A 117,586-nucleotide genomic window follows, 5' to 3' on the forward strand; every position below is an offset into this window, starting at 1 on the left:
GTGCTGAACGAGCATCAATGTCACCATTCTCAACAGACATTCTGCTTTTCCATATGCTATGCAAGGCAAATAACATGATAAGATCGAAAGGTGTGCCATCATCACTCTCTACAGGGAGGAACCGGATGCCGTGTGGGTTCAGGGGGAGTTCTTTTTTGAGTGTCCGCTGGAGAACATCCCAAAGAAAAATGGCGTCCCAGCACTCCAGAAACACATGCTCGATGGTTTCGTCCTTCCGGCATATGATGCAGTGCACCCCCCAAGGCACAAAAAGTCCTTTCTGGTCCATCAACTTTTTGACAGTTACAGTACTGGTGTGGAGCTTAAAAAAGAACGTCTTAGCCCCAGCCGGCACAGGCATCCTCTTCACTCTTTTCAAAACATTTTTCCCTTTTTGGAAAGAAAACATCGTCCTATACAATGGCTCAGGAAGCACAACATCACACAAATCTTTGTACAGCTTTTTCCGACTGACACCACACAAATATTCTAACGAAAAACGGACAGTCAAAAATCTGCACGCCAAAACCACTTGCTTTAGGAAGCCATAAATGCCACAACGAGATTCGGTAGAGCTCGTCCCAAGCGCAACTGACAGACGGTACGCAGAAACGGGCCTTTTTTCTCTGAGAAACACAAAACGATGGACGATTTGGCGCAGAAAAATGTGAGCAAGTCCAAGGCCTCCTGAACTGACTCGCCGAAAAAGGTTTGTCCTACTTGTCCTCTCCCAACAGGACCCCCACACATAAACCGCGAATGCACGGTGCAACTTCTGAGCATTGACTCTCGAGCAGTGTAGTACTTGCAGTACGTACCAAATTTTGCTGATTAAGAATAAGTTGCAAGTAGTTGCTCTAGAAAATATGGACCAGTTCCACCCTTTCCATTTCCCAACTTTACCTGAAGTTCAGTCGATTGACTTCTCCAGTATGAGTCACTGTCTCGATAGAATCCAAGCGGAGCTCCGAGGTAACTGACGGGGGTCGTCACAAAGCTAATACTGGCGAAAGTACCGGGGGTCACAGACCAGTCGCCATGCCAGAAACCCAAGCACTTTGCCCAGTTAACTGAGCTCCCGCTTGCAGCACAAAAATCTCTTGCAGTTTTTACAACTTGTGTGATGCTGTTGTAATCAGTACAAAAAACCGCGACATCATCTGCATAAGCAAGCACTTTCACTACTGCTTGCTGTAGTTTGAAACCTCGTATTTGCTCGTGATTTATGATGCTCAGATAAAACGATTCTAAAAACAAACAAAAGAGGAGGGGAGAGAGGGGACAGCCCTGGCGCACTGAGCGCTGTACTTCAATTCTCTCCCCACGGACTTGTTTACTATCAGACTGGTTGTGCAGGCCTCGTAAGCCATGGCCACTCCCTCTTTATTAACATTCCCGACATTAGCATGGTCTAGTATACAGAGAAGAACATCATGGGGCACTTTATTGAATGCCTTCTCAAAATCAATCTGGAGCATATCTACTCCATCTCCTGCAGCATCGCAACATTCTAGAATACTACGGGCGACGTGAATGTTGGTGAAAATAGATCAGCTTTTAATTCCACATGTTTGGTGGTCTCCCACAATATCCTTTATCACGGTTTGTAGTCTTTTAGCTAGTACTTTAATCAAAATCTTATAATCAACATTGGTGAGACTTATTGGTCGGTACGATTTGACACTACGCAGCTTATTTATGTCGTCCGTCATTGGAATTAAAACTGTGTGGGATGAAGCAAAGGATGGAGGCAGCGCTTTCAGATCATACGCTTCGTTAAAGACCAGTTGGAAAACTGGCGCCAGCAGTCCTTTACACGCTTTGTAAAAGGCTGCGCTAATCCCGTCTGGCCTCGGCGACTTCCCGGGATTTAGGTTTTCGATTGCATTGTTCACTTCTTGGAGCGTAATAGGCTGATCCAACAATTCTTTGGTCCTCTCATCGAGACGCGGCAGTAAGGGCATATACTCTGCTTTGAAGCGCTCAGCGTCAACTGTACTTCGAGAGAACAGCTCTGCATAATATTAAAAAAAAAGCCTGTTCTATTTCCTTCGAGTCACTCGTGACACGTCCTTTCCATTCCACTTCTGCAATGTGATTTCTACGAGCGTGCCACTTTTCTGTGCTTAACGCTCTTTTGGTAGGCGCTTCTCCCCTTATCAGGTGTTCAGATCTCGCTCTGACAAGTGCACCACGATATCGCTCCACATCTAACATCTGAAGATTGTGTTTGAGCGCTCGAATATCTGCGATGAACAAACCCGGTCTCTTGCACTCCTCTTGCATTAGGCGTTGTAGGTTTGCGCGCAATGCATTTTCTTCAGCTCGTTTTTCTCTTACCACTGCGCTTCCTCGTTCCACTGCCATTAGTTTAAATTCTTGTTTAAAACCCTCCCAATTTGCTGCAAGTTTTGTTACCCTCTCCTGATTCATATTCGCAACAAATCTTTCTACATCAGTCATGAAGCTGTCATTCTCCAATAATTTCGAGTTTAGTTTCCACATTTGCCAGTTGAATTTCTTTCCATTGTTTTCCTTATTACCGATCGTGAACGTGACCAAACAGTGATCACTAAATGACACTGGGCGTACCTGATACTCCAGACACAAAGGTAAGAGGTCAAGGGGTACATATGCCCTATCTAAGCGAGCATGACTAGATGCCTGGAAATGTGTGAACTGAACAGTTCGTCCAGCCCCCAAGCATTCCGCCACGTCTTCCAGACCACACTCATTTATCAGATCAGCAAGAACAGTTGTGCTAGCATCACTGAACGATCGACTACTTGTTTTGTCTTCCGCTGAAAGCACACAGTTGAAATCTCCAATCATAACAACAAGCTTCTGGCAGTTGCAACATTGCCGAAGGCTTTCAAAAAACTCGCGTCTATCATTCATGTTATTTGGCGCGTACACACAGATTACAGGCCATTCACAAGATCCAAACGATACATCGCAAACCACAAGACGACCCGACCCACATGTCATGACGGACTGAATCACGGCATCAAGACACTGGCGCACAAAGAGAACACATCCTGCTGACGCTCCGACAGCGTGGCTAACAACAGCATTTTACCTCGTTGTAAACTGACTAACCATTCTCTCGGTTTCCTCCTCACCATCAACTTTTGTTTCCTGTACAGCAACTATGTCTAACTCCAGCTCGCTAAACAAACGAAACAACTGATTTTGCTTACTTTTCGCAGCCAGCCCTCGAACATTAATAGTTGCGAATCGAACTGCTCTTTCGAGCCGTATCATCCCTTAGGGGAGAAAACCCGGGAGCATGGTCATGCCTTTAGCCGAGGCAGTGGCTTGGCACCACGCAGTCACAGCCGCCTCTGGACTGAGAAGGGGGTGGGGCCCCTGCCACCCGGTTCTCTGAGAGCACGTTCGGCCGAGGCCGAAAGGGCGCCCGCCGCGTCTGAAAAGCCGCTTTTGTGGGTGGTTCTCCGTCGGCCACTGTCTCGGGAGCCTCAGTTCCGTCCGCACTGTCCTCATGAGCACGCTTTGATGCAGCACCGCTGCTCGCTGCCTCGACGTCCTCCATGGCTGCTACCTCAGAGGCTGCCAACGTGTTGAGGGTGTCACCTGCGCCTGCAGCCGCGTCGCTGATTTTGGACCCGCCTGACGTAGCCACACCAGCCAAAGGAACTTGTGGCTCCTTGCCAATTTCTCCGATGGCTTTAGTCTCAGATGAAGGGGTCACAGGCGTAAGAGACCCTTTTACGGCAGCCTTGTCGCTTTTCTGGCCAGCTGCTTCTTCGGCATCCGCCTCATCCATGAGGAGCTCCGAAATGTCACTCGTCGCAGGCCCGGTTACATTCGCGTACGTCTTGACGCACTACGTCTCGTCGTGGCCGTACCTGCGGCAAAGAGCGCAACGCGGCACCTGGCAATCCTTACGGATGTGCCCAGTGGTCTTGTAGCGGAGGCAGAGTGGCGCCCTGCCAGGCACGACGAGAAGAGCAAGCTCACCTGCTACCTTTAGCTGATGAGGGATATCGTCAAGCTTCACACCGGCCTTAAGATTCAGGGACACGGTGCGTGTGGTCGAGCCCTTTTCACTTAGCCCGGTGCACGCCACCTTTCTCTGGTGATGTTCGCTACTTTCCCGAACGGCAACAGCGCTGCACGTATATCTTCATCTTCCGCGCCATAAAGCAGCCAGTGCAACTTCAAACGGACAGCCTGGTTATTCTGGTCGACGATTAGGCACCGGCAATCCTTTACCTTCGTCTCGTTGAAGGCCAGTAGCTTCCGTGTCGCCTCGGTGTCCTTCAACGTCAACCCCAAAACGTGATTCATTTGGTACGCCCCCAGCGCAACCACATCTTGGAGCACACCAAGCTGAACCTACGACCGGCTGAACCAAAGCGTCCCTGAAATCTTCGACCCGTACGGCCGAGCCCTCAAATCACCATCCATGAAAACAGTATTCAGCGCGATACGCCCGGTTGGCAAACTTGGTAGAAAAACCTGATACTCGTCGGCCGAGGCATCAAAAAACCTGTTCCCGCGGCCCGGCTGGGTCGCTGATACCGCTCGTGACGAGCCAGACATCCCGCGACCCTATCGCTCGAAAGCCGGAAGTGGAATGAGCTAGCAGGCCAGAACTGTTGCAGGAATCAAGGTAACCAATGCCATTCGTGTTTCTGCTATGCACACACTACGGCTGCGTGGACCACTCAGGTAAAAGTGGCAGCGCCTGCACCATCGACGTTAAACTACGTTGAGAGCAATAGAAAAAAAAAACACAACGTGGCCTGCGCAGGGATTGAACCTACGACCTTCGCGTTATTAGCACGACGCTCAAACCAACTGAGCTAGCAGGCTAGAACTATTCTAGGAATCAAGGTAACCCATGCCATTCGTGTTCTTGCTATGCACACACTACGGCTGCGTGGACCACTCAGGTAAAAGTGGCAGCGCCTGCACCATCGACGTTAAACTACGTTGAGAGCAATAGAAAAAAAACAGAACGTGGCCTGCGCAGGGATTGAACCTACGACCTTCGCGTTATTAGCACGACGCTCTAACCAACTGAGCTAGCAGGCCATTTTTTTTTCTTTATTACCGACTTGGCCCGGCAAGCAAAACAAAAATACAAAGACATGACAATAAAAGCACAGGTCAATTTCTAGCTAGTGCATGATGATAAAATGGGTTAAATGATTTTAGTTGGTCGAGGACAGGCAGCCACTCAGGCTGAGGAGCTTGCTGTCCGAAAACTTCCTGAGTATACATGATGCTCTCAATGAAATACTGATCAGCCGGATTCACAACAACATGTTCATGCCTGACATCCATTCGCGTACGCCATAGGCTGTGCATGCAGAGCAACATTAGCAGGTCGCAAGGCACTTCACCTGGCTCTGCACATGGTAGGAAGCGTATTCCAAAAGGAGTCAGGGGTAAATCTTTTTTCAGTGTGCGCTTCAACACATCCCAAAGAAAAACAGCGTCATGACAGTCGATAAAGATATGTTCTATAGTTTCCACTTTCTTGCAAATAAGACACTCTACTGACCAAGGTACAAAAAGGCCTTTGCTTTGCAACCATGGCTTCACTGGGAGGGTTCCAGTATGCAATTGAAAAAAGAAAGAACGCACTGAAGGCTTCACCGGCATTCTTTTGACTCTTTTTAGCACATCCCTTTCGGGACCAAGAAGATAAGCACTGCGATAAACAGGCACTGGCAGAAACACATCAAGCAGGTCCTTGTACATCTTTTTCCTTGTTACAATGGTTAGATACTCATCGGAAAATTTTGACCGAAGAATACAGACTGCTGCAAACAGTTCTTGCAAAAAAGCACTTAACCCACTCCGCCCTGCAGACATAGATGACACAACATAATCAGGCAGTGATTCTGACAATCGCACTTGTATAACAGTTCGCAGAAAATCATTATCTTGACGCAAGAAAAAGAATCTAGTGACTATCTGTCTCAGAAATAAATTTGACAACCCTAGCCCCCCGTTCCGCACCTTGTGGAACAGATTGCATCGGCTGGTACGTTCCCATGTTGACGCCCAAATAAATGTTGCAAACACTCTGTGCAACCTTTGCACTGAAGTCCTTGGCAAAGTTAACGCTTGCAGAACGAAAAAATCCTCGCTACTAAAAACATGTTGCACACCGTAGCTCTTGCGAACATGGAAAAGTTGTGACCGCCCCATTTTCTTGTCTGAGCTTTGACTCGTTCGGTTTCATGGGCCCAATATTCTTTGCTTTCTCTGTAGTTGGTTAGCGGCACGCCGAGGTACTTTCCTGGCGTGTCTACCCACTTCATTCGACAGAATACTTCTGGCATGGCCTGCCACTTTCCATGCCAAAAACCAAAACATTTCTGCCAGCTTATCGCACAGCCACTTGCATCACAAAAATTTACGGCTTCTCTCACCACTTCTTGCACGCTTTCCTGGTCTCTGCAGAACACTGCTATATCATCTGCATATGCCAATACCTTCACTTCATTATGACAAAAGGCGTAACCTCGAATGTTTTGCGTAGTTAACAGCTTTAAACAAAAGGGCTCCAGGTAAAGGGCAAAAAGCAGTGGAGAAAGAGGGCAACCCTGCCTCACTGACGACAAGACAGGAATACTATTACTCAGGCGGTTATTAATTATGAACCTTGATGTACAGCCATCATAAACCATTTTCACGCCATCAATGATGATACACCCTACATTCACATGTTCCAAAAGCACGAACAAAATTTCATGCACAACTTTATCAAACGCCTTATGCAGGTCCAGTTGCATCATGGCGACACGACCCTCCGTTGCATCACAGCATTCAAGGACACTTCTAGCTACGTGTATGTTAGTAAAAATGGATCTTTCTTTTATGCGGCAGGTCTGGTGTGGGCCAACAAGGGTTTTAATTACTGTTTGGCGTCGTCCGGCTAGCACTTTCATATAAATTTTGTAGTCTACGTTAGTTAAGCTTATTGGGCGGCAACACTCAACTGACTGCAACCTACTCGGGTCGTCCGATTTTGGGATCAACACCACGTGGGAAGTTCGAAAAGACGGCGGAGTTAACTTTCTTTCGTAACACTCGCTTATTACGCGCTGTAATGCTATTGCCATTTCTGTTTTCAAAGCCTTGTAAAGTGCGGCACCGAGGCCGTCCGGCCCAGGCGACTTGTTCAAGCTCAGCTGCTGTATTGCATCTTCGATTTCTGCTGCCGTTATGGGCTCCTCAAGTACCTGCGCCAGGTCCTCCTCGACTCTTGGCATTAGCGACAGGAATGCAGCTTTGTAATGTTCAACATCAGGCGTTTTAAGGCTGAACAAGTTTTGGTAATATTCCAGAAACGCCCTTTCAATCACCTCAGATTCGGAAGTTACGTCATTGCGATAACAAATTTCATTTATCTCTTTCGAAACTGCATACTGTTTTTCGTCGCTGAGCGCCCTTTTTGTGGGCGTCTCCCCAAGCCAAAATCTGTCGCTGCGTGCCCTTATCACAGCACCTCGATATTTCGTTTCATCTATTATTTCAAGCTTCGTTTTGGTCTCTTTTATTTCTTGTCTGTACAACCCCGGCTTGACGCCTTCCATGCTGAGGATGAAATCAAGCTCGGTAGGAAGTTCCTTTTCTTGCTGTTTTTCTTTACGCTTTAAAACACATGCTCTTTCTATAGCGGCCACTTTCACGTCGCATTTAAATTGTTCCCATGTTTGTATAAAGTCTGTCTCTTTTTATAACAAGCTTTTGACTGAGTCTTTTAGTTTCTTGCTAAACTCCTCATCCTTCAACAATGAGTCATTAAATTTCCATAATTCCCAACTAAACTTGACAGTCCTTTTCCTCTCCCCAAGTGTGATCACGACTAAAGAATGATCACTGAAGCTGACGTGCACAGTCTGGTACTGGGAACACAAGGGCACAACCTCAGACAAAACAAATTCTGTCCAGCCTTGCGTGACTAACGCCTTGAAAATGCGTGTACTGTGCTTGTTCTGAACCTTGCATTATAATGCCAATGTCTTCCAATTCTGCTTCATTAATCATCTCAGACAGTAGCTCGGCACTCGTGTCCTGCAGGGTTTTGTTGCTTGTTCTATCTTCAGGTCTACACACGCAGTTGAAATCTCCAAGCAATAGTACACGCTTTTCTGTCAGCAGGAAAGGTTGAACACGGCGAAAAAAGGCATCTCGTTCGGGAATTCTATTAGGTGCATATACACACACAGCTCTCCACTCTACACCAGAAAAGTAAAAATCGCATGCTACAATCCGGCCACTTTCACAGGAAAATACAGTTTCCACAGCGACTTTGCCGTTTCGAGTTAAAATGAGACACCTTCCCGACTTTCCTTTTGCATGGCATACGCAAACACTGAACTGTGCACGGTAAGTTTCTGCCATCGCATCTGTCAACTCTTCGCTTTCAATTTTTGTCTCTTGAACAGCCAACAGATCGATTTCGTTTTCGAACAAGAGACGTTTAAGCTGATTTTGCCTTCTTCGCGCAGAAAAACCTCTCACGTTCAGTGTGGCAATACGCAAGCTAGATGTTAGTTGAGGCGCCATCTAAATGGTTGGGATTCGCCGCTCTCAAAGTGACATCGGTTTGCAGCTCACCTCATCAAAAATCCTTCCAGCTTGCAAAGTACGGCGGTGTCAGCACTGAACCCGATCGAAGACCGGGTTACCAACACGAAGACCCTGCAAGGCACCTCCGCTAAGGCGGAGGGACACCCGACGAAGTCCTACGATCAGGAGGGATGTTCGGCTTGGGCTTGTAGGCCGCACGTCGAACAGGAGGCGCTTTGGGAAGAGGTTCCTCATGGTCCGTCCCGTCGTAGCTCGTCGCCTTGTCATCAGCTTCGTCGTGCGTCCTCTTCGCTGGCAAAGTTGACGCCGCGGGCATCTCCGTGTCAACGTCCTTCTCGTCGGTCGATTCCAAAACCGTCTCGGCTGCACCTACCGCAGCATCATCTGCTTTTCCCGCGTCCGCCTCAGTTCTGGTGTCAGGCACAGGCGGTTCTTCTGAGTTGGTAGCCTCATGTTCCGTGGGAAGCGTTGCTTTTTCTGAGGCTATGCTTTTCGGTACTGCGTCTTCCCGACACTCACGGGTCGCCTCTACTGCGTCGACTTCGTCCATAATGTGCTCCTCAGTAGTATCCCTACGACCAGGACCAGCTACGGTAGCATATGTTCGCACGCACTGGGCGTCGTCGTGACCGAAGCGACGACAGAGCCCGCAACGTGGCACACGGCACTCCCGACGTATGTGTCCGGTGCCGCGGCACCGGAGGCAGAGCCGAGCTCTGCCAGGAACGTGGACGAGTGCGACGTCCTCTCCAACACGCAGCTGGTGCGGTAAGTCCTCGATGGTAACGCCCACCTTCAGCTTCAATGTCACTGAGCGCGTAGTAGACGACTTGTCGACGCAGCCTTTGACTCTCCACTTGTCCCGAGTTATGTCGGTCACTTTTCCAAAAGCCGCCAGAGCTGCCTTCACGTCGTCATCTTTCACGCCGTGTAGCAGCCAGAACAGCTTCAGCCTGACGCCCTGGTTGCATGGGTCAATGACCACACAGCGGTGGTCCTTGACGTTGAACGCCTCCGCCTGTAGCATTTTGTTTTTTCCTTCTTCATTGCAGAATGTCACGGCCCAAACATGATTCATCTGATATGCCCCGAGGGCAACCACTTCCGGCAGCAATGACAGACGCTCAAGAGCGTCACGAAAGTTTTCAACACGGTATGGCCTGGCTTGGACGTCGCCATGCAAAAAAACAGTATGCAAAACGCTGGAACCTGTTGGCAAATGCGGCAAAATCAGCTGGTAGTCCTCGTTCGGTTTGATCGTACTCCTGATACCGCGGCCCGGCTGGGCCGCTAATTCCGCTCCTTGGGAGCCCATGATACACACGTCCGTCACGCTCGGTGGCCGGAAGTAGAATCCCCAGCTAGCAGGCCAGAACTATTCCAGGAATCAAGGTAACCCATGCCATTCGTGTTCCTGCTATGCACACACTACGGCTGCGTGGACCACTCAGGTAAAAGTGGCTGTGCCTGCACCATCGACGTTAAACTACGTAACGAGCAATAGAAAAAAAAATAGAATGTGGCCTGCGCAGGGATTGAACCTACGACCTTCGCGTTATTAGCACGACGTTCTAACCAACTGAGCTTGCTTTTTTTCTTTATTGCCTTCAAAGGCGTGGGAATACAGTGCATTACAACATATGTGACTCTTTACATGGCTACAGCACTCCTCGCTTCCAGCGACCATTCCAACTTCTTCAGTTGGGATAGATTCTGGAAAAGGGACATAATTTCTTCGTCAAAACCTCGGTCTTTTAACACATGGTAAATTTTCAGGACACTCTCAACAAAATATTGATACACAGATCTGGCTCCAGGATCGCAATGGCGATATGCCATGACCTTGGCAGCGGTGGCAGCGCATCGTCCACAGCCTGACGCCTTATCTGTCACATTTTGCAGCTGCTCGCATCGTCGCAAGGCTTAAAGAAGAGTGACCATAATCCACCGTGCCGCTGCGCCCTGGGTGTAAAGACCGGCTTCTGCGCATCCTATGCGGCGCCACCGGCAACTGGATACAGCTTAAAAGGAACGGCTGGACACAAGACGGTTTCTTGGCAGCGGTGGCAGCGCATCGTCCACAGCCTGACGCCTTATCTGTCACATTTTGCAGCTGCTCGCATCGTCGCAAGGCTTAAAGAAGAGTGACCGGAATCCACCGTGCCGCTGCGCCCTGGGTGTAAAGACCGGCTTCTGCGCATCCTATGCGGCGCCACCGACAACTGGATACAGCTTAAAAGAAACGGCTGGACACACGACGGTTTCTTGGCAGCGGTGGCAGCGCATCGTCCACAGCCTGACGCCTTATCTGTCACATTTTGCAGCTGCTCGCATCGTCGCAAGGCTTAAAGAAGAGTGACCGGAATCCACCGTGCCGCTGCGCCCTGGGTGTAAAGACCGGCTTCTGCGCATCCTATGCGGCGCCACCGACAACTGGATACAGCTTAAAAGGAACGGCTGGACACACGACGGTTTCTTGGCAGCGGTGGCAGCGCATCGTCCACAGCCTGACGCCTTATCTGTCACATTTTGCAGCTGCTCGCATCGTCGCAAGGCTTAAAGAAGAGTAACCGGAATCCACCGTGCCGCTGCGCCCTGGGTGTAAAGACCGGCTTCTGCGCATCCTATGCGGCGCCACCGACAACTGGATACAGCTTAAAAGGAACGGCTGGACACACGACGGTTTCTTGGCAGCGGTGGCAGCGCATCGTCCACAGCCTGACGCCTTATCTGTCACATTTTGCAGCTGCTCGCATCGTCGCAAGGCTTAAAGAAGAGTGACCGGAATCAACCGTGCCGCTGCGCCCTGGGTGTAAAGACCGCCTTCTGCGCATCCTATGCGGCGCCACCGACAACTGGATACAGCTTAAAAGGAACGGCTGGACACACGACGTTTTCTTGGCAACGGTGGCAGCGCATCGTCCACAGCCTGACGCCTTATCTGTCACATTTTGCAGCTGCTCGCATCGTCGCAAGGCTTAAAGAAGAGTAACTTTAATCCACCGTGCCGCTGCGCCCTGGGTGTAAAGACCGGCTTCTGCGCATCCTATGCGGCGCCACCGACAACTGGATACAGCTTAAAAGGAACGGCTGGACACACGACGTTTTCTTGGCAGCGGTGGCAGCGCATCGTCCACAGCCTGACGCCTTATCTGTCACATTTTGCAGCTGCTCGCATCGTCGCAAGGCTTAAAGAAGAGTGACCATAATCCACCGTGCCGCTGCGCCCTGGGTGTAAAGACCGGCTTCTGCGCATCCTATGCGGCGCCACCGGCAACTGGATACAGCTTAAAAGGAACGGCTGGACACAAGACGGTTTCTTGGCAGCGGTGGCAGCGCATCGTCCACAGCCTGACGCCTTATCTGTCACATTTTGCAGCTGCTCGCATCGTCGCAAGGCTTAAAGAAGAGTGACCGGAATCCACCGTGCCGCTGCGCCCTGGGTGTAAAGACCGGCTTCTGCGCATCCTATGCGGCGCCACCGACAACTGGATACAGCTTAAAAGAAACGGCTGGACACACGACGGTTTCTTGGCAGCGGTGGCAGCGCATCGTCCACAGCCTGACGCCTTATCTGTCACATTTTGCAGCTGCTCGCATCGTCGCAAGGCTTAAAGAAGAGTGACCGGAATCCACCGTGCCGCTGCGCCCTGGGTGTAAATACCGGCTTCTGCGCATCCTATGCGGCGCCACCGACAACTGGATACAGCTTAAAAGGAACGGCTGGACACACGACGGTTTCTTGGCAGCGGTGGCAGCGCATCGTCCACAGCCTGACGCCTTATCTGTCACATTTTGCAGCTGCTCGCATCGTCGCAAGGCTTAAAGAAGAGTAACCGGAATCCACCGTGCCGCTGCGCCCTGGGTGTAAAGACCGGCTTCTGCGCATCCTATGCGGCGCCACCGACAACTGGATACAGCTTAAAAGGAACGGCTGGACACACGACGGTTTCTTGGCAGCGGTGGCAGCGCATCGTCCACAGCCTGACGCCTTATCTGTCACATTTTGCAGCTGCTCGCATCGTCGCAAGGCTTAAAGAAGAGTGACCAGAATCCACCGTGCCGCTGCGCCCTGGGTGTAAAGACCGCCTTCTGCGCATCCTATGCGGCGCCACCGACAACTGGATACAGCTTAAAAGGAACGGCTGGACACACGACGTTTTCTTGGCAACGGTGGCAGCGCATCGTCCACAGCCTGACGCCTTATCTGTCACATTTTGCAGCTGCTCGCATCGTCGCAAGGCTTAAAGAAGAGTAACCGGAATCCACCGTGCCGCTGCGCCCTGGGTGTAAAGACCGGCTTCTGCGCATCCTATGCGGCGCCACCGACAACTGGATACAGCTTAAAAGGAACGGCTGGACACACGACGTTTTCTTGGCAGCGGTGGCAGCGCATCGTCCACAGCCTGACGCCTTATCTGTCACATTTTGCAGCTGCTCGCATCGTCGCAAGGCTTAAAGAAGAGTAACCGGAATCCACCGTGCCGCTGCGCCCTGGGTGTAAAGACCGGCTTCTGCGCATCCTATGCGGCGCCACCGACAACTGGATACTGCTTAAAAGGAACGGCTGGACACACGACGGTTTCTTGGCAGCGGTGGCAGCGCATCGTCCACAGCCTGACGCCTTATCTGTCACATTTTGCAGCTGCTCGCATCGTCGCAAGGCTTAAAAAAGAGTGACCGGAATCCACCGTGCCGCTGCGCCCTGGGTGTAAAGACCGCCTTCTGCGCATCCTATGCGGCGCCACCGACAACTGGATACAGCTTAAAAGGAACGGCTGGACACACGACGTTTTCTTGGCAACGGTGGCAGCGCATCGTCCACAGCCTGACGCCTTATCTGTCACATTTTGCAGCTGCTCGCATCGTCGCAAGGCTTAAAGGGATACTGAGGCGGTTTTCGAATCAGCTAACCTTCTAGGGTTTTGAAGTAGTGTCATTGCTGATCACGTCTGTGAAATTATTTTTTCGATTTTGGCTAGAACAGTGGCGCAATCACCAATTAAAAATGCGATGTTTAAATTTCCCGCGCCCCGCGCGAGCGCCGGAGAGGGGAACAGCGGAGAGGGAAACCTCGTCCATGTCGGCCAGCGTGACGTCATGTTGAGGAGCCGGGGATGCTTCGGCGCACCCGAGCGCGTTTTCAGCGCGCGTTGTTTCTCGTGCTGCATGCGTTGTTCCTCGTACTGCGTGCGTTGTGACGTACAAAGTGTGTCAGCCGACCTTGAGAATCATATTCAACAGGTACTACTCTGCGTTCGTGTCCACGAACAACTACGGCCGCGACTGTGTCGTCTTCCACTGTTCTCCGCAAGATCACAAGCTCGCAGCGCAACCGCTCGCTGCTGTGACGAAGAATTCAAGTCGACTAAAGCAATCTTACTCTGCTCGAAACACTTTCGTAAGAGCGGCTACAGGCAGAGCTTGTCCTAGTGTGATCTCTGGAGATTTCTGTCGAAAAGACGCGGCTGAACCATGACACAGTTCCATTGATTTCCTCGCGCTTAAGAGGCGTGTCACCATTCCGAAGAAGCGCCTCTTTTAAAAGTAGAAACATGCTCACTTAGCCCCTGAAGAAACCTTATAGAGGCGTAAGCATGTGTCGCTCTCCTCAGCTTAGGTGCGGCCAGACCGCCTGAGACGTGCTCAGCAAGGCTCGGTTAGTGATTTTATACTCGGTTCGACGTGTCCAAGCAAACAAGCAAGCAAGCAAACAAGCAAGCAAGCAAGCAGAGCAAAGCACAATAAAGCAAAGCAAGCAAGCATCGAAGCTCTTCATATGCGGCATCTCGTTTAATCCTAGCTAAGCAATTAAAATGAAAGCGTTCGACGTTGATTTCGGATGCAAATTTATGACAGAAATGAATGCCAACCGAGTTTTTGCAAAAAAACACCGCAACCTTACTCGGTTTTTTCATCAAGTTGTGGCAGCGGGAGAGTTGCAGCTATAGCTTGGCTTTTAAACACACTGAGCCTAAACTGCAAATCTAGGAAGGGCGAACGTTTCCGAGGCAGCGATTAATATTTTCTGGCATCTGCTGAACGCGCCTGGAGTGAAGCGTATTTGTGCGCGTATTTGGCTTGGTTTCCAGCGCACCATGATTGCGTCACTATCCTGTGGTCACATGCCTCGCAGTGCTTGGCCACTGCGCTTCGCTAATTTTGACACCAACTTTGTGCTCCTTCATCGTTTCCTTGAAATACTTTCTTGCCCCAACCTGCAACGCCGGGTACTGAGAACGGGATTTTTTGTACACAGTGCTTTGGGCCTTTTCTTTAGGATGACGCTCTTCCGGGCGAGACAGGAGGCGTCCAGTGGTGGTAATTGACTTGAGTATTCTTCGCACGCCTTCCTTTCCGAGAATACGAGCCGAGGTTGTGCTGGCACCTTTTACGCATGGTCTGCATCGCGTCTTTGACGCTGGCGTATGCTTGTGCTAGGCATAGAAGTTTTTGCTTGTGTCTTTTTTGGTTTCAGGCGATACGTGGAATGAGCAAACTGTAGTATCCTTTTCTTCGGTGGTCAGTAAAAAAAAATAGTCGCCGTATTCGCTTTTACAACAACACGGAAAGCTGCGACCTGCCGTCAACGCAGCGCCGGATCCGCATCGGCAGCTTCTCCAGTCCTCAAAGTGACGTCACGACCTCTCTTGACCAATCACGGGCGGCGGCGCGCCGCGCGGCGTGCCCCGCGGCACAGGCCGCATATTTCGGCTAAAAAAGGCAATTCGCGCTTGTTTTTGCCTTATTTGGATGCGATATTCCAGTATACAGCATGAAAAACTATAGGATGCCGCTGCCAGCCCAATTTTCAGAAAAAGTGCTTCAGTCTCCCTTTAAAGAAGAGTAACCGGAATCCACCGTGCCGCTGCGCCCTGGGTGTAAAGACCGGCTTCTGCGCATCCTATGCGGCGCCACCGACAACTGGATACAGCTTAAAAGGAACGGCTGGACACACGACGGTTTCTTGGCAGCGGTGGCAGCGCATCGTCCACAGCCTGACGCCTTATCTGTCACATTTTGCAGCTGCTCGCATCGTCGCAAGGATTAAAGAAGAGTAACCGGAATCCACCGTGCCGCTGCGCCCTGGGTGTAAAGACCGGCTTCTGCGCATCCTATGCGGCGCCACCGACAACTGGATACAGCTTAAAAGGAACGGCTGGACACACGACGGTTTCTTGGCAGCGGTGGCAGCGCATCGTCCACAGCCTGACGCCTTATCTGTCACATTTTGCAGGTTGGTTTACAAAATCTCTGTTTCTGTTAATACGGGATTCTTGCATGTTCTGTCTGCTGCCACTGCTGCCAATATTGTGTTACATTGCCTGTGCTTGTTGGTTGTGCTAAAGGGGCCCTGTCGCAGAAGATAAGTGACCTGCGTGATGAACTCCGCCTTGAAATTAAAGCTGCGCGAGAAGCTGTAGACCGAGACTTGCGTGCAGAAATTAGAGCACTTCGGAGCGAACTCTCCGAACATACTCGGAGCCTGGAATACATGAACGGCGTCTTTGAAGAAATGCGGGAAAACTATAATGCTGTCAAGGCAGAAAATTCTGCTCTAAAAGAAGAGAACAGTGCATTGCATGCTGCACTACAGGCCACCCAAACCCGCCTCTCTGATGCTGAGTCCCGCCTAGTGTTCTCAGAGCAGTACTCGCGCAGCAAAAACATTGAAATCAAAGGTATAGAGGAAAGCCCCGATGAAGACATCACTGACATTGTATGTAAACTTGGAGTGCTCACCGGTGTACCCATTAATGCCGAGGATGTAGAGGCGTGTCATCGTGTTCCCTCGAAATCGAAGCCAAATAACATTATTGTACAATTCACTAGGCGTCAGAAAAGGGACGCACTGGTTGAAAAGGCAAGGAAACTGAGACTCAACAGCAAAGACTTCGGAAACGCATCAACATCGCCGGTTTTCGTTAATGATCACCTCTGTCCCTTTCTTCGGCGGCTTCTGAGCTTGGCCGTAGCTAAGAAAAAGGCTGCCGGATGGAAATATGTCTGGAGCAGAGGAGGAAAGATATATGCCAGGCAGTCGGACGGCTCGGAATTGATTGTTATCAAGAATGACAACGACCTAAACAGGATTCAGTAGAGACACACAGATAGCCTGCGCGTGCGTAGAACAGATTAGTTGAAACAAGATATAAGTATGGGTCACGGCTTGTTTTCTAAACTTGAAAACAGCTACAGAATTACTAAGGGCGCTGCTCAGAGCGCATTCACAATGAGGCTACTGAAAAGCGGATACATTAAAAATGTGCCTTGGCCGATTATCAAAGCAAATGATAGCGAAGGCAGACGCCCTATTCCCATGTTTCGACCGAAACTGATAAACACAGGTGCGTGCTTTTGGGTGGCTCTAGATGACTGCATGGATGAACAAACGCCTTACGTCAAAGAACCTCCAGACACACGATGTAACACCCGATTGCATTCCCTTACTTTTCATTCTCTTCATCATGGCTTCGCCGGGTTATAGTTATCTGGACATGTCGGAACTTAGCAACTATGCCACCACCAACACACAGACACGGTTTAACTGCGTTCACTTCAACTTGCAGTCTGGTAGAAATAAATAGGCGAATTTAGAATGTTTCTTTCGCGGAGTGGGAGTGCTGTTTGATGTGGTAATGTTTTCTGAGACTTGGTTCAAAACTGAGAATGATGTGTTTCGTATGCCTGGATACCGATCTTATTTTATTAATCGCACTGACCAACTAGGTGGTGGTGTTTGTGCCCTGACCTCGAACAATATGAACTGTGAGCTGCAACCAGAATTCTGTGTTGTCACACCAGACTGCGAAACACTGACGCTGAAGTCAGGGTCAACCATTTTTTGTGTTTGCTATCGTCCGCCATCTGGAGATACCTGCCAGTTTTTTTCATTTCTGGATTCTATCTTGGAGTACGTAAACGAGAACAAATACCACGTAATTCTAGGTGGGGACTTCAACATAAACTGGCTTGGTGAAAACAGCGTAAAAGAAAACTTCGAAACCCTGTTAAACATTCACCTATGCAAGAATGTAATAATGTCACCCACAAGAATAACAGTAACCTCACATTCTGTGTTAGATCTCTTCATCACAAATATTGATATATCCCGTGTGAAAGGCGGAGTCATAAATTACACGCTCAGCGATCATCTTCCAATCTTCATGTCTATTGCGCATATTGTTAACACCTACAGACACTCAAGACAACCTTTCCTGTACCGTGTAATCAACCCAGAAAAGCTGTCATCCTTTCGCACCCGCTTAACCGGCTTTAATTGGGCCGATGTACTTGAGATGAGAAACCCTGAAGAAGCTTACGATAAATTAATGGAAAAAATTACTGATGCCTATTACGACTGCTTTCCACTTGTTACACTAAAACGACCCAAAAAGGCTCGCAAGCCATGGGTTACCACTGACATGCTAAAGCTTATTAGAAAACGAGATCGACTGTATGCTAAGTTTCTGCAAGCCAGGAACCTTGACACATTAAAAATTTATAAAGAGTACCGAAATTTTGTCAATAAAGAACTACGTGCAGCTAAAAGGAGTTATCACGAAAATCTTTTCAACTCCTCGACTGGCCGATCAGAGGACATATGGAGGATATTGTGTCTTTTGACCAGAGAGCCACCCGAAACAGTCTCGAAAGTAACGTTAGATAATGTAGAATTAACCGGAGTTGACTTAGCCAATGCTTTTAACGATTACTTCCTTTCTGTTGCACAGGCACGGAACACCACTGCTAATTACAGTTACATGGGGCAAAGCACCGGCCACAGTATGTTTTTGAAGCCCGTCACTACTGATGAAGTTATTGCAGCGTTTGTATCGCTTAAAAATAGTAAGTCGAAGATGCTCTTGGTCTTCAAATCACACCAGTTAAATGTGTTATAGATGTAATAGCACCCTATTTGATGCACATCTTTAACGCCTGCCTGTCGCTCGGTCTGTTCCCGCGTAGCATGCAAACCGCAAGGGTTACCGTGATCTATAAAAAAGGAAACCGAGATGAATTATCAAATTATCGTCCTATTTCTATTCTTCCTGTCATTTCCAAAGGATTCGAAAAATTAATTCTGCAACGCTTGATGGCTTTTTCTGACAAATATAACATTTTAACTCCGGCTCAGTACGGTTTCCGAAAAAATAAATCAACCGAGTTAGCTTTGCTTGCTCAAAAGGAGCTGATATTACAGAATTTTGAAAATAAAAATATCGTGTTGGGCCTCTTTTTAGATTTCACGAAAGCCTTTGATCTCATCAATCACCGCATCCTGCTTAAAAAGATGGAATACTACGGTTTTCGCGGCAAAGTTTTTTCTTTAATATCTTCTTACTTACACCATCGCACACAATTTGTCGATATTCATAGACAACGCTCAGCTATTAAACCAGTAGTTTCGGGTGTCCCTCAGGGGAGTATTTTAGGGCCCTTCCTGTTTCTAATTTATGTCAATGAAATTGTTAATATTGACAAATCTGCTAACTATATTGTAGCGTGCAACGCCAAAAAGAACACCCGCGCAGAGACGAAAAACCTGCGGCGGTCCCCTAGTGGTTCGAGCGCGCGCGAGAGAGCCAACTAACTTCTTCCTCTTCTAGCGCATGCGCTACTTCTGTCTCTTCTTCGAATGCATGTATCACTGCCCCCCTCTTCTGCAGCATCGACACGATGCGGCTGGGAGTGAAAAGTCAGCGAAAGGGTAGAACACAGCTGCAGTGGACCGCAGTTCAGTCAGGTAGCCGGTCGTGGTAAGGCTTCATGCGAACAACGTGTACGACTTCAGTTCGGTGCGACCGGCGCGATGAACAAGCTGTCGGGGCGGGAGCAACTGCATAAGTCACATCACTCATGCTGCGCACTACTTCGTAAGGGCCGAAGTATCGGCGCAGCAGCTTTTCAGAGAGCCCGCGGCGACGAACAGGTATCCAAATCCACACAAGGTCGCCGGGAGCATAACTGACGAAACGGCGTCCACAGTTGTACTTAGTGGCGTCAGCCTCCTGTTGATGGTGGATGCGCAGGCGGGCCAGTTGACGCGCTTCCTCAGCACGCTGAACGAAGGTATCTACGGCGATGTCAGCGTCAGAGTCGCAGGAAGGGTCGACGGGACACATAGCATCCAACGGAGTGGTCACCTGGCGACCGAAGACAAGCTGAAAGGGGGTCAGTCGGGTTGTTTCCTGCAGGGCGGTGTTGTACGCAAACGTTACGTACGGCAGAATGGCGTCCCAAGTTCGATGCTCGACGTCAGCGTACATTGATAGCATGTCGGCTAGTGTGCGGTTGAGTCGCTCTACCAACCCGTTTGTCTGCGGGTGATACGCCGTAGCACGTCGGTGGCTCGTGTGCGTCAGAGTCATCACGGACTGGGTTAAGCGGGCCGTGAAAGCAGTTCCCCGGTCAGTAATAACAACGGCGGGTGCTCCATGACGCAAGACAATGTTGTGGACGAAGAACTGCGCCACTTCAGCAGCAGTGCCCTTGGCAAGAGATGTGGTCTCAGCGTACCGTGTGAGGTAGTCAGTCGCAACGACCATCCAACGCTTTCCAGACGAAGACTTCGGAAATGGGCCAAGGAGGTCCATGCCCACTTGATGGAAAGGGGTCTTCGGTGGATCGACGGGGTGAAGAAATCCGGCCGGTTTCAATGGAGGAGTCTTCCGACGTTGGCATTCACGGCATGTTTTGACGTAGGCCCGCACCGATGGGAGTAACCTGGGCCAATAATACTTTTGTCTAATCCGCGCGAGTGTACGGCTGACTCCAAGGTGGCCGGCGGATGGTGCATCATGACAGGCACTCAAGATCTCAGACCGCAGCTGTGATGGTACGACGAGTAGGAACACTTCTTCGCTGTTGGCAAAGTTGCGTTTGTAGAGAACACCAGACCGTAAAGTGAAGGTGTGAAGCCCTCGAAGAAAAACACGCGGAATGGGAGCTTCACTGCCTTCGAGGTAATCGATGAGCGGCGCCAACTCCGTGTCCGCCCTCTGAAGCTGCGCCATTTGGGTGGTACTAACAGAGCCCAGGAAAGGAAAATCATCGGTGGTTTCTTCGGTATTGATTGGGATAGGCGCGCGCGACAGACAATCCGCATCCTGATGCTTGCGGCCAGACTTGTAAACTACTGTTAAGTCGTATTCTTGCAAGCGTAAGCTCCATCTAGCCAAGCGTCCTGAGGGGTCTTTGAGGCTCGCCAGCCAGCATAAGGAGTGGTGGTCGCTTACCACACGGAAGGGTCGTCCGTAGAGGTACGGTCGGAACTTGCAGATGGCCCATATCACTGCAAGACATTCTTTCTCCGTCGTTGAATAATTGGTCTCGGAGCGCGTAAGTGTCCGACTAGCATAACTGATGACCCGTTCTGCACCGTCTTGCCACTGGATCAGTACTGCACCAAGGCCAACATTGCTGGCGTCAGTGTGGATGTCCGTGGCAGCATGCTCGTCGAAATGGCCGAGTATCGGAGTGCTTTGCAGACGGCTGCGAAGCTCGACAAATGCAGCCTCTTCGTCGGTCCCCCAGAGGAAGGGCGTGTCGTCACGGGTCAGTGCGTTCAGCGGTTCCGCGATTTTCGAGAAATCTTGAATAAAGCGCCTATAATAGGAGCACAGGCCTAAAAACCGGCGAACGGCCTTCTTGTCAGTTGGGCGTGGAAAACCTGAGACGGCAGCAGTCTTGTCAGGGTCCGGGCGAACACCTTGTGCGCTGACAACGTGACCAAGAAAGCGAAGTTCCTCAAAGCCAAAATGGCATTTCTCGGCTTTGATGGTGAGTTGCGCGGATTTGAGCGCTTGTAGCACAATGCGCAACCGCTCCAAGTGTTGGTCAAAGGTGGGCGAAAATATAACGACATCGTCCAGGTACACCAGTCAGGACTGCCATTTCAAGCCGGAGAGGACAGTGTCCATCATGCGTTGGAAAGTAGCCTGTGCTGAGCACAGACCAAATGGGAGCACTTTAAACTCATAGAGGCCGTCAGGCGTCACGAAAGCCGTCTTCTCCCGGTCTCTCTCGTCCACTTCGATTTGCCAGTACCCGCTTTTAAGATCCAATGACGAGAAGTATCTGGCGTTCCGCAATCGGTCGAGCGCGTCATCTATCCTGGGCAGCGGGTAAACGTCCTTTTTGGTCATGCTGTTAAGTTTCCTGTAGTCCACGCAGAAACGCAGAGTATTGTCCTTCTTTTTGACAAGAACCACAGGCGATGCCCACGGACTGGTGGACGGCTGAATGACATCGTCTGCAAGCATCTCGGCAACCTGATTCTGAATGGCTTCTCTCTCCACCGGGGAAACACGATATGGGCGCTGGCAGACGGGTCGCGTAGTCTCGTCAGTGATGATACGATGCTTGGCGAGTGGAGTTCGGCCGACCTTCGAGCACGTAGCGAAACAGTCCGCAAATTCTGCCAAGAGGGCCGACAGAAGATCCCTCTGAACCGACGGCAAGGCAGGATTTATTCTGACTGACTGAAGAATGTGATGTGGGCCAGCATACTGCGGAGAGGGTCCTCCCACGGTGCACAAACCTGGAACCTCAGCAACGTCGTGGAGGAAGGCAATAGCCATGCCTTTGGCCAGGTGCTGATATTCGTTGGCAAAGTTAGTCAGGAGGACATGGGTGCGGCCGTCACGTAGTTGGACGAGACCTCTTGCAACGGCAAGTCCCCGCTTAAGCAGCAGTGGACTATGGCTGTCCGCTAGGCCCTCGTAGTCATGAAAGAGGTCGTTCCGCGCGAGCACCAGAACACTGCACCGCGGCGGCACCGTGACGTCGTTCTCGACAATGCGCAGAGCGTTGCTGCAGGGATCGCGGGAGTCAAAGCGCGCCACGGCCTGTTTGGTCGAGAACGTGACACGTGCCTCCTGAAAGTCAATCACAGCGCCGTTCGACTGCAGGAAGTCGATCCCCAGAATCAAGTCTCTGGAACACTCGGGGAGTACGACAAATTCACCAACGTACGTAAAACCACTAATCCCAACTCTAGCCGTGCACTTGCCCACAGGGGAAATTAGGTGGCCACCAGCGGTGCGAATGGGGGTCCCCGTCCACGGTGTCAGAACCTTCTTAAGTTCTCCAGCGAAGGCACGGCTCATAACAGAGTAATCAGCACCGGTATCGAGCAGCGCGGTAATGTCAGTGCCATCAATTGTCACACGCAAATCGGATGCAGCGTATCTGATACTGTCGCTGCCTCTCTCTGTCCGGGTATCGTCGGCTCGAGGGTTCCGCGATGGAGGATCTTGACACGTCCCGACGTCAGCGGCCTTGCCTCCAGAGGTCGCTGGTGTTAGTTTTCCCGACGCGGACTCGGCGAGCGACGGCCAGCAGAGCTACTCTGGCGGCCAGGGCTGGAAGAGCGATAACGGAGAGGCGAAGGGGAACGGGACTCGCGCCTTCCAGAGTAGGCAGAGTTCTGGCGTGCCCAGAGATGCTGTGCAATCTCATGCGGTCGTTCGCCGTTCTGAGGGCAGGGTGCGTCGGGATGGAAACCGCGAAGGCCCACTTGGCGGTACGGACAGGCGCGGTAGAGGTGACCAGGCTCCCCACAGTGGTAGCAGAGAGGCCTGCGGTCCGGTGTACGCCACAAATCCGACTTGCGAGAGCGTGGCCCAGCTGTAGCAGATGCGGTTGCAGAATACGTGGCGATGTTACTCACGGAGGTCGACGGGGTCACACCGTAGCCAGGCACGCTTGCGTGACATGTGCCGATGTTGCTCACGCCAGGCGTTGGGTTAATGGGACCGTAGCCTGTCGTGCGACGTACAACAGATGCGTACGTGGGTCGGTCATCGAACCGGGATGGCGCTTCGGAGACAGGAGGTGCCTGCGCAGCCTGTCGCACCTCGTCCCTGACAACTTCGGACAGCGCTGCCAGCGGCGCAGGTGCAACCTAAGGCAGATGGATCCGTTGCAGTTCCTCCCGGACAACGGAGCGAATTAGTTCACGCAAGGTGTCTGCACTGCCGCCGAGACACGACGAAAAGCCTTCGGGCACCATGCAGTTGATGTCGCGGTTGTACTGGCGGGCCCGTTGTTGCAGCGTCGTCTCCATCGTGGTCGCCTCGGTTAGAAATTCCGCCACCGTGCGGGGTGGGCTGCGCACGAGGCCCGCGAACAGCTCCTGCTTAACCCCACGCATGAGATGGCGCAGCTTCTTCTCCTCTGTCATGTTGGGGTCGGCGCGCTTGAAAAGACGGGTCATGTCTTCGGTGTACATGCGCACGCTTTCGTTCGTGCGCTGATTTCGGGAGTGCAGCGCAGCTTCGGCCTTCTCCCGGCGGTCAGCGTTGGGGAACGTAGCCAGGAGACTCCGGCAAAACGTCTCCCAGGTGGGAAGTGTAGCCTCGTGGTTTTCAAACCACGTCCGAGCAGACTCTTCCAGGGCAAAGTAGACGTTATTCAGCTTGCGCTCGTCGCACCAGCCGTTGTAGCGTGCGACCCGCTCGAACGTCTCCAGCCAGTCCTCAGCGTCTTCGAACACGTCACCGTGAAAAGATGGCGGTGTTCGCGGTTGGTGGCAAAGGATCGGCGCCAGGGGCCTGGTGTCAGCGGCCATGGCAGTTGGACTCGACGGTAGAGGCTGGATCGGCGGCTGGGTCCTGGTGTCAGTGGCCATGTCAGTTGGACTCGGCGGTCGAGGCTGCGTCGTCCTTGTTGGCGGGGGAAGGAGCCCAAATTCAGGCGACTCTCCGCGGAGACGGCGGCTGGGTCGCTGGTGAACCGGTGTGAGGTCCGTAGTGACGCTGTACGGAGTTTGCAGGTCGGGAAGCGTACCCAGCACCTCCACCAAACTGTAGCGTGCAACGCCAAAAAGAACACCCGCGCAGAGACGAAAAACCTGCGGCGGTGCCCTAGTGGTTCGAGCGCGCGCGAGAGAGCCAACTAACTTCTTCCTCTTCTAGCGCATGCGCTACTTCTGTCTCTTCTTCGAATGCATGTATCAATATTATATACGCCGACGACACAAGTGTGTTTTTTTCTGGACAATCGAGCATCAGTTTAGCCGATCGTGCAAACAGGACACTGGGACATATAAATACTTGGGCGACGGAGAATGATTTAAAGATCAACGTTGCAAAGACAAAAGCAGTGATCTTTCATCCACGTCAAAAAGGTATTTCTATTCCATCCCTTGCAATAAACAACACTACAATTGAAGTGGTTCCCCATTTTAAAACACTAGGGGTCATTTTTTCAGAAAATATGTCGTGGGACGACCACATTACCTACCTTTCCGGGAAGCTCTCACGTACGACTGGCTACTTCCGTCGCTACTGTTCATCTTTTCCTACATCAGTTAACGTATTGTTATACAATTCCCTTTTTTCCTCGGTTATGAATTATGGCGCGCTTGTCTGGGGAACCACAACGCTTGATAATATTAATAAACTTTTGCGTTTACAAAAACGTGCTATCCCCATTATTGCAAAAGTCCCTCGTTATTCACACACAGCCGAATTGTTTAAGAAATTTAACATAGTCAGTATAGAGTCTTTATATTCCTATAGACTAATCCGTCACTACAAATCAGAAATAATTAAACACGACAATTCTTTAGCAGTGCTAGCCACACTTGCTGCGAACTATCCTGTGTATTGTACACGAAATCCGGAAAAATGGAAAGTTGATGTATGCCGCACAAATTATGGGAAACAAATGTTGAAACATCGTCTGCCAGCTATCCTGAACGAACTCTCCGGTGATGATAACCGAGACGTCCTCAACAAATCGTTCAGGGATCTACGCAGCATGTTGCTGTAATCAAAAGAATTGTACGTGGCGATAAAGTGAACTTCTTTGTTTTTGTTTGTGAAAAAAGCACTGTTACAGAGATGTGTGTTATTTTGTTCTCGTTTTTTCTTGTCGCATCTTTTGTTTGTGAAATAAGCACGGTTACAGAGATGTGCGTTATTTTGTTCTCGTTTTTTCTTCCCTTCACTTTCGTGCCGTGCATTTTTTATACTTAGCCAGCTTTGTGCACTACATTTTTTTTCCGTGATCGGGACACCTAAAGTTTTGTTTGCCTTTCGTTTCTGCCTAGTGGGCAGCTGCGTTTTCTGCGTTTTCTGCAAATTCACTGCCTGTATTTTAAACATTCTGCGTATTCCACTGTATGCCTTGTAAGGGGCACGGACCTCGTCAAGCCACCTTTGGCTTTTTGTCCGTGCCCCTAAGCATCTCAGGATGTTTGAATAAATTTGATTTGATTTGATTTGACTACGCCACACTGAATACAAGCCAAGGAGAAAAATGGTGTCATATGGAGCTGCACCGTCTTCGACAGGCAGAAACCTAATGCCGTGCGGAGTGAGCGGCAAATCTTTCTTTATCGTTCGCTGCAACACGTCCCTAAAGAAGATTGCATTATTACAGTCGACAAAAACATGGTCAATTGTTTCCTTCTTCCTGCACAGAAGGCAATGGGTGCCCCACAGGACGTATATGTCCCTTTCATGTAACCAGATTTTAACAGGTAAGGTACCTGTGTGCAGCTGAAAGAAGAAAGTTTTTGCTGAAGGCGTTACCCACATTCTTCTTACACTATTCAACACATTTTGTCCCGGTGAGGCCCCAAAGGCCGACCGATACAAGGGAGCGGGAAAAAGGACGTGTAATAAGTTTTCTTAAGTTGTCTTTTCTTCACAGTTGCCAAATATTCTCTGGGAAAACGGGTGAAAAGGAATCGATAAAATGCGACAACCTCACGGAGGTAACGGGATACACTGTAGCGACCACCTCCGGCAGAGGAGATTACAAAGTCTGGGAGTGCATTTGGCAACATAAACTGAACAAAACACTGGAGGAAAGGGTTTCTTCTTTCGCGGAGAAACATGAAGCGCAGGACCACTTGGCTTAAAAACAAGTGAAAGAGGGACAGACCCCCCTCGGTGACTCGCCGAAAAAGATTCGTTCGGGAGGTTCTCTCCCAACTGGACTGCCATATAAATGTCGCAAAGATGCGATGGAACTTCTGTATATTCACCCGTGTACAGTACAACACCTGCAAGATGTACATTATCTTTGCTGCTAGAACAACATTGCATACCGTGGCACGCGCAAACACTGAAAGGCCGCGCCCACGCCATTTAGATGTCATCTCTCTCATTTCACCGGCCTTCTTGCTCCAGACCAAATCGCTTTCACGATAGCAATCAAGAGGATCCCCAAGATATGTGCTCGATGTAGTGGACCAGTGAACATTTTCAAATACTTCTGGCGTCATGTCCCATGCGCCGTGCCACAAACCAATGCACTTATCTATGTTTAACATGCTCCCATTCTGGGCACAAAATCCTGCGTTGTTTTCAGTATAGCCGTAATGCTTTCCCTGCCCGATGCCAAAAAGGCAACGTCATCCGCGTAAGCAAGCACACGAACTTCACACGTGTGGAAGACAAAACCGCGTATTTCTTCATTCCGCAAAATTTTCTGCCAGAGTGGTTCAAGGAACAGTGAGAACAACAGTGGCGACAATGGACAACCTTGGCGTACAGATGAGCGTACATCTATACGGCGCGACAGTTCACCATTTATGACAAGATTTGTGGTGCAGTTTCTGTACGTCACTTTTACACCATCGCGTATAACTTTACCAACACCAACATAGTCCAACAAATCAAAGAGGTTGTCATGTGGCACCCTGTCAAATGCCTTAGCGAGACCGATCTGCAGCATGGCTACCTGCAGGGATTCGCTATCACAAAGTTCTAAAACACTCCTGGCCACATGGATATTCGTGTGTATCGTTCTGTTTTTAATACCACATGTTTGATGGGGGTCGATTAAATCCTGGATTGCAGCCTGGAGTCGTCTCGCCAACACCTTCATCAGCACCTTGTAGTCTACGTTTGTTAGTGTGATTGGTCTGTATCCGGTTACCGTGCGAAGTTTGACTTCCTCTTTGCTTTTCGGAATCAAAACTGTGTGAGCGCGCGTAAAAGAGGGCGGCAATAATCCGCACTCGAATGACTCCACGAATACTCCATGCAAGGCCACAGCGACACCAGGTTTAAACTCTTTGTAAAAAGCGGCACTCAGTCCATCTGGACCTGGCGATTTTCCAAGGTTTAGTTCGTCGATGGCTCTTTCGACTTCACCAACGGTGATATCTCTTTCGAGTGTTGTTGTAGTATCAAGGTCCAGTCTAGGCATTACTGTGAAAAATCCTTCTTCAATCCCCGGTTTATCCGGTAATCTGTGGCCGAACAGTTCCGTGTAGTAATCCTCAAAGCCGTTCTTAATACCAGCTTGGTCGTGCGTCGTTTTCCCCTTGTAATCTATCCATAATATCTCTTTAGCTCTAGCGTATGCTTTTTCGTCTGATAAGGCACGCTTAGTTGGAGCCTCACCCGCCAGTAGCTTTTCTCCCCGTGCACGTATTATTGCTCCTCTATACTTATTTCCGTCTAGTTTCTCAAGCTTTCTTTTTATTGCTAGTATTTCCTGTCCGAACCCGCCCGGGTGTTGGGCTTCTATTTGAAGCAGCGCTTCTAGCTCCTGTCTGAGGCTTTTCTCTTCCTTCTGCGCATTACGCTTCAACTCGCCCCCTCTTTCTATTGCTTTCATTTTAACCCTTTGTTTAAAGGTTTCCCATCGTTCAGTTATGGACCTTCCGTCTGATGTTAAAAGCGCGTGTAATTCTTCCTTCGTTACCAAAACAAACGCGTCATCTTTCAACAAATCCGTATTGAGTTTCCACAAGCCCCATTCAACCTTCTTCCTTTTCTTTCTACCTAGTGATACCATAACCAAACTGTGGTCACTAAAGGAAACTGGCACCACCACATAGTCCTCACAGTTAGGAGCAAGTGGTGACGATATGTAAAAACGATCCAATCTAGCATGGCTAGATCCTTGATAATGAGTGAAATGTTGACGCTTGCCACCTCTTGCCAAATAGGCCCCATCCAGCAAGTCTACCTCATTTATAAGGTCTGTCAGATATACCGCACTTGCATCTCTGCAGGTGTTGGCTGGCGTTCTGTCCTCCATTTCGCATACACAGTTGAAGTCGCCCATAATAATGAGATGCCTACTGCATTTAAACAAGTCAGCAACGTTTTAAAAAAAACCATAGTCTCTCTTTAGCTTTTGTCGGCGCATAGATGCACAAAGCACGAACCTCTAAATCTCCGTGTTTAAAGTCACACATGACATAACGTCCCTCCAAACAACTAGTGACACTTTCTACCACAAACCCAGCCGATTTCCTCAAAAACAAACAGCAACCGGCCGATGTCCCAACAGCGTGGCTGACGCACACATCATAAAGTCCACGGAACGGGCTCACCATGCAGTCAGTGCGGCCCTCGCTCTCCACTTTTGTCTCCTGTACCGCGACTACATTCAGCTCCCTTTCCACCATTAGCCTTTTCAGTTGGTACTGCTTCCTCTTACTTCCGAGGCCACGCACGTTCAGTGTGGCTAGCCGAAGAGGCGCAAGCACAGGAGCCATTGTGAAAGCGAGAGCTGACCCAAAGCAAGGCGATTACTAGCCTGCCCAACTCCTGCTCGGTTCCAGGGAAGGGTCGCCGTCGACGCGCGATAGCGATGACGCACGGGAACGGCGCACATATTTCCCTTTCTTCCCTCTTGCAACCTTCCATTCCTTCTCGAGCTGGTTGAGCCGCTGCTCCCCCACTGCACCCTCCGCCTTCTCCAGGCGCCTCTTTGTCGACGCTGGCTGGGCGTCCATGGCGTCTGTGGTGTCGGTGTCGTTTTTCCCGGAATCCTGTGCTTTGGGTCCTTGAATTCCGCTGCTCGAAGCTTCGTTTCGTGGGGCAGCTACGGCGCTCTCCGGCTGTTGACCTTGGCTCGCTGCTGGCTCTTTCACCGCAGCCGTGCTTGCCTGAATTTTCCGTTCCTCGTTAGGCAAGACTTCGGCTGGCGCTTTATCCTCGCCGCTCGCTGTTTGCACTGTACTGCCTTTTGCCCTGTCTTCCGAGGAAGCTGCCTTCTCAGCCTCCTCTTCGTCCATCAGGTGGCTGGTCTCCTCAGCCACCCTGGTTGCCCCAGCTACAACGGCGTACGTACGTACGCAATCCATGCGTTCATGTTCAAACGCGCGACATTTGCTGCATCTTGGCGTCTGGCACTCCCGGCGAATGTGGCCCTTGTGTTTGCACCGCAGACAAGTCGGCGCCCGCCCGGGCACGACGACGAGTGCGGCGCCGTCGGCTAGTTTGAAAAGGTCCGGGAGGGAATCAGGGGTGACGCCTTCCTTGAGGACAATGCGAGCAACACGGGTCGTCGATTCCGCAAGCTCGAACCCACTCGCACGCCATTCTTCCAAGCGGATGTCGACCACCTCCCCAAACTCGCTCAGAACCTTTCGAAGGGTCTGCCGCCGCGGTGGCTCAGTGGCTATGGTGCTCGGCTGCTGGCCCAAAAGACGCGAGTTCGATCCCGGCTGCGGGGACTGAATTTCTTTGGAGGAGAAATTCCAGAGGCCTGTGTACTGTGCGATGTCAGTGCACGTTAAAGAACCCCAGGTGGTCGAAATTTCCGGAGCCCTCCACTACGGCGTCTCTCATAGCCTTAGTCGCTTTGGGACGTTAAACCCCACAAACCAACCAAACCAACTTTCGAAGGGTCTCATCCGGCACGTAGAAAGGAACCCAATGGATCTTCATGGTAATCTCTCTATGCACCGGATCGATGACGGCACAGTACCGTCCCTTCACTTCCAAACCACCGGCTTGCACCAGCGCGTCCTTGTCCTCTTGAGTGCGGAGTTTGAGCAGCCACACGTGTCCCATCTGGTAAGTGCTGATCCCTGTCACAGCCTTCAAAACTCCAATTCCTTCGAGCGGCGTTCGAAAATCCTCAATCTTGTAAGGCCTCCCATCCACGTCGCAATGTAGAAACACGCAATCCTTCAGGCCGTCGAGCGACGGCAGCGACGGTAGCACGAACCTGTACCCCTCGGGGGGGGGGGGGGGGGGGGGGGTGATTCACGCGCGCACCCCGGCCGTCGCCGGTGGAAGGACCTCGCACGGAGAGAGCCATGCCGCGTCCGCTCCCCTCGAAAGCCGGAGGGGGACTCGACTCCGCCATGCCAGCTCGATGGTTTAGAATGACTCCGCCATTCCAGCGCGATGGTTAAGAATGACCACCAACTGAGCTAGCAGGCCAGAACTATTACAGGAATCAAGGTAACCCATGCCATTCGTGTTTCTGCTATGCACACACTACGGCTGCGTGGACCACTCAGGTAAAAGTGGCAGTGCCTGCAACATCGACATTAAAGTGCGTTGAGAGCAATAGAAAAAAACACAACGTGGCCTGCGCAGGGATTGAACCTACGACCTTCGCGTTATTAGCACGACGCTCTAACCAACTGAGCTAGCAGGCTTTTTTTTCTTTATTGCCTGTTCTGCGGCTAGCAACAATACATACACAAATGAAACAATTTAAAAGGCGCTTGCCGTTCTTTGGCATGCGCCGGTGTTTAAAAGCGCTTCAAATTGACAAGAGCGTCGAACAGCGACAGCCAGTCTGGTTGGTCACTGCTTGCTTTACACACTTCACGTATGAAAGTAACACTTTCAATGAAGTACTCTCTGGCCGGCCTTGGGTTCAGGTCGGCGTGATGCACAGCCATCCTAGTGCGCCATATGCTATGGAGGCACAGGGCCATAATCATGTCATAGGGCACCCCTCCCTCGTTAGCGGTAGGGAGAAAGCGGATGCCGTACGGCGTGACTGGCAAGTCCTTTTTTATGGTTCGTTGCAGAATGTCCCATAGAAAAACCGCGTCCGAACACTCAAGAAAAATGTGGTCGATGGTCTCCGGTATTCTACAGTGCAAACAGTTTACAGTCCACGGGACGAAGATGCCTTTTTGCTCGAGCCACAGCTTGACCGGGAGCGTCGCAGTGTGTACTTGAAAAAAGAAGCTTTTTACAGATGGCCTAACCGGCATCCGCTTTACCCTCTTCAAAACATCTTTACCACCTCCATGTGGATATACTGAACGATACAATGGCACTGGCATACACACATCAACAATATCTCTGTACAGTTTCTTCCGGGTGACGTTGCTCAGGTACTCTACTGAAAAACGTGCCTGAAGAAAGCGGAAAGACAAAACAACCTCCCGTAAAAATCCGCGCACACTTGGCCCGTTGGCCAGAGTAGATGACACAACAAAAAACGGCAAATGATCACGCAGTCTCGTTTGAATGACTGTCCGCAGAAATCCATCGCTTTGGTCTCGCACAAACAGAAACCTAGAAACCACTTGCTTCAAAAACAGGTGGGCTAAACCCAGCCCTCCACTCTTCACTGCGCGAAACAGATTGGTGCGACTCGTGCGCTCCCATGTTGAACGCCATATGTACACAGCAAGCACTCTGTGCAGTTTTTGTATGCTCGCTCTCGACGCGCACATGACCTGCAGAACATACCAAATCTTTGCTACAAGAAACAGATTGCACACGGTTGACCTCGCAAATATAGAGAGGTCACGCCCTCCGAACTTTGCTGTTTTTTCCTTAATGCGTTCCGCTTCATGCTTCCAGTATTCTTCGGTGTCTTTAGAGTGCTGCAGAGGCACTCCGAGATACTTTGTTGGTGAGTGCGACCATTGCATATTTTCAAACACGGCCGGCGTGACGCCCCCCCATTCCCCGTGCCAAATACCAACTGATTTGCTCCAGTTGACACTGCTTCCCATCATCCTGCAGAACTTGGTTGTCATTCTTACTGCGTTGCTGACACTGGGTGTGTCGGCGCAGAAAACCAAAATGTCGTCCGCGTATGACAAAAGCTTAACTTCGCTTGAACAAAAACTATAACCGGTAACATCCTTGTTCATTATAATGCTTAAACAAAAGGGCTCAAGAAACAATGAAAATAATAGAGGTGACAAGGGACACCCTTGCCTAACAGACGATTTCACTTGGATTGGAGTGGTTAATGTCTTATTTATTATAATTCTGGTAAAATTATTTGCGTAACATAGCTCTATCCTCTCTAGAAGTACCTTGCCGACGTTCACGTGTTTCAAGACACTGAAAAGGACTTTTTGGGCGATTTTACCGAAAGCTTTCTCTAAATCCAACTGAACCATTGCCACTTTCCCGCAATGCGCATCACAGCACTCTAGAACAGTTCTGGTCACGTGTATGTTTGTTTGGATAGAACGTCCTCTAATGCCGCATGTTTGGTGTGGTCCCACTAGCTGTTGTATTACCCGTTGAAGTCTTTTACCTATACTTTCGCGAAAATCTTATAATCTCTGTTGGCCAGCGTTATCGGTCGGTACGCGCGCACAGACAACAGCGCAGTAGGGTCATCAGATTTGGGAATAAGTACCACGCGGCTATGTCTAAACGACGGGGGCAATTCTTTTCTGTTGTATGCTTCTTCTATCACACAGTGTAGTGCCATTGCAACCTTGTCTTTAAAAGCTTTATAAAATTCCGAACCGAACCCGTCCGGCCCTGGTGCTTTTCCGGTGCTTAATTCATCAATAGCACTTTCTATTTCTGTAATGGTAATTGGTGCCTCTAAGCTTTCTTTCACTTCTTCTCCTAGCTTTGGCATGAGCTTTAAGAATTCTGTTTCAAATCGTTCTACGAGTTCTGGTTCCCTGCCAATAAGTTCACAGTAATAATCTACAAAAACGCACTTTATCGATTCACTGTCTCGCACAACTGTGTCACTGAACGTTATCGCTCTTATTTCGTTGCGTGCAGCGTAGCTCCTTTCGTCTGACATGGACCGTCGAGTCGGTGCTTCCCCCATGTACAATCTTTCAGAACGCGCGCGTATTACCGCGCCTCGGTATTTGTCCACGTCGATTATCTCAAGTTCGCTCTTCACTTCTTTTATTTCTTTAACGAACCGACCCGGCGACGAAGCTTCTTCACTGAGATAGCAGTCCAACTTTTTTTTCAGTTCATAATCTTTTTTACTCTTATTCTTGCGCAGCACGCTGGCTCTTTCAATGGCAGTTATTTTCGCTTCTTGTTTGAATAGTTCCCACGCCTCAGTGTAGCTTTGCGTCCTGCATGCAAGCACGTCGTTCATTTTGTCGTGCATTTTCTGTACAAAATAATCATCATCAAGAATCTGTACATTGAACTTCCACAGATCCCAGCTGAATTTCGGTGGCTTTTTTGGACCCAACGTCACAGTGACCAAACTGTAATCACTAAAAGAAACGTTTTTGACATCATAGTTGGTACACACAGGCAACAGTATTGCCGAAACATAAATTCGGTCTAATCTGGCGAGGCTGCCTCGTTGCTGATGGGTAAAGTACTGTATTGTTGGATTCGACATAAAGTAACCCACATCTGCCAGTGCTCGGTCCTCTACACACTCGCTCGGAAACACTGAACTCGCATCTCGAACCGGTGCCTGTCTCGCTCGATCTTCTGATCTGCACACACAGTTAAAATCTCCCAACATGATAATGATCCTTTCATCACTGTTTAGGTGCCGATCAACACTCTCAAAAACATTTTCCGTTCACTTGCACTATTTGGAGCACATAAACAAATAACTCGGAACTTATTGGCATGCAGCATAAAGTCACACACAATGAGGCGGCCACTGTCACAAGCATAAACACTTTCTATAATCACTTCAATGGAATTTTTAACAAATAACGCACACCCACCCGCTGTGCCAATAGCGTGAGAAATGCACACATTATATCTCGCTCTGAAAGGTTCCACCATGCGGTTCGTTCCCTCTTCGCTTTCAACTTTCGTCTCTTGAACAGCAATTATGTCTAAGTCGCACTCCATAAAAAGTCGGCTAAGTTGGTACTGTTTCCTACGATTAGACAAGCCGCGCACGTTGAGCGTGCTGACGTGTAAACTTGTTTCTAGGTTGACTGCCATCTTTCCTTAAAGAAGCATTCGAACCACACAGTATCCCCTTCACTATCGGCACTATTCGCATTTCCAACAACCTGCACAGAGACTTGCGCCCTTCGGCTCATTGAGGCGGCGCTTATTAAGTCGCCGCAAGAAAGCGTCCCTACACTAGCCATTGTCGCTCGCCGGCAGGCCCGACACACTCACTTGGCCGCGGGTCACGTCGGCGGCAGCGTCGACGGCATCCGCTCGGGCCGAGGCTCGGGCGGAATTTTGGGTGCCGGTTTCAATGTTGACCTTCGGGTGGGCGTCGTTTTCACAGGCGGCTCCCCGCCGACTTCTTTGCTGGTGTCGTGCGCCTCGTTGCCGCTGTCGTCGTGAAGTCGCTTCGCTGCCATGGCACCGACGCTCGACATCACAACGTCTTCAGTCCCCTGTTGCGTGACGGTTGCAGTAGGCGAGGCGCTAGTCATCTTTTCGGGGTAGTCGTTGGAGGACATTGCAGCGCTCCCCGGCTTAGCCTCCTTTGCTGGTGCACTCTGTGCCTCTTCTTTCGCGGGAGGAAGCGGTCTAGTGGCGTCTTGAGCAGGCGGTACAGTCGGACCACCAGCCGCCTCTTCTGCGTCGGCCTGGTCCATGAGGTGCTCAGCTTGGACTTCGTTGCTTGCGCCCAGTCCTGTTACGTTGGCGTACGTTCGAGTACACTTGCTCTCATCATGGCCGTAGCGCTTGCACAAGGTGCAGCGCGGCACTCGGCACTCTCGCCTGATATGGCCTCGACTGTTACGCCTTAGGCATAACGGCGGCCTACCTGGTACAACTAGTAGGGCATTGCTTCCAGCAATACGTACACCCGGCGGCAAAATAAGTCGGGGCACGCGAGAGGCGGCCAGAATCAGATAAAACTGCATCGCCGCGCCGTCTGACATTGCGCTTCTGGTGTCGAGACATCGCAGTGCGCGTGCGCGTCCTTTCATGCTTGCAGCCGTGTCTTTTTCCTCGCTTTCGCCGTACTAGCTGATTACCTGCGGCATCTGGCAGTAGGGGCCGCTTTCTCTTTTTGCTACGTCATGCGCGCAGTTCTGGGTGGGGTTAGGAGGGGGTGCACGGCGAGGGTGTAGCGTGCGCTGCTCGCTTTGCCCTGGCTGGACAGATAACACACAGTTGCAAGATTTGTTTTTTTGAACGAGCTATTACTCATCGCTGCTGGCACGCGTCCTTCTCACTTCCTGTAACCACGCTGGACGTGTTGCGATTCCTACGCTCGCTGTAAGCGAGCAGAATGCTCTGAAAGAGCGTGATTACACGTGATAGCTCCGAAAACTATTTGCCATGTTTGCATCATTACAGCTTCCACAGTCGTTCACTGCGACCATGTGAAACAACAGTTTGTCTGTGTTTAATGACAGCTCAGTACAGCGACAGTATTGACGCTGACGAGTTTTATATTTGCCGGCACATGTGCATGCCCTTCACTAAAGAGTTTGAACAACACGCCACCCTGCCCGATAGTTCTAAGCGCTGAAGCAGTTGCTTGCCATAATAGTAGTAGTACAATTGTAGAAATGGTTTCCGGGCAAGGGCGGGGTTGGTCGGGTCCTCAGTCCGGGACTCCGTTGGCTGAAGCCGCTGCCCGAGCTCTCGCAACCAAGGCCCTTTGTGCCTCGAGGTCGAAGATGGACGGTTTGCTCGTGTCTGCACTACGGTACTACGCTCCTGTCACAGAGACAAACCCTTAGAGCCATTTTTTTTCTTTCGGTTTTCTTCTGCTGGAAACAGGCAATACAAAGGGACTAAGTAGAAAATAAATTGTAGGTAATAAAAGGTTCAAAATCTGTTTGTTGCGTTGATCATCATGTAAGTTCTGGTGTGCCATACAGGCTAACGAAAAAGAGTTTGCAGACACATGACTCAACCACTGTGCTGTACTGATCATAACCACTCACCCAGTTCCATTAATATAACACAACATTTCACTGGCAGAACTATTCCTGAAAACACGCATGGTACTTTGGTCACGTGCGCGCCCTGTGGGAAATGCTACACGAAAGGGCAATGTATAGTTTGGAGTTGTAAGCAAAATGGGTTCGCTTGAATTACAGTTTTAAAAACGTAATAGTAACATCATCACGTAAACACAATAAAACATTCATTAATGAAACAGTGCATTCGCCGATGCCTCTTAAAACAAGAGAAGGGCGCAGAGCACAGATTTCGGCAATATTTTTGTCTTTTGTTGGCCCTTAGCGTTGGTTTCACTTTTATTCTTTTACTTTTTTTTATGGGGTTTAACGTCCCAAAGCGACTAAGGCCATGAGAGACGCCGTAGTCGAGGGCTCCGGAAATTTCGACCACCTGGGGTTCTTTAACGTGCACTGACATCGCACAGTACACGGGCCTCTAGAATTTCTCCTCCAAAGAAATTCCAGCCGCCGCGGCCGGGATCGAACCCGCGTCCTTTGGGTCAGCAGCCGAGCACCATAGCCACTGAGCCACCACGGCGGCACTTTTATTCTTTTATGTTCAACATATATGGCCACGCCTAACCCTGCTCGCGTTATTGCGTTACTCGTCTAAGTGTATTTTATTTCATGTGCAAGGGACCTGCATATCTTCTCTCATCTGATGTTAATAAATGGAATCATTTTTCTACTGAACGCCTCTCCGTTGCGGTGTGCTCTTTCCTATTTCAACATCACACGGTCGTTAAACAAAAAAAATGAAAGGAATGGAAGTGATCATGTATGCGGCAACCCGCTATCGCCGAGAGATGCGATACGTTATCTGTCCAACCAGGGCAAAGCGAGCAGCGCACGCTACACCCTCGCCGTGCACCCCCTCTTACCCCCACCCAGAACTGCGCGCATGACGTAGCAAATAGAGAAAGCGGCCCCTACTGTCAAATGCCGCAGGTAATCAGCTAGTACGGCGCAAGCGAGGAAAAAGACACGGCTGCAAGCATGAAAGGACGCGCACGCGCACTGCGATGTCTCAACACCAGAAGCGCAACGTCAGACGGCGCGGCGATGCAGTTTTATCTGATTCTGGCTGCCTCTCGCGTGCCCCGACTTATTTTGCCGCCGGGTGTACTTGATGAGGCAAGTCCTCGAGAATCAGTCCGGGCTTCAGTTTAAGGCCGACCGTGCGGGTAGAAGAGCCCTTGTCTGCAATGCCCTGAACGCGCCAGCACTCCCGAGACAGGTCGGTTACTTTCCCGTATGGGGCCAGCGCATCACGAATATCTTCGTCCGGGGCGTTATGCAGCACCCAATGCAGCTTCAGCCGCACATCCTGGTTGGTGGGGTCAGTGACAAGGCATCGTTTTTCCTTCATTTTCACTTCGCGAGCTTCCAGAATTTTCTTCGTCGCTTCTGGGCTACTGAAGGTGACCGCCCACACGTGGTTCATCTGAATTCCCCCAGAGCTAGAACTTCGGGGAGCATTCCGAGGCGAACCAACGTGTCGCGAAAGTCAACACGAAAAGGCCTGGCTTTCAAATCACCGTGAAGAAAGACGGTATTCAAAACGGACGCAACTGTTGGCAATTGCGGCAGTACAACTTGATAATCCTGGGAATCGTGGGCAAAAAACCTGTTTCCGCGGCCCCGCTGGGCCGCTGACACCGCTCCAACGGAGCTCATGATAGCACGTCCGTCACGCTCGGTGGCCGGAAATGGAATCCAACTGAGCCAGCAGGCCAAAACCATTCCAGGAATCAAGGTAACCCATGCCATTCGTGTTTCTGCTATGCACACACTACGGCTGCGTGGACCACTCAGGTAAAAGTGGCAGTGCCTCCACTATCGACGTTAAACTGCGTTGAGAGCAATAGAAAAAAAACAGAACGTGGCCTGCGCAGGGATTGAACCTACGACCTTCGCGTTATTAGCACGACGCTCTAACCAACTGAGCTAGCAGGCCTTTTTTTTTCTTTATTACCGACTTGGCCGGGCAAACAAAACAAAAATACAATGACATGACAATAAAAGCACAGGTCCGTTTCTAGCTAGTGCACGATGATAAAATGGGTTAAATGATTTTAGTTGGTCGAGGACAGGCAGCCACTCAGGCTGAGGAGCTTGCCGTCCGAAAACTTCCTGAGTATACATGATGCTCTCAATGAAACACTGACGAGCCGGATTCACAACAACATGTTCATGCCTGACATCCATTCGCGTACGCCATAGGATGTGCATGCAGAGCAACATTAGCAGGTCGCAAGGCACTTCACCTGGCTCTGCACATGGTAGGAAGCGTATTCCAAAAGGAGTCAGGGGTAACTCTTTTTTCGGTGTGCGCTTCAACACATCCCAAAGAAAAACAGCGTCATGACAGTCGAGAAAGATATGTTCTATAGTTTCCACTTTCTTGCAAATAAGACACTCTACTGACCAAGGTACAAAAAGGCCTTTGCTTTGCAACCATGGCTTCACTGGGAGGGTTCTAGTATGCAATTGAAAAAAGAAAGAACGCACTGAAGGCTTCACCGGCTTCTTTTGACTATTTTTAGCACATGCCTTTCGGGACCCAGAAGATATGCACTGCGATAAACAGGCACTGGCAGAAACACATTAAGCAGGTCCTTGTACATCTTTTTCCTTGTTACAATGGTTAGATATTCATCGGAAAATTTTGACCGTAGAATACGCACTGCTACAACAACTTCTTGCAAAAAAGCACTTAACCCACTCCGCCCTGAAGACATGGATGACACAACCTAATCAGGCAGTGATTCTGACAATCGCACTTGTATAACAGTTCGCAGAAAATCATTATCTTGACGCAAGAAGAAGAATCTAGTGACTATCTGCCTCAGAAATAAATTTGATAACCCTAGCCCACCGTTCCTCACCTTGTGGAACAGATTGCATCGGCTGGTACGTTCCCATGTCGACGCCCAAATAAATGTTGCAAACACTCTGTGCAACCTTTGCACTGATGTCCTTGGCAAAGTTAACGCTTGCAGAACGTAAAAAATCCTCGCTATTAAAAACATGTTGCACACCGTAGCTCTTGCAAACATGGAAAAGTTGTGACCGCCCGATTTGCTTGTCTGAGCTTTGACTCGTTCGGTTTCATGGGCCCAATATTCTTTGCTTTCTCTGTAGTGTGTTACCGGCACGCCGAGGTACTTTCCTGGCGTGTCTACCCACTTCATTCGACAGAATACTTCTGGCGTGGCCTGCCACTTTCCATGCCAAAAACCAAAACATTTCTGCCAGCTTATCGCACAGCCACTTGCATCACAAAAATTTACGGCTTCTCTCACCACTTCTTGCACGCTTTCCTGGTCTCTGCAGAACACTGCTATATCATCTGCATATGCCAATACCTTCACTTCAGTATGACAAAAGGCGTAACCTCGAATGTTTTGCGTAGTTAACAGCTTTAAACAAAAGGGCTCCAGGTAAAGTGCAAAAAGCAGTGGAGAAAGAGGGCAACCCTGCCTCACTGACGACAAGACAGGAATACTATTACTCAGGCGGTTATTAATTATGAACCTTGATGTACAGCCATCAAACCATTTTCACGCCATCAGTGATGATACATCCCACATTCACATGTTCCAAAAGCACGAACAAAATTTCATGCACAACTTTATCAAACGCCTTATGCAGGTCCAGTTGCATCATTGCGACACGACCCTCCATTGCATCACAGCATTCAAGGACACTCCTAGCTACGTGTATGTTAGTAAAAATGGATCTGTCTTTTATGCCGCAGGTCTGGTGTGGGCCAACAAGGGTTTTAATTACTGTTTGGAGTCGTCCGGCTAGCACTTTCATATAAATTTTGTAGTCTACGTTAGTTAAGCTTATTGGGCGGTAACACTCAACTGATTGCAACCTACTAGGGTCGTCCGATTTTGGGATCAACACCACGTGGGAAGTTCGAAAAGACGGCGCAGTTAACTTTCTTTCGTAACACTCGCTTATTAGGCGCTGCAATGCTATTGCCATTTCTGTTTTCAAAGCCTTGTAAAGTGCGGCACCGAGGCCATCCGGCCCAGGCGACTTGTTTAAGCTCAGCTGCTGTATTGCAGCTTCGATTTCTGCTGCCGTTATGGGCTCCTCAAGTACCTGCGCCAGGTCCTCCTCGACTCTTGGCATTAGCGACAGGAATGCAGTTTTGTAATGTTCAACATCAGGCGTTTTTAGGCTGAACAAGTTTTGGTAATATTCCAGAAACGCCCTTTCAATCACCTCAGATTCGGAAGTTACGTCATTGCGATAACAAATTTCCTTTATCTCTTTCGAAACTGCATACTGTTTTTCGTCGCTGAGCGCCCTTTTTGTGGGCTTCTCCCCAAGCCAAAATCTTTCGCTACGCGCCCTTATCACAGCACCTCGATATTTCGTTTCATCTATTAGTTCAACCTTAGTTTTGGTCTCTTTTATTTCTTGTCTGTACAACCCCGGCTTGACGCCTTCCATGCTGAGCATGAAATCAAGCTCGGTACGAAGTTCCTTTTCTTGCTGTTTTTCTTTACGCTTTAAAACACATGCTCTTTCTATAGCGGCCACTTTCACGTCGCATTTAAATTGTTCCCATGTTTGTATAAAGTCTGTCTCTTTTTCTAACAAGCTTGCTAAACTCGTCATCCTCCAACAATGAGTCATTAAATTTCCATAATTCCCAACTAAACTTGACAGTCCTTTTCCTCTCCCCAAGTGTGATCACGACTGAAGAATGATCACTGAAGCTGACGTGAGCAGTCTGGTACTGGGAACACAAGGGCACAACCTCAGAAGAAACACAAATTCTGTCCAGCCTTGCGTGACTAACGCCTTGGAAATGCGTGTAGTGTGCTTGTTCTGAACCTTGCATTATAATGCCAATGTCTTCCAATTCTGCCTCATTAATTATCTCAGACAGCAGCTCGGCACTCGTGTCCTGCAGGGTTTTGTTCGTTGTTCTATCTTCAGGTCTACACACACAGTTAAAATCTCCAAGCAATAGTACACGCTTTTCTGTCAGCAGGAAAGGTTGAACACGGCGAAAAAAGGCATCTCGTTCGGGAATTCTATTAGGTGCATATGCACACACAGCTCTCCACTCTACACCAGAAAAGTAAAAATCGCATGCTACAATCCGACCACTTTCACAGGAAAATACAGTTTCCACGTCGGCTTTGCCGTTTCGAGTTAAAATCAGACACCCTCCCGACTTTCCTTCTGCATGGCACACGCAAACACTGAACTGTGCACGGTAAATTTCTGCCATCGCATCTGTCGACTCTTCGCTTTCAATTTTTGTCTCTTGAACAGCCAACAGATCGATTTCGTTTTCGAACAAGAGACGTTTAAGCCGATTTTGCCTTCTTCGCGCAGAAAGACCTCTCACGTTCAGTGTGGCAATACGCAAGCTAGATGTTAGTTGAGACGCCATCTAAATGGTTGGGATTCGCCGCTCTCGAAGTGACATCGGTTTGCAGCTCACCTCATCAAAAATCCTTCCAGCTTGCAAAGTACGGCGGTGTCAGCACCGAACCCGATCGAAGACCGGGTTACCAACACGGAGACCCTGCAAGGCACCTCCGCTAAGGCGGAGGGGCAGCCGACGAAGTCCTACGATCAGGAGGGACGTTCGGCTTGGGCTTGTAGGCCGCACGTCGAACAGGAGGCGCTTTGGGAAGAGGCTCCTCATGGTCCGTCCCGTCGTAGTTCGTCGCCTTGTCATCAGCTTCGTCGTGCGTCCTCTTCGCTGGCAAAGTTGACGCCGCGGGCATCTCCGTGTCAATGTCCTTCTCGTCGGTCGGTTTCAATACCGTCTCAGGTGCACCTACCGAAGCATCATCTGCTTTTCCCGCCTCCGCCTCAGTTCTGGTGTCAGGCACAGATGGTTCTGCTGAGTTGGCAGCCTCATGTTCCGTGGGAAGCACTGCTTTTTCTGAGGCTATGCTTTTCGGTACTGCTTCTTCCCGACTCTCACGGGTCGCCTCTACCGCGTCGACTTCGTCCATAATATGCTCCTCTGTAGTATCCCTACGACCAGGACCAGCTACGGTAGCATATGTTCGCACGCACTGGGCGTCGTCGTGGCCGAAGCGACGACAGAGCCCGCAACGTGGCACACGGCACTCCCGACGTATGTGTCCGGTGCCGCGGCACCGGAGGCAGAGCGGAGCTCTGCCAGGAACGTGGACGAGTGCGACATCCTCTCCAACACGCAACTGGTGCGGTAAGTCCTCGATGGTGACGCCCACCTTCAGCTTCAATGTCACTGAGCGTGTAGTAGACGACTTGTCGACGCAGCCTTTGACTCTCCACTTGTCCCGAGTTATGTCGGTCACTTTTCCAAAAGCCGCCAGAGCTGCCTTCACGTCGTCGTCTTGCACGCCGTGTAGCAGCCAGAACAGCTTCAGCCGGACGCCCTGGTTGCGTGGGTCAGTCACCACACAGCGGTGGTCCTTGACGTTGATAGCCTCCGCCTGTAGCATTTTGTTTTTTCCTTCTTCATTGCAGAATGTCACGGCCCAAACAAGATTCATCTGATATGCCCCGAGGGCAACCACTTCCGGCAGCAATGACAGACGCTCAAGAGCGTCACGAAAGTTTTCAACACGGTATGGCCTGGCTTGGACGTCGCCATGCAAAAAAACAGTATGCAAAACGCTCGAACTTGTTGGTAAATGCGGCAAAATCAGCTGGTAGTCCTCGTTCAGTTTGATCGTACTCCTGATACCGCGGCCCGGCTGGGCCGCTAAATCCGCTCCTTGGGAGCCCATGATACACACGTCCGTCACGCTCGGTGGCCGGAAGTCACTCGAGCTAGCAGGCCAGAACTATTCCAGGGATCAAGGTAACCCATGCCATTCGTGTTTCTGCTATGCACACACTACGGCTGCGTGGACGACTCAGGTAAAAGTGGCAGTGCCTCCACCATCGACGTTAAGCTGCGTTGAGAGCAATAGAAAAAAAACAGAACGTGGCCTGCGCAGGGATTGAACCTACGACCTTCGCGTTATTAGCACGACGCTCTAACTAACTGAGTTAGCGGGCCTTTTTTTTATTACCAGGATTATAGTCAAAATGAAAGGGTACAAGGCGTAAAACATATCAGCCACACTTGGGCTAACATGACACTAAAATTTTTTCAGAGACACCAATGCATCCAGACAAGCAATCCATTCTGGTGGATCAGGGAGCGCTCGATAAACTTCTCTGAGACATACGATACTTTCGATAAAGTGGTCTCTGACAGAACGCACGACAGGATCGGCATGTTCAAACTGCATTCTCGTTTTCCACAGCGCGTGGAGGTCCAGGACCATGATAAGATCGTACGGTATATCGTCCGAAGCGTCTACCGGCAGGAATCGTATTCCATATGGGTCAAGAGGCAACTGTTTCTTTAATGTGCGCTGGAGTACGTCCCAATGGAAAATCGGGTCCAAGCAGTCTAGGAATACGTGCTCTATGGTTTGGGGCTTTTTGCATAAAAAGCAGTTTGTTGACCACGGTATGAAGATGCCTTTTTCCTGAAGCCAGGTCTTAACTGGAAGTGTGTTGGTATGTAGCTTAAAGAAAAAGGTTTTAACTCAAGGTAATATTGGCATTTTCTTTACTCTTTTGAGTACGTTTTCTCCAGGGCGTCCACGGTGTGGTAAACGGTATAACGGTACAGGTAGCATGGTGTGAACAAGGTCTTTATACAGTTTCTTCCTACTAACACTGCACAAGTAGTCTTGTGAAAACCGCACGTTTAACAACCTGAACGCGAGCACTACTTCGCGCAGATAACCAGTCACAGCGCCACATGTGTTCTCACATGACGTCACAATGAATCCTGGGAGAAGTCTACGTAGCCTCACCTGCATCACGGTGCGGAGAAAGGGGTCATTTTGATCCCTTAAGAAAAGAAATCGTGACACGACTTGCCACAAAAACAAGTGAACCAGACCTAGCCCACCACACTTGACTGAGATAAACAAATTAGTTCGGCTAGATCTCTCCCAGGTCGAGGACCAAATGAAAATAGCGAGGACACGATGGATTTTCTGTATGCTCGTTCGCGATGCACACAACACGTTCATCACATACCATATTTTTGAAATTAGGAAGACATTGGAGACAGTCGCACGGGAAAACATTGACAGCTGTCTTCCCTGCCATGCATCAGCCTTTTCTTTTGCCTTCGTTGTTTGATCGGTCCAGTATTGTTCAGGATCACGATAACACTCGAGGGGCGCACCGAGGTTTGGTTTAGGAACTGTTGACCAATGAAGGCGACAAAATTGCTCCGGCGTGGCGTCCCAGTCTCCATGCCAAAATCCATAACTTTTGTCCCAATTTATCTGGGGCTCCGGTGTATTCGCGAAATTGTTCAACAACAGCTGTGGCTTCTTTAATGCTTTCTTTGTTTGCGCATAATACGGCGATATCATCCGCGTAGGCCAAGATTTTTATTTCTGCCTCACGTACTCTATATCCTGTTATGCGTTCATTGTTTGCAATTGCCAAACATAGCGGCTCAAGGTAAGCCGCGAACAGCAAGGGCGAAAGAGGGCATCCCTGCCTCACCGACGAGCGAACGCTCAGGCTGTCTGTCAGTTCCCCGTTTACGATGATTCGCGTTGAGCAGTCATTGTACGCCATTCTGACGCCTTTAGTGATAACGCAGCCTACGTTAGAACGCTCTAAAATGCAGAGCAGAGCCTCGTGCGAGACACGGTCGAAGGCTTTGGCCAGATCAAGCTGCATCATCGCAACGCGCTCGCCAAAAGCGTCACAACACTCGAGGACCGTTCGCGCGACATGCACGTTTGTTGCAATGCTTCGGCCTTTGATGCCGCAAGTCTGATGCGGCCCTACTAACTTTGCTATAACGCGCTGAAGTCGTGTCGTTAAAACCTTCATAAATATTTTGTAGTCCACATTGACAAGGGTTATCGGGCGATAAGACCCTGGCAAGAGACGTTTTGCTTCATCGTCACTCTTTGGTATCAGCACGACGTGTGACGTTGTGAATGATACAGGAACTCGCTTTTTGTCGTATGCCTCAGTGATGACATTGTGCAAAACCGGAGCAACAGAACAGTTGAAAGATTTATAAAAGGCAGCTCCTAGGCCGTCAGGGCCGGGTGCTTTACTAAGGGACAGGTCATCTATTGCGCGTTCTATTTCACTGACGGTTATCGGTTCTTCCAGTTGCGTCTGTACTTCTTCGTCCAGCTGTGGCATAAAGGAAAGAAATTCTTTCTGGAAGATGTCTTTCGTATCACGTGGGTGACCTATCAAGTTCCGAAAATGCTCGGCCATCACTGTCTTGATAACCTTTTGGTCAGTCCTGATCTCGTTTCCGTTGGCAAGCTGCCGGATTTCTTTCCGACATGCGTATCTTTTTTCGTGGGATAGTGCGCGCTTTTTTGGCGTTTCTCCCGCCCACAGCTTCTCGGATCTTGCTCGTACAATTACCGCTTTGTATCTTTCTGTGTCTATAGTTTCGAGCTGTGTTTTCACCCGCCTTATTTGTTCAGTACATTTACCGGGCTGAATGTTTTCCATGCTTATCAAGAATTCTAGTTCCTGGCGAAGTTTTGTTTCGTTTTGTTTCTGGTTGAACTTAATAATGCTGCTTCTTTCGATGGCTATTATTTTAACCCTCTGTTTAAACTATTCCCATTCAACTCCGAACTGGTTTGGCTCCAGTGTGAGCAACTTCTGTAATTCTTCCGTTATTGCGCTAACAAATCCATCATCTTCCAAAAGCTTCACGTTAAACTTCCAGAGGTTCCAGTTGAAGCGACTTTTGTTTTGCCTTCTTCCAAACGTTGCAGTTACCAAGCAGTGGTCACTGAACTGGACTGGTTCCACTTCATATGCTGCACATGAAGAAACCAGTTCGGGTGATGCGTATAATCTGTCTAATCTCGCGTGGCTGTCTCGCTGAAAATGGGTGTACTGGGGACGTGTACCATTCGTCAATACGCTATTAATGTCTTCTAAATCATAATCATGCACCAGGGCACTTAATACTTCTGCGCTCTTGTCCCGAACTCGTGTGCGTTTAGCGCGATCATCCATTGTACATACGCAATTAAAGTCGCCCAACAATATCAACACTTTGTGACAGTTAAGGTAGGCTTCAACACGTTCAAAGAAAGATCGACGCTCGGTCTCAACGTTGGGTGCATAGACACAAATGACACGGAAAGATAAATCATAAACAGCAAAATCAACAACTAAAAGGCGACCACTTTGGCATGACAACACTGACTGTACACAGATCCCCAAGTTATTACGGATGAAAAGGGCGCAACCACCTGATCCACCATTCGCATGACAAACGCATACGTCGAAATGCGTACGGAAATTGGACACCATTCGGTCGGTCAGTTCTTGGCTTTCGAATTTCGTCTCTTGTACGGCAACTAAGTGTAATTCTTTATCAAGAAGAAGGCGGCTTAGCTGACACTGTCGCCTTCTTGCACCTAGCCCCCGGACATTTAACGTTGCTACGCGTAGCATTTCCCCGAGATTAAGAGCCATGGTAACACAATGGAATGGTGCCCATCCCCGGAAAGAATTCTCGCTCTCCAGGTCTGTGTGCCCATATACACACCGCAAGTCTGCCAACAAAATATACACTGGGGCATGCAGGAAGAACCTTGGTGCCAACAGCACCTTGCCTCAACACGAAAAGAAAACGGCACATCGACACAGCCATAAGGCTTAGAAATCCCCCCGTTCCCATTATGACGAAGGCAACACAAAGCTACGGAGGCGGTTTACCCGCCTGCCGAGAGTCGACCGGAATGTTCGGTCGCGGCTTGAACGACGCCCGCCTACCTGGCGTTTTCTGCGGCGGCTCGTCCCCGCCGCTTTCGTCCCGCGGCTGCAGCATGCTGGTGGTGTCTTCATGCGTCCGCTTCCCGGCTGCGGGACTCGCTGATTCACGGGACGTGTCCGTGTTCTCTGCCGCGGTGTGGTCGTCGCTCACGTGCGGTTCAGGCTGCTTTTTTTCCTCGCCTTTCGGCGTAGCCACGACGTCCTGGGCAGGCGGTTGTTGCTGTTCTGCGGCGTTTGCCACAACGACAGGTTTCTGCGTAGTTTGCAGTTGAGGCTGAGTTGCCGTTGGCAAATGCGCTGCTTGTCTGCCTCCCGCCGACGATAACTCCTCGACGTCCGCCTCATCCATTAGCAAGTCGGACGTATCCTCCTTGCTCCCCAGTCCAGTGGCGCTGGCATATGTCCGCTCGCACTGGCTGACTTCGTCTCCGAAGCGCCGGCAGGCACCACACCGTGGGATGCGGCACTCGCGGCGAATATGACCCGTGCCGCGACAGCGAAGGCAGAGCGGAGCCCTGCCCGGCACAACCACGAGGGCCAGCTCACCTGCAACACTTAGCTGATGGGGCACATCGTCGATTTGCACTCCAGCATTCAGCTTCAGTGTCACGAGCCTGGTGGTAGAGCCCTTGTCGGTCACTCCTTGGACCCGCCAACGCTCGCGGGCGACTTCAGTGACTTTGCCGAACGGGGCGAAGGCGACGCGTACGTCCTCATCCGGTACACTGTGGAGAAGCCAGTGCACCTTCATGCGGACGTCCCTGTTGGCCGGATCGATGACGAGGCAGCGCTGCTTCTTCACTTGCAATTCACCAATGCTGGCTAGCTTCTTCGCCGTTCCAGCGTCCTTGAACGTGACAGCCCAAACATGGCTCATGCGGTACGCCCCCAAGGCGATAACCTCGGTGAGCACCGACTGTTGAGCGAGGGCGTCGCGGAAATCTTCTACCCGGTACGGGCGAGCACTTACGTCCGCGTGCAAAAAAACTGTATTTACAACGAACGGACCTGTAGGCAAACTGGGCAGAACAACCTGGTACTCACTATCAGTTGACATAAACCTGTTTCCGCGGCCAGACATGGCCGCTGTAGCCGCTCCAACGGAGCCCGTCATCACACGTCCGTTCGCTTCGGCGCCCGGAAGTGGAATCCTGAGCTAGCAGGCCAGAACTATTCCAGGGATCAAGGTAACCCATGCCATTCGTGTTTCTGCTATGCACACACTACGGCTGCGTGGACCACTCAGGTAAAAGTGGCAGCGCCTCCACCATCGACGTTAAACTGCGTTGAGAGCAGTAGAAAAGAAAACAGAACGTGGCCTGCGCAGGGATTGAACCTACGACCTTCGCGTTATTAGCACGACGCTCTAACCAACTGAGCTAGCAGGCCAGAACTATTCTAGGAATCGTGGTAACCCATGCCATTCGTGTTTCTGCTATGCACACACTAAGGCTGCGTGGACCACTCAGGTAAAAGTGGCAGTGCCTCCACCATCGACGTTAAACTGCGTTGAGAGCAGTAGAAAAAAAAAACAGAACGTGGCCTGCGCAGGGTTTGAACCTACGACCTTCGCGTTATTAGCACGACGCTCTAACCAACTGAGCTAGCAGGCCAGAACTATTCTAGGAATCATGGTAACCCATGCCATTCGTGTTTCTGCTATGCACACACTACGGCTGCGTGGACCACTCAGGTAAAAGTGGCAGTGCCTCCACCATCGACGTTAAACTGCGTTGAGAGCAATAGAAAAAAAAAAACAGAACGTGGCCTGCGCAGGAATTGAACCTACGACCTTCGCGTTATTAGCACCACGCTCTAACCAACTGAGCTAGCAGGCCATTTTTTTTTCTTTATTGCCGATTTTGACGTACAAATCAAGAGGTTACAAGAAATAAAACATGGCGGCCACACTTCGGCCGACACGACTTTAAATTTTTTTTAGCGACATTAATCCATCTAGTACAGTTATCCATTGTGGTGGATCAGGCAGTGCGTTGTACACATTTCTTAAGCGCACAACGCTCTCAATGAAATGTTCGCGAACCGGGCGAGCAACCAAGTCCGCGTGCTCAAACTGCATTCGTGTTTTCCACACCGCGTGGAGGCCCAGGACCATAATGAGGTCATAAGGTATTTCCTTTGAGGGATTCACAGGCAAGAAACGTATGCCGTACGGATCCAGGGGTAACTGTTTTTTTAAAGTTCTTTGGAGTACATCCCAATGAAAGATCGGGTCCCAGCAGTCTAGAAATACGTGTTCTATTGTTTCGGTTTTCTTGCATAAAAAGCAGTCAGTGTTCCAGGGAATGAAGAGTCCTTTATCCTGAAGCCAGGTCTTAACTGGGAGGGTGTTTGTATGTAACTTGAAAAAGAACGATTTGGCGGAGGGCAGTATAGGCATTTTCTTCACTCTTTTTAGGACGTCCTGTCCTGGGCCACCGCGATGTGGAGAACGGTACAAAGGTACAGGGAGCATGACGTCTACAAGGTCTCTGTAGAGTTTTTTCTTTGTAACGGTTGACAGGTACTGCTGGGAAAAACGTACATTCAACAGCCTATACGATAAAACAACTTCATGCAGGTATCCAGTCACCCTTCCGCACATATTTTGAACAGACGAGACTACGAATCCAGGCAGAAGTCTATACAGTCTTACTTGTATAACTGTGCGCAGGAAGATATCATTCTGATCCCGTAAAAAAACAAAGTGTGCCACAATTTGTCGCAGAAACAAGTGAGCCAGGCCAATGCCTCCTTTCTTTACAGGCAAAAACAAATTCGTTCGACTGGACCGCTCCCAAGTCGAGGCCCAAATAAAAATAGCAAAAACCCGGTGCATTTTTTGAATGCTCATCCTCGCCGCACACAACACATTCATGACATACCAGATTTTTGATATCAAAAAAAGGTTGCAGACAGTGGCTCTAGAAAACATCGACAGTTGCTTGCCTTGCCACCCGTTCGCCTTTTCTTTAGCCATCAAGGCTTGATCCCTCCAGTACGGTTCAGGGTCGCGATAATTTCCGAGAGGCACACCAAGGTACTGCGTTGGCACCATTGACCAGGTGAGCCGACAAACGGCTTGTGGTGTGTCCACCCAATCGCCATGCCAGAAGCCATGACTTTTATGCCAGTTTATCTGGGCTCCAGTCGCATGACAAAACTTTTCGAAGACATTAGTTGCCTCTCTAATGCTATCTTTGCTGGCGCAGAACACCGCGATGTCATCCGCGTACGCCAGAATTTTGACTTCGGCAGCCTGTAGTCTGTAACCTGTTATGCGCGCATTATGTTCCATCGCCAGACAGAGTGGCTCAAGATAAGCGGCAAACAGCAGTGGTGAAAGGGGGCATCCCTGCCTCACCAACGAGAGCACGCACAAGCTATCAGTGAGCTCACCGTTAACAATAATACGCGTTGTACATTTTTTGTACGCCATCGTGACACCTTCCGTAATCACACTGCCCACATTCGTGTGTTCAAGTATGCAGAGCAATGCCTTGTGCGAGACACGGTCGAAGGCTTTTGCCAGGTCAAGCTGCATCATCACGACGTGATCGCCCAGCGCATCGCAACACTCGAGCACGCTTCGAGCCACGTGCACATTCGTCGCGATAGTGCGGCCTTTAATGCCACAAGTCTGGTGTGGTCCAACCAACTTCTCAATAACGCCTTGCAGTCGCTTTGCTAGAACTTTGGTGAATATTTTATAGTCGACGTTAGCGAGAGTTATTGGGCGATATGAGCCTGGCAACAAACGTTTCTGAGCATCATCACTCTTCGGGATTAGCACGATATGCGAGGTTGTGAAGGACAAGGGTAGTCTTTTCTGGTCATACGCTTCGCTAACAACGTGATAAAGAACTTGGGCAACCTCAGACCGGAAGGTTTTATAGAAAATGGCCCCTAAGCCATCCGGCCCAGGTGCTTTCCCGACTGCCAGCTCATTTATTGCGCATTCTATCTCACTTGGTGTGATTGGTTGTTCTAGCTGTGTCCTTACTTCTTCGTCAAGCTTTGGCATCAACGGAAGGAATTCTTTTTGGAAACAATCTTTAAAGTCCCGTGGATGGCTTAGAATTTCTTTAAAGTGCTCGGCAATCGCATGCTTAATTTCATTTCTGTTAGACGTGACGTTTTCACCTATAGCTAGTTGGCGGATTTCTTTTTGGCATGCGTATCTTTTTTCATCTGAGAGAGCCCGCTTGGTTGGCATTTCTCCCGCCCACAGCTTCTCGGACCTTGATCTCACTACTGCCGCCTTGTACTTCTCCGAATCTATCCGTTCAAGTTCAGTTTTCACTTCCTTTATTCCTCTAACACACAGACCAGGTTCGACATTCTCCATACTAACAAAAAAATGCAGTTGCTGGCGAAGCTTTGTCTCTGCTTCTTTCTGATTGCGTCGAATGACACTACTTCTTTCAATAGCCATTGTTTTTACTTTCTGCTTAAAATCTTCCCAACGAATGGCGTAACTTTCTGGCTCGCTTGCAGTCAAATTTTTCAGTTCTTTCGTTACAGCGTCGACAAAAGCTTCGTCATCCAACAGCTGCGCATTCATTTTCCACAAGTCCCAGCTAAAGATTCGTTTCCTCTGCGTCTTTCCAAAGGCGGCCGTTACCAAGCAGTGATCGCTGCATGGGATGGGTTTCACTTCGTACTCGCTACACATGGGTATCAATTCGGCAGAGACATATAATCTGTCTAACCTTGCATGGCTGTCTTGCTGGAAGTGTGTAAACTGCGGACGAGTACCGCTGGCGAAAACGCTACCAATGTCTTCAAGGTCATATTCGTGCACAAGTGTATTAAGAAATCCTGCACTCTTGTCACGAACACGCGAATGTTTTGCGCGGTCATTAACATTGCAAACACAGTTAAAATCGCCTAGCAGTATTATCACTTTCTGACAGTTTAGGTACGCCTCAAGCCTTTCAAAGAATGCCCGCCGCTCCATGTCAATATTCCGCGCGTATACACAGATGACGCGACACTCCAATTCACCAAAGACGATATCAGCAATTAAGAGGCGTCCACTGTCACATGAAAATACTGACTGCACGAAGATTCCAAAGTTGTTGCGTATGAATATGGCGCAAACACCTGATCCACCAATCGCGTGGGAAATACACACATCGAAATGAGCACGAAAATTGGACACCATTCGGTCGGTGAGCTCCTGGCTCTCAATTTTTGTCTCTTGGATTCCCACTATATGTAAGTCATTATCTAAGAGAAGGCGACTAAGCTGACATTGTCGTCGTCTTGCTCCAAGACCCCGTACGTTTAACGTCGCTACCCGTAGCGCTCTTTCGATATTAACCGCCATGGCTACACGGTAGAATGGTGCCCATTACAATAGCCCAAGGGTCTGTGGTCATGATACTGTGGCGATAAGCGCGTCGAAGGCCAGGAAAAAAAAATAAAACTCTAACCAACAAAAAAGGACAGTCCAAGTAAACTTGGCACCTCTTTCCAAGCCCGAACACGAAAAACGAACCGCTCAGGATGAGGGACATGGCGTTTACGGAAACCCCTCCCAACCCACCTTAGCTAGACAAACAAAATTTACGGGGGCGGTTTACCCGCCTGCCGCGAATCGACCGGAATGTTTGGTCGCGGCTTCAAGGTAGACCTCCGCATACCTGGGGCTTTGGTGGGTGGCTCGTCTCCGCCCCCGCCGTCCTCCTTCGTCCCAACGCTAAGGGTCTTGTCGTGTGGTCGTTTCCCCGCCACCAGGATGGCTGAAGCGCTAAGGATGTCCATAACCTCGGGTGCTGAGGTGCTGGGAGCCGCTGACGTTTTCACTGACGTTTTCAGCTCGGCGCTCGGAGCTGTCGAAGAATCCTGCGAAGGCGGTTGTTGCTGCTCTGCAGTAACCGCTTCGGTTCCGGGTTGCTCCTGCTGCGGCAGTGGAATCACCGTATTTTCGGCTACCTCCGTTCTTGCACTTGCCACCGATGCTGCATCCTCCTTGTCCGCCTCGTCCATGAGCAGGTTTGAGGCGTCGTCGGTGGTTGTCAGTCCTGTTACGCTGGCATACGTCCGCTCGCACTGGCTGCTCTCATGACCGAAGCGTCGGCACGCACTGCACTTAGGGATGCGACAGTCGCGACGAATGTGGCCCGTGCCACGGCACCGAAGGCAGAGCGGAGCCCTGCCTGGCACGACCACGAGGGCCAACTCTCCGGCGACGCTCACCTGGTGCGGCAGGTCGTCCAGCTTTACGCCCGGCTTCAACTTCAAGGTGACCAGTCTGGTAGTTGACCCCTTATCTGCTAGGCCATGCACCCGCCACCGCTCTCGGCCGACGTCTGTGACCTTCCCGTACGGCTCGAAGGCAAACCGTACGTCGTCGTCGGGCACGCTGTGCAGCAACCAATGCACTTTCATGCGAACGTCCTGGTTGGCAGGATCAATTAAGATACCGCGGCACTTTTTCACCAGCAGCTCACCCATGCCGACAATCTTTTTCACCGCATCTTCGTCCTTGAAAGTCACCGCCCACACATGGCTCATGCGGTAGGCTCCGAGGGCAATCACTTCCGGCAGGAGCGATAACTCGGCGAGCGCATCGCGAAAATCTTCTGCCCGATACGGGCGGGCCCTAACATCACAGTGTAGAAGAACGGTGTTCGAAACAAAACGCCCTGTTGGCAAACTAGGCAAAGGAACTTGGTAATCATTGTCTGAAGCAATATTCCTGTTACCGCGGCCCTGCTGGGCCGCTGAAGCCGCTCTTACGGAGCCCATGACACACACGTCCGTCACGCTCGGTGGCCGGAAATGGAATCCACTGAGCTAGCAGGCCAGAATTATTCCACGAGTCAAGGTAACCCATGCCATTCGTGTTTCTGCTATGCACACACTACGGCTGCGTGGACCACTCAGGTAAAAGTGGCAGTGCCTCCACCATCGACGTTAAACTGCGTTGAGAGCAATAGAAAAAAAAACAGAACGTGGCCTGCGCAGGGATTGAACCTACGACCTTCGCGTTATTAGCACGACGCTCTAACCAAATGAGCTAGCAGGCCAGAACTATTCCACGAGTCAAGGTAACCCATGCCATTCGTGTTACTGCTATGCACACACTACGGCTGCGTGGACCACTCAGGTAAAAGTGGCAGTGCCTCCACCATCGACGTTAAACTGCGTTGAGAGCAGTAGAAAAAAAACAGAACGTGGCCTGCGCAGGGATTGAACCTACGACCTTCGCGTTATTAGCACGACGCTCTAACCAACTGAGCTAGCAGGCCAGAACTATTCCACGAGTCAAGGTAACCCATGCCATTCGTGTTTCTGCTATGCACACACTACGGCTGCGTGGACCACTCAGGTAAAAGTGGCAGTGCCTCCACCATCGACGTTAAACTGCGTTGAGAGCAGTAGAAAAAAAACAGAACGTGGCCTGCGCAGGGATTGAACCTACGACCTTCGCGTTATTAGCACGACGCTCTAACCAACTGAGCTAGCAGGCCATTTTTTTTTCTTTATTGCCTGACTTCGGCAAGAACCACAGTACACAAATACACTTACAGAGAACAATGAGCAATAATTAACAACACTATCCGTCTGGTGGGGCGTGGCTTCGTCACGTTAAAACTCTTTAAGTGTCACCAAAGGCTCGACTCTTTCGAGGCAATCGGGAGCTTCAGGAGCAAGTTTCTGAACTTCAATATACTTATGCATGCACTCCCGACAATAGATCCGTGCTGGCCGTGCATCAGGGTCGCGATGATATCCTGCCATTCTTGAGCGCCAAATACAATGAAGGCCCATTAGCATAATAAGGTCAAATGGTGTCCCATCCTCACTCTCTACAGGCAAGTACCGAATACCATGAGAGTCCAGCGATAATTCCTTTTTTAAAGTCCTTTGTAAGATGTCCCAGAAGTATACCCTCTCCCAACAGTGCAAAAAAACATGGTCTATTGTTTCAGGTTGTTTACAAATTAAACAATGTGATCCCCAAGGTAGAAATAAATGCTTCCTTTCCAAGAATTCCTTTATTGGTAGTGTTCCGGTATGTAATTTAAAGAAAAAAGTTTTTGCACTTGGCGGCACCTGCATCGCCTTCACACGCTTAAGTACGTCGCGTCCCAGGCCTCCATTGTATAAGGCCCTGTACATAGGTTGTGGAAGAACTACATCGCACAAATCCTTGTACAACTTCTTCCTGCTAACAGAAGATAAATATTCATACGAAAATCGAACAGACAGGAATCGAACACTCGCGACAACCTCTCTAAAGTAACCAAAAATACGTCCCGAGAAACTTTCGGTTGAGACAACAAAGTCCGGCAGTGCATTTCCGAGCCTTAATTGGCACACAGTACGCAAAAATGGATCGCTTACATCGCGCACAAAACAAAATCTGCTTACAATCTGCCGCAGAAATAAGTGTCCCAGACTCAGGCCACCGTCCTTCACCCGCCTAAACAAATTGGTCCGGCTGCAGCGTTCCCAGTCAGCAGCCCACACAAAAACGGCAAAGATCCGGTGCAGTCTCTGTACGTTCATCCTTGCACAATGCAACACTTGCATCACGTACCACAGCCTAGACATAAAAAACAGATTACACACTGTGGCCCTTGCGAAAATTGAAAGATGTCGCCCTTTCCACCTCTCCACCTTTTCACGCGTGGCTTGCGTCTGCGCTTTCCAGTACGAATCGCTATCGCGATAACCATCCAGTGGGACGCCTAAGTACTTTACTGGGGTCGTCACCCAGGACACGTTTGCAAAATTGCCGGGCTTCGTTGGCCATTCTCCGTGCCAAAGCCCCAGGGACTTTGACCAATTCACTTTACTACCGGTGACCTTGGTGAATTCTTTTACGCATGTCACGGCCTCGGTTACACCTTCCCGGTTTACTGTGAACACCGCGACATCATCCGCATAAGCCAGCAGCGTAACTTCTGCCGCCTGTAGCTGGAAGCCTCGAATTTTTTCACTTTCCATGATTTTCAAACATAACGCTTCAATGTATATACAGAATAGAAGAGGGCTGAGGGGACAACCCTGGCGCACCGAACGCTGCAGGCTAATGGGGGCCCCCAAACTCTTATTTACAATTAATCTTGTCGTGCAGCTCCGGTACGCCAAGGCCACTCCCTCGCAAATAATGGACCCTACATTCACATGGTCGAGTATGCAGAACAAGATATCGTGCGAAACACAATCAAATGCCTTCTCAGGATCTAGCTGAAGGATGGCTACACAGCTATTTGTGTTATCACAACATTCCAGCACACACCTCGCTCTATGAATATTGGAAACAATCGAGCGTCCCTTGATCCCACACGTCTGGTGGGGACCGACTATATCTTGAATTACTGACTGTAGTCTACGGGCTAAAATCTTCATGAAAACTTTATAATCTACGTTTGTGAGGGCGATAGGACGATATGCTGTGACCTGTTGTAACTTTTCTGCGTCATCGGATTTAGGGATTAGCACTGTATGGGATTTACCATAAGACGGGGGCAATTCATTTTCTTTGTAGGCTTCGTTGAAAACTGCAGTCAGTACTGGCACTATTTCGTGTTTATATGCTTTGTAAAAAGCGGCGCTTAACCCATCAAGTCCAGGAGATTTTCCCTGGTTCGGATTTCCTATCGCTTGCTCGACCTCCGACGCAGTTATCGACAGCTCTAGCCTTTCTTTCTGTTCGTCATCTAATCGCGGCAAAGCACCAAGAAACTCTTCCTTGAATGCGCTCACATCCACTTCTTGCTTTGCAAACAGCGCCTGATAATATTCAAGAAATGCCTGCTGGATATGCCCGCTGTCCCCAGATAACGCCCCGCCCCATTCAATCTTTTCAATGTGGTTTCGTTGAGCATGCGTTTTTTCCATTCCTAGCGCTCGCTTTGAAGGTGTCTCCCCAACAGCTATATCTTGCGCCCTAGCCCGCACAAGTGCGCCGTGATAGCGTTCTTCTTCAAAGAGTTCAATCTTATGCTTTATTTTTCTAATGTCGTCCATCCATTTGCCAGGCTCTTCGCTTTCTTTTTCGAGAAGTCTAGCTAGTAAAGATCTTAAATTGTCCTCCTCACGCTTCTCCTCTTGTCGTTTGCAGCTTGACCTTTCGATTGCGGCTATTTTTATTTGCTGTTTGCAAAGTTCCCACTGCTGCCATACTTTCAGTTCCCCGCTCGGCTTTAATTTACTGATTTCTTCGTTTACTTTCCTGCTAAAGATGTCGTCTGTAATGAGCTTATTATTTAATTTCCACTTCTCCCAAGAAAATTGATTTCCTCGTTTCTTTGTCTCTATCCCACACAGCACTAAACAATGATCCGAAAATGATACCGGTACTACATTGTAGCTACTGCATTTTGAAATAACGTTCGGTGACACATAAATGCGATCTAGCCGTGCATGGCTTGACCGTTGAAAATGTGTGAGTCTCACACAACGCTCGCCTTCTAAACATTCGTCCACATCATCGAGGTTGCACGTGTCTATAATTTCTGAGAGTACTTCAGTGCTTCTGTCCCTAAATGCCCTTGCACTGGTTTTGTCGCAGCCTCGCAGGACGCAATTGAAGTCACCCATGACGATCAGGGATCTCTCACAACTAAAGTACTTTTGTACGTTTTGAAAAAAGAATGTCCTCTCATCCACCGCATTTGGGGCGTACACACAGATGACGCGCCAATATGTCTTGTCGTACAGGAAGTCAACCAAAACAAATCGACCCGAAGGACACGCCGTATATGCCTGAACCTCAAGTCCCGGTACATTCTTCACAAAGATGACACAACCCGCAGACGTTCCTACAGCGTGGGCGACAACTGCAAAAAACCTAGACGTGAAACGTCGCACCATGCTCCCGGTCTCTTCTTCCCCGTCAATTTTCGTTTCCTGCACTGCCAGGACGTCAATGTCACGCTCAGTTAAAAGGCGGTACACCTGGCTCTGCTTCTTCTTACTTGCCAGTCCCCTGACATTAAGTGTACCGACTTTCATGGGGAACGCATGAGCCATTTTAAAGCAGAAGAAAGAGGCCGGGAACATGGTGCCTACCCTTCACGTCTAGCGCTTGGCTAGACGACATCATTGACACCGGAGCCATCCGGTGCTGCTAACTGGCCTGGCTGCGGGGGCGGCTTGTCAAGGGCTCTCCTCTCCGTCGACACATTTGGTCGTGGCCGGATGGACGACCGCCGTCCTTGGGTCGTTTTTGCCGGCGGCTCCTCGACGCTGGGGGCTTCCGCCTTGTCTCCTTCGGTTCCGGTCTGGGCGTGTGGCCGCTTCGCTGGGGCAGGGACGCCGGTCGTGCGGGCGCCGCTCTGGACAAGGTTCTCCTCGGTCAGAGTCGCTGGCTCGGTTTCTTGGAGCGCTGGCACGCTTACTTTATCACTCGACGCCTCCGTCTCCTTTCTAGAAGGTTCTGCCCCTTCAGGTTTGCGACCGTCATCGCTGCTGGAGGGTCCCGAAGAGCCCGTCGATCCTGCTTGTTTTTCGGGTTCCTCTATGCCTTTCGCAGATTCTTCGGCCTTGACAACATCCATCAGGAGTTCCGCAGAGTCGTCTTACGCCCAGCCCGTAGCCACCGCGTAAGTGCGGACACACTCGTTATCCGCGTGGCCGTACCGCCGGCATTTTGTACAGCGGGGAACCTTGCATTCACGCCGCACGTGGCCTGTACCATGGCAGCGCAAGCACTGCATTGGACGCCCAGGCGCCACGACAAGAGCCAACTCTCCGGCGACACGTACCTGGTGTGGCAGGTCATCCACTTTCAAGCCGGGCTTCAACTTCAGTAGGACCGTTCTTGTCGTTGAGCTCTTGTCATTGACGCCTTGTATCCGCCACCGCTCACGCGTAACGTCGGTCACTTTGCCAAACGCCGCGAATGCCGTCCGGATGTCGTCGTCGGCCACACCGTGAAGCATCCAGTGTAGCCGCAGCTTTACCTGCTGGTCTTCCGGGTCGATAATGAGGCAGCGGCGTTTCTTAACTTGCAGCTCGTTGAAGGCGAGCAACTTCTTTGCTGCCTCCGTGTTCCGCAGGGTAACCGCCCACACGTGGTTGATTTGGTACGCCCCCAACGCGACCACGTCGGGGAGCGTACCGGTCTCGGCCAGGGCGTCACGGAAATCCTCGACCCGGAACGGCCTCGCTCGCACGTCGCCGTGAAGAAAAACGGTGTTGAAAACAACACGTCCTGTTGGCAGTGTCGGCAAAATAATCTGGTAATCCTTATCACCGCAGTCATCGATCCTGTTTCCGCGGCCGTCAAAGGCCGCTATCGCCGCTCCGCTGGAGCCCATGACCCTGCGATCCGTTCAGCTCGGCTGCCGGAAGCAGAATTGAGCTAGCAGGCCAGAACTATTCCACGAGTCAAGGTAACGCCATGCCATTCATGTTTCTGCTACGCACACACTATGGCTGCGTGGACCACTCAGGTAAAAGTGGCAGTGCCTGCACCATCGACGTTAAACTGCGTTGAGAGCAATAGAAAAAAAACAGAACGTGGCCTGCGCAGGGATTGAACCTACGACCTTCGCGTTATTAGCACGACGCTCTAACCAACTGAGCTAGCAGGCCTTTTTTTTTGTTTATTACCGGACACTGACACATTACAAAATTGTACACAGAACAAATCAGCCAGCTCACAGCCAAATGTTCACGTAGAAATGATAGTAATAAGTAAGCTGTCATCCTTAGGTGGGATGACGTTGTCGTGTTAAAATTCTCTCAGATGGATCAAGGGTTCTAATCTTGGCAGCCATTCGGGAACTGTACGCTTCAATTTGTGCATTTCAACAAACGCATGCATACTTTCACGAAAGTAGAGCCTTGCAGGGCGAGCATCTGGGTCTAAATGAAACCCAGCCATCCGGGACCGCCAGAGGCTGTGCAGACCGATTAACATGACGGTATCCAAAGGCACGCCATCTTCGTTACCTGTTGACAGGGACCTGATGCTATGTGTATCTAACGGTAAGTCTTTTTTAAGGGTTCTTTGCAGCACGTCCCAAAAATAAACCCCCTCCCAACAGTGTAGAAAAACATGATCTATTGTCTCAGGCTGTTTGCATATTAAACAAAGTGACCCCCATGGCAGAAAAAAGCCCCTGTCCTCAAGAAATGTTTTTACCGATAGCGTTCCAGTATGCAGCTTAAAGAAAAACGTTTTTACTCCGGGGGAAACGGGCATCCTTTTTACCCGCTTCAATACATCTTGACCCGGATAGCCGCTGTACAAGGCTCTGTACACAGGAACTGAGAAAAAGTCATCGCATACATCCTTATACAATTTTTTCCTATTGACTGAGCACAAATATTCAACCGAAAAACGAGTTGTCAAAATTCTGAGACTGTTTACGACCTCTCTTAAAAAACTAAAGAGGCGCCCTGGCATACTTTCTGTGGCAACAACAAAATTTGGCAACGCCCGCACGAGCCTTACTTGGCAAACAGTGCGCAGAAATGGATCAGTGACGTCGCGGAAGAAAAGGAATCTGTTTACGAGCTGTCGTGCGAATAAGTGTGCTAGCCCAAGACCCCCGTCTTTGACACTCCGAAGTTATCCCGTCTACACCTTTCCCAATTCGACGCCCAAACAAAAGCGGCAAACACCCGATGCAGCCTCTGAATGTTTAACCTGGAACAGTGAAGCGTTTGCATTACGTACCACAACTTGGCCAAAAAAACAGATTACAGACCGTTGCGCGTGCAAAGATAGACAGCGGCACACCGCTCCATTTGTCAGCCTTCTCACGTATTTCTTGGGCTTGGTCGCGCCAAAATGGCTCACTGTCTTCATAACAGTCTAAAGGCACACCCAAATACTTAACCGGTGTTGTGACCCAAGCCACGTTGGCAAACGTGCAAGGCGTCGATGGCCACTCTCCGTGCCAAAACCCTACACACTTTCCCCAATTCACCGGACTTCCAGTTGTCGTGCTGAAATCTTTCACGGCATCGACTGCCACGCTAACGCTCTCTCTGTTCGCACAGAAGACGGCTACGTCATCGGCATACGCCAAAAGTTTGACCTCCGTCATGTGGACTTGGAAGCCCTGTACATCTTCATTCTGAAGGATTGACAAGCACAAAGTTTCAATATAAATGCAGAACAGAAGCGGGCTGAGGGGGCAACCCTGACGCACCGAACGTCGCACGTTTACGGGTGCACCGAGTTCCTTGTTGACAATTAATCTTGTAGTGCAGTTTCGGTACGTCAAGGCCACGCCCCCACTGATAACAGAACCCACATTAATGTAATTTAGAACTGCAAACAAGGCATCATGTGAAACACAATCAAACGCTTTTTCAAGGTCGAGCTGTAGAACCGCGACGCTACCGCATGCTGCGTCACAACACTCCAGTACGCATCTGGCCTTATGTATGTTGGTAGCAATGGCCCTTCCCTTGATGCCGCAAGTCTGGTGAGGCCCAACAATCTCCTTAATAACGGTCTGTAATCTGGCTGCTAGTACTTTCATTAGTATTTTGTAATCAACATTTGTTAGGGCTATTGGCCTGTATGACGTCACAAATCTCAATTTCTCAGTTTGTTCTGTTTTGGGGATTAGTACAGTATGTGACGACGCAAAAGAAGGCGGCAACAAGTTAAGATCATAGCCTTCGTTAAATACTGCAGCTAACAATGGGGACAACACTTTTTTAAATGCTTTATAAAAAGCCGCGCTCAAGCCGTCAGGCCCTGGCGACTTTCCTGGATTTAGATTATCAATGGCACGCTCAACTTCATGCTCGGAAATCGGCAGCTACAACCTTTCTGTGGTGTCAGCATCTAGTCGTGGCAAGGAAGAAAGAAACACGCGCTTAAACCTGTCCATGTTCATGTCGCGAAAAGCAAACAGTTGCTGATAGTATTCGTAAAACGCACGTGCAATGCCGTCTTTATCTGTCACGAGGTTGCCGTTCCACTCTATTTCTTCTATGTCGTTTCGACGAGCATGCGCTTTCTCGAGATCGAGAGCCCGTTTAGTGGGCGTCTCGCCTGCTGCGCATCTTTCGGCCCTGACGCGAACGAGCGCTCCTCGATAACGATCCTCTTCTAATAACTCAATTCTCTTTTTCAGTTTTCTAATATCCTCATTATAGACCCCTGGCTCTTTGCACTCGTGCGCTATTAACTGATTTAGTGTCGCCCTTAAACATGCTTCTTCTTGCTTTTCATCATGTCGAATACAACTGGCTCTTTCTATAGCTTTCATCTTAATTTCTTGTTTGTTTGCACCATTCCCACTGCTCTCCAATGGTGGTGCACGGCCGTTGTTCTATCTCTTTAAGCTTCCCGGCAATTATTTCAACTAAAGCTTCATCTTCTAAGAGTTTGGAGTTTAGCTTCCACAGTCCCCACAAAAATTTTTTTCCTTCGGTTTCTAGGGCCGATTGTACAATCGCCCAATTTTTTAACCTGAACGCGCGAGCGTCGACCGGCCAGTCGATAAGCGCCGTACAACGGAGCATAGCGGCGAAGTGTGCGAGAATACGCGCGTGCGCACAATGCCCAGTCCAGTGCAGCTGCCCTCTGCCAGGCTGTTCCGGCAACCGGACCCCACCCCACCTGCTTTTTTGTCCGTTATCGCCTTTCCTTCTGTTTTCTCCACGCCACTGACAAAGGATTAGAAAAGGCAACGTGGTACCGCCTTCTTTTCTGTAGGAGAGGGAAGTGTGAATTGATAAGTGAAATAATCCGATCAGATGTCATTGCTATCGCGCTTCACAGTATATAAGGCCTTGCATCCGCTTTCTGGAGTGTTTGCTTCACGCAGCATCAACAATGCCTCCTCGGGTGCCAGAGGAAAAGAGAGTAGCTGCAGTACGAATGTCTTTGAGCGGCACATCCCAAAGACAGATCGCGATGGCTTTGGATTTACATGTAGCGACAGTGAACAGGATAATTTGAGCGTTTAGAGACGAAGGGCGCATAGGTGATGCAGCAAGGAACTGCGTTCGGAAGACGACAGCAGAAGAGGATGCCGCCTTGGTTCTCGTCGCCGAGACTAATCCCTTCATGACGGCTGGCCAGGTTAGAGATGCGGTTGGCCTCGATGTCAGCGAAGAATTGGTGAGAAAACGGCTTTTGGAAGAAGGCCTGAAGAATCGAAGTGCTGCCCAAAAGCCGCTTCTTTCCGACACAGCGAAAGCAAAAAGACTGGATTTTGCACAGGCCCATCTGCACTGGACAGCAGATGACTGGCACAATGTCGTCTTTACCGACGAGTCCACATTCTGCACGCAGTGGGACCAAAAACGCAAAGTATACAGACCAGACCTAACGAGGTTCGTTTCTTCCTATTATGAATATTTAGTTAGTTTGTGCCTGTTTCTATTTTCACAAATTTATTCCTGTGAGCCTTTTCTTGTTATTGTTAATTTAAGATACGTTTGTGGTGTAAATTGCCGCAATTTTAAATTGACTTATTGTTCTCCTCTCTTGTAGGTATGACCCCCGATACGTCCACCAAGAGCCAGTGGACGCAAAAGCATCAACGTTTGGGGGATTGTAACCAAAGAGGGCCTTGGACCACTACACAGAATACAGGGCCGATTTTGTACCGCCTCCTACATTAATATCGTCGAACAGGTGCTCCTGCCTCATGTGCTCGACGGTCCTTTCAATGACGGCTGCTTCATCCTACAGCAGCACTTGTCCCCCGTGCACACGTCTCGCGCTGCCAAAGGCCGCCTGGAAGAACTCGGAATCATGACCATTGACTGGCCGCCACAAGGAGCGTACATGAATGTAATTGAAAACGTGTGGGGCCTAATGAAAAAGAACTTATCAAAAATGGGGCTTCACAACGTGAGCTGCGATGAACTATGGCGCAAAGTTGAACCCGAATGGGAGCTGTTGAAAATCGACCACAACCTCGTATCAGCGCTGTACGACTCTATTCCGCGACGCATCGCAACGGTTGTTCAGTCTGGTGGAGCCTTCTGCAAATACTGAAGGGCAACAAGCGAGTTGCGACACCCGGGACCCCACAATTTCTCAAGCAGCTGGAATTACCAAAATCTCTAATACCCCTTGGTAACCAGTGCGAGCAAAGGTATCCTTATTAAGGCGTTGTTTTTCTTCTGGTTTTGCTCTCGAGAAAAGCAATAAATTTATTTCTGGTCATACATAGGCAAGGCACGCTATTCTTTGCAACATCGAAGTTTCTAATCAGCAGGACTTCCAGCGGCAGATATCTTTTTGCCGCAGGAAATTGCCGCGTGAGCCGTAGGGAAAATAAAAATAAAAACAAGTGCTGATTCGCACGTAGTGCAATCAGCCGGTGTATGTCGCATTCCATCGAGCCCAAGCGGTGCCACTTGACCCTTTATTTATAGCGTGATGGCAGCGTTCAGAAAAGAAAAGACGAAGACGATAACGGTGCTCGAAAGGGGGTGGGGTCCGGTTCCCGGAACAGCCTGGCAGAGGGCAGCTGCACTGGACTGGGCATTGTGCGCACGCGCGTATTCTCACACACTTCGCCGCTATGCTCCGTTGTACGGCGCTTATCGACTGGCCGGTCGACGCTCGCGCGTTCAGGTTAAAAAATTGGGCGATTGTACATTTCACAACACAGTGATCCGAAAAAGGCACTGGCATAACGACATAATTTTGGCATTTCGGAATCGCATCCAACGATAAATAAATACGGTCGAGCCTGGCATCACTAGAACCTTGAAAATGCGTGTATTTCACGCTGCGCGCTCCCTCCAAACACTCCGCTACATCATCTAGAGCAAATTCGCCAACTAGATGCGACAAAACATCTGTGCTTGCGTCTCTAAAGGCGCGGCTACTTGTCTTATCTCGAGCACTTAAGACACAATTGAAATCGCCCATAACGACGAGTTGTCGCCCAGTATTTAGATATCGCTGGATGCTCACGAAAAAAATTAACCTTTCATCAGCCGCATTCGGTGCATAAACACAAAGAACGCGCCATTCACTGTTATGAAAAACGAAGTCACACACAATAAAGCGACCCTGCATACATGAAATCACTTCCTGCACTGTCCTGGCAACTTCTTAACGAACAGAAGGCACCCGGCCGATGTGCCAACCGCGTGACTAACAGCCACATCGTACCTCGACGTGAAACGCTGCACCATGCTCCCCGTGTCCTCTTCCCCTTCTATTTTGGTTTCCTGAACCGCCAACACGTCCACGTCCTGGTCCGTTAAAATACGGTATACTTGACTTTGCTTTCTTTTCGATGCAAACCCACGGACGTTAAGCGTTGCTACGCTCAGTGACTGTTGCATCGCCATTTTCGTACTTTAGAAGGACGCTGGGAGCATGGTGCTTACCTTTCGCGCCTAGCACGTCGCTAGACGCTTCCAGAAGTCCCGCCGCCATCGTAATTATCGGGCTCGACGTGCTGCGAGAGCGGCTTTTCGGCTGCCCTCCGGCCCGTCCCGATGTTAGGTTGCGGTCTGAAGGAAGGTCGTCGCCCCTGCACAGTTTTCGTAGGTGGTTCCTCGGCGTTGCCAGGGGCCTGCTTATCCGCCCCGTCACCGGCGTCGGCGTGCGGGCGCTTCGGCGCACTGCCAGCGCTCGTTGACCGGCCGCCGTTTTCCGCATTCGTGTTCTCAGCCGCCGATGTTTCCGGAGTACTTGTCCCTTGAAGGGGCGCTTCCTCGCTCACAGGCGCCTCCGAAACAACGGATAGCAGTGTCTGTGTCTTGTCCACGCCCTCGCCCGCCTCCTTTTCCGTGGTCGTCGGAGTTGTCACGCTGGGGGCCACCGCAGAGCTCTCCACACCATCGGTCCCTTTGGCTGCCTCCTCAGCCTCGACGACGTCCATAATGTCTTCCGGTGTCTCCTCTCTGAGCGCTGGCACCGTTGCGGCAGCGTATGTGCGGACACACCCATCTTCGGAATGTCCGAAACGTCGGCAGCGTGAGCAGCGAGGTACCTTGCATTCACGTCGGACATGTCCGCTGCCCTGACAACGCAGACACTGCATGGGCCGCCCAGGCACGACCACAAGGGCCAGCTCACCGGCGACTCGTATCTGGTGGGGGAGGTCGTCCGCTTTCATTCCAGGCTTCAGCTTGAGCAGCACTATCCTTGTGGTGGAGCCCTTTTCTTTCACACCTTGCACACGCCAACGCTCACGGGTTACCTCTGTCACGTTCCCAAAGGCCGCAAACGCAGTCCGGATATCTTCGTCGGCGACGCCGTGCAGCATCCAGTGTAGCCGCAGTTTCAACACCTGGTCCTCGGGGTCGAATATAACACACCGGCGTCCTTTAACTGGAAGCTCCTTGAAAGCCGCCAATCGTTTTGTTGCTTCAGCGCTGTTGAGAGTCACCGCCCAAACATGGTTGATTTGGTACGCCCCCAACGCCACTACGTCGGGGAGCGCACCCGCTTGGGCGAGGGCGTGACGAAAATCTTCGACCTTGTAAGGCCGCGCTCGCACGTCGCCGTGCAAAAACACGGTGTTGAGAACAACACGTCCTGTTGGCAGGTTCGGCAAAATAATCTCGTAATTCTTATCGGCTTCCATGTCGGACCTGTTTCCGCGGCCGGCAAGGGCCGCTATCGCCGCTCCACCGGAGCTCATGATTCTGCGACCGTTCACGACAGTCGCCGGAAGTAGAATGACTGAGCTAGCAGGCCAGAACTATTCCAGGGATCAAGGTAACCCATGCCATTCGTGTTTCGGCTATGCACACACTACGGCTGCGTGGACGACTCAGGTAAAAGTGGCAGTGCCTCCACCATCGACGTTAAACTGCGTTGAGAGCAATAGAAAAAAAACACAACGTGGCCTGCGCAGGGATTGAACCTACGACCTTCGCGTTATTAGCACGACGCTCTAACCAACTGAGCTAGCAGGCCATTTTTTTTTCTTTATTACCGACTTGGCCGGGCAAACAAAACAAAAATACAATGACATGACAATAAAAGCACAGGTCAGTTTCTAGCTAGTGCACGATGATAAAATGGGTTAAATGATTTTAGTTGGTCGAGGACAGGCAGCCACTCAGGCTGAGGAGCTTGCTGTCCGAAAACTTCCTGAGTATACATGATGCTCTCAATGAAATACTGATGAGCCGGATTCACAACAACATGTTCATGCCTGACATCCATTCGCCTACGCCATAGGCTGTGCATGCAGAGCAACATTAGCAGGTCGCAAGGCACTTCACCTGGCTCTGCACATGGTAGGAAGCGTATTCCAAAAGGAGTCAGGGGGAAATCTTTTTTCAGTGTGCGCTTCAACACATCCCAAAGAAAAACAGCGTCATGACAGTCGAGAAAGATATGTTCTATAGTTTCCACTTTCTTGCAAATAAGACACTCTACTGACCAAGGTACAAAAAGGCCTTTGCTTTGCAACCATGGCTTCACTGGGAGGGTTCCAGTATGCAATTGAAAAAAGAAAGAGCGCACTGAAGGCTTCACCGGCATTCTTTTGACTCTTTTTAGCACATCCCTTTCGGGACCCAGAAGATAAGCACTGCGATAAACAGGCACTGGCAGAAACACATCAAGCAGGTCCTTGTACATCTTTTTCCTTGTTACAATGGTTAGATACTCATCGGAAAATTTTGACCGAAGAATACGGACTGCTGCAACAACTTCTTGCAAAAAAGCACTTAACCCACTCCGCCCTGCAGACATAGATGACACAACATAATCAGGCAGTGATTCTGACAATCGCACTTGTATAAAAGTTCGCAGAAAATCATTATCTTGACGCAAGAAAAAGAATCTAGTGACTATCTGTCTCAGAAATAAATTTTACAACCCTAGCCCCCCGTTCCGCACCTTGTGGAACAGATTGCATCGGCTGGTACGTTCCCATGTTGACGCCCAAATAAATGTTGCAAACACTCTGTGCAACCTTTGCACTGAAGTCCTTGGCAAAGTTAACGCTTGCAGAACGTAAAAAATCCTCGCTACTAAAAACATGTTGCACACCGTAGCTCTTGCGAACATGGAAAAGTTGTGACCGCCCCATTTGCTTGTCTGAGCTTTGACTCGTTCGGTTTCATGGGCCCAATATTCTTTGCTTTCTCTGTAGTTGGTTAGCGGCACGCCGAGGTACTTTCCTGGCGTGTCTACCCACTTCATTCGACAGAATACTTCTGGCGTGGCCTGCCACTTTCCATGCCAAAAACCAAAACATTTCTGCCAGCTTATCGCGCAGCCACTTGCATCACAAAAATTTACGGCTTCTCTCACCACTTCTTGCACGCTTTCCTGGTCTCTGCAGAACACTGCTATATCATCTGCATATGCAGATGATATAGTGTTCAAACATAAAGTGTTCAAACATAAAGTCAAAAGTGTTCAAACATAAATATCTTGGTATTTTCTTTACTGCAAATTTATCCTGGCGTGACCATATAGATTACATTACTAGCAAGGCTTCCAAAGTGCTGGGTTTTCTTCGCAGAAATGCGAAGAATTTACCGCCTAAAGCCAAAGAGCTCCTGTATAAAACTAACATTAGACCAGTACTTGAATATGCTTGTTGTGTCTGGGACCCTTGACTGCTGGTAGATATTCACAAGATTGAAAGGATCCAGAACTTGGCCGTGCGATTTGTTAATGCCAACTACTCCAGAAATTTTAGCGTCTCCGCTGCAAAGAATGACCTTGGATGGGAATCACTCCAGCAGCGAAGGAAACTTCTTAGGCTAAAATTTCTCCACAGTGTCTTTCACAATAAGACTGGTATTAACAGGGAGCATTATTTGCGACATCCCGATTATGTCTCACCGCGTCTTGATCATGCCTTTAAAATTAAAGAGATCAGGTGTAAAACGAACTTCTTTAAGATGTCCTTCTTCCCCAAACAATTCGAGAATGGAATAAACTCCCCCATGATATTGCTACCATTACCTCCACTGATGTTTTTTTTTCCTCACTGCGAAATATGCATTGTAATTGAGCCATTGTTTCTTCAATGATTGTGAAAGTGTTACCTGTCTGCTTGTTTGATTGTAAATTCAGTTGCTTGCCTATCTTCTTTTTATCTGCATTTCCTGCTTTTTCGACTGTGTTTGAGTCGTCTTCCCCCCCACTGTAATGCCTCATGGCGCTGTTGGTACTGTAATAAATAATTAAATAAATACCTTCACTTCATTATGACAAAAGGCGTAACCTCGAATGTTTTGCGTAGTTAACAGCTTTAAACAAAAGGGCTCCAGGTAAAGTGCAAAAAGCAGTGGAGAAAGAGGGCAACCCTGCCTCACTGACGACAAGACAGGAATACTACTACTCAGGCGGTTATTAATTATGAACCTTGATGCACAGCCATCATTAACCATTTTCACGCCATCAGTGATGATACATCCTACATTCACATGTTCCAAAAGCACGAACAAAATTTCATGCACAACTTTATCAAACGCCTTATGCAGGTCCAGTTGCATCATGGCGACACGACCCTCCTTTGCATCACACATTCAAGGACACTTCTAGCTACGTGTATGTTAGTAAAAATGGATCTTTCTTTTATGCCGCAGGTCTGGTGTGGGCCAACAAGGGTTTTAATTACTGTTTGGAGTCGTCCGGCTAGCACTTTCATATAAATTTTGTAGTCTACGTTAGTTAAGCTTATTGGGCGGTAACACTCAACTGACTGCAACCTACTCGGGTCGTCCGATTTTGGGATCAACACCACGTGGGAAGTTCGAAAAGACGGCGGAGTTAACTTTCTTTCGTAACACTCGCTTATTACGCGCTGTAATGCTATTGCCATTTCTGTTTCCAAAGCCTTGTAAAGTGCGGCACCGAGGCCGTCCGGCCCAGGCGACTTGTTTAAGCTCAGCTGCTGTATTGCAGCTTCGATTTCTGCTGCCGTTATGGGCTCCTCAAGTACCTGCGCCAGGTCCTCCTCGACTCTTGGCATTAGCGACAGGAATGCAGTTTTGTAATGTTCAACATCAGGCGTTTTAAGGCTGAACAAGTTTTGGTAATATTCCAGAAACGCCCTTTCAATCACCTCAGATTCGGAAGTTACGTCATTGCGATAACAAATTTCCTTTATCTCTTTCGAAACTGCATACTGTTTTTCGTCGCTGAGCGCCCTTTTTGTGGGCGCCTCCCCAAGCCAAAATCTTTCGCTGCGTGCCCTTATCACAGCACCTCGATATTTCGTTTCATCTATTAGTTCAAGCTTAGTTTTGGTCTCTTATTTCTTGTCTGTACCACCCCAGCTTGACGCCTTCCATGCTGAGCATGAAATCAAGCTCGGTACGAAGTTCCTGTTCTTGCTGTTTTTCTTTGCGCTTTAAAACACATGCTCTTTCTATAGCGGCCACTTTCACGTCGCATTTAAATTGTTCCCATGTTTGTATAAAGTCTGTCTCTTTTTCTAACAAGCTTTTGACTGAGTCTTTTAGTTTCTTGCTAAACTCGTCATCCTCCAACAATGAGTCATTAAATTTCCATAATTCCCAACTAAACTTGACAGTCCTTTTCCTCTCCCCAAGTGTGATCACGACTAAAGAATGATCACTGAAGCTGACGTGCACGGTCTGGTACTGGGAACACAAGGGCACAACTTCAGAAGGAACATAAATTCTGTCCAGCCTTGCGTGACTAACGCCTTGGAAATGCGTGTACTGTGCTTGTTCTGAACCTTGCATTATAATGCCAATATCTTCCAATTCTGCTTCATTAATCATCTCAGACAGTAGCTCGGCACTCGTGTCCTGCAGGGTTTTGTTGCTTGTTCTATCTTCAGGTCTACACACGCAGTTGAAATCTCCAAGCAATAGTACACGCTTTTCTGTCAGCAGGAAAGGTTGAACACGGCGCAAAAAGGCATCTCGTTCGGGAATTCTATTAGGTGCATATACACACACAGCTCTCCACTCTACACCAGAAAAGTAAAAATCGCATGCTACAATCCGGCCACTTTCACAGGAAAATACAGTTTCCACAGCGACTTTGCCGTTTCGAGTTAAAATCAGACACCCTCCCGACTTTCCTTTTGCATGGCACACGCAAACACTGAACTGTGCACGGTAAATTTCTGCCATCGCATCTGTCAACTCTTCGCTTTCAATTTTTGTCTCTTGAACAGCCAACAGATCGATTTCGTTTTCGAACAAGAGACGTTTAAGCTGATTTTGCCTTCTTCGCGCAGAAAGACCTCTCACGTTCAGTGTGGCAATACGCAAGCTAGATGTTAGTTGAGGCGCCATCTAAATGGTTGGGATTCGCCGCTCTCAAAGTGACATCGGTTTGCAGCTCACCTCATCAAAAATCCTTCCAGTTTGCAAAGTACGGCGGTGTCAGCACTGAACCCGATCGAAGACCGGGTTACCAACACGAAGACCCTGCAAGGCACCTCCGCTAAGGCGGAGGGACACCCGACGAAGTCCTACGATCAGGAGGGATGTTCGGCTTGGGCTTGTAGGCCGCACGTCGAACAGGAGGCGCTTTGGGAAGAGGTTCCTCATGGTCCGTCCCGTCGTAGCTCGTCGCCTTGTCATCAGCTTCGTCGTGCGTCCTCTTCGCTGGCAAAGTTGACGCCGCGGGCAACTCCGTGTCAATGTCCTTCTCGTCGGTCGATTCCAAAACCGTCTCAGCTGCACCTACCGCAGCATCATCTGCTTTTCCCGCGTCCACCTCAGTTCTGGTGTCAGGCACAGGCGGTTCTTCTGAGTTGGCAGCCTCATGTTCCGTGGGAAGCGTTGCTTTTTCTGAGGCTATGCTTTTCGGTACTGCGTCTTCCCGACTCTCACGGGTCGCCTCTACTGCGTCGACTTCGTCCATAATGTGCTCCTCAGTAGTATCCCTACGACCAGGACCAGCTACGGTAGCATATGTTCGCACGCACTGGGCGTCGTCGTGGCCGAAGCGACGACAGAGCCCGCAACGTGGCACACGGCACTCCGGACGTATGTGTCCGGTGCCGCGGCACCGGAGGAAGAGCGGAGCTCTACCAGGAACGTTTCAAACGTTTCAAACGTTTTTATTTTCATCACAAATAAAAACGTTTGAAACGTTTGAAACGTTCCTGGCAGAGCTCCGCTCTGCCTCCGGTGCCGCGGCACCGGACACATACGTCGGGAGTGCCGTGTGCCACGTTGCGGGCTCTGTCGTCGCTTCGGCCACGACGACGCCCAGTGCGTGCGAACATATGCTACCGTAGCTGGTCCTGGTCGTAGGGATACTACTGAGGAGCACATTATGGACGAAGTCGACGCAGTAGAGGCGACCCGTGAGAGTCGGGAAGACGCAGTACCGAAAAGCATAGCATAGGAACGTGGACGAGTGCGACGTCCTCTCCAACACGCAGCTGGTGCGGTAAGTCCTCGATGGTAACGCCCACCTTCAGCTTCAATGTCACTGAGCGCGTAGTAGACGACTTGTCGACGCAGCCTTTGACTCTCCACTTGTCCCGAGTTATGTCGGTCACTTTTCCAAAAGCCGCCAGAGCTGCCTTCACGTCGTCATCTTTCACGCCCTGTAGCAGCCAGAACAGCTTCAGCCTGACGCCCTGGTTGCATGGGTCAATGACCACACAGCGGTGGTCCTTGACGTTGAACGCCTCCGCCTGTAGCATTTTGTTTTTTCCTTCTTCATTGCAGAATGTCACGGCCCAAACATGATTCATCTGATATGCCCCGAGGGCAACCACTTCCGGCAGCAATGACAGACGCTCAAGAGCGTCACGAAAGTTTTCAACACGGTATGGCCTGGCTTGGACGTCGCCATGCAAAAAAAACAGTATGCAAAACGCTCGAACCTGTTGGCAAATGCGGCAAAATCAGCTGGTAGTCCTCGTTCGGTTTGATCGTACTCCTGATACCGCGGCCCGGCTGGGCCGCTAAATCCGCTCCTTGGGAGCCCATGATACACACGTCCGTCACGCTCGGTGGCCGGAAGTAGAATCGAGCTAGCAGGCCAGAACTATTCCAGGGATCAAGGTAACCTATGCTATTCGTGTTTCTGCTATGCACACAGTACGGCTGCGTGGACCACTCAGGTAAAAGTGGCAGTGCCTCCACCATCGACGTTAAACTGCGTTGAGAGCAATAGAAAAAAAACACAACGTGGCCTGCGCAGGGATTGAACCTACGACCTTCGCGTTATTAGCACGACGCTCTAACCAACTGAGCTAGCAGGCCAGAACTATTCCAGGGATCAAGGTAAGCCATGCCATTCGTGTTTCTGCTATGCGCACACTACGGCTGCGTGGACGACTCAGGTAAAAGTGGCAGTGCCTCCACCATCGACGTTAAACTGCGTTGAGAGCAATAGAAAAAAAACACAACGTGGCCTGCGCAGGGATTGAACCTACGACCTTCGCGTTATTAGCACGACGCTCTAACCAACTGAGCTAGCAGGCCAGAACTATTCCAGGGATCAAGGTAAGCCATGCCATTCGTGTTTCTGCTATGCGCACACTACGGCTGCGTGGACGACTCAGGTAAAAGTGGCAGTGCCTCCACCATCGACGTTAAACTGCGTTGAGAGCAATAGAAAAAAAACACAACGTGGCCTGCGCAGGGATTGAACCTACGACCTTCGCGTTATTAGCACGACGCTCTAACCAACTGAGCTAGCAGGCTTTTTTTTTTTTCTTTATTGCCGTCTGTGACATGAAAACAAAAATGTACAAATGATAAAAACATCAGCCTAATTCGGCTGACGTAGCAGGGCTTAAAATCTTCTCAATGCGACCAGTTCATCAAATACAGTAATCCATTCAGGTGGGTCAGCTTGTGCTCGGTACATTTCTCTCAAGCTCGCAACACTTTCAATAAAGTTTTCGCGCACCGAGCGAACGTTAACATCCGCGTGTCGCACTTGCATCCGTGTCCTCCAAAGGCTGTGGAGGCCCAGAAGCATGATTAAATCATACGGTACTCCTGCTTCATTCTGAATTGGCAGGAATCTGATGCCGTAGGGGTCCAGGGGAAAATTTTTTTTGACTGTTCGTTGTAGCACATCCCAATAGAAAATGGGGTCCCAACAGTCCAGAAATACATGTTCTACTGTCTCAGGTTTTTTGCATAAGAGACCTGTTTGTGGTCCATGGGACAAAAATCCCCTTTTCGTGCAGCCACGTTTTAACAGGAAGTGTATTCGAGTGTAATTTAAAGAAAAAAGATTTCGTAGATGGGTTCACAGGCATATTTTTAACTCTCTTTAATACATCGTGCCCTGGGCCTCCACGATAAGGTAACCGGTAGATTGGGGTCGGTAACATGGTGTCCACCAGATCCTTATACAGCTTTTGCTTTGATACTTTAGATAAGTACTCAAGGGAAAATCGCACATGGAGCAGCCTAAAAGAGAGTACAACTTCTCGCATGTACCCATTGACAGTGCCACACATATTCGCACAAGATGAGACGACAAATTCAGGAAGAAGTCTCTGCAACCGCACTTGGATAACAGTCATAAGAAAATTATCCCTTTGATTTCGGAGAAAGAAAAAACGCGAAACAACTTGACGCAGAAATTAATGCACAAGGCCGAGGCCTCCTTTTTTCACCGAAAGAAACAAATTGGTACGGCTGGTTCTCTCCCAGCTTGACGACCAAATAAAAACAGCAAACACTCGATGCATCTTTTGAATACTGGCCCGAGATGCGCACAGCACATTCATCAAATACCATATTTTGGATACAAGGAAAAGATTTCAGACGGAGGCTCGCGCAAACATTGATAACTGCCTCCCTTTCCAGGCATCTGCTTTCTCCCTCGCCCTTGACGTATCTTCATTCCAGTGTTCACTTGCATCGCGATAATGCACTAGGGGGACGCCGAGATATTGCGTCGGCAAAGACGACCATCGCATCCTGGAAAAGTGTTCAGGCATCGCTTCCCAGTCGCCATGCCAAAAGCCAGAGCTTTTGTCCCAGTTTATGAGACACCCCGTTTGTTTGCAGAATTTATCCACCGTGATGATCACCTCAGTAATGCTGCCTCTGTCTGAACAGAATACCGCAATATCGTCCGCATAAGCAAGGATTTTGACGTGAGTCGACTGCAATCGAAAGCCCGTGATGCTCTCACTTTTGATGATAGCTAAGCACAGTGGCTCCAAGTAGGCCGCAAACAGCAGAGGCGATAGCGGGCATCCCTGCCTTACTGACGAATGAACTCCTATCCTGTCTGTGAGGTCACCATTAACAATAATGCGCGTGGTGCAGTTTGCATATGCCATCTTAACACCTTCTGCAATAATACGGCCTACATTAGCGTGCTCCAAAATGCTGAAAATGACATCATGGGAAACGCGATCGAAGGCTTTCGCCAGATCTATCTGCATCATAGCGATGCGGTCCCCGAGCACATCGCAACATTCCAGCACGGTCCGTGCGACGTGCACATTTGTGGCGATACTCCTACCTTTGATTCCGCAAGTCTGGTGCGGCCCAACCAATTTCGTAATTATGCTCTGCAATCTCTTTGCTAAAACCTTCATGTACAATTTATAGTCCACGTTGGTGAGGCTTATCGGGCGATAATTTCCCGCCAACAACTTCTTTTCTGGGACATCTGATTTCGGAATCAGCACTATGTACGACGTGGTGAATGAGAGTGGCACTTGTTTTCTTTCGTAAGCTTCATCTAGAACTCGTAGCAGTAACTGAGCGACTGTGGGCTTAAATGCTTTGTAAAATTCGGCCCCTATTCCATCAGGTCCTGGAGCTTTTCCCGCTTGCAGGTCTTCGATTGCAGTCTCTATTTCTTTTGCAGTTATGGGCTGCTCAAGACGCTCCTTCACTTCGTCCTGAAGTCTCGGCAGGAGAGGCAAAAAGTCAACCAGGAAGGCCTCATTCATGTCACGCGTATGTCCAAGAAGCTCAATGTACTGCTCTTCAAATAGCTGCTTGATTGTAAAAGCGTCATTCGTGACTTCATCTCCGTTCCTTATCTGCCTGATTTCGTTTTGGTAAGCATAACGCTTTTCGTCACACAAAGCTCGCTTCGTCGGCGTTTCACCAGCCCACAGTTTCTGTGTCCTTGCGCGTATAACGGCAGCTTTATACCTTTCAGTGTCTAAGCGTTCGAGCAGGCTTTTCACCTCCCTTAGGTCCTTAGAAAACTTCCCAGGCTCGGAGCTTTCCATGCCTATTAAAAATTGCAGTTGCTCGCGAGCTGCTTTTTCTTCCTGTTTTTCTTCGTATCACTTCAAGCAACTTTTTTCAATGGCCCTTCTTTTTATCCACTCCTTGAAATCTTCCCACTGAACCGCAACAACGCTGGGTCGCTCCTCAAGCAGCTTCTGCATTTCATCCGCAATATCAGTTACGAATTCCTCGTCCTCTAAAAGCTTTACATTAAATTTCCAGAGATTCCAGTTAAATTTTGTTTTTCTTTGCTTTATGCCGAAACTTGCGATCACTAGGCAATGATCACTAAAAGCTACAGGTATAACTTTGCAACTCGTGCAAAGAGACACGAGATCAATGGATGCAGAAATTCTATCCAACCTGGCATGACTATTACGCTGAAAATGAGTGAACTGAGGTTGATTCCCTTCGGTAAATATACTGCCAATATCCTCTAAGCTATTATCATAAGCCAGAGATTGAAGCAATTGAGCACTCTTGTCACGCACAGGCGTACCCTTCACTCGATCATTAGCGGCACACACACAATTAAAATCTCCCAACAGCAACAACACTCGGTCGCAAACAAGGTAGGGCTCCAAACGGGTAAAGAGATCAAAACGCTCAGATTCAACATTTGGAGCATACACACATATAATGCGCCAACATAAATTGGAAAAAGAAAAATCAACAACAATAAGCCGTCCACTAGGGCAAGAAAAAACCGACTCGACAGTGATGCCTAAATTATTTCGGACAAATAATACGCACCCACCCGAGGTGCCAACGGAATGGCAAACACAAACGTTGAAGGCTGCACGAAAGGTGGACACCATGCGATCAGTGGATTCCTCACTTTCGATCTTAGTCTCTTGGACTGCAACTATGTCAAGCGCGTTTTCAGCAAGCAGGCGGTTAAGCTGGCGCTGACGCCGTCGTGCACCAAGGCCTCTCACATTCAAAGTTGCTACATGTAAAGCTGTGTCTAGTTTCATCGCCATGCCCTATGAAAAGGAGACTTGAGTCCCACAGTACCCCTCATAGTCAGCCGAGCAGTCTTCTTAAACTCACTGTGCATGTACGGTGTCGCCTTTCCAGATATCCGCGTGCAGGCGTCGGGAACCCATGGGTAATTCCTTCGCCAGCAGATCCAGATCCGTGCACACAGTCTGATGGGTACCACTCCCCCACCAAAAAAAAGACAACAAGGAAAAAAAAAGAAAAGCAAGAAAAAAAACAGCACAAATGCACATTGCAGAACTACGGAGGCGGTTTCCCCGCCTGCCTTGTCTCGGCCATGACGTTCGGCCGCGGCTTGAACATCGGACGCCGGATTCCCGGGGCCTTCGACGGCGGTTCGTCGCTGCCACCATCAAGATGCGTCTTTTCGCCAGCGCTTTCCTCGCGGGAGCGTTTTCCAGCCGTTAGGGTGCCAGCCTCCTCAGTGAAGTCCATGCCTTCGGTGTTGGCAGGTTCAGCGCTGTCCAGAGCTTCGGCCGCGGCTTCTGGCGCGCCCTTCGGCGCGCCATCGCCACTCTGTTGAAAGGCACTCTGAACTTGTACTACACTCGCCGGTACCTCACTTGACGTCGCCTTCTGCTTCGTCAAAACCGTAAGCGACGGCCCTTCCCTCGCTGCTGGTTGCCCGTCTGCACGGGCTGCATCTTCCGCATCAGCCTCGTCCATCAGCAACTCAGACTTGTCTACTCCTGTACCGGGGCCGGTAATGCTCGCGTAAGTGCGGGCACACTGTCCGTCTTCATGGCCGAACCGTCGGCAGGTTCCGCAACGCGGGACTCGGCATTCCTTACGGATGTGCCCCGTACTCCGACAGCGTAGGCACAACGGTGGTCTGCCCGGTACAGCAACGAGCGCCAGCTCACCGCTAACATTCAGCTGGTGCGGCAGGTCGTCCAGCTTCACGCCAGCTCTCAACTTCAACGTGACGAGTCTAGTAGTCGAGCCTTTTTCTGACATACCACTCACGCGCCAGCGCTCGCGGGCAACTTCCGTCACTTTTCCGTACGGCGCAAAGGCAGCCCGAACATCCTCGTCGGGCACGTTGTGTAGCAGCCAGTGAAGTTTCAGTCGCACATCTTGGTTGGCCGGGTCAATCACCAAGCAGCGGCCTTTTTTCACTACCAGCTCACCGACACTAATAATCTTGGTCACCGCTTCAGCATCCTTGAGAGTGACGGCCCAGACGTGGCTCATCCGATACGCCCCCATTGCGATAACATCGGGGAGCAGCGACTGCTCTGCTAAAGCGTCGCGGAAATCTTCCACCCGGTACGGGCGGGCCCTGATATCGGCGTGCAAAAAAACCGTATTCAAAACGAACCGACCTGTAGGCAGTGCTGGCAAAACAACCTGGTAAGTATTTTCCTTTTGACTAGCCCTGTCACCGCGGCCTGACACGGCCGCTGAAGCCGCTCCATCGGAGCCCTGCATCCTGCGTCCGTTCACTGGCGTGGCCGGAAGCAGAATCAACTGAGCTAGCAGGCCAGAACTATTCCAGGGATCAAGGTAAGCCATGCCATTCGTGTTTCTGCTATGCACACACTACGGCTGCGTGGACGACTCAGGTAAAAGTGGCAGTGCCTCCACCATCGACGTTAAACTGCGTTGAGAGCAATAGAAAAAAAAACACAATGTGGCCTGCGCAGGGATTGAATCTACGACCTTCGCGTTATTAGCACGACGCTCTAACCAACTGAGCTAGCAGGCCAGAACTATTCCAGGGATCAAGGTAAGCCATGCCATTCGTGTTTCTGCTATGCGCACACTACGGCTGCGTGGACGACTCAGGTAAAAGTGGCAGTGCCTCCACCATCGACGTTAAACTGCGTTGAGAGCAATAGAAAAAAAACACAACGTGGCCTGCGCAGGGATTGAACCTACGACCTTCGCGTTATTAGCACGACGCTCTAACCAACTGAGCTAGCAGGCTCTTTTTTTTCTTTATTGCCTGCTAATACAGTGACAGGTCACACAAATGAATACATACATATATACTGAATAAGCAGGTTAGCATGCGATGCGGGTATTTCAAAATTTCTTCAGACACACCAAGTCATCAAGGATGGTAACCCACTCAGGGGGTTCATTTTGTGCACGATACACTTCTCTAATATATGAAACACTTTCGATTAGGTTATCGCGCGTAGATCGCACATTGGCATCTGCGTGCCGAAAAGCCATTCTCGTCCTCCACAAGCTGTGGAGGCCCAGGACCATGAACATATCAAAAGGTATCCTTTGATCACTTTCAACTGGCAGAAATCGTATTCCATAGGGTGTTATGGGGAGATCTTTTTTTAGAGTGCGCTGCAAAATATCCCAGTGGAAGACTGCGTCCCAGCATTCAATGAAGGCATGTTCAATTGTTTCCGGCTTTTTACACAGTAAGCAATCGGTTGTCCAAGGCACGAATATTCCTTTCTGTTCCAGCCATACTTTAACGGGGAGTGTGTTTGTGTGCAACTGGAAGAAAAACGTTTTGGCCGCCGGTCTTAAAGGCATCCTTCTAACTCGCTTCAGTACATCTTTACCTGAGCCTCCAGAGTACACCGTCCTATACAATGGGGTGGGCAGCATGCTGTCAACTAAGTCCGCGTACAGTTGTTTCTTTGTCACTGAGGACAAATGCTCCAAAGAAAAACGTGCACAAAGTATTCTAAAGGAAGCAACTACTTCTCGGTAGTAGCCGGTCACTCTTATACTGGCAACATTGGATGTGGAAACAACAAACTCAGGCAGTGTTTTCGCCAATCTCGCCTGGATGACTGTACGGAGAAAATCGTTACTTTCATCTCGCAGGAAGAAGAATCGCGATACAATCTGTCGTATAAACAAGTGTGAGAGCCCTAGTCCACCATCGCGAACTTTGCGAAAAAGGTTTGTACGGCTGGTCCGCTCCCAAGTGGAGTTCCAGATAAAGACGGCAAACACTCGGTGCATCTTTTGCACATTTATACGAGGCATGAACAACACTTGCATCATATACCACACTTTGGCAATCAAAAAAACATTGCACGCTGCCGCACGCGCGAACACCGATAATCCGCGACCCTGCCATCCTTTTGTTTTTTCCCTCAACTCTTCTGTTTGTTCACTCCAGAACTGCGTCGAGTCCCTATAGTGCTGAAGGGGCACCCCGAGATACCGTGCAGGCACTGAAGTCCACTCTATACCCGCGAAATTGGCGGGTGTCGTATTCCAGCTCCCATGCCATATTCCCACACTTTTTTCAAAGTTAATCTGGGCCCCAGTATAGCAACAGAAATTTCTGGCAATGCGCACAGCCTCTAGCACGCTTTCTCTGTCCTCGCAGAAGACTGCAACGTCATCTGCATAAGCCAGCATTTTAACTTCAGCGGCGTGCTGCCTAAAACCACGTATGTTTGCATCAAGGATGACTGCCCTACAGAAAGGATCGAGGTATATGGCAAAAAGGAGAGGAGACAAGGGACATCCTTGCCTCACAGAGGAGCGGACTAGCACCCTTGAACTAAGGCACTTGTTGATGATAATCTGCATTGAACATTCTTCATAAGCCATTTTGACACCGTCTCAAATTATGCTCCCAACATTACACTGCTGTAGTATACTGAAAAGCACCTCATGCGAGACCCGGTCAAAGGCCTTCGCAAGGTCAAGCTGTAACATGGCCACTCGACCCTCAAGGGCATCACAACATTCTAGTACACTTCTTGCGATGTGGGTGTTCGTTGAAATTGTGCGCTCTCTAATGCCGCATGTCTGATGTGGCCCTACTAGCTCTTTAATTACCACTTGTAATCGTCCAGCTAAGACTTTCATAAAAATTTTGTAGTCTGTATTGGTGAGAGATATCGGTCTATATGAGCCTACAAGAAGGAGCTTTTCCGGATCATCGGTTTTGGAATCAGCACTGTGTGTGATGTCCGGAATGAAGGAGGGACTTTTTTAAATTCATACGCTTCTGACAGAAGTTTATGCAAAATGCACGCCAATTCTTCACTGAAAGCTTTGTAAAAAGCTGCGCCTAGGCCGTCCGGCCCTGGCGATTTGCCCGACGGCAGCTTCTCTATCGCTGTTTTGATCTCGCTCACACTTATTGGCATTTCTAAGCTGTCCTTAACATCGTCATCCAGTCTTGGCATTCCGATCATGAAATCGCTGTCGAAGCCTGGCTCGAGGCGTGTGACATTGCCGAACACATCGCGATAATGGTCAACAAAAGCATTCTCGATCACCGCGGGATCTGACGTCACTTCATTTTGGAAACGTATCTGCTTGATCTCGTTTCTTGACGCCTGCCGTTTTTCATCGCTCATTGCGCGCTTGTTTGGCACCTCACCCATCCATAACCTTTCACTACGAGAACGTATGACTGCAGCCTTGTATCGCTCTGTATCGATAACTTCTAGTTCATGTCTCACTTTCTTCACGTTCTCAGCCAATTGATCGTGGTCAAAGTTTTCTACGTTTAAAAGAAATTCCAGTTCCCTTTGCAGCTCTTTTTGCTTCTGCAGTTCTTCGTGCTTCCGGCTGCTTCCTCTTTCGATTGCAATGAGCTTAACTTGGCTCTTAAATTCCTCCCATGCAGTCCGAAAGTTTTCATGCTTCATTGTCAGCGTCTCTGTTAATTTTCCCTTAACTCTGCTTGAGAACAGTTCATCATCAAGAAGCTTTTCATTGAATTTCCGGGTGTCCCAGTTAAATCGTGTCGTCTTAGTTTTTTTCCCGAGTGCGAAGCTCACCAAGCTATGATCTGTGAATGATAGTGGTGCGACACTGTAACTGTTACATAGGGGCATCAAGTCTAGTGAAATATACACTCTGTCCAACCTTGCTCGGCTCTCTCTCTGATTGTGTGTGTACTGCGGAAGCATACCGCCAGTGAAGACTCGGCCCACATCTTCTAGGTTGTGCTCCTCAATTAGTGAGCTCAAAAGGAGAGCACTTTTGTCACGAACATGTGCACCTCTGAATCGATCCTCCGTAAAACACACACAGTTAAAATCACCGAGAAATATGACAAAGCGATCACACTTTAAGTACTGCTCAATGTACTCAAAGAATACCATTCGGTCATTCACATTGTTAGGAGCATAAACGCATATGATCCGCCACAAGGATTCAGAAAAAGAAAAATCTACAATAAGCATGCGGCCAGTTTGGCAAACAGTCATACTCTCTTCACTAATGCCAGCACTCTTCCGTATCATCAGTGCGCACCCGCCTGACATGCCATTAGCATGGCATACACACACATTATAATGCGCGGTAAAAGGCATCACCATGCGATCGGTCTGCTCTTGAGTCTCGACCTTAGTTTCTTGTATCGCGATGAGATCGAGTTCCTTCTCCATACAGAGGCGACTAAGTTGATACTGTCGCCTACGTGCTCCAAGGCCACGAACATTCAAGGTGGCAACTCTTAATGCTGTCTCTAGTCTCAGAGCCATGTATCTTATAGAGCACACCGTTCGCACAGTACCTCTGGGTAACTACTGATATTAGCGCTTTGCAACAAGTAAGCAATTGGCAGCACAATTCCCACGCGTACCTTTGCGGTGTACGCAGCGGCTACTTCTGAAAAGGCGTCCATCTTTTGACGACGCTGGCGTGGACGCCCCAGTAGGCGCCACGTCCTACGGAGGCGGTGTTGCCGCCGGCCGTCTGTCCGGCGGAATGTTCGGTTTCGGACGGAAGGGCGCCCGACGGCCCACCGGTGCTTTCGGCGGGGGTTCATCGTTGCTCTCGTTGCCAAGGTTCTCGTGCTGGTTGTTGGCTGAGTCCCGTGACCTTTTTGTCGCCGCGTTGCTTACACCCGATTCTGCGACGTCCATCAAATCGCTTCCAGGTGCGTGTTTTGCTGCATCCACCTCGGTAGCGGCTGGTTCGGTGGCCAACTCCTTCACATTTTCATCGCTTGGCTTTTCCTCTTCAGTTTTCTGCTGAGTAAGTTGCACTGTAGCCGCGTTCGGTAGGCCAGCGCTATGCTCAGACGGCATTACGGCCGTGTCCGACGGCCGACTCTCCGTGCGGGAGGCCTCAGCGACGTCAGCCTCGTCCATGAAAAAGTCCGCCACGGCTTCCTTGGGCGCCGGTCCTGTTACCGACGCGTACGTCCTTTCACACTGCGCTTCGTCATGGCCGTAGCGACGACAAAGCGTACATTTCGGGACGCGGCAGTCACGTCGAACATGACCGGTGTTTCGGCATTTCAAGCACAACGGTGCTCTGCCAGGGACAACAACCAAGGTCTGCTCACCGGCGATACGAAGTTGGTGGGGCAGGTCTTCCACGGTGAGACCCGTCCGCAGAACCAAGGACACCACTCGCGTTGACGATGATTTTTCTTGCAGGCCGTGAACACGCCATTTCTCCCGGCAAACGTCAATCACCTTTCCGTAAGGTGAGAGGGCTGTCCGTATGTCGTCGTCAGGCATGTTGTACAGCATCCAATGCAGCTTCAATTGCACTGCCTGGTTGGCTGGGTCGACCACAATACAGCGATGCTCCTTCACTTTCATGTTCTTGACGCTTGCGAGCCTCTTGACGCCTTCGTCGCTCTTGAAGGTGATTGCCCAAACGTGGCTCATATGATACGCCCCAAGGGCGATAACATCGGGCAGTAGGCCTAAGCCCGCCAGCGCATCGCGGAAGTGCTCCACGCGATACGGCCTGGCCCGCACATCAGCATGCAAAAACAACGTATTTAAAACAATACGGCCTGTCGGCAGTTGCGGCAGCAACACTTGATATTCCGGGTCTTCAGTATCAAAAATCCTGTTACCGCGGCCCTGCTGGGCCGCTGAAGCCGCTCCTACGGAGCCCTGCATCCTGCGTCCGTTCACTAGCGTGGCCGGAAGCAGAATCCTGAGCTAGCAGGCCAGAACTATTCCAGGGATCAAGGTAAGCCATGCCATTCGTGTTTCTGCTATGCACACACTACGGCTTCGTGGACGACTCAGGTAAAAGTGGCAGTGCCTCCACCATCGACGTTAAACTGCGTTGAGAGCAATAGAAAAAAAACACAACGTGGCCTGCGCAGGGATTGAACCTACGACCTTCGCGTTATTAGCACGACGCTCTAACCAACTGAGCTAGCAGGCTTTTTTTTTTTTTTTTATTGCCAGGATTATAGTCAACATGAAAGGGTACAAGGCGTAAAACATATCAGCCACACTTGGGCTAACATGACACTAAAATTTTTTCAGAGACACCAATGCATCCAGACAAGCAATCCATTCTGGTGGATCAGGGAGCGCTCGATAAACTTCTCTGAGACATACGATACTTTCGATAAAGTGGTCTCTGACAGAACGCACGACAGGTTCGGCATGTTCAAACTGCATTCTCGTTTTCCACAGCGCGTGGAGGCCCAGGACCATGATAAGATCGTACGGTATATCGTCCGAAGCGTCTACCGGCAGGAATCGTATTCCATATGGGTCAAGAGGCAACTGTTTCTTTAATGTGCGCTGGAGAACGTCCCAATGGAAAATCGGGTGCCAGCAATCTAGGAATACGTGCTCTATGGTTTCAGGCTTTTTGCATAAAAAGCAGTTTGTTGACCACGGTATGAAGATGCCTTTTTCCTGAAGCCAGGTCTTAACTGGAAGTGTGTTGGTATGTAGCTTAAAGAAAAAGGATTTAACTGAAGGTAATATTGGCATTTTCTTTACTCTTTTGAGTACATTTTGTCCAGGGCGTCCACGGTGTGGTAAACGGTATAACGGTACAGGTAGCATGGTGTGAACAAGGTCCTTATACAGTTTCTTCCTACTAACAGTGCACAAGTAGTCTTGTGAAAACCGCACGTTTAACAACCTGAACGCGAGCACTACTTCGCGCAGATAACCAGTCACAGCGCCACATGTGTTCTCACATGACGTCACAATGAATCCTGGCAGAAGTCTACGTAGCCTCACCTGCATCACGGTGCGGAGAAAGGGGTCATTTTGATCCCTTAAGAAAAGAAATCGTGACACGACTTGCCGCAAAAACAAGTGAACCAGACCTAGCCCACCGCACTTGACTGAGATAAACAAATTAGTTCGGCTAGATCTCTCCCAGGTCGAGGACCAAATGAAAATAGCGAGGACCCGATGGATTTTTTGTATGCTCGTTCGCGATGCACACAACACGTTCATCACATACCATATTTTTGAAATTAGGAAGACATTGGAGACAGTCGCACGGGAAAACATTGACAGCTGTCTTCCCTGCCAAGCATCAGCCTTTTCTTTTGCCTTCGTTGTTTGATCGGTCCAGTATTGTTCAGGATCACGATAACACTCCAGGGGCGCACCGAGGTATGGTTTAGGAACTGTTGACCAATGAAGGCGACAAAATTGCTCCGGCGTGGCGTCCCAGTCTCCATGCCAAAATCCATAACTTTTGTCCCAATTTATCTGGGCTCCGGTGTATTCGCAAAATTGTTCAACAACAGCTGTGGCTTCTTTAATGCTTTCTTTGTTTGCGCATAATACGGCGATATCATCCGCGTAGGCCAAGATTTTTATTTCTGCCTCACGTACTCTATATCCTGTTATGCGTTCATTGTTTGCAATTGCCAAACATAGCGGCTCTAGGTAAGCCGCGAACAGCAAGGGCGAAAGAGGGCATCCCTGCCTCACCGACGAGCGAACGCTCAGGCTGTCTGTCAGTTCGCCGTTTACGATGATTCGCGTTGAGCAGTCAGTGTACGCCATTCTGACGCCTTCAGTGATAACGCAGCCTACGTTAGAATGCTCTAAAATGCAGAGCAGAGCCTCGTGCGAGACACGGTCGAAGGCTTTGGCCAGATCAAGCTGCATCATCGCAACGCGCTCGTCAAAGGCGTCACAACACTCGAGGACCGTTCGCGCGACATGCACGTTTGTTGCAATGCTTCGGCCTTTGATGCCGCAAGTCTGATGCGGCCCTACCAACTTTGTTATAACGCGTTGAAGTCGTGTCGCTAAAACCTTCATAAATATTTTGTAGTCCACATTGACAAGGGTTATCGGGCGATAAGACCCTGGCAAGAGACGTTTTGCTTCATCGTCAGTCTTTGGTATCAGCACGACGTGCGACGTTGTGAATGATAAAGGAACTCGCTTTTTGTCGTATGCCTCAGTAATGACATTGTGCAAAATCTGAGCAACCGAACAGTTGAAGGCTTTATAAAAGGCAGCTCCTAGGCCGTCAGGCCCGGGTGCTTTACCAAGGGACAGGTCATCTATTGCGCGTTCTATTTCACTGACGGTTATCGGTTCTTCCAGTTGCGTCTGTACTTCTTCGTCCAGCTGTGGCATAAAGGAAAGAAATTCTTTCTGGAAGCTGTCTTTCGTATCACGTGGGTGTCCTATCAAGTTCCGAAAATGCTCGGCCATCACTGTCTTGATAACCTTTTGGTCAGTCGTGATCTCGTTTCCGTTGGCAAGCTGCCGGATTTCTTTCCGACATGCGTATCTTTTTTCGTCGGATAGTGCGCGCTTTGTTGGCGTTTCTCCCGCCCACAGCTTCTCGGATCTTGCTCGTACAATTGCCGCTTTGTATCTTTCTGTGTCTATAGTTTCGAGCTGTGTTTTCACCCGCCTTATTTGTTCAGTACATTTACCGGGCTGAATGTTTTCCATGCTTATCAAGAATTCTAGTTCCTGGCGAAGTTTTGTTTCGTTTTGTTTCTGGTTGAACTTAATAATGCTGCTTCTTTCGATGGCTATTATTTTAACTCTCTGTTTAAACTCTTCCCATTCAACTCCGAACTGGTTTGGCTCCAGTGTGAGCAACTTCTCTAATTCTTCCGTTACTGCGCTAACAAATGCATCATCTTCCAAAAGCTTCACGTTAAACTTCCAGAGGTTCCAGTTGAAGCGACTTTTGTTTTGCCTTCTTCCAAACGTTGCAGTTACCAAGCAGTGGTCACTGAACTGGACTGGTTGCACTTCATATGCTGCACATGAAGAAACCAGTTCGGGTGATGCGTATAGTCTGTCTAATCTCGCGTGGCTGTCACGCTGAAAATGGGTATACTGAGGACGTGTACCCTTCGTAAATACGCTACCAATGTCTTCTAAATCATAATCATGCACCAGGGCACTTAATACTTCTGCGCTCTTGTCCCGAACTCGTGTGCGTTTAGCGCGATCATCCATTGTACATACGCAATTAAAGTCGCCCAACAATATCAACACTTTGTGACAGTTAAGGTAGGCTTCAACACGTTCAAAGAAAGATCGACGCTCGGTCTCAACGTTGGGTGCATAGACACAAATGACACGGAAAGATAAATCATAACCAGCAAAATCAACAACTAAAAGGCGACCACTTTGGCATGACAACACTGACTGTACACAGATCCCCAAGTTATTACGGATGAAAAGGGCGCAACCACCTGATCCACCATTCGCATGACAAACGCATACATCGAAATGCGTACGGAAATTGGACACCATTCGGTCGGTCAGTTCTTGGCTTTCGATTTTCGTCTCCTGTACGGCAACTAAGTGTAATTCTTTATCAAGAAGAAGGCGGCTTAACTGACACTGTCGCCTTCTTGCACCTAGCCCCCGGACATTTAACGTTGCTACGCGTAGCTTTTCCCCGAGATTAAGAGCCATGGTAACACAATGGAATGGTGCCCATCCCCGGAAAGAATTCTCGCTCTCCAGGTCTGTGTGCCCATATACACACCGCAAGTTTGCCAACAAAATATACACTGAGGCGTGCAGGAAGAAGCTTGGTGCCAACAGCACCTTGCCTCGACCCGAAAAGAAAACGGCACATCGACACAGCCATAGAGCTTAGAAATCCCCCCGTTCCCATTATGACGAAGGCAACACAAAGCTACGGAGGCGGTTTACCCGCCTGCCGAGAGTCGACCGGAATGTTCGGTCGCGGCTTGAACGACGCCCGCCTACCTGGCGTTTTCTGCGGCGGCTCGTCCCCGCCGCTTTCGTCCCGCTGCTGCAGCATGCTGGTGGTGTCTTCATGCGTCCTCTTCCCGGCTGCGGGACTCGTTGATTCACGGGACGTGTCCATGTTCTCTGCCGCGGTGTGGTCGTCGCTCACGTGCGGTTCAGGCTGCTTTTTTTCCACGGCTTTCGGCGTAGCCACGACGTCCTGGGCAGGTGGTTGTTGCTGTTCCGCGGCGCTTGCCACAACGACAGGTTTCTGCTTAGTTTGCAGTTGAGCCTGAGTTGCCGTTGGCAAATGCGCTGCTTGTCTGCCTCCCGCCGACGATAACTCCTCGACGTCCGCTTCATCCATTAGCAAGTCGGACGTATCCTCTTTGCTCCCCAGTCCGGTGACGCTGGCATATGTCCGCTCGCACTGGCTGTCTTCGTGTCCGAAGCGCCGGCAGGCACCACACCGTGGGATGCGGCACTCGCGGCGAATATGACCCGTGCCGCGACAGCGAAGGCAGAGCGGAGCCCTGCCCGGCACAACCACGAGGGCCAGCTCACCTGCAACACTTAGCTGATGGGGCACATCGTCAATTTGCACTCCAGCATTCAGCTTCAGTGTCACGAGCCTGGTGGTAGAGCCCTTGTCGGTCACTCCTTGGACCCGCCAACGCTCGCGGGCAACTTCAGTGACTTTGCCGAACGGGGCGAAGGCGAGGCGTACGTCCTCATCCGGTACACTGTGGAGAAGCCAGTGCACCTTCATGCGGACGTCCCTGTTGGCCGGGTCGATGACGAGGCAGCGCTGCTTCTTCACTTGCAATTCACCAATGCTGGCTAGCTTCTTTGCCGTTTCAGCGTCCTTGAACGTGACAGCCCAAACATGGCTCATGCGGTACGCCCCCAAGGCGATAACCTCGGTGAGCACCGACTGTTGAGCGAGGGCGTCACGGAAATCTTCTACCCGGTACGGGCGAGCACTTACGTCAGCGTGCAAAAAAACTGTATTTACAACAAACGGACCTGTAGGCAAACTGGGCAGAACAACCTGGTACTCACTATCAGTTGACATAAACCTGTTTCCGCGGCCAGACATGGCCGCTGTAGCCGCTCCAACGGAGCCCGTCATCACACATCCGTTCGCTTCGGCGCCCGGAAGTGGAATCCACTGAGCTAGCAGGCCAGAACTATTCCAGGGATCAAGGTAAGCCATGACATTCGTGTGTCTGCTATGCACACACTACGGCTTCGTGGACGACTCAGGTAAAAGTGGCAGTGCCTCCACCATCGACGTTAAACTGTGTTGAGAGCAATAGAAAAAAAACACAACGTGGCCTGCGCAGGGATTGAACCTACGACCTTCGCGTTATTAGCACGACGCTCTAACCAACTGAGCTAGCAGGCCAGAACTATTCCAGGGATCAAGGTAAGCCATGCCATTCGTGTTTCTGCTATGCACACACTACGGCTTCGTGGACGACTCAGGTAAAAGTGGCAGTGCCTCCACCATCGACGTTAAACTGCGTTGAGAGCAATAGAAAAAAAACACAACGTGGCCTCCGCAGGGATTGAACCTACGACCTTCGCGTTATTAGCACGACGCTCTAACCAACTGAGCTAGCAGGCCAGAACTATTCCAGGGATCAAGGTAAGCCATGCCATTCGTGTTTCTGCTATGCACACACTACGGCTTCGTGGACGACTCAGGTAAAAGTGGCAGTGCCTCCACCATCGACGTTAAACTGCGTTGAGAGCAATAGAAAAAAAAAACACAACGTGGCCTGCGCAGGGATTGAACCTACGACCTTCGCGTTATTAGCACGACGCTCTAACCAACTGAGCTAGCAGGCCAGAACTATTCCAGGGATCAAGGTAAGCCATGCCATTCGTGTTTCTGCTATGCACACACTACGGCTTCGTGGACGACTCAGGTAAAAGTGGCAGTGCCTCCACCATCGACGTTAAACTGCGTTGAGAGCAATCGAAAAAAAACACAACGTGGCCTGCGCAGGGATTGAACCTGCGACCTTCGCGTTATTAGCACGACGCTCTAACCAACTGAGCTAGCAGGCCAGAACTATTCCAGGGATCAAGGTAAGCCATGCCATTCGTGTTTCTGCTATACACACACTACGGCTTCGTGGACGACTCAGGTAAAAGTGGCAGTGCCTCCACCATCGACGTTAAACTGCGTTGAGAGCAATAGAAAAAAAACACAACGTGGCCTGCGCAGGGATTGAACCTACGACCTTCGCGTTATTAGCACGACGCTCTAACCAACTGAGCTAGCAGGCCAGAACTATTCCAGGGATCAAGGTAAGCCATGCCATTCGTGTTTCTGCTATGCACACACTACGGCTTCGTGGACGACTCAGGTAAAAGTGGCAGTGCCTCCACCATCGACGTTAAACTGCGTTGAGAACAATAGAAAAAAAACACAACGTGGCCTGCGCAGGGATTGAACCTACGATCTTCGCGTTATTAGCACGACGCTCTAACCAACTGAGCTAGCAGGCCAGAACTATTCCAGGGATCAAGGTAAGCCATGCCATTCGTGTTTCTGCTATGCACACACTACGGCTTCGTGGACGACTCAGGTAAAAGTGGCAGTGCCTCCACCATCGACGTTAAACTGCGTTGAGAGCAATAGAAAAAAAACACAACGTGGCCTGCGTAGGGATTGAACCTACGACCTTCGCGTTATTAGCACGACGCTCTAACCAACTGAGCTAGCAGGCCAGAACTATTCCAGGGATCAAGGTAAGCCATGCCATTCGTGTTTCTGCTATGCACACACTACGGCTTCGTGGACGACTCAGGTAAAAGTGGCAGTGCCTCCACCATCGACGTTAAACTGCGTTGAGAGCAATAGAAAAAAAACACAACGTGGCCTGCGCAGGGATTGAACCTACGACCTTCGCGTTATTAGCACGACGCTCTAACCAACTGAGCTAGCAGGCCTTTTTTTTTTTCTTTATTGCCGATTTTGACGTACAAATCAAGAGGTTACAAGAAATAAAACATGGCGGCCACACTTCGGCCGACACGACTTTAAAATTTTTTGAGCGACATTAATCCATCTAGTACAGTTATCCATTGTGGTGGATCAGGCAGTGCGTTGTACACATTTCTTAAGCGCACAACGCTCTCAATGAAATGTTCGCGAACCGGGCGAACAACCAAGTCCGCGTGTTCAAACTGCATTCGTGTTTTCCACACCGCGTGGAGGCCCAGGACCATAATGAGGTCATAAGGTATTTCCTCTGAGGGATTCACAGGCAAGAAACGTATGCCGTACGGATCCAGGGGTAACTGTTTTTTTAAAGTTCTTTGGAGTACATCCCAATGAAAGATCGGGTCCCAGCAGTCTAGAAATACGTGTTCTATTGTTTCGGGTTTCTTGCATAAAAAGCAGTCAGTGTTCCAGGGAATGAAGAGTCCTTTATCGTGAAGCCAGGTCTTAACTGGGAGGGTGTTTGTATGTAACTTGAAAAAGAACGATTTGGCGGAGGGTAGTATAGGCATTTTCTTCACTCTTTTTAGGACGTCCTGTCCTGGGCCACCGCGATGTGGAGAACGGTACAAAGGTACAGGGAGCATGACATCTACAAGGTCTCTGTAGAGTTTTTTCTTTGTAACGGTTGACAGGTACTGCTGGGAAAAACGTACATTCAACAGCCTATACGATAAAACAACTTCATGCAGGTATCCAGTCACCCTTCCGCACATATTTTGCACAGACGAGACTACGAATCCAGGCAGAAGTCTATACAGTCTTACTTGTATAACTGTGCGCAGGAAGATATCATTCTGATCTCGTAAAAAAACAAAGCGTGCCACAATTTGTCGCAGAAACAAGTGAGCCAGGCCCAGACCTCCTTTCTTTACAGGCAAAAACAAATTCGTTCGACTGGACCGCTCCCAAGTCGAGGCCCAAATAAAAATAGCAAAAACCCGATGCATTTTTTGAATGCTCATCCTCGCCGCACACAACACATTCATGACGTACCAGATTTTTGATATCAAAAAAAGGTTGCAGACAGTGGCTCTAGAAAACATCGACAGTTGCTTGCCTTGCCACCCGTTCGCCTTTTCTTTAGCCATCAAGGCTTGATCCCTCCAGTACGGTTCAGGGTCGCGATAATTTCCGAGAGGCACACCAAGGTACTGCGTTGGCACCATTGACCAGGTGAGCCGACAAAAGGCTTCTGGTGTGTCCACGCAATCGCCATGCCAGAAGCCATGACTTTTATCCCAGTTTATCTGGGCTCCACTCGCATCACAAAACTTCTCGACGACATTAGTTGCCTCTCTAATGCTATCTTTGCTGGCGCAGAACACCGCGATGTCATCCGCGTACGCCAGAATTTTGACTTCGGCAGCCTGTAGTCTGTAACCTGTTATGCGCGCATTATGTTCCATCGCCAGACAGAGTGGCTCAAGATAAGCGGCAAACAGCAGTGGTGAAAGGGGGCATCCCTGCCTCACCGACGAGAGCACGCACAAGCTATCAGTGAGCTCACCGTTAACAATAATACGCGTTGTACATTTTTTGTACGCCATCGTGACGCCTTCCGTAATCACACTGCCCACATTCGTGTGTTCAAGTATGCAGAGCAATGCCTTGTGCGAGACACGGTCGAAGGCTTTTGCCAGGTCAAGCTGCATCATCGCGACGTGATCGCCCAGCGCATCGCAACACTCGAGCACGCTTCGAGCCACGTGCACATTCGTCGCGATAGTGCGGCCTTTAATGCCACAAGTCTGGTGTGGTCCAACCAACTTGTTAATAACACCTTGCAGTCGCTTTGCTAGAACTTTGGTGAATATTTTATAGTCGACGTTAGCAAGACTTATTGGGCGATATGAGCCTGGCAACAAACGTTTCTGAGCATCATCACTCTTCGGGATTAGCACGATATGCGAGGTTGTGAAGGACAAGGGTAGTCTTTTCTGGTCATACGCTTCGCTAACAACGTGATAAAGAACTTGGGCAACCTCAGACCGGAAGGTTTTATAGAAAATGGCCCCTAAGCCATCCGGCCCAGGTGCTTTCCCGACTGCCAGCTCATTTATTGCGCATTCTATCTCACTTGGTGTGATTGGTTGTTCTAGCTGTGTCCTTACTTCTTCGTCAAGCTTTGGCATCAACGGAAGGAATTCTTTTTGGAAACAATCTTTAAGGTCCCGTGGATGGCTTAGAATTTCTTTAAAGTGCTCGGCAATCGCATGCTTAATTTCATTTCTGTTAGACGTGACGTTTTCACCTATAGCTAGTTGGCGGATTTCTTTTTGACATGCGTATCTTTTTTCATCTGAGAGAGCCCGCTTGGTTGGCATTTCTCCCGCCCACAGCTTCTCGGACCTTGATCTCACTACTGCCGCCTTGTACTTCTCCGAATCTATCCGTTCAAGTTCAGTTTTCACTTCCTTTATTCCTCTAACACACAGACCAGGTTCGACATTCTCCATACTAACAAAAAACTGCAGTTGCTGGCGAAGCTTTGTCTCTGCTTCTTTCTGATTGCGTCGAATTGCACTACTTCTTTCAATAGCCATTGTTTTTACTTTCTGCTTAAAATCTTCCCAACGAATGGCGTAACATTCTGGCTCGCTTGCAGTCAAATTTTTCAGTTCTTTCGTTACAGCGTCGACAAAAGCTTCGTCATCCAACAGCTGCGCATTCATTTTCCACAAGTCCCAGCTAAAGATTCGTTTCCTCTGCGTCTTTCCAAAGGCGGCCGTTACCAAGCAGTGATCGCTGTATGCGATGGGTTTCACTTCGTACTCGCTACACATTGGTATCAATTCGGCAGAGACATATAATCTGTCTAACCTTGCATGGCTGTCTTGCTGGAAGTGTGTAAACTGCGGACGAGTACCGCTGGCGAAAACGCTACCAATGTCTTCAAGGTCATATTCGTGCACAAGTGTATTAAGAAATTCTGCACTCTTGTCACGAACACGCGAATGTTTTGCGCGGTCATCAACATTGCAAACAGTTAAAATCGCCTAGCAGTATTATCACTTTCTGACAGTTTAGGTACGCCTCAAGCCTTTCAAAGAATGCCCGCCGTTCCATGTCAATATTCGGCGCGTATACACAGATGACGCGACACTCCAATTCGCCAAAGACGATATCAGCGATTAAGAGGCGTCCACTGTCACATGAAAATACTGACTTCACGCAGATTCCAAAGTTGTTGCGTATGAATATGGCGCAACCACCTGATCCACCAATCGCGTGAGAAATACACACATCGAAATGAGAACGAAAATTGGACACCATTCGGTCGGTGAGCTCCTGGCTCTCAATTTTTGTCTCTTGGATTCCCACTATATGTAAGTCATTATCTAAGAGAAGGCGACTAAGCTGACATTGTCGTCGTCTTGCTCCAAGGCCCCGTACGTTTAAAGTCGCTACCCGTAGCGCTCTTTCGATATTAACCGCCATGGCTACACGGTAGAATGGTGCCCATTACAATAGCCCAAGGGTCTGTGGTCATCATACTGTGGCGATAAGCGCGTCGAAGGCCAGGAAAAAAAAATAAAACTCTAACCAACAAAAAAGGACAGTCCAAGTAAACTTGGCACCTCTTTCCAAGCCCGAACACGAAAAACGAACCGCTCATGATGAGGGCCATGGCGTTTACGGAAACCCCTCCCAACCCACCTTAGCTAGACAAACTAAATTTACGGGGGCGGTTTACCCGCCTGCCGCGAATCGACCGGAATGTTCGGTCGCGGCTTCAAGGTAGACCTCCGCATACCTGGGGCTTTGGTGGGTGGCTCGTCTCCGCCCCCGCCGTCCTCCTTCGTCCCAACGCTAAGGATCTTGTCGTGTGGTCGTTTCCCCGCCAGCAGGCTGGCTGAAGCGCTAAGGATGTCCATAACCTCGGGTTCTGAGGTGCTGGGAGCCGCTTCATAATCAACTGAGGTTTTCAGCTCGGCGCTCGGAGCTGTCGAAGAATCCTGCGAAGGCGGTTGATGCTGCTCTGCAGTAACCGCTTCGGTTCCGGGTTGCTCCTGCTGCGGCAGTGGAATCACCGTATTTTCGGCAACCTCCGTTCTTGCACTTGCCACCGATGCTGCATCGTCCATGTCCGCCTCGTCCATGAGCAGGTTTGAGGCGTCGTCGGTGGTTGTCAGTCCTGTTACGCTGGCATACGTCCGCTCGCACTGGCTGCTCTCATGACCGAAGCGTCGGCACGCACTGCACTTGGGGATGCGGCAGTCGCGACGAATGTGGCCCGTGCCACGGCACCGAAGGCAGAGCGGAGCCCTGCCTGGCACGACCACGAGGGCCAACTCTCCGGCGACGCTCACCTGGTGCGGCAGGTCGTCCAACTTTACGCCCGGCTTCAACTTCAAGGTGACCAGTCTGGTAGTTGAGCCCTTATCTGCTAGGCCGTGCACCCGCCACCGCTCTCGGCCGACGTCTGTGACCTTCCCGTACGGCTCGAAGGCAAACCGTACGTCGTCGTCGGGCACGCTGTGCAGCAACCAATGCACTTTCATGCGAACGTCCTGGTTGGCAGGATCAATTACGATACAGCGGCACTTTTTCACCAGCAGCTCACCCATGCCGACAATCTTTTTCACCGCATCTTCGTCCTTGAAAGTCACCGCCCACACATGGCTCATGCGGTAGGCTCCGAGGGCAATCACTTCCGGCAGGAGCGATAACTCGGCGAGCGCATCGCGAAAATCTTCTGCCCGATACGGGCGGGCCCTAACATCACAGTGTAGAAAAACGGTGTTCAAAACAAAACGCCCTGTTGGCAAACTAGGCAAAACAACTTGGTACTCATTGTCTGAAGCAATATTCCTGTTACCGCGGCCCTGCTGGGCCGCTGAAGCCGCTCCTACGGAGCCCATGACACACACGTCCGTCACGCTCGGTGGCCGGAAATGGAATCAGCTAGCAGGCCAGAACTATTCCAGGGATCAAGGTAAGCCATGCCATTCGTGTTTCTGCTATACACACACTACGGCTTCGTGGACGACTCAGGTAAAAGTGGCAGTGCCTCCACCATCGACGTTAAACTGCGTTGAGAGCAATAGAAAAAAAACACAACGTGGCCTGCGCAGGGATTGAACCTACGACCTTCGCGTTATTAGCACGACGCTCTAACCAACTGAGCTAGCAGGCCAGAACTATTCCAGGGATCAAGGTAACCGATGCCATTCGTGTTTCTGCTATGCACACACTACGGCTGCGTGGACGACTCAGGTAAAAGTGGCAGTGCCTCCACCATCGACGTTAAACTGCGTTGAGAGCAATAGAAAAAAAACCAGAACGTGGCCTGCGCAGGGATTGAACCTACGACCTTCGCGTTATTAGCACGACGCTCTAACCAACTGAGCTAGGAGGCCTTTTTTTTTTCTTTATTACCGACTTGGCCGGGCAAACAAAACAAAAATACAATGACATGACAATAAAAGCACAGGTCAGTTTCTAGCTAGTGCACGATGATAAAATGGGTTAAATGATTTTAGTTGGTCGAGGACAGGCAGCCACTCAGGCTGAGGAGCTTGCTGTCCGAAAACTTCCTGAGTATTTTTTTTTCTTTATTGCCTGGCTTTGACACAGAAAAATTCAAAAACAAACAATTAACAAAAGACAATAAACGCTATGTACACACGACTCGTGATCAGCCAGCATGAGTCTGGCATCGTCAATTTAAAATTCACTCAAAGTACAGAGCGGCTCTAGTCTTGAGAGCCACTCCGGAGGCTCCGCAGCGGCTTTCTGAATGGCCAGAAACATGTGCGTGCTTTCGTGAAAGTAAATCCTGGCAGGTCTTGCGTCTGGGTCACAATGACAGCCTGCATTCTGGAGCGCCATATACAGTGGAGGCCTGTCAGCATTATTAAGTCAAAAGGCACCCCATCCTCATTTTCAACGCATAAGTACCGGATGCCATATGGGTCTAGTGGAAATTCTTTCTTTAGGGTAGGCTGCAATACATCCCAAAAATAAACCCCTTCCCAACAGTGTAAAAATACATGGTCTATTGTTTCCGGCTTTCTGCAAATTAAACAGTGAGATCCCCAGGGTAAAAATAATTCCTTTCCCTCTAAAAATTTTTTAACCGGTAAGGTACCGGTGTGCAGCTTAAAAAAGAAGGTTTTTGTTCCAGGCGGCACCTGCATCTTTTTCACTCTCTTTAAAACATCTTTGCCTGGGCCTCCACTGTACAAGGCCCTGTACAAGGGCACTGGGAAAACTACATCGCACAAAGCACGGTACAGTTGCTTTCGTTTCACACTGGACAGAAAGTCATTTGAAAACCGCGCGGCAAGAAACCTTACACTTTCAACAATTTCCCGGTAAAAACCGCTGACCCTACTGTACACTTCAGCACTTCCGACTACATACCCCGGCAGCAGACGCTGCAGCCTAACTTGGCATACGGTACGCAAAAACGGGTCTCTTGTGTCCCGAAAAAAACAAAAAACGATTGACCAACTGTCGCAAAAACAAATGGCCTAATCCCAGACCGCCGTCTTTTACCCGTCGGAACAGGTTGGTCCGGCTGCAGCGCTCCCATTCAGACGACCAGATAAATACGGCGAAAATTCGGTGTAACTTTTAAATACTTAACCGTGAACAGTGCAACACCTGCATTACGTACCAGAGCCTGCTGATAAAGAACAAGTTGCAAACAGTGGCTCTGGCGAAAATCGACAAGGTCGTTCCTTTCCACTTCTCCGCTCTCTCCCGTATCTCCTTGACCTGTACAGTCCAATAATGTTCACTGTCACGGTAAGCATCGAGCGGAACGCCCAAGTACTTATCTGGCGTTGTCGTTCACGGAACACTAGCAAACCGTTCAGGCGTAGATGCCCACCTTCCATGCCAAAGCCCGAGGCACTTCGACCAGTTAACCCCGCTGCCTGTAGCTTGGCTGAAATCCCGTACACATTGAACAGCCTCGCTTATGCCTCTCATGTCAACGGCAAACACAGCAATGTCATCTGCATACGCCAAGAGCTTTACTTCGGCTGCTTGTAAAGTGAATCCGTTAATACTCCTGTTTTTCATAATCTTTAAACAAAGGGTCTCCACATAAATACAAAATAAAAGGGGGCTGAGGGGACAGCCCTGGCGCACCGAACGCTGCACTCTAATGGGGGCCCCCAGACTCTTGTTAACGATCAATCTCGTCGTGCAGTTCCGGTACGCCAGGGCCACACCCTCGCTGATAACAGAACCAACATTAGCATGGCCTAATACTGAAAACAAAAGTTCATGGGCAACGCAGTCAAAAGCCTTTTCTAAATCTATCTGGAGTATAGCTAACTGATCATTGGTGTCATCACAACATTCTAATACACTGCGCGCAATGTGAATATTCGTAAAAATGGACCGTCCTTTAATCCCGCAGGTCTGGTGCGGACCAACTAATAAATGGATCACGGTCTGCAACCTTCGCGCCAAAACCTTCATGTAAATTTTGTACTCGACGTTAGTGAGTGCTATGGGTCGGTATGCGGCTACCAGTCGTAATCTGTCTATGTCGTCCGTTTTCGGAATCAGCACAGTATGGGACGAGCCATAGGACGGAGGCAGTGATTTTAGTTTAAAGGCTTCATTAAAGATGACCGTCAAGACCGGGGAAATTATATGTTTAAATTCTTTGTAGAATGCCGCGCTGAACCCGTCCGGTCCAGGCGACTTACCTGGGTTTAAACTGTCTATTGCTTGCTCGACTTCCAATTGAGTTATCTCCTGCTCTAATCTGTCTTTAGTTTCGTCGTCCAGACGCGGCATCTCGGCCAGAAACGCCTCCTTAAAAGTGATAACATCTACCGGATGCAATGCGAAGAGCGCCTGGTAATGCTTTGATATGATCGATGTCCGTTTTTGCAACACCTCTCCATTCTATTTCGTTTATGTGATTTCTTTCGGCACGGGCCTTTTCTAAACCAAGCGCTCGTTTCGTTGGCGCTTCCCCTGCTGCCATGTCTTCTGCCCTTGCCCTCACCAGCGCTCCCCGATAACGTTCTTCTTCGATAAGCTGTAACTTTTGTTTGGTTTTTCTTATGTCTTCTATTCATTTACCAGGCGCTCGTCATTCCTGTTTTGTCATCTTCTGAAGCAGTGCCTTTAGCTCCATTTCCTGCTTTTTCCCCTCATGACGTATACAGGTGGCTCTTTCTATGGCTTTTAATTTTAAAGTTTCTTTAGTGAGCTCCCACTACTGCCAAATCCTCATGTTGCTACTTGGTTCTATTTTTGCTATTTCTTCCCTTACAGCTCGGTTATAAAATTCATCCTGAAGTAGCTTCTCGTTTAGCTTCCACATTTCCCACGAAAAACCATTCCCCTTCTTAACGATTCCTATGCAACATTGAACTAAACAGTCGTCAGAAAATGAAACCGGCACAACTCCATAACTATTGCATTTAGGTACAGTATCAGCGGATGCATAAATGCGGTCTAGCCATGCGTGACTTGAGCCCTCGAATCGTGTGTACTTTACAGCACGCGCTCCTTCAAGACACTCAGCCACATCCTCGAGGTTGCAGTTCAGAATCATTCGCAACAACACTTGAGTGCTCTTATCTCGGAAATTTCGGACGCTTGTCTTGTCGCGCGCACTAAGGACACAGTTGTAATCGCCCATAACAATGAGCTGCCTGTCCGTGCGAAGCCGTTCTTCGACACTTTCAAAAAACGCTGCTCGGCCATCGACCGCATTAGGAGCGTACAGACAAACAATGCGCCAGTCAGTGTTGCACAGCGAAAAATCTATGGACACGTATCGACCCGACAAACACGAATGATGACCGTGTACCTCTAGTCCCGGCAACTTCTTGACAAACAGAATACAACCAGCCGATGTGCCCACCGCATGGCTGACAACGGCAAAATATCTAGACGTGAAACGTCGCACCATGCTCCCGGTCTCTTCCTCACCATCGACTTTAGTTTCCTGCACTGCTAATATATCAATATTTTGCTCCGTTATAAGTCGGTACAGCTGGCTTTGTTTTCTTTTGCCTGCCAGGCCTCTGACATTTAAGGTGGCGACTTTGAACGGAGTTGCAGAAGCCATTTCAACTTAAGAAGAAGGGACCGAAAGCATGGTGCTTACCTCCCGCGCCCGGCATGTCGCTAGACGATGCCGTCGCCGCCGGTGTCATCCGGCGCGAGCACATGGACCTGGTCAGGCGGCGCCTTGTCGCCGCCACGCTTGTCAGTCGGGATGTTTGGGCGCCGCCGCAGGCTGGGCCGTCGCGCTTGCGGCGTCTTTGCCGGCGGCGGTTCCTCCACGCTGGGCTCTGCTGCCTTCTCCCCGTCGGCCTTCGTCTCTGCGTGCGTACGCTTCGCTGGGGTGGTCACGCCGGTGCTCATACGGGCGTCGGTCTTCTCGTCGCGGTTCTCGCTGGCCGCCTTTGTTTCCGCTTCCACGTGCTCTGGGGGGCTCGGGTTATCTTTGGGCGTCTCCAGAGGCGTCAAAGGTTGGTCACAGATGGGCGACCCGCTATCCTTTGCGCCAGCCGCGTCGGTGTTGCTGGTCGAAACCGCAGGCTCAACCCCCGCCGTTTTGCCCGTGTCGTCGATGCCGCTCGCTGCTTCCTCCGCTTTGACGACGTCCATGAGCTCTGCGGAGTCACTCGCCGCTACACGCCCGGTAGCCGACGAGTAGGTGCGCACGCAGTCGGCCTCGGAGTGACCGTAGCGTCGGCACATCGAGCACCTGGGCACCTTGCAATCACGGCGCACGTGCCCCGCGCCGCCGCAGCGCAGACACTGCATCGGCCGCCCGGGCACCACCACGAGAGCCAACTCGCCAGCAACTCGAACCTGGTGGGGCAGGTCGTCTACCTTAATGCCTGGCTTCAGCTTTAGGAGCACGGTCCTCGTGGTGGACCCCTTCTCCTTCATGCCAGCGACGCGCCAACGCTCCCGGGTGACCTCGGTCACGTTGCCGAACGCCGCGAATGCCGTACGGATGTCCTCGTCGGTGACGCCGTGTAGCATCCAGTGGAGGCGCAGCTTTACCTGGTGGTCTTCTGGGTCAAAAACAATGCAGCGGCGTCCCTTGACTTCCAGCTCCTTCGTGGCGGCCAGTTTCTTTGCGGCGTCGGCGCTGCTGAAGGTCACAGCCCACACGTGGTTTATCTGGTACGGTCCCAACGCCACGACGTCGGGGAGCGCACCAACGTTGGCTAGGGCGTCCCTGAAGTCTTCGACCCTGTAGGGTCTCACACGCACGTCCCCGTGCAGAAAAACCGTGTTTAACACAACACGTCCGGTGGGCAGGGTAGGCAGAACGATCTCGTAGTCCTTATCAGCGTCGCTGGCAAACCTGTTTCCGCGGCCGGCAACGGCCGCTATCGCCGCTCCGTGGGAGCCCATGATTCTGCGTCCGTCACGCTCGGTGGCTGGAAGTAGAATGAACTTCCTGAGTATACATGATGCTCTCAATGAAATACTGATGAGCCGGATTCACAACAACATGTTCATGCCTGACATCCATTCGCGTACGCCATAGGCTGTGCATGCAGAGCAACATTAGCAGGTCGCAAGGCACTTCACCTGGCTCTGCACATGGTAGGAAGCGTATTCCAAAAGGAGTCAGGGGGAAATCTTTTTTCAGTGTGCGCTTCAACACATCCCAAAGAAAAACAGCGTCATGACAGTCGAGAAAGATATGTTCTATAGTTTCCACTTTCTTGCAAATAAGACACTCTACTGACCAAGGTACAAAAAGGCCTTTGCTTTGCAACCATGGCTTCACTGGGAGGGTTCCAGTATGCAATTGAAAAAAGAAAGAACGCACTGAAGGCTTCACCGGCATTCTTTTGACTCTTTTTAGCACATCCCTTTCGGGACCCAGAAGATAACCACTGCGATAAACAGGCGCTGGCAGAAACACATCAAGCAGGTCCTTGTACATCTTTTTTCTTGTTACAAAGGTTAGATACTCATGGGAAAATTTTGACCGAAGGATACGGACTGCTGCAACAACTTCTTGCAAAAAAGCACTTAACCCACTCCGCCCTGCAGACATAGATGACACAACATAATCAGGTAGTGATTCTGACAATCGCACTTGTATAACAGTTCGCAGAAAATCATTATCTTGACGCAAGAAAAAGAATCTAGTGACTATCTGTCTCAGAAATAAATTTTACAACCCTAGCCCCCCGTTCCGCACCTTGTGGAACAGATTGCATCGGCTGGTACGTTCCCATGTTGACGCCCAAATAAATGTTGCAAACACTCTGTGCAACCTTTGCACTGAAGTCCTTGGCAAAGTTAACGCTTGCAGAACGTAAAAAATCCTCGCTACTAAAAACATGTTGCACACCGTAGCTCTTCCGAACATGGAAAAGTTGTGACCGCCCCATTTGCTTCTCTGAGCTTTGACTCGTTCGGTTTCATGGGCCCAATATTCTTTGTGCTCTCTGTAGTTGGTTAGCGGCACGCCGAGGTACTTTCCTGGCGTGTCTACCCACTTCATTCGACAGAATACTTCTGGCGTGGCCTGCCACTTTCCATGCCAAAAACCAAAACATTTCTGCCAGCTTATCGCGCAGCCACTTGCATCAAGAAAATTTACGGCTTCTCTCACCACTTCTTGCACGCTTTCCTGGTCTCTGCAGAACACTGCTATATCATCTGCATATGCCAATACCTTCACTTCATTATGACAAAAGGCGTAACCTCGAATGTTTTGCGTAGTTAACAGCTTTAAACAAAAGGGCTCCAGGTAAAGTGCAAAAAGCAGTGGAGAAAGAGGGCAACCCTGCCTCACTGACGACAAGACAGGAATACTATTACTCAGGCGGTTATTAATTATGAACCTTGATGCACAGCCATCATTAACCATTTTCACGCCATCAGTGATGATACATCCTACATTCACATGTTCCAAAAGCACGAACAAAATTTCATGCACAACTTTATCAAACGCCTTATGCAGGTCCAGTTGCATCATGGCGACACGACCCTCCTTTGCATCACACATTCAAGGACACTTCTAGCTACGTGTATGTTAGTAAAAATGGATCTTTCTTTTATGCCGCAGGTCTGGTGTGGGCCAACAAGGGTTTTAATTACTGTTTGGAGTCGTCCGGCTAGCACTTTCATATAAATTTTGTAGTCTACGTTAGTTAAGCTTATTGGGCGGTAACACTCAACTGACTGCAACCTACTCGGGTCGTCCGATTTTGGGATCAACACCACGTGGGAAGTTCGAAAAGACGGCGGATTTAACTTTCTTTCGTAACACTCGCTTATTACGCGCTGTAATGCTATTGCCATTTCTGTTTTCAAAGCCTTGTAAAGTGCGGCACCGAGGCCGTCCGGCCCAGGCGACTTCTTCAAGCTCAGCTGCTGTATTGCAGCTTCGATTTCTGCTGCCGTTATGGGCTCCTCAAGTACCTGCGCCAGGTCCTCCTCGACTCTTGGCATTAGCGACAGGAATGCAGTTTTGTAATGTTCAACATCAGGCGTTTTAAGGCTGAACAAGTTTTGGTAATATTCCAGAAACGCCCTTTCAATCACCTCAGATTTGGAAGTTACGTAATTGCGATAACAAATTTCCTTTATCTCTTTCGAAACTGCATACTGTTTTTCGTCGCTGAGCGCCCTTTTTGTGGGCGTCTCCCCAAGCCAAAATCTTTCGCTGCGTGCCCTTATCACAGCACCTCGATATTTCGTTTCATCTATTAGTTCAAGCTTACTTTTGGACTCTTATTTCTTGTCTGTACAACCCCGGCTTGACGCCTTCCATGCTGAGCATGAAATCAAGCTCGGTACTAAGTTCCTTTTCTTGCTGTTTTTCTCTACGCTTTAAAACACATGCTCTTTCAATAGCGGCCACTTTCACGTCGCATTTAAATTGTTCCCATGTTTGTATAAAGTCTGTCTCTTTTTCTAACAAGCTTTTGACTGAGTCTTTTAGTTTCTTGCAAAACTCGTCATCGTCCAACAATGAGTCATTAAATTTCCATAATTCCCAACTAAACTTGACAGTCCTTTTCCTCTCCCCAAGTGTGATCACGACTAAAGAATCATCACTGAAGCTGACGTGCACAGTCTGGTACTGGGAACACAAGGGCACAACTTCAGAAGGAACATAAATTCTGTCCAGCCTTGCGTGACTAACGCCTTGGAAATGCGTGTACTGTGCTTGTTCTGAACCTTGCATTATAATGCCAATATCTTCCAATTCTGCTTCATTAATTATCTCAGACAGTAGCTCGGCACTCGTGTCCTGCAGGGTTTTGTTGCTTGTTCTATCTTCAGGTCTACACACGCAGTTGAAATCTCCAAGCAATAGTACACGCTTTTCTGTCAGCAGGAAAGGTTGAACACGGCGAAAAAAGGCATCTCGTTCGGGAATTCTATTAGGTGCATATACACACACAGCGCTCCACTCTACACCAGAAAAGTAAAGATCGCATGCTACAATCCGGCCACTTTCACAGGAAAATACAGTTTCCAAAGCGATTTTGCCGTTTCGAGTTAAAATCAGACACCCTCCCGACTTTCCTTTTGCATGGCACACGCAAACACTGAACTGTGCACGGTAAATTTCTGCCATCGCATCTGTCAACTCTTCGCTTTCAATTTTTGTCTCTTGAACAGCCAACAGATCGATTTCGTTTTCGAACAAGAGACGTTTAAGCTGATTTTGCCTCCTTCGCGCAGAAAGACCTCTCACGTTCGGTGTGGCAATACGCAAGCTAGATGTTAGTTGAGGCGCCATCTAAATGGTTGGGATTCGCCGCTCTCAAAGTGACATCGGTTTGCAGCTCACCTCATCAAAAATCCTTCCAGCTTGCAAAGTACGGCGGTGTCAGCACTGAACCCGATCGAAGACCGGGTTACCAACACGAAGACCCTGCAAGGCACCTCCGCTAAGGCGGAGGGGCAGCCGACGAAGTCCTACGATCAGGAGGGATGTTCGGCTTGGGCTTGTAGGCCGCACGTCGAACAGGAGGCGCTTTGGGAAGAGTTCCTCATGGTCCGTCCCGTCGTAGCTCGTCGCCTTGTCATCAACTTCGTCTTGCGCCCTCTTCGCTGGCAAAGTTGACGCCGCGGGCATCTCCGTGTCAACGTCCTTCTCGTCGGTCGATTCCAAAACCGTCTCAGCTGCACCTACCGCAGCATCATCTGCTTTTCCCGCGTCCGCCTCAGCTCTGGTGTCAGGCACAGGCGGTTCTTCTGAGTTGGCAGCCTCATGTTCCGTGGGAAGCGTTGCTTTTTCTGAGGCTATGCTTTTCGGTACTGCGTCTTCCCGACTCTCACGGGTCGCCTCTACTGCGTCGACTTCGTCCATAATATGCTCCTCAGTAGTATCCCTACGACCAGGACCAGCTACGGTAGCATATGTTCGCACGCACTGGGCGTCGTCGTGGCCGAAGCGACGACAGAGCCCGCAACGTGGCACACGGCACTCCCGACGTATGTGTCTTGTGCCGCGGCACCGGAGGCAGAGCGGAGCTCTGCCAGGAACGTGGACGAGTGCGACGTCCTCTCCAACACGCAGCTGGTGCGGTAAGTCCTCGATGGTAACGCCCACCTTCAGCTTCAATGTCACTGAGCGCGTAGTAGACGACTTGTCGACGCAGCCTTTGACTCTCCACTTGTCCCGAGTTGTGTCGGTCACTTTTCCAAAAGTCGCCAGAGCTGCCTTCACGTCGTCATCTTTCACGCCGTGTAGCATCCAGAACAGCTTCAGCCTGACGCCCTGGTTGCATGGGTCAATGACCACACTGCGGTGGTCCTTGACGTTGAACGCCTCCGCCTGTAGCATTTTGTTTTTTCCTTCTTCATTGCAGAATGTCATGGCCCAAACATGATTCATCTGATATGCCCCGAGGGCAACCACTTCCAGCAGCAATGACTGACGCTCAAGAGCGTCACGAAAGTTTTCAACACGGTATGGCCTGGCTTGGACGTCGCCATGCGAAAAAACAGTATGCAAAACGCTCGAACCTGTTGGCAAATGCGGCAAAATCAGATGGTAGCCCTCGCTCGGTTTGATCGTACTCCTGATACCGCGGCCCGGCTGGGCCGCTAAATCCGCTCCTTGGGAGCGCATGATACACACGTCCGTCACGCTCGGTGGCCGGAAGTAGAATCAGCTAGCAGGCCAGAACTATTCCACGAGTCAAGGTAACCCATGCCATTCGTGTTTCTGCTATGCACACACTACGGCTGCGTGGACCACTCAGGTAAAAGTGGCAGTGCCTCCACCATCGACGTTAAACTGCGTTGAGAGCAATAGAAAAAAAAACAGAACGTGGCCTGCGCAGGGATTGAACCTACGACCTTCGCGTTATTAGCACGACGCTCTAACCAACTGAGCTAGCAGGCCTTTTTTTTTCTTTATTGCCGTCTGTGACATCAAAACAAAAACGGTACAAATGATAAAAACATCAGTCTAACTTGGCTGACGTATCAGGGCTTAAAATCTTCTCAAAGCGACCAGTTCATCAAATACAGTAATCCATTCAGGTGGGTCAGCTTGTGCTCGGTAAATTTCTCTCAAGCTGGCAACACTTTCAATAAAGTTTTCGCGCACCGAGCGAACGTTAACATCCGCGTGTCGCACTTGCATCCGTGTCCTCCAGAGGCTGTGGAGGCCCAGAAGCATGATTAAGTCATACGGTACTCCTGCTTCATTCTGAACAGGCAAGAATCTGATGCCGTAGGGGTCCAGGGGAAAACCTTTTTTGACTGTTCGTTGGAGCACATCCCAATAGAAAATAGGGTCCCAACAGTCCAGAAATACATGTCCTACTGTCTCGGGTTTTTTGAATAATACAGTTTGTGGTCCATGGGACAAAAATTCCCTTTTCGTGCAGCCGCGTTTTAACAGAAAGTGTATTCGAGTGCAATTTAAAGAAAAAAGATTTCGTAGATGGGTTCACAGGCATATTTTTAACTCTCTTTAATACATCGTGCCCTGGGCCTCCACGATAAGGTAACCGGTAGATTGGGGTCGGTAACATGGTGTCCACCAGATCCTTATACAGCTTTTTCTTTGACACTTTAGATAAGTACTCAAGGGAAAATCGCACATGGAGCAGCCTAAAAGAGAGTACAACCTCTCGCGTGTAACCATTGACAGTGCCACACATATTCGCACAAGATGAGACGACAAATTCAGGAAGAAGTCTCTGCAACCACACTTGGATAACAGTCATAAGAAAATTATCCCTTTGATTTCGAAGAAAGAAAAAACGCGAAACAACTTGACGCAGAAATAAATGCACAAGGCCGAGGCCTCCTTTTTTCACTGAAAGAAACAGATTGGTAACACTGGTTCTCTCCCAGTTTGACGACCAAATGAAAACACCAAATACTCGATGCATCTTTTGAATACTGGCCCGAGATGCGCACAGCACATTCATCAAATATCATATTTTGGATACAAGGAAAAGATTTCAGACGGAGGCTCGCGCAAACATTGATAACTGCCTCCCTTTCCAGGCATCTGCTTTCTCCCTCGCCCTTGACATATCCTCATTCCAGTGTTCACTTGCATCGCGATAATGCACTAGGGGGACGCCGAGATATTGCGTCGGCAAAGACGACCATGGCATCCTGAAAAAGTGTTCAGGCATGGCTTCCCAGTCGCCATGCCAAAAGCAAGAGCTTTTGTCCCAGTTTATGAGACACCCCGTTTGTTTGCAAAATTTATCCACCGTGCTGATCACCTCGGTAATGCTGCCTCTGTCTGAACAGAATACCGCAATATCGTCCGCATAAGCAAGGATTTTGACGTGAGTCGACTGCAATCGAAAGCCCGTGATGCTCTCACTTCTGATGATAGCTAAGCACAATGGCTCCAAGTAGGCCGCAAACAGCAGAGGCGATAGCGGGCATCCCTGCCTTACCGACGAATGAACTGCTATCCTGTCTGTGAGGCCACCATTAACAATAATGCGCGTGGTGCAGTTTGCATATGCCATCTTGACACCTTCTGCAATAATACGTCCTACATTAGCGTGCTCCAAAATGCTGAAAATGACATCATGGGAAACGCGATCGAAGGCTTTTGCCAGATCTAGTTGCATCATTGCGATGCGGTCCCCGAGCACATCGCAACATTCCAGCACCGTCCCGTGCGACGTGCACATTTGTGGCGATACTCCTACCTTTGAGTCCGCAAGTCTGGTGCGGCCCAACCAATTTCGTAATTATGCTCTGCAATCTCTTTGCTAATACCTTCATGTACAATTTATAGTCCACGTTGGTGAGGCTTATCGGGCGATAGTTCCCCACCAACAACCTCTTTTCTGGGACATCTGATTTCGGAATCAATACTATGCACGACGTGGTGAATGAGAGTGGCACTTGTTTTCTTTCATAAGCTTCATCTAGAACTCTTAGCAGTAACTGAGCGACTGTGGACTTAATTGCTTTGTAAAATTCGGCCCCTATTCCATCAGGTCCTGGAGCTTTTCCCGCTTGCAGGTCTTCGATTGCACTCTCTATTTACGCCGCCGCGGTGGCTCAGCGGTTACGGTGCTCGGCTGCTGTCCCGCAAGACGCGGGTTCGATCCCGGCCGCGGCGGCTAGAATTTCTTTGGAGGAGAAATTCTAGAGGCCCGTGTACTGTGCGATGTCAGTGCACGTTAAAGAACCCCAGGTGGTCGAAATTTCCGGAGCCCTCCACTACGGCGTCTCTCATAGCCTGAGTCGCTTTGGGACGTTAAACCCCATAAACCAACCAACCAACCAATCTCTATTTCTTTTGCAGTTATGGGCTGCTCAAGACGCTCCTTTACTTCGTCCTGAAGTCTCGGCAGGAGAGGCAAAAAGTCAACCAGGAAGGCCTCATTCATGTCACGCGTATGTCCAATAAGCTCAATGTACTGCTCTTCAAATAGCTGCTTGATTGTAAAAGCGTCACTCGTGACTTCATCTCCGTTCCTTATCTGCCTGATTTCGTTTTGGCAAGCATAACGCTTTTCGTCACACAAAGCTCGCTTCGTCGGCGTTTCACCAGCCCACAGTTTCTGTGTCCTTGCGCGTATAACGGCAGCTTTATACCTTTCAGTGTCTAAGCGTTCGAGCAGGCTTTTCACCTCCCTTAGGTCCTTAGAAAACTTCCCAGGCTCGGAGCTTTCCATGCCTATTAAAAATTGCAGTTGTTCGCGAGCTGCTTTTTCTTCCTGTTTTTCTTCGTATCGCTTCAAGCAACTTTTTTCAATGGCCCTTCTTTTTATCCACTCCTTGAAATCTTTCCATTGAACCGCAACAACGCTGGGTCGCTCCTCAAGCAGCTTCTGCATTCCATCCGCAATATCAGTTACGAATTCCTCGTCCTCTAAGAGCTTTACATTAAATTTCCAGAGATTCCATTTAAATCTTGTCTTTCTTTGCTTTATGCCGAAACTTGCGATCACTAGGCAATGATCACTAAAAGCTACAGGTATAACTTTGCAACTCGTGCAACGAGAAACGAGATCTATGGCTTGCAAAAAAGAAAGAACTAAGGGATGCAGATTCGAAAATCTTTTTGAATGAAAACCTGACAGCCCATAACAAAAAGCTACTGTGGCTCATGAAAACTAAAGCTACCGAAAAGGAATACAAGTTTGCCTGGGTGAAAAATGGAAAACTGTTCGTGCGGCGCAACGCGCGTGATAAGATTATCAACATTACAACCATTGAAGACTTGGAGCTGATACGATAACCCATGACCAAAATGCACTTTAACAGATGGCCATTTAGAAATGATGGCTTGCTTTTCAGATCTGGATCATCCTCCAACTTTAGGCTATCACAGCACAGATTCTTTCAGGCGTTGCAAAGCTCAGAATAGCTCTAGTTTTTCCTTGTTTCATTTAAACGCTCGAAGTCTAAGAAATAAGAAAGAACCTGTTGATTTACTTTTAGAAACTTTTCGTCATGAATTTGATCTCTTGGCATTTACCGAAACCTGGTTCTCAAATGAACACGACGTCTTTAATTTTGAAGGTTACAAATCTACATCAGTATTTCGAACAAAGAAACGTGGCGGAGGCGTTACGATATACATAAAAAACAATCTTAACTTTAATGTCATCACAGAATATACTGCTATAAATTCTAGTTATGAAACGATCATGATAGGATGTGTCAACACAATATTTGTTATCATGTACCGGCCTCCCAATGGAACCGTAGGTGTGTTTTTGGATTTTCTTGAAAATGTACTAGAATACTGTGCAGACATTGGCAAGCATGTTGTTTTATGTGGAGACTTAAATATTGATTTTGCCTCTCCTCAGCCTAACAAACAAAAGCTTGAAGATATCCTCCTTTGCTTCGGATGTGAAAACCTGATTCATGTACCGACTAGAGTAACAGAAATATCTGCGTCCTTACTGGACCTGTGTTTTACAAATTATGATTTGAATGACCTAGAAGCTGGAGTGTTATCATATGAAATAAGTGATCACCTGCCAATATTTTTATTTCTGAAGCACATTAAAACTAGGGAACCTCAAAATAACACCCCTAAAACCATAAAATATAGGAATTTTTGTGCAGAAAAAGTAACACTTTTTCAGAACTTACTAGCAGAAACAAGCTGGGAACAAGTATATTCTTCAGCCGATCCTGTTCTAGCGTATGATGTCTTTGTCAGCGAAGTTAAAAAGCAATACGAACTTGCATTTCCTGTCGATGAATTTCGAAAAACAAAAAAGGCAAGGAAACCCTGGATAAACGCTGCCCTTGTTAGAAGAATAAAGAAACGTGACAAGATGTTCGCACTATTTATCAAAACCAGGGATCCAAATACTCTTACCCAGTTCAAAAAATTCAGAAATAAACTTAATTCTGATATCAAACGTTCGCGAGCCATGTATTACGAAAGCAAGTTCACTGAGATTTATAACAATCCCAAAAAAGTTTGGACCACCGTAAATAATTTGATGTCTAAGGGTGAGAGAAGGGACCTTACCGAATTGACAATTGAAGGTGTGCCTTGCACAGGGACCCCGCTGGCAAACAAATTTAATGATCACTTTTTAGCTGCTGGGGCTCCCAATCCCAACATAGACAATAATATTCAGCATAAAACACACATGAAATCAATATTCAGGGACTCGATTTTCCTGGTTCCTACAACTTCAGAAGAAATTTGTGCCATTATACGACAGCTAAGTAATAGTAAATCTTCTGGAATAGATGATCTCAGGGTCCAACCCATAAAATCAGTAGCACAGCATGTCAGCAGTCCGCTTTCTCACATATGTAATTTAATCCTTTCTACTGGGGTGTTCCCTCATGAGCTAAAGATTGCGAAAGTGTCAGTAATTTTTAAAGGGGGAAACGAAAACGACTTAAACAATTACCGACCAATATCGGTTTTGCCAGTCTTTTCAAAAATTATGGAGCAGGTTATTTACATTCGCTTAATAAATTTTTGTAAACAAGAAGGTATAATTGCAGAACAACAATATGGCTTTCAGAAAGACAAGTCCACTGAAAAAGCATTACTTAACACTAAAGATAAAATAATAAGCAACTTTGAGCAAAAATATCATACAATAGGACTTTTCCTTGACTTCAAGAAAGCGTTCGATTCCATCAAACACAATATATTGTTGCAAAAGTTATACAACTATGGAATCAGAGGAATCGCATTTGACTTAATAAAAAGTTACTTAGATAGTCGACAACAATACGTGCAGATAAACCAAGCAAAATCAGGTCTAGGAACAATAAAATACGGGGTCCCACAAGGCTCCATCTTAGGGCCCTTACTGTTCTTGTTTTATATTAATGACATTATCGATATTCCACTTACGCCAGATATAATCCTGTATGCAGACGATACTAATGTATTTTTTTCTGGAACAGACTTAGAAATGCTTGAAAGGCAAACAAACAGCTGGCTAAGCAACCTATCACAATGGCTTAACATTAATCAATTAGCCTTGAACACTAATAAAACAAAGTACATTATTTTCCGTCCCAGAAATAAAGCCATCAGTAGAGAACCTATTATACAATTTCGTGGGGAACACCTAGAACGAGTAAACTGTCACAAATTTCTGGGGGTTATTTTTCAAGAAAATCTGAGCTGGTCTTTGCACATAGAAAAAATACGAAAAGATATTTCCAGATCAATCGGAATTATCTTTAAAGTAAAGAACTTACTACCAATGTGGTTAAAAAAACAGTTGTATTATAGTCTAGTTTTTTCTCGTTTGCAATATTGTATTCTTGTCTGGGGAACTACGACAAAAACAAACATGGAAAACCTGCTTATACTACAAAAACGAGCCATACGATTAATAGAAAACTCTCCATATAGAGCCCCCTCAGCCCCACTTTTCGCAAAACATCAGATATTAACTATCACGAATATCATGAACAAAAGAGTAGCTTTGAAAATATATGATCAAATAAAAATGGACCCGGCTGGGTTCTCGCAAACTTTCTTCTTTAGAGACCACGACCATAACCTTCGGCATATTACCTGTAGAAAAGAACTAGTGCGTACGAACTACGGTACACAAACGCTAAATTATCGAATCGCTGATCTTCTAAATAAGTACCCGGGTATTATAGAAATCATTCACGACAGTCGTTCCATGAAAGCATTTAGCAAAAAGCTAACCCATTTCTTTTTGTGACATAGCAATGGCTTACTTTTTCTGCACATATCTGCCCTATAAAAAAAAAACAAAAAATCCATGTTCTATTAGAAAAGAAAACCTTACTTTGGCCGGCTTAGTTAAGCTCTTCATGCCTTTTGTTATGTTCAGGGACACCGATATTTGTATTTTATGTGCAATTCTGTGTAACAATGTTGACTGACGAATATACTTTTTGCAGCATTTCTTAATTGTGTGCCTTAAGTGAATATGTGCTGTTTTTCTTGTTTCTTCTTTTTTTTGTTTTCGTGTATAATGTTATATGCAATGTCTCTTTGGTGTTACGGTCTGTTTTCTTTGGTTAAACCTGCCCACTGCTCAGTTGTAGAGTGTAAAGGGGGCGGACGCTTCGTCAGGCAACTTTTGATTGCCTTTTTGTTCGCCTCCTCGGCAACCAAGTGTTGTTGAAATAAATCTGAATCTGAATCTGAATAAATTCTGTCCAACCTGGCATGACTATTACGTTGAAAATGAGTGAACTGAGGTCGATTCCCTTCGGTAAATATACTGCCAATATCCTCTAAGCTATTATCATAAGCCAGAGATTGAAGCAATTGAGCACTCTTATCATGCACAGGTGTACCCTTCACTAGATCATTAGCGGCACACACACAATTAAAATCTCCCAACAGCAATAACACTCGGTCGCAAACAAGGTAGGGCTCCAAACGGGTAAAGAGATCAAAACGCTCAGATTCAGCATTTGGAGCATACACACATGTAATGCGCCAACATAAATTGGAAAAAGAAAAATCTACAACAGTAAGCCGTCCACTAGGGCAAGAAAAAACCGACTCGATAGTGATGCCTAAATTATTTTGGACAAATAATACGCACCCACCCGCGTTGCCAACGGAATGGCAAACACAAACGTTAAAGGCTGCACGAAAGGTGGACACCATGCGATCAGTGGATTCCTCACTTTCGATCTTAGTCTCTTGGACTGCAACTATGTCAAGCGCGTTTTCAGCAAGCACGCGGTTAAGCTGGCACTGACGCCGTCGTGCACCAAGGCCTCTCACATTCAAAGTTGCTACATGTAAAGCTGTTTCTAGTTTCATCGCCATGCCCTATGAAAAGGAGACTTGAGTCCCACAGTACCCCTCATAGTCAGCCGAGCAGTGTTCGTAAACTCACTGTGCATGTACGGTGTCGCCTTTCCAGATATCCGAGTGCAGGCGTCGGGAACCCATGGGTAATTCCTTTGCCAGCAGTTCCAGATCCGCGCACACAGTCTGATGAGTACCACTCCTCACAAAAAAAAAAAACAAGGAAAAAAAGAAAAGCAAGAAAAAACACCACAAATGCACATTGCAGAACTACGGAGGCGGTTTCCCCGCCTGCCTTGTCTCGGCCATGACGTTCGGCCGCGGCTTGAACATCGGACGCCGGATTCCCGGGGTCTTCGACGGCGGTTCGTCGCTGCCACCATCAAGATGCGTCTTTTCGCCGGCGCTTTCCTCGCGGGAGCGTTTTCCAGCCGTTAGGGTGCCAGCCTCCTCACTGAAGTCCATGCCTTCGGTGTTGGCAGGTTCAGCGCTGTCCGGAGGTTCCGCCGCGGCTTCTGTCGCGCCCTTCGGCGCGCCATCGCCATCCTGTTGAAAGGCACTCTGAACTTGTACTACACTCGCCGGTACCTCACTTGACGTCGCCTTCTGCTTCGTCAAAACCGTAAGCGACGGCCCTTCCCTCGCTGCTGGTTGCCCGTCTGCACGGGCTGCATCTTCCGCATCAGCCTCGTCCATCAGCAACTCAGACGAGTCTACTCCTGCACCGGGGCCGGTAATGCTCGCGTAAGTGCGGGCACACTGTCCGTCTTCGTGGCCGAACCGTCGACAGGCTCCGCAACGCGGGACTCGGCATTTCTTACGGATGTGTCCCGCACTCCGACAGCGTAGGCACAACGGTGGTCTGCCCGGTACAACAACGAGCGCCAGCTCACCGCTAACGTTCAGCTGGTGCGGCAGGTCGTCCAGCTTCACGCCAGCTCTCAACTTCAACGTGACGAGTCTAGTAGTCGAGCCTTTTTCTGACATACCACTCACGCGCCAGCGCTCGCGGGCAACTTCCGTCACTTTTCCGTACGGCGCAAAGGCAGCCCGTACATCCTCGTCGGGCACGTTGCGTAGCAGCCAGTGAAGTTTCAGTCGCACGTCTTGGTTGGCCGGGTCAATCACCAAGCAGCGGCCTTTTTTCACTGCCAGCTCACCGACACTAATAATCTTGGTCACCGCTTCAGCATCCTTGAAAGTGACGGCCCAGGCGTGGCTCATCCGATATGCCCCCATTGCGATAACATCGCGGAGCAGCGACTGCTCTGCTAAAGCGTCGCGGAAATTTTCCACCCGGTACGGGCGGGCCCTGATATCGGCGTGCAAAAAAAACCGTATTCAAAACGAACCGACCTGTAGGCAGTGCTGGCAAAACAACCTGGTAAGTATTTTCCTGTTGACTGGCCCTGTCACCGCGGCCTGACACGGCCGCTGAAGCCGCTCCATCGGAGCCCTGCATCCTGCGTCCGTTCACTGGCGTGGCCGGAAGCAGAATCCACTGAGCTAGCAGGCCAGAACTATTCCAGGAGTCGAGGTAACCCATGCCATTCGTGTTTCTGCTATGCACACACTACGGCTGCGTGGACCACTCAGGTAAAAGTGGCAGTGCCTGCAACATCGACGTTAAACTGCGTTGAGAGCAATAGAAAAAAAAATGGCTGAGGCTTAACTTGGTTAAGCCTGGAGAATGCGAAGCATCATCGTGTCGCGTGATTTGGAGGCGCACAACCACAGCGACGGCGCGAGGTGGGCCCCCGTTTCTCCACTGTCGTGACGTCATTGTGTCACGTGGTGTGACGTCATGTATCACGTGATTTGGAGGCGCATAAACACGGTGAAGGGCTGAAGTGGTAGCTAAAGTAGTATGCTTCGCATAAAACAGAACGTGGCCTGCGCAGGGATTGAACTTACGACCTTCGCGTTATTAGCACGACGCTCTAACCAACTTAGCTAGCAGGCCAGAACTATTCCAGGGATCAAGGTAACCCATGCCATTCGTGTTTCTGCTATGCACACACTACGGCTGCGTGGACCACTCAGGTAAAAGTGGCAGTTCCTCCACCATCGACGTTAAACTGCGTTGAGAGCAATAGAAAAAAAAACAGAACGGGGCCTGCGCAGGGATTGATCCTAAGACCTCCGCCTTATTAGCACGACGCTCTAACCAACTGAGCTAGCAGGCTTTTTTTTTTATTGCCTGTTTTGACAACGATAACAAACAATCACACAAACAAACCGCTAAAACGCGTGAACCGGCCTACGGTCAACGTGGTTGTTTAAAACTTCTTGAGGGCTGCAAGCTCATCCAGCACGCCAAGCCATTCGGGTAGCTCCGATTGGGCTCGGTAGCATTCCCGCACACGCACAACACTTTCAATGAAATTTTCTCTCACAGGTCGAATGTTTACATCGGCATTTCGCACTGACATCCTGGTTTTCCATATGCTGTGGAGGCCCAGTAGCATGATGAGATCATAAGGAACATCTCGGTCATCGTCTACCGCTAAGAACCGGATTCCGTACGGCGTGATTGGCAGGTCTTTCTTTATTGTTCTTTGTAGAATGTCCCAATGGAATACCGGATCCCAACATTCTATAAACACATGCTCGACTGTCTCAGGCTTTTTGCAGAGCATACAGTTAACCGTCCATGGCACAAAAATGCCCTTTTGTTCTAGCCAGGTTTTAACTGGCAGAGTGTTAGTATGGAGTTTGAAGAAAAAACTTTTCACGTTAGGATTTACTGGCATACGTTTCACCCTTTTCAGAACATCTTGCCCTGGGCCTCAGCAACCAAGCTGTCGATACACTGGTGCAAGCAGCATGACATCCAACAAATCTTTATACAGTTTCTTTCTCGACACATAACTTAAATAATCTAAAGAAAAGCGCACTTTCAGCATGTTAAAAGCCGTTACAACTTCGCCCCAAAATCCTCTTACGGCTGTCGTTCTTTTATCAGAACAGGACACCAAAAACTCAGGCAAAGCATTGCGCAGGCGCACTTGCACAAAAGTACACAAAAAGGGATCATTCTGGTCTCGCAGAAAAATAAAACGCGACACAATCTGTCTGATAAACAAATTCACAAGCCCCACTCCCCCTTTTCGAACGGAAAGAAACAGATTTGTCCAACTCGTACGTTCCCATGTGCTTCCCCACACGAAAACAGCAAATATTCGATGTATTTTCTGTATGGTTACGCGCGACATGAACAATACCTGCAAGACATACCACACTTTTGCAACCAAGAAAAGGTTGCAAACAGTTGCTCGTGTGAACATAGATAGGTGCCGGCCGTTCCATGCTTGCGTTTTCCTTCTGAGATTCTCTATTTCCCTATTCCAGTATTCCTCAGTGTCATTGTATTGGTCAAGTGGTACACCCAAGTACTTTGAGGGCAGCGCTGTCCATCGCACATTGGCAAACACTTCAGGCTTTTGATCCCACGCCCCGTGCCAGAATCCAGATGATTTCTCCCAGTTCACACGGCATCCCGTTTTAGCGCAGAAATCAGCCACCACTCTAACAGTTTCTTGAACGCTTTCTTTGTCTCTACAGAAAATAGCGACATCATCTGCGCACACAAGCATTTTTACCTCCGTTGCTTCCAGCGCGAAACCGCGTATCCTCTCGTTCTGTATCATGCTCAAGCATAACGGCTCTAGGTATAAAGCAAAAAGCAACGGGGATAATGGACAGCCCTGCCTCACAGACGATTTCACTGGCACTCTTTCGGTGAGATTCTTATTTATAATAATTCG

At 49.3% G+C, this 117,586-nt stretch overlaps 6 protein-coding genes, 25 non-coding genes and 1 pseudogene across 31 annotated transcripts; all 32 read right to left on the reverse strand.

Moving 5' to 3' along the window:
- Positions 1 to 4,987: 4,987 nt before the first annotated feature.
- TRNAI-AAU (transfer RNA isoleucine (anticodon AAU)) lies at positions 4,988 to 5,061 on the reverse strand. Its single transcript has one exon. It is a non-coding gene; the product is annotated as a tRNA-Ile (tRNA).
- A 24,025-nt stretch (positions 5,062 to 29,086) lies between these two features.
- Positions 29,087 to 30,651, reverse strand: LOC149346171 (uncharacterized). The gene is made up of 3 exons (XM_089586005.1): positions 30,553 to 30,651; positions 30,169 to 30,470; positions 29,087 to 29,915 (listed from the first exon to the last, which is right to left on the reverse strand). Exons 1-3 carry the CDS (start codon positions 30,649 to 30,651, stop codon positions 29,087 to 29,089), a joined length of 1,230 nt encoding a protein of 409 aa, XP_089442131.1.
- Positions 30,652 to 30,875: 224 nt separating this feature from the next.
- On the reverse strand, positions 30,876 to 30,949 carry TRNAI-AAU (transfer RNA isoleucine (anticodon AAU)). Its single transcript has one exon. It is a non-coding gene; the product is annotated as a tRNA-Ile (tRNA).
- Positions 30,950 to 31,045: 96 nt separating this feature from the next.
- Positions 31,046 to 32,188, reverse strand: LOC149346173 (uncharacterized). Its single transcript, XM_089586006.1, has one exon. The coding sequence runs from the start codon at positions 32,186 to 32,188 to the stop codon at positions 31,046 to 31,048; it is 1,143 nt and encodes a 380-aa protein (XP_089442132.1).
- A 6,086-nt stretch (positions 32,189 to 38,274) lies between these two features.
- On the reverse strand, positions 38,275 to 38,348 carry TRNAI-AAU (transfer RNA isoleucine (anticodon AAU)). Its single transcript has one exon. It is a non-coding gene; the product is annotated as a tRNA-Ile (tRNA).
- A 10,185-nt stretch (positions 38,349 to 48,533) lies between these two features.
- Positions 48,534 to 48,607, reverse strand: TRNAI-AAU (transfer RNA isoleucine (anticodon AAU)). Its single transcript has one exon. It is a non-coding gene; the product is annotated as a tRNA-Ile (tRNA).
- A 150-nt stretch (positions 48,608 to 48,757) lies between these two features.
- TRNAI-AAU (transfer RNA isoleucine (anticodon AAU)) lies at positions 48,758 to 48,831 on the reverse strand. Its single transcript has one exon. It is a non-coding gene; the product is annotated as a tRNA-Ile (tRNA).
- A 5,350-nt stretch (positions 48,832 to 54,181) lies between these two features.
- Positions 54,182 to 54,255, reverse strand: TRNAI-AAU (transfer RNA isoleucine (anticodon AAU)). Its single transcript has one exon. It is a non-coding gene; the product is annotated as a tRNA-Ile (tRNA).
- A 148-nt stretch (positions 54,256 to 54,403) lies between these two features.
- Positions 54,404 to 54,477, reverse strand: TRNAI-AAU (transfer RNA isoleucine (anticodon AAU)). Its single transcript has one exon. It is a non-coding gene; the product is annotated as a tRNA-Ile (tRNA).
- A 148-nt stretch (positions 54,478 to 54,625) lies between these two features.
- TRNAI-AAU (transfer RNA isoleucine (anticodon AAU)) lies at positions 54,626 to 54,699 on the reverse strand. Its single transcript has one exon. It is a non-coding gene; the product is annotated as a tRNA-Ile (tRNA).
- Positions 54,700 to 59,705: 5,006 nt separating this feature from the next.
- Positions 59,706 to 59,779, reverse strand: TRNAI-AAU (transfer RNA isoleucine (anticodon AAU)). Its single transcript has one exon. It is a non-coding gene; the product is annotated as a tRNA-Ile (tRNA).
- A 5,756-nt stretch (positions 59,780 to 65,535) lies between these two features.
- LOC149346181 (uncharacterized) lies at positions 65,536 to 66,777 on the reverse strand. Its single transcript, XM_089541260.1, has one exon. The coding sequence runs from the start codon at positions 66,775 to 66,777 to the stop codon at positions 65,536 to 65,538; it is 1,242 nt and encodes a 413-aa protein (XP_089397386.1).
- A 204-nt stretch (positions 66,778 to 66,981) lies between these two features.
- On the reverse strand, positions 66,982 to 67,055 carry TRNAI-AAU (transfer RNA isoleucine (anticodon AAU)). The gene has a single exon. It is a non-coding gene; the product is annotated as a tRNA-Ile (tRNA).
- A 6,183-nt stretch (positions 67,056 to 73,238) lies between these two features.
- On the reverse strand, positions 73,239 to 73,312 carry TRNAI-AAU (transfer RNA isoleucine (anticodon AAU)). Its single transcript has one exon. It is a non-coding gene; the product is annotated as a tRNA-Ile (tRNA).
- A 148-nt stretch (positions 73,313 to 73,460) lies between these two features.
- On the reverse strand, positions 73,461 to 73,534 carry TRNAI-AAU (transfer RNA isoleucine (anticodon AAU)). The gene has a single exon. It is a non-coding gene; the product is annotated as a tRNA-Ile (tRNA).
- Positions 73,535 to 73,682: 148 nt separating this feature from the next.
- On the reverse strand, positions 73,683 to 73,756 carry TRNAI-AAU (transfer RNA isoleucine (anticodon AAU)). The gene has a single exon. It is a non-coding gene; the product is annotated as a tRNA-Ile (tRNA).
- Positions 73,757 to 79,128: 5,372 nt separating this feature from the next.
- On the reverse strand, positions 79,129 to 79,202 carry TRNAI-AAU (transfer RNA isoleucine (anticodon AAU)). Its single transcript has one exon. It is a non-coding gene; the product is annotated as a tRNA-Ile (tRNA).
- A 3,688-nt stretch (positions 79,203 to 82,890) lies between these two features.
- Positions 82,891 to 84,084, reverse strand: LOC149346187 (uncharacterized). The gene has a single exon (XM_089541261.1). It carries the CDS (start codon positions 84,082 to 84,084, stop codon positions 82,891 to 82,893), a length of 1,194 nt encoding a protein of 397 aa, XP_089397387.1.
- A 200-nt stretch (positions 84,085 to 84,284) lies between these two features.
- Positions 84,285 to 84,358, reverse strand: TRNAI-AAU (transfer RNA isoleucine (anticodon AAU)). The gene has a single exon. It is a non-coding gene; the product is annotated as a tRNA-Ile (tRNA).
- Positions 84,359 to 85,162: 804 nt separating this feature from the next.
- Positions 85,163 to 89,266, reverse strand: LOC149346189 (uncharacterized). Its single transcript, XM_089541262.1, has 2 exons — positions 88,153 to 89,266; positions 85,163 to 85,176 (listed from the first exon to the last, which is right to left on the reverse strand). The coding sequence occupies exons 1-2, from the start codon at positions 89,264 to 89,266 to the stop codon at positions 85,163 to 85,165; spliced, it is 1,128 nt and encodes a 375-aa protein (XP_089397388.1).
- A 202-nt stretch (positions 89,267 to 89,468) lies between these two features.
- On the reverse strand, positions 89,469 to 89,542 carry TRNAI-AAU (transfer RNA isoleucine (anticodon AAU)). The gene has a single exon. It is a non-coding gene; the product is annotated as a tRNA-Ile (tRNA).
- A 148-nt stretch (positions 89,543 to 89,690) lies between these two features.
- On the reverse strand, positions 89,691 to 89,764 carry TRNAI-AAU (transfer RNA isoleucine (anticodon AAU)). Its single transcript has one exon. It is a non-coding gene; the product is annotated as a tRNA-Ile (tRNA).
- Positions 89,765 to 89,914: 150 nt separating this feature from the next.
- Positions 89,915 to 89,988, reverse strand: TRNAI-AAU (transfer RNA isoleucine (anticodon AAU)). Its single transcript has one exon. It is a non-coding gene; the product is annotated as a tRNA-Ile (tRNA).
- Positions 89,989 to 90,136: 148 nt separating this feature from the next.
- TRNAI-AAU (transfer RNA isoleucine (anticodon AAU)) lies at positions 90,137 to 90,210 on the reverse strand. Its single transcript has one exon. It is a non-coding gene; the product is annotated as a tRNA-Ile (tRNA).
- A 148-nt stretch (positions 90,211 to 90,358) lies between these two features.
- On the reverse strand, positions 90,359 to 90,432 carry TRNAI-AAU (transfer RNA isoleucine (anticodon AAU)). Its single transcript has one exon. It is a non-coding gene; the product is annotated as a tRNA-Ile (tRNA).
- Positions 90,433 to 90,580: 148 nt separating this feature from the next.
- TRNAI-AAU (transfer RNA isoleucine (anticodon AAU)) lies at positions 90,581 to 90,654 on the reverse strand. Its single transcript has one exon. It is a non-coding gene; the product is annotated as a tRNA-Ile (tRNA).
- A 148-nt stretch (positions 90,655 to 90,802) lies between these two features.
- Positions 90,803 to 90,876, reverse strand: TRNAI-AAU (transfer RNA isoleucine (anticodon AAU)). The gene has a single exon. It is a non-coding gene; the product is annotated as a tRNA-Ile (tRNA).
- Positions 90,877 to 91,024: 148 nt separating this feature from the next.
- TRNAI-AAU (transfer RNA isoleucine (anticodon AAU)) lies at positions 91,025 to 91,098 on the reverse strand. The gene has a single exon. It is a non-coding gene; the product is annotated as a tRNA-Ile (tRNA).
- Positions 91,099 to 94,645: 3,547 nt separating this feature from the next.
- On the reverse strand, positions 94,646 to 96,038 carry LOC149346198 (uncharacterized). The gene has a single exon (XM_089585358.1). It carries the CDS (start codon positions 96,013 to 96,015, stop codon positions 94,831 to 94,833), a length of 1,185 nt encoding a protein of 394 aa, XP_089441484.1. The 5' UTR covers positions 96,016 to 96,038; the 3' UTR covers positions 94,646 to 94,830.
- Positions 96,039 to 96,216: 178 nt separating this feature from the next.
- On the reverse strand, positions 96,217 to 96,290 carry TRNAI-AAU (transfer RNA isoleucine (anticodon AAU)). The gene has a single exon. It is a non-coding gene; the product is annotated as a tRNA-Ile (tRNA).
- A 10,120-nt stretch (positions 96,291 to 106,410) lies between these two features.
- On the reverse strand, positions 106,411 to 106,484 carry TRNAI-AAU (transfer RNA isoleucine (anticodon AAU)). Its single transcript has one exon. It is a non-coding gene; the product is annotated as a tRNA-Ile (tRNA).
- A 9,614-nt stretch (positions 106,485 to 116,098) lies between these two features.
- On the reverse strand, positions 116,099 to 117,106 carry LOC149346201 (uncharacterized; annotated as a pseudogene).
- Positions 117,107 to 117,586: the final 480 nt, after the last annotated feature.

The sequence above is a fragment of the Amblyomma mixtum genome, chromosome 4 (genome assembly GCF_055824585.1).
Source record: "Amblyomma mixtum isolate Tamu chromosome 4, ASM5582458v1, whole genome shotgun sequence".
NCBI lineage: Eukaryota > Metazoa > Arthropoda > Arachnida > Ixodida > Ixodidae > Amblyomma > Amblyomma mixtum.

Coding starts and splice junctions, on each gene's coding strand:
- LOC149346171 (XM_089586005.1), bottom strand. CDS start 30,651: ATGGCGGAGTCGAGTCCCCCTCCGGCTTTCGAGGGGAGCGGACGCGGC. Junction 30,471..30,552: donor GCGACGGCCGGGGTGCGCGC/GTGAATCACCCC, acceptor GACGGCCTGAAG/GATTGCGTGTTTCTACATTG. Junction 29,916..30,168: donor ACCCTTCGAAAGTTGGTTTG/GTTGGTTTGTGG, acceptor AAAGGTTCTGAG/CGAGTTTGGGGAGGTGGTCG.
- LOC149346173 (XM_089586006.1), bottom strand. CDS start 32,188: ATGCAATGGTCGCACTCACCAACAAAGTATCTCGGAGTGCCTCTGCAG.
- LOC149346181 (XM_089541260.1), bottom strand. CDS start 66,777: ATGAGCTCCGGTGGAGCGGCGATAGCGGCCCTTGCCGGCCGCGGAAAC.
- LOC149346187 (XM_089541261.1), bottom strand. CDS start 84,084: ATGCAGGGCTCCGTAGGAGCGGCTTCAGCGGCCCAGCAGGGCCGCGGT.
- LOC149346189 (XM_089541262.1), bottom strand. CDS start 89,266: ATGACGGGCTCCGTTGGAGCGGCTACAGCGGCCATGTCTGGCCGCGGA.
- LOC149346198 (XM_089585358.1), bottom strand. CDS start 96,015: ATGGGCTCCGTAGGAGCGGCTTCAGCGGCCCAGCAGGGCCGCGGTAAC.